The 125,105-nt window shown below is 42.4% G+C and overlaps 3 protein-coding genes across 7 annotated transcripts; 1 reads left to right on the top strand and 2 right to left on the bottom strand.

The window, feature by feature from the left end:
• The first annotated feature begins 16,639 nt into the window (after window positions 1-16,639).
• On the top strand, window positions 16,640-75,067 carry LOC120809396 (cGMP-inhibited 3',5'-cyclic phosphodiesterase 3A). Of its 4 annotated transcripts, none has more exons than XM_078082856.1 (15): window positions 16,640-19,827; window positions 36,595-36,675; window positions 49,225-49,275; window positions 56,585-56,845; window positions 58,757-58,914; window positions 65,497-65,570; window positions 65,894-66,042; window positions 66,164-66,301; window positions 66,516-66,627; window positions 66,829-66,942; window positions 67,560-67,759; window positions 68,172-68,375; window positions 69,314-69,475; window positions 70,383-70,647; window positions 70,826-75,067. In XM_078082856.1, exons 1-15 carry the CDS (start codon window positions 18,916-18,918, stop codon window positions 71,140-71,142), a joined length of 3,198 nt encoding a protein of 1,065 aa, XP_077938982.1. In that variant the 5' UTR covers window positions 16,640-18,915; the 3' UTR covers window positions 71,143-75,067. The 4 variants fall into 4 exon arrangements, with proteins under 4 accessions (XP_077938982.1, XP_077938981.1, XP_040019103.1 ...); XM_078082855.1 differs by having other exon boundaries at window positions 65,891-66,042; XM_040163169.2 differs by lacking the exon at window positions 36,595-36,675.
• A 4,367-nt stretch (window positions 75,068-79,434) lies between these two features.
• LOC120809845 (B-cell receptor-associated protein 29) lies at window positions 79,435-81,989 on the bottom strand. The gene is made up of 8 exons (XM_040163960.2): window positions 81,722-81,989; window positions 81,202-81,308; window positions 80,897-80,997; window positions 80,653-80,800; window positions 80,365-80,500; window positions 79,975-80,071; window positions 79,787-79,887; window positions 79,435-79,711 (listed from the first exon to the last, which is right to left on the bottom strand). The coding sequence occupies exons 2-8, from the start codon at window positions 81,291-81,293 to the stop codon at window positions 79,676-79,678; spliced, it is 711 nt and encodes a 236-aa protein (XP_040019894.2). The 5' UTR covers window positions 81,294-81,308; window positions 81,722-81,989; the 3' UTR covers window positions 79,435-79,675.
• Window positions 81,990-89,740: 7,751 nt separating this feature from the next.
• Window positions 89,741-94,907, bottom strand: LOC120809610 (G-protein coupled receptor 22). Of its 2 annotated transcripts, none has more exons than XM_040163546.2 (3): window positions 94,299-94,907; window positions 92,096-93,211; window positions 89,741-91,440 (listed from the first exon to the last, which is right to left on the bottom strand). In XM_040163546.2, exon 3 carries the CDS (start codon window positions 91,434-91,436, stop codon window positions 90,120-90,122), a length of 1,317 nt encoding a protein of 438 aa, XP_040019480.1. In that variant the 5' UTR covers window positions 91,437-91,440; window positions 92,096-93,211; window positions 94,299-94,907; the 3' UTR covers window positions 89,741-90,119. The 2 variants fall into 2 exon arrangements, with proteins under 2 accessions (XP_040019480.1, XP_040019481.1); XM_040163547.2 differs by having other exon boundaries at window positions 92,423-93,211.
• Window positions 94,908-125,105: the final 30,198 nt, after the last annotated feature.

The following is a 125,105-nucleotide window of genomic DNA, read 5'->3' as shown; positions in this document are numbered from 1 at the left end:
ATGAAATTATGATGGCCTGCTGACGGCACATGTTTACTGTAATGTTTCATCTGTCTGATGAATTGTATCATCTCCGTTATGATATGTTGAAGGGTTAATGTTCAGTATCCACTGTGATAGCGTCTATTGATGTTTTATAGATGCTGACGTATTAGTTGACCTTGTCCGTGGCCACATATTAAAGGCCAAAGCCTTGTTTTAAGGAGCTGTATTTCACATTCTGAGCGTTAACATAGCAACCAACGAACAGTATGTAAAGATATAGTGGAGAAATGTTTGTTGTTTTGTATAGCCTGCTTTTAGTGCATGTCAGAGTGTGCGTGCTATCCTCCAATTCACTTGGCACTTTCGCCATTGTTTCCATCGTCATGTTGACTGCTGAGACGCAATCAAACGTTTTGTTCCAATTTTTTTATCTTAAACCTTGAAAGAATGGAAACAGTAGGTGCGTTGGGCAAATCGGTCAAAAAAGTGTAGCATTTAGTAATGTCCATCAGAATCAAAAAAGTGCAGTCTATTTAGCTTTAGTATTGCTGCTTACTGACCCCATAGCAGGACTTTATGTGTTTCATTATTGTTGTGAAAATGTAGTTGTGTGAGGACACTGAATATATTTTTTAAGAATGAAAAAAAGACATTATAAGACGTGGGGGCATTGGTATTTACCGCATACACTTATTTGTGCGTATGACTGTTACTGCATGCATGCGTGTCTCAGTCTCACGAGATTCCTCACAGCGACTGGCACTACATGGCATCATGTCTTTGAACGTTCACGCCTATCACATTTAGTGGAATATGATTCTTGCATGCGAATTATTTCCATCTTGTTGCTCTTCTTATTGAGGAAATGTAACATGCATTTAGCTACAGCAGATCCAGCGGAGCCGGTATGCGATAAGAATTCTCCATCCTGACCACAACCACTACTGCCGTCACCAGCGCTGCCACAGTGTTTCTAAGAAATAGATCACCTCTAAATATTGTATTATGTAACCTTTTTAACAACTGCAGATTTCTCTCTCTCTCTCTCTCTCCGCTTCCTTCTCGAGAGCTACCGGACCACAAGCGTGCCTGGAGGCCGCATGCAGATGATGGTCTGTTAGTTTGCGGACCCACGGTCAGGCCATCACGATGACATTAACACTCCAAGAATGTCTGTAGCACTCACTCTCAACCATCTTTCCACCCTCAGCTCGAGCAGTGTAGGCTAATTCTCCCCTGCAGAATGTGGATTGTTATGAAGGATTGCTTGTACAGTGTGTTTGTTAAACCGCAGCACTCACTCTTTGGGTAAGCCTGTCTTTCCTTTGTGGTGTGTGTAACCCCTTGAATTCGTATTCTAGTATCATATACAGTATTGTAGAGGAAATGTTTTTCCTTTTTCCTAATCTTTAAAATGAGGAAAATTGAAAGATTTGTCACCAACAACTCTTGATTTGGGGTTTAAACATGTGACATGGTGACAAGAGCAAGCTATCAGCTCTTGTGGACCACTGGAGCAATGCCGTGCCGTATCGGGGAGTGTAAGTGAGGACACATGAAAAGAGATCTTTCATGCATCAAAGAAGTCTCCCTGGATATGCTCATGACACGCACAACAGCTTCAAATACTGTGAGGCGGGTCAAGCTCACTTCCATTGGCTCAATCTCACCAAGGAGATCTCTCCTCCTCCTTCCACTCCTTCTCCCACTGACCTTTTTTTGTGATTGCAGCCCTGATGTGACGAGGGTTTCATGAAAGAAATATTTAGACAGATCAGAAGCTTCAGCCTGGGCTTTGAAGCCCACGATGGTGATGTTGACAGCAACTAGTGGAGCACCTAATTAGGCTTCAGAGACTGCACCTCTGTGAGGGCTTCTCTGATGCAACTTGCAAGGCAACCAGCTTGTAACATAGCAGAGATAACGCTTGGAAAAAAAAAAGAGTAGGACTGTCAATAGATTGAAAAAAATGAATGTGCCTGATTAATTGCACATTTTGAAATACAGTTATTGCCATTAAGCGCGATTAAAAGTTTGTTTTTGTTTTTTTGACAGTGTGGTGGTCCGTTGTTAGTATCTGAAATGTGTAGATTGGCAGGGGTGAAAGAACTGGGCTCGGCGCATCCCTCATGTCAGATGTACAGCCTGCCGTGCCGGTCATAAATCGTGGCTCAGAGTTCCGTCCTGATAAAACATCAGAGGCCTGTGTGTGTGTGTGTGTGTGTGTGTAATGGCTGTCGCCTGTAAAGTCAGCTTTCAGTGTGGAGCCCCGCTCTGCTGGGCTTGTATGAATTAAACATGGACCAGGGCCATTATAAATGACAGGGTCAGAACGGCCAAATAAGGATGATGGAAAAACAATGCGACCAACAGAATCTATCATCTTTGCCAGCACAGTGAAACTTTGTCTTGTAAGGCTAAGTCAGCAACTATAAGACTGCAGATTCAGAGAAATGACTTTTGTCCTGAATGGAACAGAGCCTCGTGACAGTGATGGTTGCAGAGGGGAGGATTGGAGTGACGTCGGCTGTGTACTGTGGCACAGCTTCCTGGTATGTTGTGTGTTAAGGTTTCGGAAGCTCTCGAGGGAGGACTCAATCCTTTGTTCTCGTCCCGGCCGGAAACGAGGACACGAATGAGTCAATTCGTTTAAATTCAAAAATCAAAAGTTATTTAATAACTGAACAACGTAATAGGGATTACAATTACAAAGTGAAATACTAAGCGAACAGTGGAATATTTCGCGAAATAGAGAATCCTCTGAGCAAGTCTGAAGTGACTTATCAACGCGGCTGCAGGAGAAGTTCTAACAGTCTTTTCCCCGCCATGGTCCTTTGAAAACTCTTGAGGTGTGTCTTCTTTGGTGCATTTGAATGTCATTGGCCTCTTCTCCAAAGGGTCACCTCCTCCATTGTCCCCTTCACGTCGAGGTGTGAAGCTGCAGCTGTAACCTGAAACCTCTCTGTCCTAGCTGTCCCTCAAATTCCAATGCACTCAATGCAGATACAGTGGCTTTATGCCTCAATGAGTGAACCCATTAAAGCATACAGCGTTTAAGTCTTCATCTTATAACTAGTACACTTTAATTACAACAACCCATCACTAATGATCACCGTTCATCACACTTCATCATAAGATCTAAAACAGTTCATGTGGTTCAATTCTCAAGACATTTGCCTCAGTCGGCTGCCTTGAAATAAGTTGTTCATTTATTACCTGACAGGAGAAAAAACTCCCAAAAAACCCTTTTTGGGGATAAAATTGGGAGAAATCCATAAAGAACGGCAATTGGCATCCGTCCCCAGGTTTTAACATCACATTGTGACAGAATGTTAATGTGTACAGTGTTTATATGATTTAAATGACTATGAATTGTGTTTGATTGAAATTGCATTCACTTAATCTAACATGTTAATGTAATAACTAATATCTAATAACACACAAACTATAATTCTATCACTAAACATCATTACACGCACTACAAATTCTATGACTAGGGGTGCACTTCTGGCTTAAATCCCTAACATGTGAATGATCTGATAGAGGTCCAGGTCCTGGGGCATACGGGGGGCCTACAGAATACCTTACCACTATGATTTTCAGGGAATGATTGTTGGGTCAATACCTTTAAACGCGAACTAACGTTTTTTGATATCTAGTTTTTGTTTAGAAGTTATGGACCAATGAATTAGTTAGGGGTGTGGCATAATAGAACAATAACTTAAAAAGTAATTGGCCTGTCCTCACCAAATCTCTAGGGTATGTTCCTGAATATACCCCAATATTTTCTGAATATTTTAACTGTATGTATCTATTAATCCTTTAATATTTTGATTATCTGAGCAATTTCAAAAATGTGCTGTTGTGGCCAAAATATGAGTATTTACTATTTTGCTTTGTTAATAAATAAATAAAATAAATATACATATATAATACATAACTTGCTTAAACAAACTGACGAGATCATATTATTACATAACTTCACACTCTTTTGGCCAATGAGAATAACCAATAGATTCTTTTTTTTGTTGTTGTTTGTTTTTTACTTTATCTGTGCATGACTTATATCGATTGGGTCAAGCTCAATCTATATCTATGCAACAGCCTTAACTGCACTGTAACATTCTTTCCCCTTTGGATATTGGGGCCTCCTGCAAAGGATCAGGGGGCCGGGTGCCAAGAGTCTAGCAGTCACTTCCAAATTGATCACCGGGTGGAACTCCCTGTTTGCGTCATATGGCTGGGCTTTGTTATCCGGACTAGGTACAGACACATTGATGAAGTGGACCCTTGAAAAACAGTGGAAGTTGACCAGAATGCATCTGTCTCTTTACTCATGGATATAAACCAAACAAATATATAATTAACATGCAGACTAGGACGATCCTTCAGTAAACACTGTTGGTTCTGTTTAATCCTGAGACATAAACAAGTTACAATTAAGGAAAAGAAAACATTTATAAGATACTACATCATGTAGCAGAGGTAGCTTGATCAGATCCCGAAGTTCAGGTTTGTCTGTGGCTTTTGCTTGACTGATTAAAAGTATAAGCTGATTCCAAGTTAAACTGATCATGACCAACAGCTTTATGTATTTCCCTAAATCCTTCAATAGAGCTACGTTGTGATGACGGAGTGAGAGTGTATAACCACGACTATTCTTCTACAATAAAAATGCATGTAAATGGAATATTTTTAGGAAGTCAGTTTAGTCCTCAACCTAAATGTGTGACTATATTTAAACTTTGGGAGAATTTAAATGCTTTATTTGTTACCAACACAATTTTTATTTGTATTGAGGTGATTTAGGTAAATCCATGAATTTAAGGGGACATTCAAACACTTAAGTTAGATTGGTTTGTTTCAGTTCAAAAAATTAAACACACACATTTCTCATGTTTTGATGTAAATTCAGATTTGGATTAGTTATGTCCCTGAGTTTTATACTAACACCCGATCAGCTGCAGTAAAGTGGTTCTTTCTCTTCAATATGATGCCAATTCCACTTGACTTTACTTTGATTTCAAAAGAGTATGCAGTTGTCCAAGGAATCTTGTAAATCAATACAGCAATTTTATTTTAAAAGAGCAAGACAACCAGATGATAATTAACAAGACTGAGGTCGGTCAAACGGGGTCTTGGTTGTTTTATGTAATATAACCCTGTTCCTCTTCTGTTGGAACATTGTTTTATATATGCGTGTAGCACTGTGGGTGTCCTGTATTTTTAGTATGACTGTATCTCTCACATTCCTCCTTGTCAGATAGACTATCGTCTAGTGTGGTCTGAAAGGTAAACAGGACCCAGGGGGGTCTGGGAGCTCCAGTCTGTATTCACTCCTCAGTGTCAGAGTCAAGTGTTGGCTAATGGAGCCTGTCAAAGTCCCTGTAGCCTAAAACCACCTGCCCTGAGAGGCCATTGTGTGTAGATGTCAAGTCACTAAAGTAATACCCAGCAGCCCTGCAGCAAGACTCAATACTCTGCTGTCAAACTTGATTCATACACTAAGTGCAGAGTAAGTACTAAATGCGGCTATTAATCTCATTTACGCGTTGTTAATCCTGATAGGATTCTATTAGCTGCGACTTGTCTGATCTCTATATTGAAAATACTTCTGTGTGGACTTGGTCAAAATGCTAAGAGGTCTGCCATGATTTAGATTCCTTTCAAAATGAGTATTTCTTTTTATTTCATTTTGGTATTCTGTAATTTTTTCATGTATTATTATTGAGTGCTTCAACAATGTCTAGGTAGATAAATGCTTAAGTACTGTATGATGGATTCAAATCCCCTGTCCCCGCCCACCCTTTGGGTCTGACAGTCAAATTTAGCTCCTGTGAGATTCAGGGGCCAAATATTATATATATATATATATATATGTCTACTATGTGTCGACAAGGTCAATGTGCACTAACGATGAGTCAAAGAACAAACCAATGATCTTCTGAGACCTAATATAGAACCGCTCTACCTCCTCAGCCTCCATAGTGTTGTTTGTATTACGACTCTCTGAATCCACGAGTCAGATCAGCCCCCACCCCCCCAAGATGTATGGTTTTCTCTGCTGCTGCTGTTCACACATGCAGTGTTCATTCATGCTGCAGACGCACTGCCGTCGGTTGAATGAACCTGGCTCTCAACCTGCAGCACCAGCAGCTGTTATGTAAGCTCAATAGTGCAGAGAGAGTATTGCGTGCGTACTCCAAAAGTTGAGTTGGAGAGTTTGCATTCATAGCTTAAGTTAATTCTATTTTCTTTTATTTATCTAGTATTAATTTGGTGGGTTAGCTGATCATACAGCTTTCTTTTACAGCTTTACTCTGGAAACTAATTATAAAAAAGAGACATGAAGCAGTTATAGGTAGAGAGTGGATATTGTACATGTTAAGGAGGAGACATGTTTGGATTTTCAGTGGTTTTGTAGATTACTCCATGACGTCAATGTGCTTACAATGAAAGCCTTCTCTCCTATATCACTTCTAGCATCGGCTTTTTAAGCATCGGCCAATTATTGTAGTGAGTAAAATATGAACTAGAGTTCCAAAAGTCAGCTATAAGATGGCAATTTTCCGACTGGGGCTTTTTAGATGAATAAACACCAGCGGTTATTATGACTCCCGGTCAGTGAGGATCAACCAACCGTACTGAATAAAATGCAGTGCAGTGCTGTCATTATCTCCAGTAGCAAACCTGACCATGTCTACAAAATGAGACGAAACGCATTTCAATTTCCTACGACTCAGAGAAAGCTGCTTCTGTTTCTTTACAAAAAACTTCTTTTTTGAAGTGTAATGACTCTACAATGACCTATCTCCCCTCATGCTCTGCATGTGGGGAAAGCAAAAAACGTCTTTCATTAAGCAAAAATGAAATGTAATGTTGGGTCAAGTTGATCAAGGAATACTTCAACAACAACAGTAACGATGGCCAAGAACTCAGCCGCAGTGAATTGCTCCGTGACCAAGCAGCAATTCCCATTCCTCACCAGCCTCATTACAGGCTTTCAAAGTTAGTGAAATGAGTAACCCCTCACCCTAACCCTGGAATAAAAGTCGCTGACCTCTTGTGGTTTGTAGGTGGGTATAATACCTCCTGGGTGTATATATGCTGAATACTTTTGTACCTACCACATCGTGGGTCAGCCCAAGGTCAATGAATGGAATCCCATGGTGTCAATGTCTCCTACGGAGCAGAGCACACTACACGGCAAGTGTTTCTCCTTCCTTGCGCAATGGAAACTCCATAACGCTTCTCTGCCAGTCAGTCAGCACAATATTCAGCCAAGGAAAGTCAAAAAGTGAGTGTGTTGTTCGCAGATGGAGGGAGGGGGGGCTTCTGTATGACCCTAACATGGCGTGCATGGTCCCCCAGCTGCACGTTGTGCTCTTACACATGCAAATATAGCTGCAGGCTTGACACACAATTAGCCATGGTTGCATACGTCTCTTCACAGGAATACGTCTCCTTAACAGACTCTTCAGATTCCTGAGTGGTTAGTTTGTTTATCTGGGTGCTGAGGCCTAACATCCGGGCTTTCTTGCCCAGCACAGATTAGATCAGTGCCAGGGTCTGATGGTTTAGTCAGTCTTAGAGCTCCAAGTCTTGGGCTTTTACCACTTGGACTATGTTTAGGCCCCGTCCCCAGGGAACCGTCCAGTTGAGGCCAAGCAGGGAGTCTAAGTCCAACACACACACACAGGTCTGAGCAGCAGCCAGGAAATGACCTGGGCCTTTGGAAGTCATTAAACCCTTAATCTGATACCACAGGGCTAGGATACACTTCAGCAGCTCCCATCGCACTCTCCTGTAGAGATTATATCCAGTATTTCCAGTGAATGTTTTTTTTTTTTTTACTCCATTGGAGACGTTAGTTTGAATTTTATTTTTTTGACGATGTCTTGAAAAAATTATTGAAACCATCTATGTGTTGAATCTTAATACTTGAATAGTGCATGAATAAGATAAAAATGATCTTGTCATCAACACACTTCAAAGAAATATATTATTATAATTTTGTCAAATATTGATGAAAAAGTAAGTATATGAATAACTCACATTAAATCAGAATTTTACAATTGTTTCACAATGTTTTGCATTTCTTCAACTTTTTTCGGTTGTTGTGTAACAAAAGTGTTATTTGTGTCCTCGTGAAGTTGCTATATGGTGCGTCCCCCTATGCACATGAAACTAGTTGGATAGTGAGTGGAACAGTCCAGTGCACAAGTAAGGAAAAAGGAGGGTGTTTAAATTTTTTAACATATGCCATTTTAGCACTTTAATAATTGAAAGCACCCAGTGAGCCGTGAATAACTTGTGCATAATGCAGACCCAGAGAATTTTTTCAGCAGCATATATTCTGAGAAATTTAGCTCATGTCTGCACTTGGTGTACTGTAGTACTTATTACAGTTTACTGAGAGACAGAAAAAAAAGAAGCAGTCAAGAGTTTGGTGCTTCAAAGGGTTCAAGGGTTCAAGTCAGTGAAATGTCAACACAAAAAAAAGTCGGAGAGAAAATGACTCATTCATACATACGTACTTATGTCGTTGGGTGAACACCATTGTAAATGTGTTGAACCTCATCCGTTACAGAGGACATGAAATTGATGTCTTCAACTCTTACCCTGCAGATACTGACTGTGATTGAATATTTTTAAAAGTTATGCTAACTTGTAAAAGTTAACATTTTCTATATTTTTGCCTTACATCCTGAGAAATGTTTCAGCAGACCGGAACAGGAGTACACCTCGTTCTTAATCCATATTTCAACAGTAACATGTACCTCCGCAGGCTTTGCCTTTAAAGGGTAACAGGGATCTGTTGGTACAGAGTGACTAGGCGCACGGTTCCTATAAACACTCCTGACACAAGCTCATGTTCAGTGTATCCCGGGGCACACATGCCTTCTGTAAATTGAACCAAATCTATTTTGCTCTCAACAAATGAGGGGTCAGACAAAGCTTTTCAACTATTGACCGGGAGAGAATTCAGGTAAATAGTACAGCTTTGATGTGTTTTATGCAACACTGAAAAAAAAAGTCTTTTGAATTTACATGAAAAAAATATGTACATCGGTTGCACATATTATATTCATGTTTAGTCAAAATGATTCATTTCTATTTAATATACTTAATTTTTATTTGTAAAACAAACATGATTTTCTCATGTAAATTCAAAATATTTTATTAATGTTAATTGTAATAAATTATTCTGATAACCCAACTTATTTTTTTTGTGTTACTTTAAAATGTCCCTTTTATGTTAAGTGTATTCAATTCTCACCTATTGAAGCAACATGAGATTTTAATGTGACTTTAAAATGTCCCTTTTATGTTAAGTGTATTCAATTCTCACCTATTGAAGCAACATGAGATTCTTATGTAAAGTATATGCAATGTTGTTCTGTTAAATTAACTTCCTGCTTCCTGCTCAAGTTAGTCTGATAATGATCCTGCATACTTTTCTGTATAAATTCTACATGCTAAAATTATTTCTGTATGGCGATTTCTACTAATCTCTTACCTACAGAATTTACTCCTTTAACATTTTTAAAATAAATAAGGCAAAACAAAAACGTTTAGTTTACAACTGTATTGTCATAGAACAATAGAAGATTCAGTGTAATGTATACACAAACACATGCACACATTCACAAACAAATCTCATATTAGAACAAAGCACCTTTTTCTTTCACAAGAAACACTTGGTATGGAAGTTATCAAGAGTGTGTAGTAAACATTCATGACTGCTACAACCTGAGGCAACATTATTTTGGTCCTTAAAACACCTTCTGAGTTACATCAAACCAGCATCAAGAGAATACTATACAGCCAGGCTAATGCAGGAATGTTGTGCAAAATATGTGCAAAAAACATTACATTTACAATTTCTTAACAAAAGAAAAGGACACATGTAAGAACCATTATTGTCCTGGCAAATGTAGATCTTGTGCTTGAAAACTACATTTGGTTTTGAAAATAAAGTAATACAATTAAGAGTTATGGCTTGCTTTCCCACCACTACTATAAGTCAGTTAAGAATGTGCAAAATCCAAAAATCACCTCCAAATTTGAAAATAGGGTAAACGGTTGGAGGTCTATTAAACACATCTGACAAATGCTGACACTTAAATGAAAAAGGCACATGACCCTGAGAAAAAAAAAGAAAAAAAAATACACTACACTTGGTAGCGGCCATCACAGAACATGCAGGTGACTGGTTCCAATAATCCTACTGAAAAAGCAGCAATGGTCCATATTCCAAAACAAGATGGTGAAACGGTTGTATCCATTTTGCCATCAAATGGCAACAGTTCACTGATGGAGTCTGTTTTTGAGAGCCGGGGCTTTCTTTGACAGTGTGTTGCCGTCCAGCTCCATCACAACCTTCTGGAGCATTTCGAACGAGTACTTAAGTTCAGGAGGGTAGTTGAGGTTCAAGGCATACATTAGGCAAAACAACATGGCAGCATAGTGATATAACTGATCATGTATCGGTATACGTGTTAGAAGCCCTGTTAGCGGCACAGCTCATTATAAGCACGCAGCAGCATTTGGGCTACATCCGCCATTGCACAGAATTGTCAACAAAGCAGTTAGCGGCGCACATTCTGACGTCAAACACAGCGGATAAAGGCGTACACTCTGACGTCGCAAGGCAAAAAAACGGTTATACTGTCCACACAACACTGCAATCGTCGTTTCTGAAAATGCTCACCCTGGCCGGAGTTTTCAAAAATGTTCGGTTTCTGTGCCCTGAAACTGCCTTTTTGTGTGGACTGAAGGCCGAACCGCGTAAAAAAAGTCACTGTTATAAAAATACCCGTGTTCGTGTGGACAGGGCCTAAGTCAATGACGCGCGAAAAACTCCCATGCTGGTATAACCGAGCAGTTTAACATTACCTTTTTCTCAGCTTGATTTAGAAAACATGAGCAAGTTGCTCTCACTAGCATAACGCGAGTAGAAACATTAGCTAACCTTTGCATTGCTCATTTTTGCTAGTCATTTAAAAATCTCTGCTCGACGAAAATAATGCCTCGAACAGGACTATCTTTAGCATAACGTTAGCTAACGCTAGCGAGTAGCAACATTAGCATTACCATTGACTATCCATGTAGCGAGTGGTAACGTTAGCTAACTTTGACTGACATTGACTAATTCCTGTCAATACAGGAATTTTTTGCGTATTATATTTGTGTCCAAATTAGTTCTCCAAAAGATACATCTTTTTTTACAGATATAGAAAAAGGTGTGGAGGATAAAGTGCTTCAACAGACACGAGGAGTGTTTGGATCACTTTGACATTTCGGCCTCAACAGTGTAAATGTCTCCCTTTCTCTGGACGGCTTCTTGTGTCTTTTGGACTAAGTAATGCTTGGATTGCAGATAATACGTATATGTGGACAAGTTTGCTGTTTTAAAGGTACAACAAACCCCTCGCTCTTTTTTTCTCCTTTAGTCCACCTCTACAGTACATCTGTGTTTGCAAAGCTCATTAGAAAACTATTTCAGCTGCTGGATTCAAGCTTTTGCTTATCAATGCAATGATGTTTTGTCTCATATCGTCTCGGTTCTCTAAAACTATTTCAGGGTGTTAAGCAATTGTTGAGTAAGACGTATTTCATTCCTGTGTTATGAGGTACATAATAAGTAGTCATTAAGATTCTCCAGTTTTCAAACTGAGCTTATTGCACATATCGTACCCGGCAGAGGCTCATGAGCCGGCAAAGATCATGTACGATCTTCCCCTGATGTTTATAACGCTTAGGCTTAACTGAATGACAACTGTAAGCTGTTAGAGAGGTTTCTCGTTTTTGTCAGTTTACTTAAGGCAGCCTTTCCTCCATTAAATGACGTCAAACAGCCACTGGGAAGACTAAATAGGGCTTTTTAAATTCAGTTGCCGTCTACACAACTGCCGTCAAGCAGTTCTTAATGGGAGGCTTTTACTCCCTCCTCCTCAGTTGATGAAAGCAGAAAAGTGAAGGGGCAGAGATGCTTTTTATTCTCAATTTCATAGGCGCAAGCGTTGCCTTAAAAGTCTCTGTTCAGTGCATCAACCATGTAGGTGTTTCTCATAAAAGAAGGGAACCTGAGAGGAGAGTGAGAGTTTGTAAATGAAGGCCTCAATGTGCCTGCTTCCTCTTGTGGGACCACACACTTTACAGATCACTTCCTCTTCCTCCTCTTCTCTGCTCCAAGAGAGGCCTGACGGCGCCGTGCTCTGTGATGGCAACCGGGATTAACGGTACAAACAGCGCGGGATACATGGCAGCTTAAAAGCCTCTGTCCCAAATAAAAGTCTTACAAAAGGCAGAAAGAGGGGCTGTCAGAATGTAGAGATGAAGACCAGCCATGTGCTACTGGAGCTGATCGGACCGGGCCGGGACGAGGAGTTTGCGCCTGCTGCTTCTCGGGGACAGGAAGTCTGCTGTGGTGTCCTGTCTTCTCTCTGTCTCTGTCTTGATGCCAGTACGCTGTCACTGTCTGTCTGCTGCTTTGAATGCCCACCCTCCAAAGGTCAGCCAACATCAGGCTGAAGTTCTAAATCGTGTTTTACGGTAAATCACCTCACTAGTGATTCAGAAAAACTGACTAAAGAACGTCTGAAGTTTGGAGGATTTGGCCCCAGGGGAGGAAAGTTGACTTGCATGCTTCACTGAAAGCCCACAGCTGTTGGCTGATTCTGAGTGGTACCCTAAATTGTTCCGTAGGTTTTCATGCTTGATGAGTATTTGTGTCCGGCCTTTGAAAGGCCAATCGCACGTTATCTGGATTCCTCTGTGAGTAAAGTCCTCCCTAAGCCGCCCTCTTTCAACCTTACTGCACGGAATCTACTGGGATTATTTTCAAACCTGCATTTACGGATGTTATTGTCACTTGAGGGAGCAGAAGCAAACTGCGAACAGAGCATTGAGAACTGTAATTAACACCTGACAACATCTTAAGTTGGTACGCCAAACATGTTACCTTACACATGCAACAAACACAGAAGAACATTATTATTCATTTTGAATTGTGTTCATGTCCACCTGGTGAATAAATACCGTATATCCAAAAGTATTTATCTGTTAGCTTCTTTTTTTTGTCTCCTCTTCAGCTGCTAAATGTTCCACTGTCTTCAGCATCTTGCCGAGCAGGTAGTTTTTTTTTTTTTTTAACGGCTGCCTTCTGCTGCTTAAAGCTCTGCTCATGACAGCGGGGAGAGCAGTACAGTTATCCTGATCCATTATTGATATTGAAATAGTTTGCTTTAACGAATACAATTCACACGACTGTGTGTGTCATAATGCATCAACCTCAGTCATGTATTTGACGTTGTAAAAAAACAAAAACCAAGCTCAAACCATTAAAATACATTGGTGTCAAATACAAAATTAAAACTTTTAATTGCCCAAAGCTTAAAAAACAGGCGTGTATTTAGCTTGACTGTAACTTCAAGCTTAAAACAGCCAAAGCATTCTTTACTTCAACCCGTTAGAGTTTCATCAGCCATCATTCATCATGGGATCTTATCATCCCATAAAGATCCTTCCACTGATCTTCCACTTAAGTAAAACATCTGAGTTCCTCCCAACAGTACTGTATGTCCAAGTCATTCGTCATTTAAACCGACAGAACAAGGCAGAGGTCCTATGTTAAACAAGAACTTGACTGATTGTTGAATTGTGAATATGCTTTTGGAAAAGGTTGTCCATAACCCTCACCCTTTTTTTCCCCCACTCAAAAGTTGCCGTGAAGCACTTTACCCATGACCCCCTGTTTCCTCAACAAGTGAATCTGTTTCTGGGCCTGAGCTCCCAGCAGCGTTCCTCCTGTTTAGGAAAACACGTAAACTGACGTCAAAAAAATAGAAGTGAGCAGTCGGGTCCCGTGGCGTTTCTCGCCTGGCCCAGACGCCCATATGAAAGCTGACTTTTGTGTGCCGGTCAACTCTCATACAAGGGTGACGTTGGCGGTGTTTTTCCTGGCATGTCTTGAACAAATATGGACCAATTAAGCTGGGCTGCCTGGTGTGTGCAGCCATGATCTACAGTTTCACTTTGCATTATTTGAGAAGGCTTAGGAAGTAAATCTGTACTCCGCAGAACAAGAGAGACAGAGATGTAGAATACAAGCTCCTGCAATTTCCCCGGGTTAGCATAAATCCCAGGCTCAAGCAGATGTCTAGTGTCTTAAGACAAGCAGCACGTCCCACGCCAGCGAGCTGCCACACGGTCTGAGCGAGCTGCGGTGGCAGAGCAGCTTTGACAACTTTGGCATAAAATATTCAAAAACTCATACATGCAACTCCCCTGCATATACGAAATACAATTTGTGGCTCCTTTTCCACTCAAATCTTGGAAGTACATTATTCATCTGAGATAGTGTTTCAACTTTCTCTCCTTCCCTGCCAGCAGTGCTCCCACCCACACCAGTGAATTAAGCACCCGTCTTCTAATTCATCACAATATTCTTCCCTCTCGTTCTCCAAAAGCTGAGCCCCACTCGTGTGCACGTGTCTGCACGGTGGAGAACCTTTTTACCTATTTTGGCCAATTAACTATTGATTAGTTTATTCCATAACAATCTTATTTCATGCTAATAGCGCATCATTTTTAGGTAAAATCGTTTGTACATTTGTAACATAATTAGTCGCAATATCGTGTGGGAAATTGTACTTAATCCTCCATGTAAGGATTTACAATTCTAGTGGCATGAAAAATAAAAAAATGGGTTTTCTTCCACCACTGACTATACGCATATGTTCAAGATTTGAAGTATAATCTTTCCTGTTATTAAATAGCAACCGTCAAAAATAATAAAGATTTCTCCTGGAGCAGTTTTGTTCATTTTTTCTTGACTTTTTAGTTGTTCTATAAGGTTTTCAACAAGTATCTTTTGTGTTCAGTCACAGTTTGCTTCCCTATTTATGAGACCTGGAGCTGCCAAAACAATTTCATTTGCATGTGTTTTGTTCAAGGGTTTGTATCCCATTGTTTGAACGCAATCTCAAGGAAAATATTTAGGCAGTGAGTCTCTCTGTCGTGAAAACGAACAACATTTAAGATACCGAATTGACACCAACACAACTATTCGCAGGACTGTACTGTTTACAGACACCTGTTTTGGAGTGACCTTTTATAACCCTTCTTCTGGATACAGTATGTTACAGTTTTCCATATCTATAGAGCTGTTATATTTACCAACAAACACAGTAGAGAGTCTTTCCTCTTCACCAGTGGACTAAAGTGAACTGAAAGCAGTGAATATTTCAGTTATTGATTCAACTGCAGATACTTTTCTCTGCTAATTGGAAATCCCCAAAGCTGAAGTTAATGCATTATTGATTTAATAATGAACAGATATTCAGAATCATGATGAAAATGAAGTCCAAACATTTGACAAAATGTCAAACTAGAGGAGATTGTTTGCATCTAGAGGAGATTGTTTGCATCCCTCTTATTGGCTTCGTGCCATTATCTTTGGCACGAGCATTTTATTTCTGTAGATATTAGATTAATAAAATTGTATTGAGACATATAAATCCCGTAGAGTTCTTGTGCCAATGAATGAATCCCTGGATATAATACAATATAAATTGGAATATTGATGGGAAATCTTTGATGTTGAAATTTGCTGACCGCATACGTAATGCAGTTGGCTCCGCTGTAAGGTCCTGCTCCGTTATTGCCGTGATTTTCTAATAAAGGAAAGTGTTGACTCATTACAGTGAGGGTAACAACTCCAGATCAGATCCGGGGCTCTTAAGAGAAAGGAAACTTGGGGGTTTTCAGCCTAGAAGGCCCCGGTTCTGGTGACAACTGTGTGCACACACAGATAAATGACTGTGTCAGGATGTGTGAGCACGTGCATGTCTGTGTATATGATGGCGTGAGACGGGTGTCCACAGCCCCTTAGTGGAAACTTGGCGATGAGCCGACCATTGCCCATGAGGGCTGGTAAACACGCTGCGATGGATCTCAGTATGCACACAAGTGCCAAACCCAATGTAAACTTGTTTCCATCACTCTGTTCAGCCTGTTCTCTTCTTCTTTCCCTCTGATTTAGTCTTTTACTTCTAAACCACGCTGCAACCTCATTGCACTCCGGCCAAAGTGTGATCAAAAAGCTTCTCTTGATAATTCCATATTCAAGATTGTTGTAAGCTACTTAGACCCACATTTGCCTGAGGTGTCGACGTGAGTGGGGTCATCAGTTCATTGTCACGCTGGATATGAGTGGAGCCGTTAGGGGCTCCGGGGTGAAGGGTTTTAGTGGTAAACAGCTCGGCAGGGCATTCACACTTCCTGAGTATACATCAGATCTGTCAGCCGCAGTCCCAGAGCCCGTCGTTGGTCATCAGATGACTGCCCCCCCCCCCCCAACGCTGCTGTCGACATCTAAACCAGATGTCGGATGAATTGCTCCTCATAAAAAGATTCCTCTTTTACAATGGACCGTGACATTGCCAAATAGGGTAAGACGGTTACATGTGCCTCCCCCAGTCGTTAAATTTCTTACGGGTAATTCAAGATGGCTTCTAGAGGTGTTTTTAGGGACAACCGGGTTATTTTTTTCTCCCCGCGATGATCTTATACTGGGATGCTGCTTGCGGAGAGTGATTGATCTTCATCTGAACCAGAAGGTGATACCTTTGAGGAAGACGCCGGTTATGATGAGTTTTATTCGTGGCCATTGACAGTTTGCAGGAAAACAGGGACGGCTGTTGGCTTTCACAGTTGACAACGCAGGTTTTGTTGCAAATATTTCACATCTGGCATGACGGTAATTTATCTCTTGTTTTGATATAACCTGCGTCATTTCCCATTGTATTACCACACACTACAGTTGTTTTGGACAACCTGTTACCTTTCACATAATGGATTTGCCTCTGAAATGTAGAATCCTACAAAGAAACATGAATGCTTGTATGTCCCTATTTTCTGGCCGACTTTAACTCCTCTCTCCTTATGTCTCTTATCTTCTGTTTGTAAAAAGAGAACGTTTCTGTTCCCGTCATCCATGAAATAAACCAACCAGATGAAGCGGCGTTTCAACTCCTTCAAAGAAATGTTACTCGTGGGCTTTGATAAGATGGAGAAAAAAGTTGTTAGAACAACCTGGTCACACTTGAAACCAGCAGCTTCCCCATGTGATGCACTGCATTGAAAGAGCCGTCTGGCACTCAGTGAACTTAAGAGGTGATGGACTGGACCTGAACTCCTCCTGCTGATCACAACCGACAAGGAATATACACTCTGTCCACACCGATAGGTTGAAGGAGTCCCACTGACCCGTCTCAGGCTGGAATAAGCACATCACAGAAGCGAGTCCTAATTAGCTCTTTCTGTGTCAAGAAGGCTGCCGCGGGATTTCCACAAATTAAGGCAGGACGTGTGGCTGCAAAAGCACGAGTATGGCATGATGGCGCTTTGTCTATTAGAAAACGCTGGCCTCATTTAGAAGCTGTGAGAGGACCAGATGTCGAAAAGCTTCAGGGATTGAGAAGAAGGAGCTGAAGAGTCGAGGAAGAGAATGACTAAACAATTTGTGCGTCACTTTCTTTGTTTTTGCATCAGTAAATGTGAGCGGGATCACATGTGCTTGCTCGGTTACATTTGTCTAAACTGTATATGTGAGAGGGCGTCATCCCATGAGACCGTTACATGAGGGGACGTGTGCATCCCAGACTGTGAAGCTGTGTAAGCTCACAGAAGACCTGGATGCTGAAACATTGATGGAGACCTTCCACTGTGATGCGGCACATCGTAAGTGACACTTAAAGTGGAATGAATATTTCAATGAAGGAGAGTGGGGGCATCAGGAGTCAAACTGGAGGGAAACAACAGTCATTTCTCACGGAGAGGTCCCATTTCTCTCATGAACATGTATATTCTTCTCCCTTTTTAGAGATCAGTTCATGATAAGACGGTGGAAAGCCCCCCGGCTGTCTCGGTCACCAAAACCACAAATCAAAATGCACTTATTGGGATAAATGGTCGTTAAATGTTTGGGCCTAAATACACAACCTTTATTCCACCCAGAATGGAACTCACTGGGGAAATTTAGATCAACTTTTTTTTTTTTTTTATAAAAACAGTTTGTGTTGCTTTCTGAATAGAAATCTCCACAAGATAAGAATATATGTATGTATGCACAAAAATGAAACATTTCAAAATATTGAAGCGGGGAGGTAAATGAGATTAATCTGATCTAAGGAGGACAACGCCTGCTGGGCTTTCTGGGGAAAGAAACGGGGGATTGGATTGCAGTACACTTATCTTACTCCCCTGCGTGGGGCCGCAACTCGGGGGTGTGAATGAGCACAAACTCGCGGCTGGTTGGAGAGCTGGTGACACAACACACCGGATTTGCGCCTCAAAACGCCGAGCGAAAAGCTGACGCACTCGATGTTAAACTGCTCCAAAGTAAAAGGGTCGCCTCTACTTTTTTTATTTTTATTTTTTAGCAGAGACCGGAAAGTGGTCACGCATTTATCTCTGAATGCCCACGGAACGGGACTGATGTTTGGCAAAGACTGCTGCTCCTGCTGTATACGGACCGGGCCGTGGAGGAGCCACAAAGCAAAGAGAGAGACAGCAGAAGCCAAACAGACGGCGCGCTCCGAAAAGGAAGGAGGGCAAAGCAGAACGCGCGCGCGCGCGTGTGTGTGTGCAGAGAAGCAGCGCCCTACATCTGAAAGACTTCTGAGTTACTCTGTCGTTCAGGCTCCTTGCATACTGTTTCTCACCCCGCAACTGGTAAAACCAAAGGGAACGCGCAGAGTGGCGCCACATCTCCATGCGTAAATGGAGACCCGCCGGTGCATATTGGCTGTACTTCTTATGCGTACAATATATTATGGTTGTCACTAACTCTCGTCCTGTCCCACGACCACACTGCTATAGGTGCATCATAGACTTCCTCATGCATCATATCTACCATGAGTGATGGCGATGCCTGCGGTATCTGACAGTACCGGTGCGCAGAGCGCTCTTGAAAACACCTTCAGCGCACCGGATCGCAATGGGTACTCAAAAACACGTGTCATCCCACTGTGCGCTGACCGAGATTACGAGTCGTGGGTGAGGCTAATGTTCTCAAAAATACGGAGTTCCCACAGAATCCGGAGTGTGGTGTGCGTGGGGTCGCTCTCGCTCTTGCTCGCTCTGTTGGTCAAATGTGCAGACTGGAGAGCTGAAACCAGCAGCAGCGCCGACAACAGACTCTCGCATACATCGTCCCTCTTTCACTTGGTTTCGGGCTGCGCGGCGGAGCTGTTGCAAACTTGCTGGAGTGTCGTCCCCCCTCCGCTCACCCTCGCGTGTGCCTTCTTTTGGGTCGGCGTCTACTTAATCCGCTGCGGAGTTCTGATCCGGACCGTCGTCTCCCTCCTGACCCTGTGCCACCTGGGCGAGGCGGCGGCGCGGTCTCTCCTGGACGGGACAGATGAGCGGCTGTTTTCGTTCGCGACAGCGGCCGTGGTCGTGCTGGTCTGCGTGGCCGCCGGCTCACTCATGGTAGCGCGTCTGAATCAGGGCATATCCGTGGTGGTTTTCATTAGTCTCGTGAGGACCATCTCGCTCTTCTCGCTGCACAAAGTGCGGGCCACTTGGAGACCGTACGTAGCGTACCTGGTCGGAGTGCTGGGCATCCTGCTGGTGAGGTATGCTGACAAGCTCCTTCCCAACCAAGGGAGACACAAGGAGGGCTGCACCCCCGTGACAGGAGCTAGGGAAGATATCCCTGTGTTTAAAAGGCGCAGGAGGTCCAGTTGTGTGGTAGCCTCAGACATGGCACACAGTCAGTCCAACAGTAAGTCACGTCGCCGGACCTCTCTGCCATGCATCCAGAGGGACCAGGTAAGGAGTTTCTGTCCCGTTCAACTTTTATGTTTCTGCTTTGTTTTCTTCTTTCCAATGAGGACTTTTGTGTTTGAAGCGAAAAGGAGGGAGCAGTGGAAAGGGAATTAAAAAAAGTTACCACTTATTCAAGATTTTCATTATTGGTATTATTAGCATTATTGTTATCATAGTTGTTCATTTAAATAAATTATTCACGGTTGCCACGTTTATTTTTAAAGGATGTCACTAACCAATAACAACAACAATGCTAATTATAATAACAAGGATTCAAGTAAGAGGGATAATAATCATTCTAATAGTTAATATTATGTGTGTAAATGCCATGCTATTGTTTCACATCGCAGTGTCTATTACACACTTTGCAGCATTTGATCTTTGCTGCACAGATCATCTTGGGACTGACATGTTTTCATATTCTGTGCCACTTTCAGCCATTATAAGGCAAACATGGAATTAACAATTGTCAATATCTCTTCTTTTTTACCTTCTATGTAACATTATTATCATATTTTAGACTTATAATCTTTTTTTTTTTTTGTTTATAACGTGCACCCATTTGACCATGGTGATCATTTATTACCTAGATATACAGTACAGTTTACATTTGGTACTTTGTTGCTGAAGGGAGTGCTGATGAGGGAAGGAAGATGAAGACACGATGCCAATGATTCATCTCACCCCTAATTATTTAGTTCAAACATTCTCCCATGATCTCTGAGCCACAGCCTCAAAACTGACAAATGCATTATTGTCTTTCTGTCCTGGACTTTAATACCATTAGCTGCTCATCCCTTATCGGGGATTGCAGTCCTTAAACTCCCGGAATGCAGCAGCTGGCTTCTACTGAAGCACATGCATACCTGTGTTAAAAGGAGACGAGCTGACTCGTATCGGTTCCTCAGCCCTCCTTGTGGAAAATCAATGAGCCTGCTGAGCATGTGAATTGGAAACAGATTTTTGCAGTGATCAAAGCTCTCGTTGTGACCAGTGAGCGCAGTTAGGTTGGAGATGAGAGGCTGCACTGTCGGCCGGGCCACTTGAAAGATGCCCTCCGCTAGTTAGCGTTGTAGTGTGCTTGTTTGTTTTTCTTCGTGGTGGTACTCACACACTCCTGCAGTCAAAAATCAAATATGAAAAGACTCCGGAATCTGCACAGTAATGTTTCCACTATGGTAACAGCGAACATAAGCAACCAAGGAGAAAACCATCAATCCAATAAGGTCCCTTTTATTTTCATTGCAGCGAACCACTATTTTCCAAAACAATAATTGTGTAAAAACAAGTGGATGAATGCCATTGCTCTTGGATTTTTACTTTAAGGGGATTCACGATGGACCCACTCAGAGAACAATAAAATCAAGACATCGGTCGTAAACAGCAACGGCGGCCATTAACACGTATTTTTGTGCTTCGTATCGTCCCCGTATAAGCCGAACGGGATGAGACCAACGGACAATGCTAAACATTTCCAGCATCTCTGACTCTTCTCAGCTCCGTCACCCGGCTGGAGCCCTCTGCTGAGTCATGATCTCAATTACATGTATCTCTCGGAGCACCGCTGTCTCTCTGGAAGTTCATGGAACCTTCCTTTTGACGTTTTGCTCTCACCTTTGGTGGCGGTGCGAAGCAGTTGAGCAGTCACGGCCTTCCCGTAATTGAGACACACATGGCGGACATGTGCTGTCTTAAAACCGTGTCTCGTATGTGTGGTCTGTAATGTGTAAACAAGCCCATGCTGACCCATACTAGTCATCACCTCGCTCACACGAGATTGTAGCCATAAGGGAGGGGGGGGGGGGGGGGTGGACGCACGTTTGTGGGGCTACCGCGCAACACAGCCACACGGTGACTGGAACAACAACGCACGGCGCAACAAGTCGTACTGACTCTGCCTGCAGGTCGAAATTGTATGCTAGTATTGCCAACATTTCCCAAGTGCCGCTCCTCAGTTAGATGATCTACAGGGGCTGAAGGACGTTTGGGTTTTTGCTCTGTTCAACAGAGTTACGGTGTTTAAAAGAAGCTGTAAGAGCCCCCATGACGGGGAGTAGATCTGCACTTTGTTGACGCGACAATGTTTGCATGAGTGCTGTCCGTCTGAAGTGGATGGAGAATAGTGTGAGGTTGGAGGGGGGTTACAGTTGGTGCTTCACTTTTTTTATTCTAAGGAGGCTTCTCCCACAGAACTTTCAGCCTTATATAAAGGCCCTTCAGATTTATAGTCACTATGTAAAAACAGTTTATTCAGAAAATAAATAGAGCAAAGAGGAATCCTTCTGTCTCCTCTTCCTCATAGGCCTTAAAGCTGCCATGTTGTCTCTGCCAAAATCACGCTCCGAGGCTATGCTTCACTCTGCACAACTGTACATTTAATAAACAGCCATTTCCCCTCCTTTTTGTTTACAGATTGTCGGCCAGCATCCATCTCCTCCACTAATAGGTGCATTTCGCAACGCGGGTGTCACCCTTCCCACCGTGAGCGTAATAAAAGAATTCAATTATCAACCGATCTTATAGTGGTTAGTGGGACCTCTGTGTAATAGTTCTTCTTCTTGGGTTAATACAAAATGACAGGCGGTTCGTCTGTATTTCAGCTGGCAATACTGAACTGGAAGAGGAGGTGTGGATCGCTTTTCACAGTGTGTCAGGAAATGTGAGTCTGAGTCTCTCCTGCTGCAGACATCAGCACTGCCACAGAAATTCCTCTCCTCTCGTGCAGAGGAAAGCAGTCATGCCATGTTACCAGCACAGGTCCAAGGTTTTTACCCAAACCTACCGGAGCTGCAGAGCTGATTAGCCAGAAAGGGGAGTAGACATTAGCAGCACACCTCTTCTTTTTTCAGCTGATTCCCCTTAGAAAGCTTTTACAAGCCAATCCCTTTTCTGACAGGAACTCCACAGCCCTCGACTCCCTGTCCTCTCAATGACACCAACACAAATATTATCCCACCAGAGGAGGAAATTCTTCCTTAAGTTGTATGATAAAGATATTCTTGAAATCTATGGTAATGACTTCCTGTGGAATTGGATCCAAACACAATTACTGTTGCCGTTGTAAATGTTTCCAGTTACTCTATTTTTGCTGCATCGTCCATAATTGAATTGTGCTTTTGATGGAGGAGGTTGTTGATAGCCTGTAGGGCGGAGATTTACCACTGGGCCACCGCACACTCTCATCCCAAACAGCTTGTTTGTATTCTAAACACATAGCCTCGTGGGATGTGATGGGTTTTTTTTCTGACTGGACTGGCCTCTGGGCTGGAAACGGTCTCATTGAGAGTGGAAAGAAAGCTGATACCAGCTTGTCTTGTGATTGGCCGATCCAGTTCACACTTTCAATCTCCATTCAGTCTCATTCTATTAGCTGCGCTGTGCGTGTTGGAGGAGCCAAAGGGTGGAAGTATTGGGGTGAGAATGAAAGTAGGTCATTCAAGGTTTTGCTCAGCAGCCAGGCATTATAGCAGGCCTGTTCCACCCTGTCTACTAGCCTATGTTAAAGGATACGCATGGAGGAATTTAGTGGGATTTATTGGCATATAAATGGAAGTATTAATAGGTATGTTTGCTGTATTTCTTTGAAAATATTGATTGTTTTTAGTTTAGAAAGAGTCCTACGTAGCGAGAGTCCACCATGTTTCTGCAGTAGCCCCATTTGGACCAACCAAAGCTAGAGGCTAACGTTCTTATTTTAAAAGGCTTGCCTCTGCCTCAGTAGTTTTGCTACATGCTTGACACACAACAGGGCGTTCAGTTGACTGCAATTTGCAACCTACCTGCTAGATAATGCCAAACACCTTTAAAGTTGAAGCATGAAATAAGCGTTAAACTTTGATTTTTTACAACTAAAAAGTTGCAATGCAATCATTTTACCAATCATCCGCTCTTTCCCCAACAATCTAGATGAGCCATTTTTAAAGGAAAAGTTCAACATTATATATTCATATTATTGTTATTACCTTTTCCTGCAGTGAGTCGGATGAGAAATTGAATGTACAAAATGTATGACAGGTACATATATAAGAAACAGCTAATTGTTTATTGCATAAAAAAAAACTTGAACTAGGGAGAAACAATTAAACTTCACTTGTAGAGCTGTTTTGTTAGATCTCAGTGTGATTGCAACGATGGTAAAAAACTAAAATAAGAATAAATACATTACAGGTCATTTAGCTGACACCTTTATCCAAAGTGATATTACATTTTTAACCCATGGCATTTTTTTACATTTTTGCCCAGGCAGCAATTAGGGGTTAGGTGTCTTGCTCAGGGACACTTCGACTTGGGACAGCCAGGACTCAAACCACCAACATTGCGGTTCCCAGCTCTGTACCCCTGTGCCACGATGACCCCTAATAAAAATAAATGATCCATATGACTTTTACATTGCTCACCCATATGTACAATGTATAAGAGAAGCTCGTGTTGTGGTTCTTGCCCTGTGTTTCTGATCACCTAAGCCAACCAGAGTGCCCCTCTTCCCTCTCTTCCCTCTCTTCCCTACCACTGGCGCGACCACGATCTGGCTCCATTCTGATTACCATGGAAATTATGGAAGGACGTCTGTGTGAGCATGTGTGTGCATGTAAGCGTGTGTGTGTTGCCAGCAGCTTGATGGCTGCCAGCTGCCGCAGGCTGAGAGGTTGAATCTGCTCGTAGAAACACAGAGGGCCTCAAACCACAGACACAACCCAACGCAGCTGGAACTGCTAGACAGACACAGGCCTCCAGTCCCGACACACAGCACACATATTAACACTTCAGGATCCCGATAACTGCCTTACGTTTGAAAAGAATAGCAGAATTTCAAGTAAATTATCGATGTGTGTGTGTTGAAGAGTAGATAACACACACTTTTTCTTCTTCTGTTCTCTGTTCCAAACTAATGGAATTATGTCACTCAAGTTTTCTGTCATACCATCAGAGACTATTTTAGTGATGGAGGTGAGCGGAATGTTCCTGGCACAAATGTGTGTTTGCGTACAGTAAGAGGGTGTGTGTGCTTGTGCATGAGTGTGTTTTTAGGGGCAAAGATAGAGACAGAGAGGAGAGGGTCAGTTTGTGAAGAATTGGATGCATTTGCATGTGCATATACATAAGGCGTATGTGTGAATGGGGCTGGGTATGGTTATAAATGTTTAAACACGATTAGCCACATTAACATCATCATGCTTTTATTAGAAATGTGGGAGCCTAACTTCTCAAATATAAGATGTTGTCAAAAGCCAAGCAGATAGCAAATACATAAATAAACAATCTATATGTACACATATGACATCTGAAAGTATGATATGCCTAATACAAACTGTTTTGATTACTGTTGAGCCCATAAAGCTACCAAACCCCTTTGCATTTAGCAAAATAAGACTAACCTCTATCATCGCAACACAAAAAGGCATTCAAGAACCTTCAAAAATGTCAACACCATCCATCATTGGAGAAATTATAATCAAACATGCATATCTGAGCAAATAATACCTATAAATTTATCTAGGGACGACACACAGTACTTTACAGTATTTGGTAGTGACCAGTGGTTTTCTTTTTTGTTACCAAAAAGGACGGATGTTGGATGCCCAGCTCTTAGTACGAAACAAGCCTCTGTTCGCAATGTTGAAGCAATGTTTTTGCTCCACAAAGGAGGGGCAGGTTGTTGGATGCCGGTGGGTATCCGGTAGGACAGCACATCGCTTTGGCAACCGAACGCAGCATGTTCTGCTTTCATCTCTATTTATCCTCCTGAAGGGCTTTCTCGATCACACGGGGAGCCCACCTTTAAGACAGTGATCCTTTACATGGGGGGACATTCCTGGGCTTGCCCCGGCGCTAAACGAACTGGAATGTGCAGGTTAAGCAGACCCTGAAGGACAGGCCTGTGGGCCCATTCAAACCCCCCCCCCCACACACACACACTCGGCCCCTTTCCCGTTCCTCCTTTCCCTGCAAACTCTGACCTGAGCCAACACCACCATCCTGGGCTGTCACCAGGTGTGCAGCTGGCCTCGGCCGAATGAATGGACACTCTCACATCGCCCCGAGAAGCGTGTGGGTGAGGTTGTGTGTGTGTGTGTGTGTGTGTGTGTGTGTGTGCATGTTTGTGAGAGGAAGGTAGCAGCAGAGAGACAGAGAGGGAAGGGGGGGGGGGGGGGGGGGTGTTGTCCTAGACGTAAATAGTTGCAGTCAGTAGACGTGTGAAAAACAAATGGATGAAACAACTGTTAATTTCCCATCTCGGAGCGTTCATCTGAAGCGGCGTCCTGCAAACTTGATGTCATGGCCTTGACTGGTGATTGGAGAGGTGCAGCAAGTCCCTCTGGGGCCGGGACGTTTTGTCTCCGGTGGGCCAACGCAGGCCACAGTCGCATATGCTGCTGCCATCGTTCATTCAAGCAGCAGGAACATTTTCAACCTTTCTGACTGGGGCCATCCACTAAATCCAAACATGGTCAGATATTCATTAATTATATATTTGAACATATTTATATATTGCAATCATACTTTTAAGAAGAAGAAGAATGTATCTCCCTGTGTTCATGCTTATTTTAAAACAGTATGTACAGTAAGTCTGACTAATCTTGTGTTGAATGAATGTGTTATATCTTATAAACAGATCTTGTCTTTTGTATAAAATCTTGATCTGCACTGAAGTAGCATGCAATTGGCTGAGTAAAAAATTAAATATTTCCCTCTGCATGTCTGTCTAGCTTGATGGAAATGTGTTATTCTAACCTCTGCCTGGTAAGCCACCCCCCGGTGCCCCCCCCCCCACAACCCAGCACGCTGCCTCGCTGGCTCGCCGTGAGCCTGTCTGTCCCTGTAGCCAACAAGGCTTCTGCTGTTCCATGCTCAATGCCATGTTTTACTCTCTGAATATTTGAGAGAAAAAAATCTGTCTGTACATCTGTCCGTCAGTCAGTTTTTTCACCCCTCGCAGTGCCGAGAGCCTTAGGGTTTGAGTTAGGGACTGTTTTTGTGCAGTCACCTTTAATTATTCTAATTTCACAAGGAGAATGTATAGCTGCAGAGCTGTGCTGGATGGTATACAGTATCTATATGATTTAGAACAAATAACAGTGTTTGAAGGCTCTTGTGGATCTATTTTTTTACTCTGCAAACACAAACCATGGTCAGCTCAAGTTTCCTATTTATCTGTATTTGTTAGCATCGCTCCTTGTAAAAAGCTCTGTGCACAATATAACTTATTAATATGGGACTGGAAAAAGTTTAGAAAAAAGTTATTTTCCTTTCAACGTGCAAAGCAACGTTCAATGAATATTTAATGGTATCTTTCAAGTGAATGTCAACTCAAGTTAACTTCCACGTTTTGGGTATTTGGTTAGAACAAGACATCCGCAGGGCCCAGAGATATATTCCCACCACAGTTGCAAGAGTTCAACTACACACTGTTTTATTCAGTTTAAAGTGTGAGTCTCCATTGGCTTGAAAGAGAATCGGTGTGACGAAGCCGGGAGCCATGGCTTGTCCTGCTTTGGGCCTTTGGGGTTTTCTCCATGAGGAGTTCAATAAATGACCGCCTCCATATTTTCTTTTTTCTGTACACTGTAAACACCTAATAATACAAATACAGAAACGCACACGCACACACGCTGGCTATGCAAGTGTGTGTGTGCATCGATTTGTTGCTTCTATGCTCCACGTCGCCTGGAGACAATAAACGCTGTCAGAGCTGACGGGTTCTTATGTAGGCGACATCCGTTTACACTTGACCACGATCGATGGCTATGAACCGCAGCCTCTTCTGTGCATGTTTGTGTTTTCGCGCCTGTGTGTGTGTGTTCAGACAAGTGCTGTGTAGTGGAGATAGTGGTCTGTTGGTTCCAAGCAATCATTCCTGCAAAAGATAGCCGAGCTCACCCGCTAATTGCTTTTGTGGAGTGCGAGCCACGGAGGCTGGTTGAGGTCACGCATCCGCCCGGAAAAGGAAGAGTGAGAAAAGGCATTGTTTCAGAAAGCCCCAACAAATGGATGCCCTTGATCCAGCCAGATAACTCATTGTCATATGCCGTATGTCTCGAAAAAGTCTCTCTGTGTTTTAAAGAAACAGACGGAATATGCATGCTGAGCCTTTATTTGAAAACGCCTCAGGTTTCTCTCTCCTCCATCTCTCCCCTTAATGTTTTCCATTAGCTCCTGTTCCACTTAGACTCTCGCTGACCTTGCGTCGCCTCCTCCGGGACTGGACAGCTTAAATGAAATCTCTCCACCTACTGTAGCCGACACCTCCCTTCACTCCCTTTTTTCCCTGATCCGTCCTCTCCACGGACAGTGGAGTTTATTGTCAGGCCTTCAGGCCCAAGGCAGTGCAGCGGCCTCAGATCCTGGATGACTGCGATGGCTCTGACGCCAACGCAGATTCAGTCTTTCAAAATGAGTTTTGAGTAGCTTGTTGACATTTTTTTCATCATTTCTTTTCCCTCTGTAAATAATCAACTCAACTCTGTTTTTCGCTGTCATGGTCGGATCCGCTTCAATGTCAAGACTTGAGAATTGTTAGAGGTTTGGCAGGTGATCCTCCAAGGCTTTTGGAGAGAGGGTTTCCATTGTCAGGACGAGGAATGGCATGCGGTGGTTTTGGCAAAGCTCCACAAACTGGAGAGGCAGAAGGACTTTTGACGTCATCGGGAAACGTGACCCACTTCTCAAGAGGCGAGGAGCCTTGGGCCCCGTTGAGCAGATGTTGCACAGATGAGCCCGCTCACACTCATACACGCACAAACGCACAGACACGCAGGCACGTGTGAGCGCACTTTCTGCTCTGCCTTCATGTCCCATTAAAATACCCACAGAAAAATAATCAACGGCCCAGAAACTGAAGCAGGGTCTTATTTGAGTTTGTAGTTGTAGGACGGGACGAGAAACGAAGTACAGCGCGTCAAAAGAGAGGGTCATTTAGGTCGTATCTGGCCGGGTTTTCTCTAAACGGGTCTTGGAGGGGTTCTAAGCTCCATTGCTCCTGTTTTGAGGGGTGGATGAAGGGAAGACAAGGGCCCAAGAGAAGCTAGTACCTCTCAGCCAGGGGCAATCTCCTCCTCCTCTCTGCCACCACTCTGGCCCCTTGACTCCACGTGGTGCCTTTCTCTCTGCTCCGTCACTCAGTTTGACGTGTGACATCACAAAACGCTCTTGTTATCTATCAATTTTCCACCGCCAGGAGAATATTGCCACCGCTCCGCCCATTAAGAATTTGGGATGACAGCTATGGCTGCATACTCAAGGAACTCTCATGATTTGGGTATTTCATAATTTCTCAAAAGACCTTTTATTTCTTGAGCAACAAGATCTGCAAGTGATATCACAGAGTGCCAGTGAGTTGGACACAAATGTTTACAATAAATGTTTATGTGGGCATAAAATACGCCTTTGCAAGATTGTTTTATTGCTATATAACATTTTTGTTCATGTGCCACCTCACGGATCAGAACTCAGTCCCCTGTGAGATATGATCGTTTTTCATCTAATCTAATTTCATCTCATAAACCCGATACCCACGTCACAATTTGTGGTGTAACTGATCTTTTATATCGTTTGTGGTAATGAGGGAAAAAACTCAAATTTCTGTTGATTGAATCAAATTGAGGATAAAGTATGAACTTTGCTGGATACAGTAGTGGGCTGAACAGTTCAGTCTATAATCTCAAAGTTCATGCAATATATAAATATATATATATATATATATATATATATATATATATATATATATATATGGACATAATTTATAATATATACACACAACTCATTTCAGGGCATTTCTCCCTGAATCCTCCTTGATCATCATTTGGGGCACTTTTGCTGGACAATTTTGGATTACATTTTGGTTGAAAGTACCTCTGTCCATAATGGGGTCAGATAATTTATCCATTGCAGCAAATTGGCTTCCTGCACCAAGCTGCAGCTGGCAGTTGGATCCAATTTCTGTAAAAATCTGATGAATACCTCAGATCCATGGAAAAGTCTATTCATCTCAACCATACGCTGTGTGCTATTTATATGTTGATATTATTTAGTTTTTAATCGAGCTCCCTTCGGCACACATGTGTCCCCTTCATTTGTTATTTTTTTCCTGGCAGAAATCTGCAAATGTTGGATGTTTGGAATTACAAACAAAGTCCAGTAAACGAAATGGTGACCCCTCTAGGTAGAGGCGGTTCACGCTGTGAAACCAGCTCATTATCTTTGAAATATCAGTGGTAATGAAGATTGGTCACCTTCAAGAAGCAACCCAATTTTCTGTGACTGAGGTCTTTACATTTCTCGTCAAGCGCTGTTCCTCGCTTTTGTATACTCTGTTATGAAACACACATTCATAAAACACACACACACCTGCATAAAAGGGTCCGGAGCTTGTGACGTTGCTTCAGATGTAATAAGCACTCATTCATATCCACATTGAGAGAATGTTAAGACTGATTCAGGGGAACGGTAGATGAAAAGGTCAGCGGGCTTTTTTTGAGTGAGTGTAAGATTTCCATCATCACGCCGCACGCTCTACCAGCCCCAGTCCAAACCACACAAACAGTGTCTCTAAAGCCCTCGACAGCCTTCGATTCTGCCGTTAAGTCAATAATCGGCCCCCGCTCGCTCCTTCATGTCGCGCTCCCTCCTCCCCTCACGACTGATCTGCTGTTGGTTTACGTACTTCCCTTTTTACTTACCCTCAACAACGCTTGTCCAAACAGCACCATAACTTTCCCCATTATGTGTTTCCCCTTCTCCCACCGTGCCATTTTCCACAATCCTTCCACCCTCCCCACTTCTCACCCAGCGCCGTTCATTGTTTCCAGACAGTGGTGAAACATTTTTGTAGGAAATGTGTGGAACCTTCAAGTCCGTTTGCACGGAGAAAGACAGAGACAGACACACACACACACACACACACACACACACACACACACACACACACAGGAGTAATTGTTCCAGGAAGGGGGGCATCTGTGCAGCCCATTAGACAGGGATTCAGTGGACCAGTGCAGGCTTTTTACATAAGTTGGTCAGTTACTGGGAAAGGAACGGGAACTAGAGGGTACATTTGAGAGAAAACATTAGGGGAGATGATGCATTTTGGACACACACACACACACACACACACACACACACACACACACACACACGCACAAACACACTCACCCTTCAAGGTCCTATAGTGCCCTTCACCACATCCCAGGTACAGTAGCATTGCTTTGGCTAAGCTGTTTACAGCTGCAAGGCCTGGCTTCAGGTTGGAGCAAACAGCTACCTGGCAAACTTAAAATAAACCCTTACTCTCTCACATTGGAAGCCTCAAAATATTTTCATCTCCTCTAGAGAGAGGTCACTCACAAAGGTTTGACATTCGTTAATGAGTGAAGGGTGTGGGAGAAACTCTGAGGGGCCTCTTGTAATGGTAAAATATATAAGAGCATTGTTTTGTGCTAAAGCCGTGTCTCAAGTGTCCTGTATTTGACCCTGATGTGCAAAGAGCAGCATGATACAAAATGTTAGTTTGCAGCTGTGCCCTGAGAAGGGAGGATGGTCAACTCGATCTCATAGAAGCTTCAAAACAAAGGACTTCTGTTCATGGCCTTAGTTCATATCTTCTTCGGTACGAAAGTTCCGGATCCACGTTTTACTTTATGTCAATTAATTATGATTTGCACCGGCCACTGAGGAGGATCTTGTCTGTGTGTGTGTTATACCCTCAGCTTCACCTGGGTTCTTATCTCAACCTGCTTTGCAGCTTCTCGTAACTGGCACGGAGAATGTCCTTCACATGTGTATAAAAACTCAGCGGTTTTACTGCTCGGGGACGCCATTTCCACAGAGCACCGTGATACGTGCCTGTGTATTTGACCTCCTGCTTGCAAGCAATAAATGGACTTTTTGCAACTTTGATCATTCATCAAGACTCTGTTTCATCAGACAAATCATTCTCTTCTACCGAGCTTTTATTGAAATATTCCACAACACTCTCATCAGTAGCAACACAGTTATTATTGCAGACAAAGTCCACCCTTCTGTAATGGCTGTCGAAATGGCTCTCTAGAGTACGAGCCTCCTTGACTCGGCTACTTGAGGAGTGATTGAGGAAGAAGGGAGCGTGAGGGAGTATTTTGTAAAGATAAGTAAGGAGGAGGCTTTCTCTCCAGATGCTACAGCTGTGATTAATTTCTATATTTGTCTTGCTAGTCTGAGTTGACTGGACCATGTATGGATCCGGGCCAGGATGCATCCTACTGGGCCATTAGTCCTGCCCCCATATATGTGAACTTTCCACAATGTTCTTAGACCAGAGCGCACAGACACATTCCGATTAAATGTCTAATGGATAAAACATGATTGTATCGCACTGTATTTATGGCTCCTAATTGACTTTCATTTTTCTCATATATTGAACATGACATGTTTAAATATATTCAAAGTGACATATATTTTAGTACCCTGGTATCTGGTTAAAGGAAAGGTTTGTCGTGTTTAGAAAAATTGATACGGTGTTATTGTTTTGATAAGAATTGCTTCTTAAGGAATATTTGTATTTGTGACAATGGGCTATGTAAAAATATACTTGACTGAGAAATTGAATTGCGTGGTGATATTAACTCTGCAGATGTTTGATTCCTCCCACATTGGTAAATCCTAATAATGAGATTAAAACGTTGAGTAGTCCTGGGGCATAATGTCACATGAATTTAGTTCGCGTGATAGTAGCAGTTCAAGTACTTCAAATCAGCCACCTGCGAAATTGGAAACAGATTGCCCATTTATCCCATTTGTAAATGCAGCTAAAAGTGACGAGTTATACTTCTCAGAAGTTAGTCAGTAATAAATTACATTTGTATAGGTAACTCAATCACCCTTTTCACATTCCTTTCTCCTACAGCTTCCAACATTTTCAAAAGTTGGTCACAGTGAGGTCATGCTGTTCGAGCGGAGGTCAAAAGAATACTGCTCCTTCTGGGTGGTATGCTGTTGGTCAAGGTGCAGCCCCCTGGGAGGATCCTGCTGCCGTCGTTTAAATGTGTCTTGTGTCAGAAGCACCTGGTCAGAGCCTCAGGCAGCGGAAGAGACTGCGCACGCTGCCTGACCACGACACTCATTAAGTTCACTGGGCTGCCAGGTGGACGGCTTGTTCCAGCACACACACACACGCGCACACACACACGCACGTACTGCACACACATACACACACGCACCGTGATGCATGGATGTGTACATGCGTGCCTGCTAATAGTTGCACATGTAAGACAGGTTCACACACTTTGCAGCGGCAGACGGAGGGAGGGGGAGCCACTGAGCTTGTAATCAGATCAACTCAGATATGGTATCATTGTAACCAAATTAGTGATGATGCAGAGTATAGTATATCAGGTTTTGGCCAGAGCTCAGTCACATTTGTGGCAGAGAAGTGACACGGAGCACTTGTTCCAAATGCAATAAGTGAAGTTGCGTCATGCACATTAAGGACAGTTAAAAATACAGATACTGCAGATTATCTGTCGTTGGATGACGTTCACTCATGTAACTTCATATACGAGCAGAGAGAGGTAGATATTTCTGACTGCAGCAGCAAGGCAATCTGTCTTTTGATCAGAGCTAATCTATTTCACTCAATGCGGACTCTTTCAAAGAAAAAATGTGTGTCATCACAAAGAGAGGCTTTCAGTAGTTGATTTGTTTTTACTGTGAAACGTAGTAAAATGTCCTGGCTCACCATTATAAGCTCTTTTCTTTTTGCAAAATGTGAATATTTCTGCATTTTATTACTGGCAGTACACTTAAAAAGGTTTGTTAAAATAAATGATACGACCCCAAAACTGATGTGGTTGTGCGAAGGTATGCATTTTGTTCATTTTATTAAAAGCAGAATGAAACTAAAGTTAAAACGTAATATATGGGTAGATTTTCGTTTGTTCCCCCGTCAGCCCAGGGCAAAAGGGCAAGAAAACAACTTTCAACAGAAGAAAACGTCTTCAAATCATTATTGCAGATTACACAAGGACACAAAGAACCTCGTCTCCCTTCATATTATTACCTCTCAACTCACCGCTTTTCTACAGCAGGACGTATTTCATACTCAAACACATCTTTACCTTGCCGTTCGTCAAGATCATACAGGCCTAGCTGTTTTAATTTTAAAGTGGTAACTCTGAGAACACCATTTAGGATTGAAAACACAGTTATCATTATCACAGCTGAAACTACTGGAGCCAGTCTGGCATTTTAAGTTCTGGTGACTCTCAACGTCCGTCTATTCCCAACTAATGGTCTTCCTGATGGGAATGCGTACGGCCCCCGGTAATGGAGTCTGGATCACATGTTTGTCTCGGCATACTCTTCTCTGATAGGTCCGCGGTTCTTAATTACCAGAGTGACTGTTTATCCACACTGTTTGCCCGGATCCTTATCAGCCCCAACAGTGTTTTAACTCCCAGTAGAGAATGTGTGGGAGATGGCGAGAGGAAGTGAGCATGTGTGTGGGTGTGTGTGTGTGTGTTGTGACGCACAATAGTGTACATGTCAGCGTGCATGTTTGATGTACTTTGTCAGTCATGGGTCAGAGGGTGTGGAATGCAGAACACGCAGATTATGCTAGCGATATCTCGGTTGTGATTGTGCCGATGAGGTTGTGTTTGCACTCCTCGTTGTCGAGATGGAGAGTCTCGTGGTCGGCAGTCATCCAGAGGACATTCGAGTCCAGGTTTTAGTGCTGAGTGATGAGTGTTCAAGTTTTAGCTTCATTCCTTAGCACCAACGGTATCAAGCAAACGGGGAATCTGCACGTTTTATATTCCAAATCAGGAGCCCTTGTAAAAGTGTGACCATTTCACTCTGTCTGGATTGTAAAAATGTTCATGCAGTTTATCATCGCCCTGCTTTTTATTAAAGGTGGAGCTGCTAGAATGAGTCAGTACTTTGTGAATGCACAGAAGCGTGTTTCCATATGCTATTATTTGTGTGTCTAGTGAATGTAAGTGTGATTGTTTGTGTTTACGCGTGTGTGTCTATGTGCATGCATATGCAAGCCTGTGTGTAACCTGAGCTCCGGCCATCTCCCTGTGTGTGAGTAATGGTCCCTGTTTTATTGGCCCGCTCCTCAACAGACTCTATGAGTAATCACATAATGCCTGCTTTGACGTCAGAGCGGTTTCCATGACAACACAGTGCTCCCCACTCTGGGGACGGGCATTTGCGTTTTTTTCTTCTACATCTCGTCCTATGTGCGCTCAAAGCTCCGGCTGCTGGTGGAGACATTACTGCTCGAGCTAAAAACACCTTCCCATAATCCATTGTCTCACAATGTGGCCGTATGATTAGAGTGGCCCACTCGGCTCTTTTTTACCCTCCACTTCTTCTTTTTCATCATGGTCCATCCCTCTGTCTCTCTCATTGAGCCGCTCCCTCTTTCACTTCGCTGTCTCTATTTTAGTCATCCTCTGTCTCCTCTTGTCTCCGAGCTCTGTCTCTTTCATGATTAGCCCCATTTTACTCACCGTCTTCTCCCTTCCCCTCTCTATTCTTCTCTTCTCCAAACTCTGTAATGCCCGACAAACCACCTCTCCTATTTCCACGCCAGATGTATTCACTTTTCTCCCTGACTTTCATGCACTGTCGAATTACAGTGAACGCTCGACCCTTTTCTTTTCTAGAAGGTCTTCCTCTTCACAGTTTTGCCTTTTGCTTTCTCGTTCCTCACTCTGATGGGAGGACGGGCTCGGATGAAAAGAAAACTAACTCCCTTGTGTACCCGTGCATACATACGTTTAATACTGCTCCAGCCATTCCCCAAGGAGCCAGAGGACAATATATATAAGTTCTGGTTTAGTTTATTTAGAATAAAAAAGGAGTATTGTTCTAATCTATTAACTAAAATCTTTTTACAAGTTTATATTGAGTTTACCAAGGGCAACCCATTTTTAACACACAACAAAGACAAATATGTGCACCCGTTTCGCTGCTGTATGTGCATGGAGAATCAGCTGTCAAAGCAGAACTAAGATAGATCGGAGGTCATCTCTGAATGTAAAGATGACTTAAACTCTGAAGTACCAATCAATCTGTGGAGGGAATAAGGACAAAGGACCAGGAAATCTCATTTTTAAAAGTGGAGTGGATGAAAAAGCAACCAGTGACGTGCCAGGTGCTTTTTAGAGGTTCTGTGAAGCTCATGCAGTGCTGTTTTTTTCAACACATGGACTTGGGCGTCAACACGTTAACTGAAAACAATTGAAATTCTTAATGAATAATTTACTTTACATTTTCATTAATAAGCTAACGTATCACTAATACTCAAACTCTAACTCATACAACCTAAATATAGCTCTTGATGCTAGCATTGAAACCTGTAAAAAGGAAGTTTTAAGCCCTGGTTTCACATTAAGGCAGATCGATTTTCCCAGCCTGAAACCATCAAAATGTCAATAATCAGGCCGGCTTCAATCTCTAGCCAGCAGCTCACACAGTGAGGCCGCTAATGGCTCTGTGTTACGTCTCTTGTCATCGCTCGGAGAGGCTGCGGCTGAAAGCTCTACGCTGCCTATTTCCAACCCATTTCTTTCACCTATTGAACGGGGCGTATCCCTGCTCAGGAAACGGGTATCGCTGTCTCCCAAACTGGCAGGTATCTACCGCCCCCGCTGCTTTGTCACGTGGATGCTCGTCTCCCTCAGTCATCCAGTCAGGAGCGTGACGTGCGACTAACCATGAAGACGGACTGGTTGAGTGATGTGTTCACTTGGTAGCAGGACCACTGTAATAGACTTTGTTTCTCTTCAGCAGGGCTCGCCTCGCACAGGAGTCCATCTTCGTTTTCCAATCAATTGGAGCCCGCAGTGGAAAACAGGCCGTCAGACATACGTAGGTGCGAGTGTGGATGAAAAAAGGGGCAGACAGAGGAAACGTGAGGGGTAGTGCATGAGTGTGTTTGTGATTCTGTGCGGTTACGGCCGTACCAGATGACGGCCATAAAACAAAAAAAAAGCCTTGCAGCTCGGCCCCCAAAGTCACGGCTGGGTTTCTGGCTGACTTGCCCTTGACTTGTTACCGAGGCCCAGGAACATACCCTGCCGTACCCATTAGTGAGTTTTGAAGTGCACGTGCCTGGAGTTTTGACCCCGAGAGTCTCGCAGCACTATTGAACCGTAGCCCCATGGGCCAGAGTTAAGGGCGATATTTCCCCGGGGCGAGGTCCGTTCTGCGAGCACGGGTCCCCTGGTTTTGTATAGTTCAGCGTGTCGCTGCCAGCTCAGCACATGGATCGAATGCAGCCAAGGACGAGGACAAGGTGAGAGTCAGAGCCGGGCGGTGTGGATTTTTCCCATTGCAAAAACTGGTTGTTGGGGAAAAGAATCAGTTGGACATCTTCTTGATAAATACAATTATCAGCCTGCTTGCCAAGATATTGCACAAGCAATCTCCTGTTGACCTGAAAGGAGCCGTTCAGCCATTTGATTCCTACTTCTGACAGCTCATTGTTGTTGCTGTGATTTGTTTTAATTACAGAGCAAATCACTTATTGTTGTAAATATTTGGGTGTGGGTGCGGGTTATGCGAGATCTATCTTCTGCCAGATCCGAGACCCTTCCGTCCTCCCCCACCTTAATCTCTATCCCTGCTGGTCGTCTGCACAGATCCATTTGCTTCAGGCTGGAGCAGCTGCTCTAATCAGGTTATATGGAGAGAAGTCATTTTGTTCGGGGTTGGTTTTCCATTATATTAATGGACACATGCAGATGATAAGCATGCAGATTTTTTAGATGGAAGAAAAAGAACCATTTGCCCACGTTGTCACAGTTTTTAACTCCAAGGAGGCCATTTTTAATTTACAAGTCTTGCCTTATCAGCCGTGCCGTTGAACTCGTTTATGGCTCTCTCTACCTTCCTAATTAATTGAACTACTTCCCATTATACTAGATTATTCTTTTCCAATGGGGCATTTTCACACCAGGATTGCAAAAGCAATCTCGGTTGATGGTCATCATTTATACAGAGTTGCAGCAGACATTATTTGTTTCTGCTTTTACATGGTCTACGGAAAGTGCAATTACAGCAATTACGGACGAGGAGTCATACTAGCTTCAGGCCATAGAACCATTTTGTAGGACTAATACGGGTCTTGAACCTCTGTTAAACACAACTTTCTTTTCATTGTTTGATTAATTGTACTGCCACCATCACTGATTGGGCAATTAAAAGTATAAGAAATGAAGGATTGGACAGTGTAACGGCTGAGTGAGGTTAAGCGCAGCCTCCATCCCGCTCTGCGTCATGTTTACTCTGCTTCTTCACATGGTAGCAGGATGAGCTCGCTGTTCCGCGGTGTCTTTGGATCATGTCGCAGGGAGCAGAATGTAAAAGGCAAAGGTCTCAGCAAATTGTTTCCTCAGCTGTGCTGCAGAGAGGACTGTTTGGGATAGGCTAGGAATTGAGAAGCCCTTGTACAGTTGTGTTGTCTTAAACTTTCTCTGCTGTCAGACTTGTTGTGGCTTTCCGCCACAGAAATCAAAGTAAGCCACCATTTTGTGAAGGAGATAAGTTGTTGTTATCCGCAGAAAAACAAAAGCTCAAACGTTAGTGTTAATCAAATATATGTTACATAATTAAATAATTTACCTTTCTATGTCACTAATTAATAAGTTAACAAATTACAATTTTGAAGGAAATCTAATTGCCTGCCTGAATTATTATTACGTTTTCGTGGAAAAAGGAGGTAAAGAAGGTGGTCCAGTTTTGTATAGCATGAATCCAGTAGGGTGGTTGAAGTGGAAAGGGGTCAAACAAAGGAGTGTTACACCACAGACCTGGGTTTTTATTTACGGTTACCTGTGGTTTTGATGTGAGGTTAATAGGGACAGTGTGTAAAATGTTGCGGCATTTAGCTTTGTGAGTGCATATGCAGCCAAGTGAATATCAAGGAATACGGTGGCCTTCAGCTAATGTAAAATAATACATTCGACACAGTATGCTCTTGCACAAAACATGGCCGTCAATCATGGTCAACTCAATAGTGAAAATGACCCACTCCCTATAGATAAACTGGTTTTAGGTGGTAAAATAAAAACTGAAAACTTGGAACCCTGGAAGTTGGCGAGTAGCTGGATGTAAAAAGTCAATGTCCTGCTGGTTGTGGTAGTCTGGAGAGAAATGTACCTTTCAGCCGACAACATAAACAAAATGACATCAGACACGGAACATACGACACCAATCGTTATTCTAACGTAAATGCTGAACCGCTTACAGATTCAATTGTTTAATTCACCTACATTACATTATCATACATATCATATAGGATTCTCATTTCTGCTGTTTGTTTTCCTTTATAATACAAGAGAGAGAAAACACTAATTTAACAATAAGCCTCACACACAACACCAAACAAAACAGAACTGAGCCGTTCATGCATATTTATGCGGTGAGTTAACAGCATTTTTGCAATCATCTATGGGATCCATGTCTTAAGTGGAACATGAAGACTATTTCAAGAGATAGCTTTTCATGAGCGCACGACTGCCTATGAAAACAGATGGCAAACGAATGCAATGCTTATTTATTTATCAGGAACGATCAATAGAGTAAACACATGGCCGTGGAATGATTGCTGCTCTGAGAATGTGTGATCTCTGCTCCCTCTGTTCTGCAGCATCCGAGACAATATCAGTGAGAACTGAGACTGATGAATGTGAGGAATGTAAGCTGACGTCAGCACATGTTCAGTCACATTGCTAGGTAAACACAAGTAGCCGTTTGGCCTGGTGTGTGTGTGTGTGTGTGTGTGGGTGGGGGGGGGGGGGGGGGGGCGGCACCAGAGACTCTGATCAAGATGATCCAGGAGCAAAGATTTTGCTGCATGTTTTAAAAAAAAAATGTCTTGTGTATTTTTACTAGGATTTCTTCTATGTTTAAACAGCAGCCCAACAAGTTCTTTAACAATATTGTTCTAGCTCGTGGTTGGCCTTAATCCTCTTTCAGATCCTCAGCACCCGTACCATGGACACTATTACTGTACACATCTGTATGCACACGCAGTCCTCGCGTCTTTTCTCCACTACATTTCATGGGGTATATATTGTTAATTACATGTATCTCATACCTAAAGTCTATAACGTTAGACGTAAACAGCTACTATTATGTTGTAACATATGTTTCATTTAGCGCATTAATCCAACAACGTAACAACGTTGGGTCGGTAAGTCGCAGACATTTACCCCGCTGACCTGGACTTATTCAAAGTCCAGGTCAGCGGGGTAAATAAGTAGCTCAGGTTTTTTTCATGCTGAGCTTCAGTTGGTTGAAACGCGGCCTCACTGCGCGCTACTTGCAGACTCGCACTAATGAATATTTTTCGATTAACATTATATCAAATGACAAAGTGATGAGCCCACTGAGAATGATCACAGTACATCTCTGTCCTAGTTAAATCGCAACGTCTAGACATAAAAGCCGGCTGTTTTCAGTAAACAAGCTCTGATAATCCCTGTGTGCGCACCTCGCACAGCATGGCAGAAAGGCACAGTTATTGTCATGCTGTTTGACCTATTGGAGCATTTAGATATCTTCTTCAAAAGGTGAATGGCTAAGGGGAGAGTGAGTGTAGGTCTCACATTTACCTTTACATTTTAATCTTTAGCTCATGAATCTGTAACTATTGTGAACCAACACCTGTGTTCTCCCTTACCAGAGCTACCAGACAGAAGTTCTGGTTGCTCTGGTATCACATTATACATCACTTAGGTAACAGAGAGTCCAGTGTATGTTGTGTTGTCTTTGCTTGGACTCCGTTACCCGAGCGAGCGTTCAGCGATCTGAAGAAGATGGCTTTCCTTTCACTCGTGGAGCCTGCCGGTTTCCCCAAAGGACAACCGGCATCCCCCATCTTCCCCCTGTTTGCTCTGCTCTAAGCCAGGTTCCTAGGATGGCTATCATAATGCTGATCCATTCCTAATAACTTGTCTCAATGAGTGCTTTGCCTCATTGAGACAAGACCAGCTGGTGCGTCAGAGAAGGCCCTCTCGTGTTGCCCTGTACCTTCGTGGTCCCCGCACACCCCTGCATTCCTTCTACATGGGGAACTAGACCCCTCTGGGAATTTCTCTGACAAAGCAATCGTTTTACAAGCTAATGATGGAAAACCCGCCCATGGGGCGGACCTGAGCCCCTTCATGGGGAACGGACTGTGTGAGGAAAATGTGTCCACCTGCACAAAGAGGAAGCAGAGATTTATGCCTGCACACAGGTACACATGCTGTTTATTAGTGGCTGGCATTCACACACTTCCATGCCTGCACACGCATACTTTTAGCGCATCAAGCAGTACACACAGTACGTGCGGTCTCGATTGTACATTTATATTTCTGCGGCAGTGATTTATGAAGGATGTAGGGATGTGATCTAAAGGCACATGCTTGAGTCTCTTTATGTTTGTTTACTGGAGTCCTGTGGGAATCCTGATGAGATTGTAAATGTTCTACGTGCAGCTGAAATATTGGGAGAGATGGGTGTGTGTGTGTGTGTGTGTGTGTGTGTGGTCCTCTCTAATGAGCATCGACTAAAAAAACAGAACAGTGACCTAGCTGAGTCAGGCTTGAATAAAAGATGAAATGATGTATGCACTGGAGGACGACGTGCACAAACTCCCATAGTGCTTTCAAAATTTTGCTGTTGACTGAACTGTTCTCAGTGTTTCACAAGTTAGATACTAAAACTAGAATGGTTTAATATCAAGCATTTCACCCAAACAAACTAAATTCAAAATGTTGGTGCATTTGCTTCAGTTCTCATGTCAAGTTGAGGTCCAAATGGTTTTGTTATTCAACTGTTCATTAACTTTGAAATCCCCTCTTGACGTATGTTGCCTACTCTAAAAGAAATATTGCCCTTTGTCCCAGTCAGACTTATGGCTTCATAAAACTATTTTACAGTGGAAGTAAAACCCAGCCCTGTTGTCTGAGACCTACACTGTGCACTAAACCAGCACAAGTCCATCCACTTGCCATTGGTTGAATAAGACCCATAAGCAGCAAACAGTAAAACGTGGCTAAACACTTTTTTGTTGTCAGCCTCTGCACCTTATCCTGTGGCCTGTCATAATGCAATTCATAAATGTGACAGAGAGTCTTTAAGACGAAATAAATCAATATTACCATTTCCATTTTGCAAGGAAAGCTCAGCTGTAAAATGTCCAGGTGACTGAAGCAGGCCGAAGGGCTGAATCACAGAGTTGATGGATAATGGGGAAATGGACTCTTTATCTCAAGGCTGTCCATCTTTTCTGATGAACATTTAGCCCAGCCACTGACACACACACACATAGGACATAATCTGTTATCGCCTCGATGGGTACGTAATTAGTCAATCAGCAAGCATTCGCAATAAACCTTTGGGGAAAATGTGTCGACCTCAGAATGAGTGACAGCGCCTTAATAGATTCCACAGGAAGAAAAGTTAACAATCATTCAGTAAATTAATTGCCGCGTCACAAACCATTAATTCTTATTATTCTGATTATTATTATTGTATAGTGTTGTCTCAATTTGAAGCAACTGTGAATTAAATCGCACAAAGCCCACTGGCACCTTGCAGGCTGAACAGAGCAGAGGCTTGTAAAACAAACAAACTAGTGAAATGCGTCGTTCCCTTCGCAGCTCTCCGGGCCCCAGCAGTAATCCTGACTGGACTATTATACACTAATGGCATTGGCATGGTGTTTTGAGGTGGGCTGCCCAGGTCTACCCAGCCAGATTCCCCCTTTCTAACCGAGCTCAGTGTGCCGAGCTGGGAACCTTGCTTGAAGAGAAATTGGCCGCAGCTCATAGGTAAAGACAAGAAGCATGTGCACCAATTGCAACATTGCAGAACAATAAAAGAGTATGCTGTTTAATCATGTAACCACATGGGTGAGCTTTAAAATAGTTTTTTCCAATGGAGACTTTGTCACTGGCACATTTTACTTTAGTGTTTGAGGTCAGAATATGTAGTACTCCACGGCATCCTTGTGGCGTGTGATTTCCCCCTCGGAGTCGCTCAGATCGAGAGCCTCAAACACTCATCACTCACCATCATGCTAAGTCTCTCCTAGGAAACATGAAGACAAATCCCATCAGTCACACTTCCAAAATTAGGGGAGTTAAAGTTAGTAAGTGTGAAGAGTATGCAAAGGGCTAAACAGAGTGCAAATGCACTTCTGGTGTGTGAAATACATTACAGGATCACATGTGTGCATTTCAGCATTGTTAAAGCGCACGCCATCGTGCTTTTGCTCATCGAGCGTGCGTGTTTGCTTTGCTCGGGCCGGTGCATGCGAGTGCGTGAATGCCAAAGTGCATTTAGGTGTGAGCGTGCGCTAATCTTTGCATTCACACAAGTGTGTTCCCCATTCCCTGCACACGGCCCCCTCCGCTTTGGCAGCCCACCTCAATAGTTCCCTTTCCCTCAAGCGATGACGCAAGTGGATCGCGTTGACTGAGCCCCACGGGAAAACCTGTAAAACATTAGCCAGCGAGAATAGGAATGACTTTCCATACTTTAGCTTCAGCATAAAGGCAAGGACGGATTTATTGGATTATTTACTTATTTTGTTGAAGTGTCCTCCCAGCGGTGGGCTGCCATGCTCGCAGGCAGAGGAGGATTCCGTGTGTGTCCGCTCCTACCTGAGACTTCCCCCCTGTCCTGCAGTGTGTAGTGTTCAATTCAGAACAGCTTATGAAGCAACTATTAAGGAGAATGAGTTTATTGACTTAAAATGAGTCAGAATGTATCTACATTATTGATAGAAAGATGAAAAAGACCCCTACTTCTCGTCTCCATTTTCAATATGCCTCTTAATCATTATGGAAACTATGAAGCTGGCATCGGCTGTTTTGGGGGTCCAATTATCGAAGGTTCCTGTACTGTAAATATCGATTAATGGAGATGTTAAACACTCATGTACACTATAATACAAAATCTCCAGCTGGTCTAGAAAGAATGCTTTCATTGGAAGGGATGTCCTGTAATTCTATCATAAGTCTTTCAAAGAAAACTGTATTAAAACAAAAGGGGCCGCGTCTGTAGCCGTGCTATATGGCACTGGTGGTGCGAATACCTCCACCTGTGGGCGCAAAAGAAGATTGCACCTCACTTTCAAAGCCGTGATGAGCGTCACAGAGTTGACTGTGGCTCTAACAACCATGAAAGTGACTACAAGGATCTGTGATTGTTGCTTTGATGGTGTCCTCACAGCCAAGCCGCTGTCGTTCTCGAGCCGTCCTGTACTGTGACTCAGTCGAGTCTGACCTAGTTTCGTTTTGTCGGCTGAAAGCGAGTGTGAGGACGTCTGAGTCCAGCAATGCAGACGTTAGAATATCTTAGACAGAGAGCGGTGATGAAAGAACAAAGGAAGAATAAGTCAGAACATTTGTGGAAGTCTCGTGGCAGCGGGTGTCAGTCCAAGTGCATGTGTGTGTGTGTGCGTGTGTGCACTCATGTTAGTAGGCATATGTGTGAATTGATGACTCTGCAGACCTGAATGTAAGTTAGATCATAGTGGGTTTAATTGGACTGAGAGGGGGCGCATCAAACCCCTGAGGTCAAGCTGAACGGATCTGCGAGCCCTTAATTAACCCAAGCACACTGCACAAGATCAGCCCTCTCTCTCTTTCCTCTTTCCTTCCCCCCAACCAGGAGATCTTCAGTCGGCACTTCTTTGTAGCTCTGCCCTCAATTGAAACTGTATTTGGGTCCCAGTAAATCCAGTTCCCTAAAAAGCTAGCACGGCCACTGAAGATCCAAGTAGACACACATCAACTCCACACCCATGAAGCCGGTAATGAGGTTGGAAGTAGGACTCGGGAGGCGGAGAAAGAAAGAGGGAAGCGGAGGAGGATGAAGGGCTGATCGTGAATGAATGATTAAGAAACACTGCTAGCAGTTATCTTGCACTGAGCCATATTAGGACGAGGCGGTTCCTGGTTTCCTTTTCCAGACACATTAAGGAAAGTAGGTGGTAGTATTTCGATGACAGTGGGTCGGCCTCATTGCGAGGCTTCGGGATTATCGCTGTGAGAGTGGAGCTTCACTGTGTATTGCTGTCCGCCACTTAAGTGGCTCTCTGGTGGGTGCAAGTCAAACAAAAAGCATATTCCAGTAGTTTGTTTGTGCTTTGACACTGCGGTGTTTACCCAGCACCTCAGAGGCATGGCAGCGCGCTGTGGGCCGTGGCTCAGATCCATGGTGGTGGACATGGCTGCATACTGGCATCCACGCTGCTGCCCTCTCAACACTGAGTGAGAGGAAGGCGGGAAGTTTACTTAGCCGGCACTATTTCATTTTGAGTCGTGGGAGCGCAGCTCATTTTCCGAGGGAAGCGGCCTTTTCATTACTTACCTTTGTGCCTTTAAATGTCAACGCGCTTTGATGGAGCTGCACAGCCAAAGACAGGACTTTACTTTTCTCGACGCAGATTATAATCTGTACAATCTGTTTGCCAGTCTGTATCTTTGTCTTTGGTTGTTTTGGCAAGGTTGTTTGTCACTGTATTGTTTCGGTGTGTAAATACAAGTATCCTTCTGCCTCTGCTTAGCCATGAAACAAGTTCAAATAAAGAGACTAAAAAGATTGGGAACACCCGTGGAAATGTGTTTGGCTAACTTGCTCAGACTGGATTCTCCCTTGAGAGGTGAGTTGATCCAAAAAATAAAATACGTACTTGCTTTTTGTATCCAGCCATGCAGAATATACTATCCAAAATGTCTTCGATCACTCCCACGAGTTCAGCGGCAACATCTCTATCAAGGAACAATGCCTCGGTAACGCTCTGGGTGAGGACTTCAAAAGCAGAGAGCAGTTCCAAAGAAAACTATTGACACTGAGGTCTTTGGGTTATCCACAGAAAATGGGACATTGTTCCTGGAAAGACACATTGTTGAAGTTTGAGGCCTTGGGGGTTCCTTTGCGGTTGTATTTGGGGGGGGGGGGCATTCCGAATGTTTGGAAACTAGTTAACAAGTAGTAAAAGCAACGGAAAAACTGTGCAAACGTACAGTCACGGATACTGCAAGATCCAGTTTGAATGAAAACTTGGCCAAACCTACAGGAAAAAAAGGCACCTAACCTTCATGCCGACAACGTTAGAATCCTTGTGCCTTTTAATATGTGTTCAATAACAACCAGTTTGTTTGAAATGAATTCAAATTGACACACTGCAAACACCCACATTTGGATTTTGGAGTTTTTTCAAAGATCCTTTACTTGACCACACCATTTTTTTCTCTCGTTTTGTTTCTTTCTAGAGTATCTGGTTGAAGAAAGTACAGCATATCTCCAGAATGCGTTCACAATGGAGCCATAGTCCAATAAAAACGCATTCGCCACGATGTGTGTGTTATTCTGGTAGCCTGGACGAACTTCCACTCTGCACAAAACACAAGGCACTTTTTCTCCTGTTGACTGCGTCCAGTCTCTTTTAAATCAGCAGCGTTGCGTAAGTGAAAGCCACTGATAGAACTGACGTACAGGGCGGTAATGAAGCTAGCAGAGGGTGAAACAAGGTGCATAACTTCTACAAAGTTATTATTTTTCCCAGTAGGTGCACCGGAGCTTTAGGACGAAAACAAATCCATTTGGAAATTTTACTGCTTCGGCTGTGTTCTGCTGCCTGGAGGGTGTCCATGAAAAACCAAGCGATATCTAAGAAATCATTCACGTGTGGTTTTACCTCTTTAGACATAATATTGGCAGTGAACTGTCATACATTTTAAGTATAATCTCCATCCTCGACAAGCAAAACAAGGTCATCAAGTTTGAAGACTTTTTCTTACCAGCTGCGACAACATGTGGCTGGTATCGTTTTAATCTTGTGAGTTTGAGTGTGTGTGTGTGTGTGTGTGTGTGTGTGTGTGTGTGTGTGTGTGTGTGTGCGTGTGCGTGTGTATGTCATCCTGGCAAAATATGGTCATGGAGACACTATAGCAAGAAGTACCACAGAGGCAGTTTTGAGTACTTCACCAGGTGTTTATATTCATGTCTCTCTGTCTGTGGACAGATGCTATCAATTTGACAGTGTCACAAGTGCAAGATGCAGTTAAGAAACTTTATAGGGGTGTAGATCAAAATGAAAGATGGGTGTGGTTAGAAGGGCGCCGGATGATGGTCTCTATTTTCTTTTGTTTCCTTGAAAAAAACTGGCTTGAAAATAAGGCATATATTCCCTTGTACTGTCATGCCTTCCATTGGCAGTGTACATTTTATCCGCTGTGAGGTTATTGTCTATTTCTGCTGGGTTTTTTTTGTTTTTTTGTCTTTGAAATAATTGTTTTCGTTCTGCAGTAATGTCTTGTTTGCTGTGACGCCGGCGTTTTCAAAGCTGGAAGTACTAACATCCAAGCTTTTGTTTACTGGCAATAGTAAAGAATATTCAACACAGTGGCACCAGGCTGCATCAACTGTTTGGTTTAGTAAGTGAGTGGCACACCATCCACATGTACTTGTTGATGAAATGTTTTGCGCCAGTCTCTGAGGAAAGTCACTACGTGGAAGAAGCGATCTGCCGCGCAGTTTTATGCTCAGCTTTGATTCTGTGTGTGTGTGTGTGTGTGTGTGTTTTTTTGTTTTGGCACATCAAAGGCTGCATGTAGACTTCTGTGTAGTCTGGGTCTGTCTCTCAGAGCATGGAGATGAAAGGTTGGGTTACATAAGACTGTAAGACCGAATGGGCTGTTTATGCGTGTGTGCCTGGAGAGTCTCACTGATACTAAGACCTTCTAATGGAGCAGGACTCAGCCATGACCATGGAGGAGCTGCTGCCAACCCATATATATATGCTCTATATATATCATCATTCACAGTCATTTACATATCACACACGGGCCTTTTACATTTTGCTATTTGCCAGTTTGCTTTCCGTTTTCTTCTAATGTGGTTATTTGAATACATGACAAGCTACACACACGCTTGACGGAGCTTTAAAGTGACACTATTATTAACCTTATGATAGAAGAATCCAGACCACTCAGAGCAGGAGTCCTTGGGCGACAAATTGGATCATAAGTGAAGAATGTGTTTGTTGAGAACAAATCCTTCACGTTGCGTTGAAATGAAGAATCGTCGGTGTCAAACTGTATGAAAGCCCTTGTGGTGTATGAACAGATGCATGCATCACGGTGTGTTTGAATGTAACCGCCGTTTTGTGGAGCAATTACTAATATTTCAACACAGGATTTAAACTTGCTTTGACTCCTAACTTATAGTGCATGCTTTTCAACGCCATGAAAACCTTCTTTCAAAATGTTTCTTTCTCAGTCGACTTCCTACTGCGACCGATCAATACACACCGACACATACCGCTACTTTTTTATAAATGTAAAAACTACTACAAAGGTGCACTCGGTAGAGTGCAAACTCCACCGGGTGTGTCCACGACGGCCACTGATGTAATGCTTGATTGAATGAACAAAACGCACAATTAGCCAACACATTCCATTTACAGAGGCTATTGAGTCGCTGCAACCGCGACAGGTCCTCGAGCATTCATGAGCGCCTCAAATATGTTGCTGTTAAAAGAAGCAGTAGGCGAGCTTAGCCGTGGACACACAGCGACAGATACACACACATTCACGCAAACACGAGACTGATCTCATTATCTCCTGGCAGAGGTGGTTTTAAGGCAGGCGGAACAATTTGATTAGAACTATGCAGCACTGTTGAAAAAAGCACCACTAAAAAACACAGTTCTGTCCAGACAGGCACCCAAAACCCAATGTTTCCTCTCACAGCATGACACAACTCGCTGACCTCCTCCTCCACACAGTGGATTACTCCCGAATTAACAATTTGGGCCTTTATGCTGAGCCGCTTGCCTCAGTGTGCGTCAAGCAGCAATTTGTCCCAGCGACATCCGGGGTTTCTCGTGCATTCTCAGTCCTGCGGCAGAACGCCCAAACAGAGGCAGGGGTCCGGGAGGGGGGGGGGGGGGCGTAATGTTGGCTCTCGTTTTGTTCTGCAACGTGTTCACCAGGAATCAGTGACGGCGCTGCGCTCCTGCATTCGGTGACTCCCAAGAAAGTGGGAAGCGGCTTTACGAGGCCTGTGGAAGGACACAGAGGCCGGTAATTAGACAGCGCAAAGCATTTCAGCCCCCTCCGGGCCCTCGGGCGGAGAATAGGAGCTAAAGTGAACCGAACCGGACTGCGAAATTACGTTAGACGTCTGCGCTTAATGGGAAGTGAAAAAATAGTAATACATTTGTTAGCGTTTCCATTCCCCCCCCACGCTTCTATGACTCCTTGCATCGCCATTCCTGCTCCTCCTCTTTTTCGTTACAGCGCAGTAAATCTCAATTATGGTGTTGCCTTTGTGCAGAAGTTCTGTTGCAGGACGATAACAGGAACAGGATGTTGATGACTGTGGTTTGAACATGTGTCTCTTTTCCCACAGATGCTCCCCCGTTCGGAGTGGGACTACAAGAGAGGCTCCCGAGGATCACAGGTTAGCACTGTCCACACAAAAAGAGACACACAAGTAATAACAATAATCTTTAAAGAGCTGAATAGAAAACACACACAGAAACTAGTTCCCTGAACTCTGTTACTCGCCTACACGCACCTTATAAATGACGCAAATAGCAAAAATGCCACCACTAACAGGCCTGTTCACCCACTCGTTGCAACTCTGGTTAAACAGCATGTCCAGAGGTGTCACTTCCCACCAGAGTCCTTGTTGTACTCTTTTAGTCTAAATGACGCTGGTCAGCAATTTAGCTGGAAGGTACAACACAAGCCATTAAAGGCCAGGGGATTGTAACAAGAGGGACTCGGGTGCCACAGCTCTTAGAGGGCAGACACACACAAACACAACCTTGGGATCACCTCTCCCATCTTTTTGGCGGCGGGGGAGGATGGGTTTAAATGTTCGGGGATTGGTGACATTGAGGGACCACCGTGCGAAGCTGTGGAGTACATGAACAAACATTGGCCTTGGTGTTGACAAGGTCACCTACAGTATGTTCTGCTATCAGGAGGATATCCTTCAAAAATGAATGGACAATGCGTCCATGATGACACTTTATGCTGGGGTAGCAATAAAAAGTTGCGGTTGGGGGGGGTTGGGACGTCTTGCATGAATAGCGAGCATGATGCAGCGCGGGATTAGGGTTTGAAATCAAATGACACGCTGTAATTTCCTAGAGATGCTAAGATTCCTATAGTGGTATATCTGGTCCAAAATCAGTCTCACAGTATTATCCTCTTTGAGTGGAGACACATTCAAATAACATGTTACCCCTTTTGAAATATTGTCGAAGCCTCATATCAATTTGTTATATGGGGTTAGTGCTGTAGGCAAGCACATATTTTTTGATTGATGAATTCCCTAAGCTGCCATTTAGACTCAGTGGTCAGGTCAGTCTTTTTTTTGGTGGTGGTGGGTGCAACGTGTTTGCCAATGAAATTCTGTAATACTCCAGAGACTTGACAAAAAGACGTGCAAGAAGTGGAGGCTTGTGTTGGCATCTCTCTCCATCTCCATTTTTTCCCCCCTTGGCCTTGCTCTCTTGGACCAGGTTGCTGGTCAGAGAGGCTGGTGGCGCTTGACTACGCCAGGGCACCTCTAGAGTGTGTAAATTACACACTGCGCTCTTTAGCTGGTGACCAGAGCGTTTGATTGATCTCCACCTTCTTGTCGTGGCCAACATGCACACATTAGCAAGCTCATTTTCCAAACCACATCACCTACCCGTCCAAAGCATGCGGTGGATGTTTTCGCCTAGGAATTGACATTGAAGTTATGTATGGAAAGAGCTATTTAAATATTTGTATTCGAATTGAAAACACATTGGTTTTGGAACATAACCCTGGGAGATTATCGAAGAAAAGGATGTCTGTAGGCCCCGGATCTTGTGTTATTCTAAATTACAAAAAGGCTGGGAAAGTGGTCTGTGAGGCAGACAAGCCATGACATTGCAGTCACGCTGAAGATTTATCAAAATCCCTTTGAGCACTTCAAACACTTGAGACCGGCGTTTCTTAAACTGCAGGTTTTTCGAGTTGTTAAAGGTCACTGCCCTCCTTCTGGTTTGCCCCAACATGACAGTCCAGTAGAGTTTTTTCTCATTAAATCTGGTCGTGTGGCAAGTTTAAGGCTGAAAGAGATTAAACATTCAACTACCTGAGCTGGTGACCTGCGCTTTTTATGACGTGCGACAGTAAAACACCGCCGAGCTGGTGCTCAGGGAGAAAGTGATGAATGGAATGACATTATGAGATGGTTTTATGTATAGCATGCCTTTTGAGTTACCAATATTTTTCTGAAACATGTGACTGTGTCCACTGCAGTGCTGATGAAGGTTTTATGTTTGTATCATGGCAAATCCTCTCTCAGTATAAGCAATCTGTTCTACGTTTGCTGTCCTTTGTGCAGGTGTTTCTCGCTTGCTTCCACTTTTGATGGTCTGTTTTGTGTGTCTCTCAAAATGCAGTTTTGGCTGCAGGAGCTCAGGCAAGCAGCAAAGAGTGTCTCAGTGGAGTTTCCTTACCCTGCTGCTGTGACTCACACTGTATCACTGCTCCGTTCATTCAAGTAAAGGACATCACCAACTCCCAGGATCCATCTGAAAAGATTTTTAGTCACGGCCATTGCTGCACTGACACCGAAACAGAAAAATGTATAGTTCCAGTTAGTTTTTTTTTTACACAGAGATTTCTGTGTAAATGAAATCTACCTAAGAAAAAATATTGAATGCTTTTAAAGATTTTGTATTTAATATATTCCCCAGCTTCTTACGCAGCAAATCCTTGTATTTTGAAAAATATGCACGAGAGTGCAAACAAGCACCACAATGTGTGTATCTGTGTGCTTTATGACGATCCAGAGTTGCTTACATTATTGAATTGTGTTTCAGAGAGGATTAGATAGCTTTCGCTCGGTGGCCATTGTCCAGATTCTATCTCTCCTGGGGGGGGGGGGGTGGGGTGGGGGTAGAGGGATGGATGTTTAGATGAGGGAGCCAGGGGGTTAAAAGCATATTAAGTGGGCCGTCGCAGAAATTGCAAAATGCGACCTTTCTGACTGTGTGCGCCATTAATAATAATTAGACAAAAGGATCACTGTTTTATTCGTTGCATCCGACGCACTTCATCTGTCTTCTGCAGATATTGGCAAAATCCTGTGGATGCAGTCGAAACATCTGCAGTGATATTTCAAACGCTCACTGCAGCTGTTAGTGTCCACGGGGTTGATTATAACGTGTGATGTTTCACAAGAATTTGTTTTTCTATTTGTGAATACACACCTAAAGTTTAAATATTGTCGATGCATGCTTGCATACCAGCAATTAGCTGTATTAGTTTGGATGTTTTAATAACACAGCTGAGGTTTGAGTTATTTATTACTTAAAAGCTTTAAATGGCTCATTTGGTCAATCTTTGGTGCAAATGTAGTGTAGTGTAGTGTCTCGAGGAGTACGGAGGACGGAGGAGCTGTTTAGACAAACAGCTTCTCACTCTTCAGGCGTGATTGCTGGTTTGTTTTGACTGGCCCGTGGATTGGTTTACATGAACCGCTGCGCGAGTGTTAATCTATGGCATGTCTATTGAGCAAGTGTTCCAAACTGTGCTGCAGACTTATGCACTGTATATCATAGCAGCATGTCCATGCATGGCTTGGTATACAGCTTGGCTCCATTGAAGGATCATATAAACGATCTGTTAATGCTGGTAGTCACATTTACCGAATGTAGCATTTCAACAAATATTATACCAATTTGTGGTTAAATTGTGGTTTGAATTTGGGACCAGATCAGTGGGTGTGTGTAGAGCCCCGGCTCTGGAAACAGACTTTGTTTAAATCACCATGCCTCCTGCTAGTTAAATGCAAACAATTGGCAAAATGCAAACGTGGGAGAATCCACATCTTATTTTACTTTAATTGGAATTAATATTTTTTGTTATGGCTTGAGCAATGTATTTATCTGCTATGACTACACACCTTCTGGAATTTACGCTGCAAGGGAATGTACCTGAAAAGACCTATATTAATACTTTTTGCCAACTGTACATAGCTAATGATAGTTTCTACGTCAAATAAAAAGTGCTTTTCATTTCGCTACTGTAGAAACATGCTTGTGCAACACGGCGGACTCTATGATAAATCCCTGCTCCCAATTACACATGAAGGGCTCATCGTAGCTTTAGAAAATCTTTGTTTCAGGGGATCATGCACTAATAAAAACTACTAACAAAATTCTTATAAAAATGATCTTGCATTACTTACACTGGGACTTTAATCCAAAATGTATTTATTGCCCCTTCAAAGTAATCATGTACAATTTTTGCGAAACATTTTCATGGCCGGGAAGCATGCGAATGTTTACCCACATGTTTATATGTATGATCATGTATTTCTTCTCTATCATTTCTACTAGTTAATCCTAAATGTCCTCTTCTCTCCGGCGTTCTGGATCGCTGATTAACTCTGAAGGGTCTATTTTGTAGAGAGCAGAAAGTTGGGGTCATTGTTGTTGACAATGTGTGTTACTATGAATGTGGTGTATGGCTGCAGTAGAAGGGAAGGTATGCTTACAGAAATATAGAGATTTAATATATTAAGAATATCTTAAAAATGATTGATTTTAATTACTGTGGAGTTTGGGCACGCTGCAGATGGGACCGAGGAAAGAACACCGTGGTGCCATTAGAAAAATGTTCCGAATTTTGAAATGCTCAATCATAACATCTGTTCAAAAGCTTTTTCTATGATACTCAAAGTGCTGTTTCCCCAAACAGTGGAGTTTATATGAGATCTATGCTTACACAAGTGAAGCCGCTACAGAGGAAACTGATCATCTAACCTGACAGGAAGTGCTTATATAACCTTACGTAACATACTCACAATTTTGTCTGTTAAAGAACGTCCATTGATGATTCTTAAGTTTTAGTTTGAAGATCAGGATTTATCTTCGAGCCAAAACCAAGTTTCCCCGGGGATGGTCGGGACTTTACATTCTCAATCTTTGCCTGCTATCGGCTTCGTTTTGTAGCTCAAAGCTCTTGCTCCTCCTGTCTTTAGATAGCTTTAGATGGCGGGTGGGAGGTTAATGGAAGACATACAAGGTTTTTTTGACAGCATGTCCTTTCAAATTAAGGGAGATCTTGTCTTTTCTTTGTAGCAGAATAGGTACCGCCATTGTTTCAGGTCAATAAGAACAAGAAACTCAGTTGAAGCAACCCACTGGGTCCCCAAATCTGAAATGCTACTCATGCACCTGGAGCCTTTCCCATACTTTATTTTAAATCAGACCACTCACATTCATTCTTCCCTCCTCTTTTATGGCCAATTTGGTCCAGTTTCCTAGGAAGTCAAGCTTAGTGACACAGCGTGATGCAAACACGTGTGTCGGTGCTGCATGCTCAGGATGATGCCATTTCCTTTACATGTTTGTCCGTCAGTCTGTTTTTTTACAGAACCTTTGTGTTGACTGTGGTCTTAGCACTATGGGTTAAGTTTTCTAGAACTTTCAGAAGTTGTTTGTGTGTGCGTGGTTGGAGATGCTCTGACCAGACAGATGTTCTCCAGCAGCTATGAGCCTATTCTGCTTAAACCCTCTCTCAAGCAAACTCCTAAATCCGCCTGTAAATGAGCTGTGAGACATGTGTTTACATCTCATGCTCGCAGCATGCATTAAAGCAGAATCTGGGAGATAAGAGAGGGAGGAGGAGAAGAAGGCAAGTGGACGGAAGTGCAGGGATCAGGGGGGGGGGGGCACAATAGTCTTCTGTGTAGAAACGCTCCATCTCCTTGTCTTTAAAGGGGATTAGCTTGGTCCCACTGCTGAACATGTGTCAGATTTATCGATAAATGTGTGTCATTACCAGGGTGGCCATTCGTCCGGCTTTTAAATGCCCCGTCCGGCTGCAGACGCAGCCTGCCGGACACTCGTTTGTCCTCCTTTTGAGAAAATAACTAAAACGGTCCGCCTTTTGACACATTACCTCGTTAGTTTAATATGCATTGGCTAAAAATGTGTGTCAAAATAAGTAATGTCATTGGTTACATTTTCGTGTAGTTTATTTTTTACTGAACGGTCGGTAATATCTTACCCCCCCCCGTCAACAAATGACTCGAAGAAAGATGCATTCGTTCATCTTACCACCCCCCCCCTCTTCCCCCCATCACTAGTGGTCCTCCTTTTTGACGTGAAGGAAATGGCCACCCAAGTCATTACACATGTGGAGGAATGACCTCACACCCACTCAACACATGGCTTTTGTTCTTTGGCAGACTATTATAAAGAAGTGTATGAATACAGTGACTTATCTGATATGACCCACAAGAGAGGCGAATGAAAGGTGTTCACACAGTTGTTCAGGTCAACCTCTTCCCACTTAGCCAGTGTAAACAGTATAATTCAGGGTGCCTGGCAGCAAGTGTCAAAGTGAAAGCGACATCGAGGGAGAAAAATCTGATAACATTCTTTGGAGAAAAAGGGAACTTGTGAGAGCATATTTGTCGGCAGCCAAGACCCAACCTGTGTTTAGTCGGTGTTGTTCAGCAGCTTTAGGCGCAGCAATCGAGAGTGGGCCGGGAACTTTTCACTTTTCACCCGGCGAAAAAACAGGGCCTGCTTTAAACTACGCCGGTGCCTTCAAAGCACGGAGCAGACATTTGGAAACAGACAAGGGCTGTTGGCCATCTCAGGGGTCGAGAGTGAGAAAGTCAGAGGTCAAATTCTAGCTGAGACGTCGCTAACGAGTCCATTCATTAAGCTTCAAGTACAGCGCAGCTGTGCGGAACATGGTTAACCTCATGTGGCTGTTTACACGCCTGGAAGGTCGGAAAGTACGTCAAGTCCTACAGCTGTGAGTGCCACTCCCTGCTCCTCCTCCTCCTCCTCCTCACATTCTGTTTTCCTCTGAGCGGAAAGCAGCCATATAAGGTGTAGATTAAAGCCCTTGGTATGTGAGTAGAGCTTATGGTAACACAATTTAAATACACTATATACATTTGGTCGAATATGTCTCCTACAATAGTGGTTGAAACTAAATTGTTGAATGTTTTCAAACTTCCGCATTGTTGTGTTTGGGAATTGTACAGGTATCATTTGGGCCATGATGGTTTTACCTGAGCTAAGTGCTAATTGAGATGCAGTCTGGTTATGGCTGTGCTCACTATCTTTGTCCTCTTATTATGTATTTTCAATAGACTTGGGACAAAGCTGAATGTTCATTTTACTGCTGGACAATAGGCTTCCCCAGACAATTTTATGAATACAGACTGTAATAGTTTTCAAATTAGTCTTTGTTATATCAGCGGGAGCTCCTGCTGTGATGGAATATTTATAGAAAGACCACTGGTGAAAGAAGTATTCAGATCCTTTATTACGTAAGGTCAGCAATACAGCAATGTAATTATAATCCATGACACCTTCTGCCCTCAAAAAGTTATATGATGAAATAAATGTTAGAATTGTCACCAAAATGTACAATATCAATCGTTCATTGCATAACATGATATACCATCATTATTATTACTGATGCATACATACCATGGAAATTAAAAGAGTAACTTAATAGCTGGCTAAAGAGCTGTGTTAGTGTGTATATTTAACCACAGTTAGCGTTACTAATCGGTGCAGTTGTGTTTTGTTCAAAGTGGGCTCTATTGCACTTGTAATTTTGTCGAAAAAGGACATTCCTGGAGTATACATCCATCTCACTGCAGCAGTATGAAAACGTTGAACCGCTTAGCCACAGCAGAAGTAACGTTTATTGAATTCTTCATTTGTCTCCCTTTCACCCCACAGTCATCAGGCACCACTGTCATGGTGGACATAGCAGTGATGGGAGAAGCCCACGGACTGATCACAGACCTGCTGGCTGACCCCTCCCTGCCCCCCAACACCTGCACCTCGCTGCGGGCTGTGAGCAACCTGCTAACCACCCAGCTCACCTTCCAGTCATTGCACCGCCCGCGCCCCGCTTCGCTGCTTAACCCCGGGGACGCCTACACCTTCTCCGACTCGGAGGAGGGACCAGAGAAAGGAGAGAAGACATCCATCCATAAGGTGAGGATATGAACAACGTCACGTGTCGTGATTTACCCTTTATTTGCAGCAGCAGGAAGTCTGGCTGTAACCGAGGAGATTAGTAATAATGAGATAATGTAAGTGCGGTCCGCTTTATTAGGGCCAAATGATTTATACGCCACACAGCGCTCCACACATGTTAATCTTTCAGCCCGTGTTTCGGCTAATGAGTGTTTCCTGCTCTCAGAGCTTTTAGCATCGGATGAAGGAGCATATTTTCATAGAGTTGAGTGAAGAAAAATAGAGCGTGTCTACTGCTCCGAGCACTGTTCTCCCTTTCATAGCCACAGCTGTGTCAACATGACAGATGTGCAAAGCCAGACAGTGTGTGTGTGTGTGTATATATATGTAGTCAAGAAAGGGGAAAGGCAACATGAAGGGGAACGCATCTCTCAAAAGGTTACAAAGAGGGACGTCAGTGTGTCAGCAAAGCCGGACTCCACAACACAATCACAGATCCAGTTGTTTATCTTTGGAATATCCCTTTCCAGGCTTTCGTGTGCTAAACGGCTGCCAGGCCATGCAGCCAGTCTCTTAGCTGACAGGTGTGTCTTTGTTTAGTTTTTTTTTTTACGGTGTCTGAATTTTGTAAAAGAAGCTATAATAAATCGTGTCCGTGCAGCAGCCGCTGAGGCAGCCGTCGTTAAGCCTGTGCTCCCCAGAGATGACGTGCAGCCTCCGACTGCCCAGGAGGAGAATAGCAGGAGGAGTGAAGGTGGTTAATGCAGGAAAGCCCTGCATCTGCTTTTCTGCCCCCTGGCTTAGGGTTCGATGTCCATCGCTGATGCTTTCAAGCAATTTTCCAAAACCTCTATTCTGTGTTCTCTATGCTGCAAAAAAAATAAGAATCACATAATGTAGATAAAATGGTGTGGGATTTATTTATATGTTTTGTTATATTTACACGTATTTGTTGTATAAACTGTAAAGATGTTTAACGTACATAACTTTTATTGTCACAGCATTACACACAGGATGTTATGGGGAAGCCTGGTATATGTATTTAAAATAAGTGAATAGGTGTATCAGTGCTGTCTATGTGTGTACATACAGTATATAATACGCTGATTCGGCATTGCTCTTTTTTAGGTTTGTGGCTGTGTGTTTTGCGTGTGTTTTGCGTGTGTTTTGCGTGTGTTTTGCGTGTGTATGCATCAGCCTTCACAAATTGGTTATTCTGCAACTGAAATCAGCACATGCAAAAAACAGTACTGCTCTTGAAAAACGGTGGGTTTGAGAGTGTGTGTGTGTGTGTGTGTGTGTGTGTGTGAGCTTACACTAAATGACGCCTCGCTGTGAATGGGCTCATTCAGGATTCTTAGGTGATCTTTTTTACTTGGTCGACCTGCAGGAGACTGAGAGAGAGTCAGCCTGCCATGTTTAACGCTGCTTTGCAAAGCTGCAGCATAGCACCAAACAGATGGAGGCACCACAAAAGCAGAGACCACTGGGAATCCCAGAGAGAGATTAGCGAAAGACACAAAAGGGACATACTGAGAGAATAAGCAGAGAGGCAGAATCCCTCTGATGAAATGTGTCTGTGCAATGCAATACTGACACTGTATTTAAAATGTTACCCTGAGGGGCGTCATTGCCACAGCTGCCGGCCAAAAACCGTCCATGAAAGATTTTCCTGTTCCAGGTGCAGCATTTGTTCAATCTTAAACAAACCATCATAATTCTCATTATGATAGTTTGACCGGAGGCGGAGCAAATAAGCATAAACTTTATACCGCAGGAGGTAGTAGTTTAAGAGCCAACACAATTACAGCCATGTTCTCTTGTTTTGACTTTGTTGATTAATGGAAAAAGAGGCTGGGAAGGGTTTATCTTTAGTGTTAACAGTGCGTGTGTGTTTGTGTGTGTGAATGTTTTCCTGTGTGTGTACAGCGCCTGAGGCGGAGTCTCCCCCCGGCTCTTCTGCGAAGGATCTCGTCCACGTGGACCACTACCACCTCTGCCACGGGCCTGCCTACCATCGAGCCTGGGCCTGTCCGAAGGGACCGCAGCGCCAGCATCAAACCTTTCCATGAAGCACTCACCTGCAGGTACCTACAGCTGATGTCTCATTCTTCTGTCAGCATCCAGCTCCACTCGCAAATTTAGATGACGTTTTTCCTCCTGTAACATGTTTGCCTCCCTGTGACAGCTAAATGGGGGAAAAGGAACACATAGTTTGTATTTCAGTGTACTAATTGGGTCCTACTGTGCAACATGCTACCATAGTTGCACTCAACTATTAGGCAAATGCTTTTAGGAGGACTCCTACAATGGATGATACATCACTCTGAGGGTTTAGAGGTTTATTCCCAGCGTGGCTGTAGTTATACCAACGACAGCTTGAGTGAACAGTAATGGCGCAGCAGTACGGAAGAGGATGTGTGTGCATGGGAGCCAGAATGGAAATATGCCTCACAGGCGAACGCATTAACTTGAATAACTAAGACACACAAAAGCCCTCTGCACGCTGTGCTGGAGATAGCATGAGACACAGGCTTCATGAAAGTATCATGGAGCAGAACGTATTCATAAACATAAATCAGTACAACAAAATGTAAAAACATATATATATATGTATATATATTTGCAATTATCATTATCAATATATATTGGTGTCTTACAATAATAATCCTAACACGCTGTAAACCATCTAGTCAGATGCTCACTCACTGACTGATTTTCTTTAGTTCACAGAGTATTATAACACTACACAACTCTTGTTGTAATACATATTAATATGTTGTACAATGCATTATGATCCCTGGTATAAGGCAATCTAATGTGATCATGACTTAGTCAAACTGTAGTAACTCTTTTTTCAAGTAAAGTAAAACTATATTTCACTATATATACATTATATACAGTATATGGTTATTGTGGAGTACAGAGGAAGGATATGTGTAAGCATTGATCAGTGTTTGTGTGCATTCAGGGGTTTGTGCGTGCATGAACGCATGTATTTTCAGACTTGGGTTTATGCTTGGTTGCATTTGTTTTTTCGTGTAAGCTGTTGAAAAAAAATGTGGCCCGGTTGTTCCATCGTGTTCAGACTCGGCGAGTACAGGTGCAGTGAATCGGCAGGAATGTCAAGACCCGACGGATCCATATTGTTGGAAACACAAACAACAACAAATAGCTAATTAAAGCTATTTCATGTTTAGCTTGTAAATCTCATCGATGCATTGAAACTACAATAAACACAATTTCCGAGAGTAGTTCTGATTACGAAGTCAAACATTTCAGCATCATTTAATTTGATCAGTGCAGAGATTGCATTCCTTAAAATTACTTTGTGATTACTGTGACGTTCTGTTTGGACTGAGCGGCTCATGTTTTTTTTTATAGAATTTCAAAAGGATACACAATGTTTTTATATGAGGTTGATGCACAAGCGGTACCAGACAGCACATGCTCTGTCTTTAAAACATTAAGTATCCCTCCACAGGATATAGTCTCTTCGTTTTTCATCTATGTTTATCAGTTCCTCCCCTGTGGACTTTGTGTCACAGGCATGAAAGTCCTCAGATGAAGATCCGCGTTGGTCTGTAAATACAGACGCTCCTGGGCGTCTCTGTGCTGCCAAGCAGCACCATGGATGCTTGTCGCATGCCAAATACTGGGACAGTTTATTTAGTGCATGGTGTAGGTTTGTGTGCATGTGTGTATGTGTTGTTGGAGTTGGTTTGTTTCATTTTCAAATGTTGCAAAATAACTTTTGTCAGCTCTTTTAAAGTGAAGCTAGAGCTCTATTATTCATGTGAAAAGAACTTCAGAAGGACACGTCTGATGCCTCACTCAAAGCAACTGCTTGGATTCAAACAAACAAAAACAAAACAGTTTCAAATACAATTTAGTGTTGTTCAATTGTATTTGTTTGGAAGTGTATGTGCAGACATACAGAACACCAATATATGAATATTTCAGTCTTATAAATTAAGATTTATACATAAAACCTGTGAATTTCAGAAAGAATACATCTTGCAACCTTATATGTCATCAAAATGTCTTCACTGCAAGATTTAAATGCGCTCACTCATACACATTCTGTACTAGTTAGTGAACCTTTAGTTTAAATCTAAGTCACTGTTGTAAAATTAAGCAATACTCAGCATGGTCTATTTCCCATCTACAGATTCTTTGTAAATTAGAAACACAAATTTGTCCAATCAACAACCTCCACTGGCTCCCAGTAAAATATAGAGTAGATTTAAAAATATTACTCATCACCTACAAAGCCCTAAACAACCTGGACCCTACCTACCTCTCAGCGCTCCTCCCTCCCCCCAACCCGTTGCCTCAGGTCCGCTAATGCTAATACCCTGAAAACCATCAGGACCAAGCGCCGGACCAGGGGCGACGAGCCTTCTCAGCTGCTGCACCTCCCCTCTGGAACGCCCTCCACATCCGAATCCGCCAGGCTCCCCCAATATCATCATTCAAACAAGCCCTCAAAATCCACCTGCTCAAAGTCGCTTTCAAATGCTAAAACCTACATGACTCATTCTACTGTTTTCTCAAGTTCAATTCTTCTCATAATTTATTTTCTATTTCTTTTTTATTATTTCTGTCTTCCTCTTATCCGTACGTTTCCTAAGTATTATTATTATTATTATTATTATTATTATAAGGAGGACTCTGGCTCATACTCCCTCATGTACATTTGCAGAGCTAAATGCACACTTATTTTACTGACTCATTACTGACTCAAATAGTCCAGTTGATTCATCCGGCTGAAGAGGCCGGTCTACCATCGGTTTACTCGTGCAAAGTATTCTGTCCTTTGGAGAAACAGTCTAAGCTTTCTAAATGTCCCAGCAATCTTTTTCCTGACCATTAAGAAAGCAAATTACTTTCCAGATATGTTTCTCTGTATTTAGCAAAACATTGTATTTGTAGAAATGCTCTAGAAAAAACTCTCAATAACACAATAATAATGTTGAAGTGAAGATACGCAGCCACAAATTTTAGGAAATAAAACCAGTAATTGCATATTACACATAAAAGGTGGCATATGTACAATTAAGACCATAATGTTAAACTGCCATAATAGAACAAATGAATTCATTTAAGATCCAACCTTAAACCTTCCGTCATTTGATTGTTTTTTTTAATCTGCACACTGTTTTGTCTGGCCCTCCAAAAGAGATTTGCACGGTGACAGTGCGGTACTTGAAGAAGTTCTCTCAATGTAAGCACACTGAGCAGCTTCTGTACACAAAGCCCTGTCGTCTGGTCTTAAATCCCCGCAGCAGGCCCCAGCTATGGCCACTTATGGTGGTGTGAGCATAAACAAACACCTGGGCCTCTCCCCAGTCACCGCAACCTCACAATTAACACCTATACACACACACGCACACTTGCACGTTTGACACACTGTCACAGCTGCTAATCCTGGCAGTGGTTTTACAGACACAATCGGAGTGAATAAAGAGTCACTGGGTTTAGTTCACTAACACTTCATTTACATTTTGGCTCTATTACAGGTGCCTAAAATGAAAAAGAGAGCTGGTTAAAGCTTCCGTGACGAGCTAAACCTAAACACGAGCAGCGCCTCCCGACATCCACTTGAAGGATTTTGGGGGTTTAATGCTGCGATGGCTCATGAGCAGTCGACAACTTGTCAACACATTGTCTTTGTCAAGTGGGGTTTAACATAACACGTTTTGGGAAGTAGTATTGGGTGTGTTTTTTGGTCTGTATTTGTTATGGTGCCTTTTGAGAGCCGGCCAACACCCTTTAACATCTGAATTTAATCACAAATCAAACAAACCACCAAAAATAATTTCTGATGAGTCCCATCGAAAGAGGCAGAAATGTTTGGCTGAAGGCGAGCGAGAACACACGGAGGGGAGAAAACAAGCACATGGCTTCAATTGGCTTCTGCTCCATCATCAAATCTGTACAATCTTAATTAGGACATTAGGTTTTGTTATTTTTTTCTCCCTCCTGTTTCCACCGTGTCAGCTTTCAGTGACGCACGTTGTTAAGACGAAATAACACCAACTTCAAAGCTACAATATCGTCTTTTTCTATCACGCCGACCCGGTAAAAAGGGGCCGATTGAATCCCCCCTCCGTTCCTCTGAGCCCCCGGCCAGAGAGCTGTTATCTTCTTCACGTCATCTGGCTTGAGAGTAGGTGGATTAATGAAAGCAGGAATAATGGCGGCCGTGTTTATCCTGGCCTGGACACTCTCCGTTTGGGCTCTGAACCAAAGGTAATCCGTCAACCCGCTGTGAGTGGTTGAGTGAAATCTTGAAGTAAAGTGTATAGTGGAGCGGGCAGAGGCCAGTCACAGCTTATTGCATGGCTCCGAACTGCTCAGATAAGCAACGCGGAAAATGCATACAACGTTGCAATTCATTCAGTATTTTCGATTGCGGAATGATTAACTCAATGAAGGTTCTCTATTCAGGAGGAGGCTCAGGTGCTTTTGTGTGACAACAGGAGGTATCTTCTGCTTGAGAGAAAAACTTACAACATACAATTCACCTTGGCTTTGTTAGATTTTGCTACAATTATGCCTGAGGCAAGAAACCAATTTTCATCTTGTATGTCCTACACGCAATGTTTATGTACTGCAAATTGTCTACGACAAAACAGGATGCAGTTTGTTTCATTGACCGGACAAACAAATTTGCAGACTGCAGTTACATTCTTCCAAAAGTTAATCTGGCAAAATAAATGATTTTCTTTCAGACGCGGTTGAAACACAAACAAGGGTTAAGTGTATTTTGTCTGTACATAATTGACAGTTAAATTACTATAACTACTGTGCTAGCAATTGTAACTGCTCTTGAGGAGATTTTCTGTGATAAAAGCCGAGTCACTCGATGCATGACTGACAGATCCCACGAGTGGAGGCGGCCGCCTTCCTTATTTACATTCCGAGCCAAAGGCTCAATGTCACTCGCTGAGGTTATTCTGCTGCATTAGCAGAATAGGAAGACTGTCTGCCAGTTCTTCAACTTTCATTAAAAGTAAACCTTTTAAGCCAAGCACTGCTGCCTGCCCAGACCCCCATGACAATAATGTACGGACTGTTCGCTCGCCAAAGTGTCAAACTATTTTATATCCCACACCTGCAAGGCATTACACCCAGTGGTCCGACCTGGCCATGCGGACACGACAGAACTGCCTTTGTTGGGGCCTCCGGGCCATTGGGCCGGGTGGACACAGCTCAAACGAAACAATTCATCAGAAGGAGATAGGCACACTATGGGACCTTGTGCTCCCTGTGACACTGGGCTCTAACAGCAAGCATTTCCTTCCCCAAAGAGGCAGCTTTTACAACATTTGGAGAGAGGTATTTTAATTGGAAACACCTACATGGTGTGAGATTCATGTAATGGTAAAACATGTTGTAACACTTGTCTTGTGCTAAACCCGGGTCTCAAGTGTCTCTATTTGACCGTCATGGGCAAAGACAGAAAGATTTAAGGTTTGCAGCTGGGTCTGAAGAAGGGAGTTAACTTTGTCTCACAGACGCTCGAACAAAAGAGCAGTGTGTGTTACCATCATCTTCACCTGGGTTCTTATCTCAACTTGATTTGTAGCTTCTCGTAACTGGCCTTGTGGATGGTCTTCATGTGTATAAAAACTCTGCTTTACGCCATTACACCGGGCGCTGAGATACGTGCTTGTGTGTTTGACCTCCTGCTGGCAAGCAATAGTTAGAGCCAGATATCTGCGGAGAATAGCTCATGTAATCTTTTTCTCTTCTAACTTTTTGACTTTAATTGATCAACGTGCTGGATCCTTCTCATCAACCAACTCGGGGGGGGATTGGAGATCCCGACAATGGACAGCTTGACAGCGGCTCCAGTGGGGAAATGGGGAAAAGCTGTTGAGAGTAGCTCGAGTGGCTAACTCTGATTTGTTGTAAAGCTCAAAGAGGGTGGGCACAATTTTGAATGAGTCATTTATTAATGTGGCCGTACCAGCAACTGTTTCCAATTAGTTTGGCTGTTTATTCTCGTTACATTGTGTTAATGTGCGCATTCAATAAAATCATTAATGAGTATTCTTCTTGGAGCGTTCGTACAACGTCTGTTTCATGTTGGGACAGCACAGTAGGAAACCCCTTAAAAAATGTTTCTTGACAACTTCTGTCGACCGGTTAGACAATCAAAGACAGATGTGGTGAATGGCCTTATTCCCACTTCTTTGGCGCAGCTACGGACAGCCAAGGCTTGCACTCTCCACAAACATATGGAGGACCGGCCTGCGTTTGACCCCTAATGTTTTCTATTCTAACATTTTCTGTAGATTTGGGTTTTTACGAGTTCTCATAGCCACAACCAATTGTCGAATCCATTTCCTCTCAACCTATTAAGACTACATTGCTGGTTATAACGTTTGATTTGCAGATGTGTTGATGCACATTTGGATGCAATATGTATTTAAAGAAGATACATTGTTCTATATTTGCTACTATTACAAGTTTGCATTTAGGTTAAACGTGTTCTTATTTAAAAACACTGATATTGATTAATTATATACAGTAGTCAAAGACGCAACACAGCATCTTTGCTGCATCTTTGCGGCAAAGATGCTACAAAGACCACTGAATTACAACATTTTCCTTTCATGCACTTTATCTCTGAACTGTTAAACGCCTCTTGTCTACAGCTGTGGGAGACCATACATCAAACTGAGCCATGGGGAGGGTTCTATAGACAAGGGAGACAGGATACCACGGTCAGGTATGCTCTCAGTCTTCTTCCCCCTTTTCACTACCACCACTACCTGTGAGCTGCAACGTAGCCACACAGACCGCCGGCACCCATTACAACGTGCTAAAAGATTTACAGTAAACAAATGCATGGTCCAAACTACTGCATCAAACCCTCAAGATCAACTACCATCCCGTCTCTGGGAGTTTCGAGAATTGCCGATAAATATCTGGCTTCAACAAAGTGGTAAAACCTGAGAGGTAAATCCAAATCCTCCAAAAGGCCCGATGGTATCCATCAGTTTCCTCTGGCCTGCAGTGTGACATCTCTTTGTTTTTTTCTTTTACTAGCAGAGGATCAAGCAGTGGTGTCATCAGACTACGAGAGCACCCACGAAGCCAACCACAGTGACAGCAGTGATGTAGCACACACAGAGGAGGACACAGAGGAAGGAAAGAATCCTGGCCAGAATGTCATCCTCCACCCACTAATACCTCCTGAGGTGAGGCGATAGAACAATACGACTGTTAATAAAACACAAGAAAGCTGGAATCCCATATCGTCATATTGGGAGAATCAACGTTTTATCTTTTTGTCTCACTACTTTTCATCACTTGTCACAGGACCAACCAATTCTGGCTCCAGAGCCTTTAGTTATGGAGGACTTGCAGCCTTTGATGAGTCAGCTAACTAATTGGAACTTCCCCATCTTCAGCTTGATGGAGAAAACCAACGGGAAATGTGGACGGATCCTTAGTCAGGTGAGCACAGTTCAATACATCAATTGATTATTTGCATAATGATGGAGATAGTTCCAGCAATAAAATGCTTGAAAGTTATAAAAACTGCTCAGTAACATGATGTTATTTTGCATCTATGAATGTGTAATTGCATGGCGCATTATATCCCTCCCAACTGTGATGTCAAGATGATCCAAGTATTGAGATGTTCACAGATTCTCTTTTTGTCCTTCAGGTCTCCTACAGGCTCTTTGAAGACACTGGTCTGTTTGAGACCTTCAAGATCCCTGTCAACGAATTCATGAACTATTTCCATGCCCTTGAGAATGGTTACAGAGACATACCATGTAAGCTCAAACAACTCTCTCCCCCTGTGTTTTGAGTTTGCTTGAGTTTTCTCATGATCCTGTTTGCAGGAAACAGCCAATGGGGGGAAATGTCACACCGTCATATATGACTGTTCTCAGGTCTTTATGTTGTTACACGAAACCAAAGTAGCCTTGCAGTGCTCCCTGGTGGTGGAGATCTGACAGTGTTTTCTAACCCAGATCACAACCGGGTCCACGCCACAGATGTGCTCCACGCAGTCTGGTACCTCACCACCCAGGCGGTGCCTGGTCTGCCCAGCCTCATTACTGACCACAGCTCTGCCAGTGACTCAGGTGTGTTCATTAGTACTTGCCTGCAGACATTTGTACGTCCTGGTGGGGGCGCTAGTGTCTACGTGAACCTACCACTCAATGGAAGTGTGTTGAAAGTTGTCACATAAGAACACTCCCAATCCTTTTTTGTTGAATTTTGCAACTTTTGTTAAGCTATTTATTATTGTTAAAGACTGTATATATGCAAACCCTTTTTCTTTATACATTACCATCTCCCTGCAGCTTCACCATGAGCCATCTCATTTATGTCGGGAGCATCAAACCTGCAGGAGTGTGTGTGTGTTCTTATCCGACTCATAGTTTGTCTTATCTTACTCAGGCTTTTGGCACTTTCGGTTACGTACCAAACACTATTTGAAGTCTAGAGCACCATGAAATTGCAAGCAGATTAGAGTTCCCGCTCACCCATATTTCCATAACCTCATCTGTATGCCTTACTAGGTCCATCCCTTTGATCCACATATAAGTGGATTTGAATGTTCAAGTGTGTGTTACTATGTGTGTGTGTGTGTGTGTGCGCTCCAGAGTGTGTGCACATGAAAGTACACTGTGTGTTTGTGTAAATTCTGCCACCCTGCTCTTCAACCTCTTTTCTTTGTCTGGTCCCCTGCGGCTAGACTCAGACAGTGGAATAACACACAGCCGTGTGGGCTTCCTGGTTTCAAAGACCTACACTGTGTCAGAAGATGGCTACGGATGCCTGTCCGGCCTCATACCTGCTCTGGAGCTGATGGCCCTTTATGTGGCGGCTGCGATGCACGACTACGACCACCCGGGGCGAACCAACGCTTTCCTCGTGGCCACCAGCGCCCCACAGGTAACTCGCGTTCATCTGCCGAGGAAACAGGCAATTGATTACGAGCAAAGTCGGTAGAAGTCAAATTGCTTGATTTGTTTTTCTTTGTAATCAACAAGTTGATTTCCGGTTTTTCTTCCACTATTCTATTTCATTGCCAATCTGCACCGCAGAATCATCAATCTTAGACAGCTAATAAGAATATTATAATATATAATAATATATAAGCATATAGTAGCTCCTCGCGGCTTGATATCAGGATGTCAGTATTCTGTAGAGTATTCTGTGTCTAGACATACGTCCTAAATGTAGGTAAACAAGCCGTCACAATGAAGAAAGATTGATTCTAATACTAATACAATAGAAACATTTGAATTATATACATAATCCCTGTCACTTGCTCATGTGAATGTGAAGTGTTTTGTGTCTGCAGGCAGTGCTCTACAACGATCGATCCGTCCTGGAAAACCACCATGCTGCCTCAGCTTGGAACCTCTTCATGTCGCGGCCAGAGTACAACTTTCTCGTCAACCTGAACCACGGAGAGTTCAAGCGTTTCCGTTTCCTGGTCATTGAGGCCATATTGGCCACTGATCTGAAGAAGCACTTTGACTTCCTAGCTGAGTTCAACGCCAAGGTAGTTATATAATCAATTGTTTGACATTAAATATTCAGAACATGTTACTTTCCATCCATCCATTTTCAACCGCTTATCCGGGGTCGGGTCGCGGGGGCAACAGCTCCAGCAGGGGACCCCAATCTTCCCTTTCCCGGGCCACGTCTACCAGCTGTGACTGGGGGATCCCAAGGCGTTCCCAGGCCAGTGCAGAGATATAATCTCTCCACCTGGTCCTGGGTCTTCCCCGGGCTCCTCACAAATGGCTCACCCTATCCCTAAGGGAGACGCCAGCCACTCTCCTGAGGAAACCCATTTCGGCCGCTTGTACCCGTGACCTAGTTCTTTCGGTCATGACCCATCCTTCATGACCATAGGTGAGGGTAGGAACGAAGATTGACCGGTAGATCGAGAGCTTTGCCTTCCGACTCAGCTCTCTTTTCGTGACAACGGTGCGGTAAAGCGAGTGCAATACCGCCCCCGCTGCTCCGATCCTCCGGCCAAACTCACACCCCATCTTCCCCTCACTCGTGAACAAGACCCCGAGGTACTTGAACTCCTTCACTTGGGGTAAGGACACATTCCCTACCTGGAGTAGGCAATCCATCGGTTTCCTGCTGAGAACCATGGCCTTAGAGGTGCTAATCCTCATCACTTTCGTTTTACTTTTAGATGTTCAATTTCAATTGTAGCGATGTTATTCAGTTTTATGAGTCCAAAGTATGAGAGGTGCTGCATACATTCATACTTCAGCTCTTTTCATTTAGAAAAGAAACTATGGGTTGTCATGATGTATTCAGTTAGAGTTGGAGGTGCAACTAAAATGCCTTGAAAAACATTGACTTTAACTTTGAGATGTTAAAATGAAAACACAATCTGCCAGATTAGTGGCATCACATGAACATACTATCCACGCACCCCATGCTGACAACTTATTTGAACAGGTTGGGTTCCAAGAGGTGGGTGATGATCCATCCACGGGGATTGATTGGTCTAATGAGAACGACAGGTTGCTGGTATGCCAGATGTGCATTAAACTGGCTGACATCAATGGGCCTCTGAAGTGCAAAGACCTGCACCTGCAGTGGACCGAGGGCATCGTCAACGAGTTCTATGAACAGGTGTGTGAACAATCTTAGGCCTTGTTGGTATTTGCTTGAGTAAATGAGATCAATCTACTTTCAAATACGTCAAGTGGGTAAACAAACGCTGAGTATCACACTGTCAAATATGCAACTTCTGTAGCAATAAACCACACCTTTGTGTTGATGATGACAACGTTTTTTCTTTTCTGTGTTATATCGTAATTTCTGAGGAATTAATTTAATTATTTTTATTTGGGTTTATTTAATTTATATCTTGTATATAATTCACTCAAACCAAAGCTCTGTGAAAAAACAACTGGCCACTGTATTTATGACACTTGTTTCTTAAACACATCATATAGACATGAGATAGCTTTCTTTGCAATGCCTCTGAAATCTACCCATCTGTTTAGGATATCGGCATAGTTGCATCTCAGAGCTCCTCCTCCTCTTCTTTTATTTTTGCTCACCTGTCAAGATAGTACATATTACAAATCCATCTTTACTTTTTTGATGACTCTCATTGGGCCTAAGATGAAAAGCTCGCCTTTCTGTCGAAACAAGAACATGCCACTGTGTATTGGATGATACTTGAGATCAGTTACCAAGGAAACTAAAAGGCGGGCTGCATGTATATCGCCATTTAAATAATTCAGTAATCACTTCATTTATATAGCCATTAGATCCACTTCATAATAGGAAAGACATGCATCCCACGTTTTACATTATGGGACTTGAAGGCATTCCCTTTTGTACAACCCTGTTTTGACAACTGATGATGCCTTTATTTCATTTTCTTTCCGTTGAATTCTGATGCAGTTGGCACCAACTGTCCCATTCGTACTCTTTCTCAATCTTTCCTACACATGCAACTCGGCCCGAATGCCTCAGTCCTCTTGTATATTAGAAGGTGAATCCGTAACGTGGGCCATGCTTTATGTAGGGCGATGAGGAGTCCAGTCTAGGCCTACCAATCAGCCCCTTCATGAACCGAGCAGCCCCACAGCTGGCCAAACTCCAAGAGTCCTTCATCGCACACATTGTGGGACCGCTGTGCAACTCCTACAACTCAGCCTCCCTCATTCCGGGACGATGGGTGGAGCCCAACCTGGAGGAGGAGGAGGAGCCAGAGAGTGCTGAGAATGAGGTGGAGGATGACGATGAGGATACTGCAGAGGAGGACACGTCCACCAGCTCAGAAGCGTCACGTAAGAACAACGTTGTGGTGCAAAGCTATGAAGCTAAAGTAGTGGCTCAAGTGTAAACAGGAAGTGATCAGGCCTGCCTGCTAACTTAATGTTAATTTGCAATCTGGAATATGTGTAAAATCAGTAGTGCTGTGTTTTTTTCTTCTTCTTTTTTATTATTTATCTATTTCTTTTCCAGAGAAAGGAACATCCAAGAAGAGAAGGAAAGTCTTCTGCCAGATCACCTACCACCTCCTGGAGAACCACGAGATGTGGAAGAAGGTGATCGCAGTGGAGGCCCAGCAACAGGGCCAAGGCGCAGAATCTGTCCATTTGAACAATGTAGCCGAGCCAATCCTGGCTATTCATGAGGAGGAAGAGGAGCCAGGCAGCCGAGAGGAGCTAGTAGAAGGAGAAGATCTGGAGGAGGGGGAGGAGGAATCCAAGTGGCCGGTTTCTCCACAGGAGGACTCTCAAACTCCAGTGGAACTAGCTAGAGAGGGAGACTCACAGTGAAACAGCCTGTTGGAAATACGCCACCGGACAGGGCAAGGATGTGAAGAAGTATTTCTTGTTTTCTTATCCTATCAAAACTGACTCCTGGGTTCGCCAGCACTTCACTTAGACACAACACTGTAGATGTTTGGAAAATGTGTGCCTATAAAGAAAAAAAAACAGGGTGGGAAAATGTGTGCTTTACACAATTTATCTAAATATCTGGTTACACTGTACAACAGTACAACAGTTAAAAGAGATTTTCATTTTGCAATACAGGATTATTTGTGTACTTTGGGATACTGACTCTTTTGCTTCTGTCAAGAGAAGAGGAAAACTGCTTGCACAGACCTCAACCCAATGTTGTAACACAGGACTGCAGAAATTTGCTGCCAATTTATATATAATTATTTTCTGAATGCAATTCTATATAGACATCAAAGTTACTTGTACTTGTTTTTCAATTTTAGCAAGCGTTTTCGAGGTCTTACATGGGCCTTAATATGTTTTCTTTTTCTATATGGGGGTTATAAAGGGAGCCAATCAAAAGAGGGACATTGGTGTATCTTTTATTCCTTTCAACTTTCGCCAAAATAAATCACCCACCCATAGAATTTAGCATCTGAAATCAAATGATAGCACTTTTGTGTCTTACATTTCTTTGCCAAGTTAACTACTTTTTCCAATTTGGTGTAGCCATATTATGTTATAGTAGGACTCAAGGCTCCTTACACTCTGTATTCATGTGCTTGCGTGTGTCTGCATGTTTAAATTGTACTTCTGCAGAGGACATGGATGGATTCAGCAGATTATTTCTGCCATCTCTGGCCTCCAGCCCAGAGCTGAATGTAGTGGTTATTACAGGGTTAACTGTCTCAAATATAGTCCAGTAGATAAGGTAACAGAGGGATGTCGGAAATGAATCTGTGCTGAATATAAAACCAAAAAAGGAAGACAGTGCACAGAGCATACAATAATACTAACAAAGTGTTAAGGGACAAACAACTGCATTCACACAAAGAACCAGAAAGCATGATCTATTCAACAAACGGGATGTTCTTTGTAGGTGGCCATATAGATTAACTAATACACTGTCTTACTGTTCATCTTTTTTGTGCAATTTTTTACTCTCTGACTGTATGTGGACCCAGTGTGCTGTATCACAGTTTTTATTTACTGGTTTTCATTATTTAAAAACCTTCAAATGATGCTGACCTTTAACCCTCAGGAAACACTCAACTGTTGAAATTCAAAGTAGACATCTGTACCACCTGTGAGAACAGCCAGTTACAGTTACGGTTACAAATATGCAGGGATAGAAAGCTAGTTTTGCTCATCAAAGGCTTAGAGCCTTTATGCTACACCCTCTTTGACTATTGTAACATATTTACATCTAAACACGGTGCATCTGGCTGAATTCTTCTCCTGGCACCAGGAGACATTGATTCTCCCGGAGCTAAGAGCAGACAGGCATCTAGAGTTCTTCTGCAAGTAAAAGCCCAATTGGATAAATCCAATCTGTTGCTGTAATAATACACAGAGAAGTCAACATTAATAAAAGTGTGTTGGTGCAAGGCTGACGGCTAAAACAATTCTCAGAGGCTAAATATTGAAACTGTCGGATTCCAGTTGAAAATATTGCTCTTAATGAATGGATATGCATTAGTAATGACGGGGATGGCAGCAATACGTCTTCTTTCATTTGTCTTTTTTTTTACCTTTAAAACATCTAGTTTGTTATTTGGATGTTTCGTCACTGATACTCCATGTAAATTCATCCCAACATTTGGCCCTATAATGTTGTGTCCCTTCACTTTTTTATGGTGGAATAATTGCATTGGTAGCGTAATGTTATTATAGTCAGAGATGATTGTCCATCTAAAAAATGCAAATCTTCGGGTCGTTTTTTTCTTATCGCTTCAGGATCACTGTGATGATAAAAAAGAATGGAAATGAGTAGGTTAGTTGCAGCAATCGTCACTCCAGACATTTAATTGGTGAACTCAATGGAGCAAAGAGCTTTATTGAAACGTTTCCAACAGAATTTAAAACATTGTTTCTAAAAACATGACTTGTATATAAAACGTATAAAAAATAATTTTACTGACTTGAAGTTGCATGATATCCCCTACTTTCTACCGAGAAAAAGGTAAACCAATTAAATAACCAACTGCACCGTAGTAGACTGCAAAATGTCTCTGAAGAATTTCCCACTTTGCGTCAATAATTCACGTTCACGGAGAAAAAGTGTTCGAGGGACGCTGAGTAGATCTTGACTTGAACAAGTAATGTGCTCCTTGCCCAATTGTCAGGTCAACTTTCTACCACACGCTAGAGTGCAGTGAGGCAACATGTCATGAATTATCCACTACCACCTCGTTGACTGATGACCTACCCTTCAATCTGATGTGCGCAGGTGTCCCATCTCAAACTGTACCACATCTCTCATACACAATCAAATTTCTTGAAACTAGAAAAGGTTGCGCAGCACACAAGTCAACCTGTGTGCAGGATATGAAAAAGCCTTCCTGTGGTGTAAATTCAAACGGGTGTAGAGCACCACGCCCTTGGAACAACACGCGGCTCTCTGCTACGGTGCAACGGGGAGGAGGACAAACTCAGGAACTGCAGCTTTTAGGCCAAACAAGTTGAATATAATTGGTTGAGCCACTGGTTAGAAAGGCACCAGACAGAGAATCAGATCAAACTCGAGGCGGCCGGTGAAACAGAACTTTTGTTTTTTTCTTCTGGTTTCTTGTGATCTTGTGTTCATTGTATCTCATATACAAAATTCCTCCTGTTTCCTCTTTGTTGCCGTAATTCATCCCTAATGACTCATTACAAAGACGACGAACACATTTTTTTCAGCATTTTGAAAAACCTGATGAAAAACCCATGTTATAAACATAAGCAATTAAATACAACACAGACTTCTTCACTAAAGTGGTCCAGATTTGAACATGTATATGACTACATCAACTTAAACTGTTTAAACCTCCTGCTTTGTGAATGTAAAAACTTTGTGTGTGTGTGCGTGGGAGAGAGAGGTGAGAGAGAGAGAGAGAGAGAAAGAGAGAGAGATCATTTATGTCTGTATGTATGTATTTTTTCCATTGGCCTCTCTAATGTGATTTATTTTGCCCGTGTTTACTGTTGAGTAGAGGCTTACTATCAAGTAGAGGTGGTGAAATAATGAAGGTAAAGTGATGCAGAAAATAGTTCTTCAATTCTCCTCAGATGAATCTTCTGTTGATATTAGAAGGTCCACTAGCATATTTTTCCCTTGACCTGCAGAGTGTTGACTGGTAACCGCGGTGATTCATCACACGTCCCATCACCTTAAAAGGTGATGAGATTCCATCCACAGTGTTAGTTTGTTGGGGGTCGCTCTCATTTTTAGTGATGCTTCTGTCCGCTGTCCCATTACTCTTGAGTTTGAACTGATACAGTATATCAGTTTACAATCGTGTATTTTTCGTGTCTGATATGGTTTTGTTTCATCGTCATATACTTATTCACACATTAAGCATAATTGTAACCATGGGAACCAAACAAGCTTTACAATTATGTAAAACAAAATAAGATGAGTATTTTTATATAGTTGACACATGATTTAATAATTGTTTTCTTCTCACTAGTACCTTGCACTTATCACAAGTAAAATGATTTTCTTGCAGGTTGACGCTCCATTTTGTACAATATACATATATGCTGTACAGTAGAGAAATTTTAAAAATACAAAAACTCTTTTAGATATACATTATTTATTTTTACCATTTTGTAATTTAGACACTATACTGTAGCTTCAATATTGCCAGACTTACTGGAAGTGCCTATATTGGTATTATGTATCATACAGTGAATATATTTGAAGATCATTAGAAGTTGTCACAAACTGAACCATGTGGATGTTGTAATGTGAATACATTGAATTACAAGACTATAATTTCTGTGGTATTCCTGTGTCTGTGTTGTGTTTATTTTTCACCTTCGATTCATGTTTAGAATTAATAGATTGAAGATAACCGTACTGTGATTTGTTCACTATTTAGAATGAAACTTAACAACAAAGGACACAAACATACTTGTACGTTATTTGATAGACTGATTGCAGGTGGCAGTGCTTCGAAAACTCCAGTAAAGGAAATAACACAAACTCAAATACAATTCCAAAAAACGTTAAGGATCATAGAATACACATGACTATTAATAACCAATACTAACTGTTGAACCGCCTGTCCTGATAATACAATCATACATTTTTGCATTTGTGTATTGTATTTTCATCAAACTGATTTGCATGATGGCTTCTAATATTGATTTTCATTGAAGGTCGATTTGGTTGAGAAGAATGTTAATGGTAAATGTACTTGTATAGCGCTTTTCTAGTCTTCTGACCACTCAAAGCGCTTTAACACTACATGACATCATTCACACCTATTCATACACTAATGACAGGAGAACCACACACAGTGACACCTGCCCACCAGTAACTAACATTCACACACTGTAGTTGCAGCTACAGGAGCAATGTTGGGTTAAGTGTCTTGCCCAAGGACATATAGACATGCGGGTTAGCAGAGCCTGGGATCGAACCCACAACCCTCTGATTGGAGGACGACCGTGCTCCCCACTCACCCACAGTCGCCATCATGCAAAGAAGGATTTCTCTCATACAGAAAAATCAAGCAAAATATTTTTTTCTACAATTGAGTAAAGCGATGTGATTTGAGGAGACTTGTGAAGGTGTTCGACCAAAACTACTGCAGTTTGGGTTTGTTTTCATCCACCTTATTGTATCTGAACATATTCAATTTGCACACAGAAACTGAAATGAAAACGCCAACGTGATGTTGAAATGGTGTCAAATGGATGAAAGAGAGATCCAACTTATCCTATACCTATATGAAGCATGTGACCAAACATAGTTTCAGACCATAATAGATCATATATAATGTGTAATAAAATGTAAATTCAAGCTTCTTAAAAGACAGACTGTCGGGTTTGAAATACTTGGCCCAGTCTCTCCACGGGCTGCAGCCATTGTCCTTATTGGAGAAAAACATGCACTGACAGAACTGGAGATAAAAATACTAATAATACAGGTTGAGTTGACATCATACATTTCCAGACAATGATTGGATATCATCATACCTAGCATCTGAATGATCAATGTCAACATGTTTTGTGAGGTTTCTGTGACCTTCAACATCCAAAGTCTAATCTGTTCACCGTTGAGGCCAAGTGAACGTATGAGCAACATTTGAAGCGATGTCCAGAAAAAAAAAATGTCTGCCGCTGCGGCTGTTTTTTGTGTGTTTGTTTGAAATGTGTTCAAATAAATATATGTCTTTGTTCTTTATTGTATGAGTCCAAACTATATCCATCGGTAGGTCCTGTCTTTGGTTACCTGCTGGGATCGCTGTGTGCACGTTGACGCTGACTATGTGGACATGGGTGAGTGAACTATCATCTCACTAATGAAATATGACCGATTTAAAGACAATGTTCTGCTTAGTGAGTTGATAATAATTTGTTCACACTGCAGAAATGCACCGGCGATCCTCCGTGGAGAGTTGGATTTAGAAACTGGCTGTTGTACACAACGGTGTTAAAGCTTGCAAGAGGGAATGAATTAGAGCAAGGTAGATCCTGTCAAATAATGAAACCTGACAGTGAAGCTGCTGCAAGAACAATACAAGTTGGGAGTAGTCCATTTGGTCTGAACTCCGGCATTTTAATGTCTACAGCATAAACGACGTTATGAGAAATACAATAACAAAGTGAAATACAAAACGAACAGTAAAATATTTCGCGAAATAGAGAATTCTCTGAGCAAGTCTAAAATGACTCATCAAAGCGGCTGCAGGAAAATTCTAACCGTCCTTTCCCAGCTTTGGTCATTTGAAAACTCTTGAGGTGTGTCTTATGGGTGCGTTTGAATGTCATTGGTGTCTCCTCCTGGATTGTCCCCTTCACGTCCAGGTGTGACGCTGCAGCTGTAACCTGAAACCTCTCTGTCCTATCCGTCCCTTACATTCCAACACATTCAATGTAGATACATTTGGCTTTATGCCTCAATGAGTGAATATAACATAGCATGCCTAGTTTAAGTCTTCATCTTCTAACTAGTACACTTTAATTACAACACATCATAAATGATCCCCGATCATCACACTACTTCATGAGATCTAATTCAGTTCATGTGGTCCAATACTCAAGACATTTGCCTCAGTCGGCTGCCTTGTATTCAGTTGCTCATCTACTACCTGCCAGGAGAAAAAACTCCCCAAAAAACGTCTTTGGGGATAAAACTGGGATAAAGGACAGCAATTAGCATCCGTCCCCAGGTTTTAACATCACATTATGACAGAATGTTAATGTTTACACTGTTTATATAATTTACATGACTAGAATTGTGTTTGATTCATATTTAATTCACTTCATCTAACATGCTGATGTAATAACTAATATCTAATAACACACAAACTACAATTCTAAACACTAAACATTATTACACGTATTATAATTTCCACCACTAGGGATGCTCTTCTTGCTTAAATCCATAACACTTGCCGAAATGTATTGGAAACACAATTATGGTCAATGAGAAGCTAATTAAACAAAATGAATCCACGTACTGTGTGGATACATTCATTCATGTTTCTTCTAGCCGCTATGCCCCCACCCAGCGGCCATCGCCATCACCCCTGGCTGGGTGGGGGCATAGCGGCTGAGCTACTTCACCTCTGGTACCATCACCCTCATGTCTGCCATTCCTTTTTGAACAACACAAAACCAGGTTTATCAAAGATTCCTTGACTATGGAGCACAAGTCCAGATCTGAGCAGCCGGCAAGTATACATCAGATGGCCGAAGGTACGATTATAGTCACAGCTTATAATTGTTGGAAATTGTTAATGTTCAGTAATGGCATTGTAATCTGAATGCAGTCTGGGGAATCTTTAGTGATGTTAGAACTTTCCCTTTTACTGCTTCCCTTTTTTGCAACCTTCCTTATTTCCTTTATTAACCCACTGTATTATTTATTGTCATTAGATCTCAGAACAATCAATCAAATGTTGTTGACACCCTCCTTGGAAACCCTTTGGACATCCCTTTTTATGCTTAACCATCATTCAGTTTAACTCTCTTATCTCTCTCAAACCAAAATACATACAACACTAGTCAGCATAAAAAAAAGCCAATTTCCTCATGGGTAAGCAGACTGTTTTCATAATTCATGGTCTCATTCATGGGCTACTGAAATCTTTGAACAGTTTTGCATTCATTTAAAATTAAAAAGCAATTCCGAAAATCCTATTGAAATCGGAGACGGTGCAATTACACGATTTCACCCACATCCCATAATGAGTGAAGAGGGTGTTGCATTATGAGAAATGCATTTCTATCCTCTCTACCAACTCAGGTCATTTCCATCTTTCACAACATGACTGCAGAACACTTTACATGAAATATGCACGAGGGTACTTTCACATGAATACGTGCTTTTTCTTTGATCTGTTGTCGCTGTCTGATGTTGTTCATTCCGGTATTTTCCTGACTAATCTGTTGTACTCTGAGGCTTGGCTAGGCACAATCAACATCCCAGCTGTGGCCCCTGGTATGTTCTCTGGAGGGGTTTTCATGAAGAAGTACACGCTTGGTGTCATGGGAGCAGCTACATTCGCCTTTGGGACCTCGTTTCTGGGTTACTTCCTGTCTCTCATTTGTTTAGCCGCGGGCTGTGAGAACTCCAAGGTGGCAGCCATCACATTCTGTACCCGGTATGTGATGTCCGGATACACTTTATGTGTGTGTTTAAACAGTATGTCTAGTGTATGATAGACGGAGGAAAAAAAAATATATATATATAAGATTTAGAAGATTTAGGATTTAGGGAAATTCTACAACAAATTGGTACAAGTCTATATGCTTTCTCAGTCTCCTTTTTCTCAAGGAGGAAGTGGATCAGGTGTGCAAAGAGAAGAGGATCACCTACGTGTCTCCCCCGGCCTGGCTGGATGCACCTCCTCCACTGGAGCCGTCAGAAATACGTTCAGACGTTAATTATCGACACAAATGGGGCATCGAGATGTGCAGAGGAAGAGTAGCATGCAGACTAACACCTCAGCTTATATGTGATTTGTGTAGAGCTTTTGTTATAAAATGCTGTATGCAATATCCAAAGCTTAAACATGACAAATCTAACCTCTCCCAAAGAGCATAGACAATGGCCCAATAATAATTTAAATATCCTACGGACACTACGCGCGTTACATCAGGTATTAATTATTAACAAGACTCAGCATAAACATTTTACACTTTTAATATGCAGCATTCACACATTTATATTTTAAATTAATGGCATATCTTTTAGTAAGTAGATGTTTTAAGGATGTGATAACTTTACACTATCCTTTTTATTGGACACAGCCTACTGTTTGTTTATTCTCATCAAATAAAAAGTCAAGATTAATCGAAATGGCCCCCGCATACGGCACACAGTGTTCGAGTCATGAGAAATTATACAGTTGTCACTCTGTGGCTGTGGTTACTGATCCTTTTTGTCTGCAGGACTTTGGAGATTCTGTGGATCAAGAACAAGATTTAAAACTCTATTGCAGTCATAGTTGTTGTGTGTGTGTGTGTGCATGCACTGTACCTGGAGCTGAATATGTTCGCTCAGTAGTCTGTCATACTCTTGTGCCAAACCTTTGGCCTGCCTCCTCATGGCCTCCACTTCAGCATGAGACTTGCGCACAGCTGCACACACACAGGTTCTTCATCCGTAAATAGTCCTATTTAAAAAAAAATGTTTGTACCTGTATCAAGGAAGTGATGATTACTCACCCTCTTCAGCACCCTTCACTTGATCTGCCAGCTTCTCGGCTTCTAGCGTCACTTGCTGTTTCTTTACTGACATGGATTTTTCCTCATCCAGGAGAGCCTGAGCACAAAATGTTCTCCTTAAATTACCAACAGCAGACAAAATACAAAATGCAGAATACTAATCACAGAAACAGCACAAGAAGTCCAGTACATAATAGTTCCCACACATTTGAGCAAAGTCTACACAAGTTACAAAAATGATGAAAAGGTAAAGTAATGTTATACCAAAGGCCCGATGTGATTTGCAATAGTTTTGAGCCGCTACGGTAGTTGAAAAGAACAGGCTTTAGCACTACAAGACAAAAATTGTTTTAGCCGCCGTTTTTACTCCTTACTAACTCACAAACTAACTTTTGTGAGTTTCAAGTTGTCGTCCTGGTGCCTCTTGGCTGCTTTGACAGCCCCGTCCATCTGAGCCTGAAGGCCCGCGCTGCTCTCCACCGTGACAGCGAGCTGGTTCAGCAAGGTGACTATCCGACGCATGATACTGTGATGGAGGACAGGAAAAGATGAGCAGCAGAAGAAAAGACGGCGCCGCCTCAGAACGTGAAGCGGACAGTTGTGCGGAATGGAAATGTTTGTCTTTGACTGCGCTCGTTCTGTGAGGCTGATTGAATGCGGAAGGAGAAAAACACTAACAGCCAGAGGAAGAGAGAGAAGCCAGATATGTAGAGGTTCCTCTGGGCTCTGAACAGCTTCATGTGCACATTGTCGTACACATTTGGGTTCACCTTAGCATCCTGCATGGGTTCAGGCCCTGAGTACTTGTGCACCTCACGGACAGCATCTAAAGGGGGGGGGGCAGTGGGGCAAAAGCACGGATGAGCTAGATGGACAACATGCTGTCGGTGTTACTCAATGTCAGCCGCAGCAGGCTGCTTACCGAGGAACAGAACAATAAGAACCATAATCATGGTGAAAAAGCACTTGTTCCAGTACGGAGATAACCAATTCCATATTCTCCAGCTGAAAACTGAACGCCATCTACAACAAAGGTAAAAAGGCCTTTGTGAGAGCACCATAATACACAGTAAATATATCCTTGAAGGACATGTAGTGTACGCTGCTTCAATTGGTCTGACTTGTTTTGTTTTGTTGGTTCCAAAAATAGGCCTTTGCACAGGAAGCTAAGCACCAGTTGCAAAGTAAACACATCGTGTTTTGGGTTTGTGAGTTAAATTGCAGTACCTCCGTGCTGATATGAAGGGAATACACAAAATCAGGTTGACTGCTATCTCTGCATAGAGGAACAAAGCCACAGCAGTCCATTGGAGGGTCATTGTGACTGCGATTTCCTGTGGAGATATACAGGCTTCATCATCCCCATGTATACAACTTCTGGATTGCATATTTCAAAGCATAACACTGCAAAAATATATCTTTCTATGTCGCTCAATTCCTCCAGTGGATAGTAGCAGCTGACATTAAATTACAACAGCAATCAGTCCCCTTTAAACAAATGGCATTGGAATATTACATATTAATGTGCTCTTTGCTTACTAAACTATAGAGTGTAGTGCTATTCATATTGTAACAGTAATGAAACAGGCAGTCTGCAGCAGGCATTCACAGCCCATTTGTCATTTAAAGGCTTTTACCTCTAAACCTATTCGTACTTTTCAGCATTAGTATGAGTGGAGCTGCTACTCGGTTTAAGTGCATAAGGTGTTAAATATATTCTCAGCAATAAACAGAGTTGTCGCCTTACCAGACAAAGTTGTGCGATCGGAAGAACAGGAGAGCGCAGAGACGCATGCGCTCACACACATCCACAACAGCTGCTGGCGAGCATATAAGGAGCTTCAGCCCGGAAGAAATCTGCACTGTCGTTGACCTCATCCGTCTTGCACTTTGGATCGTTTAATGTTCATAAACTGATCAATCTGATCGGCTTAAGCTGATCAATCCAACGAAATGCTTTGCTTTCAGTTCAGAAAGAGTGCCGCACTTTTTAGATTTTTTTTTTTCTAGTGTGTGAGTGTGTTTGTTGATGTCTCTTGTTCTCGTGTTTCGTTTCATGGTTCAAAAATAGTCATGTGAGGGAGGGACACTCCTTTTAAAAATAGTAATAAAGCCGCGGTGTTTGTTGCTTTTCCTAAACCACTATAATGAACAAGCACGCTCACGTTTTTCTACATCTCTTTGCTTGTGCTGATCTTTTCGGAGTGGGCCTTTTCTGCCTAAAAGAAGCTAAAGAAATGTCCACATGAGGGCGATGTTATCCAATAACATCACATAGCTTTTGCACATGGTTTGGAAACTTCAAGTCCTGTTTGTTTTGCAGTTATGCAGTGAATTTAATACAAATATTCCCTGTGTGTCAAGGAGATATACAGACAGCTGACAGTGTGGATAAAGGGCTCACTGTGCAGACATCAGCTGACTATAAATAGTTCTCACTCTGAAATAGCAGATATACACTCAATCCACTAGCCTATTCATTACAAAAAGACTTGAAACGATTGGTCTTTTGTTACTTTGTGTGCGCTTTGAAAGGAACAAAAAACGCTGTTGGCTTGCTCATCTTGCACATAAAAACATGAATTGCATGCGGATTGCACATCAATAACAGAGATTCGGGGAATTCTGGAGTGCAGCCTTCAGTACACTCTTCTTCATTTTCAATAATCAGTCTTTGTTTGTTTTGTTCACCAAAATGAATGTTATGTGTGTCGTCCCTCTCTCAGCTGTATTCAGCCTTCACAGTGCATTCACTGGGGCTTCCTCTGTGAAAGAGACTGATAGCTGCTATCCTCTTTGACTGCACGTCTCAGGAGTGCTGAGGAGCGAAATGTTTACAGCTGCAGCATGTGATAGCTTTTTAAGAGAGGCCAAATGACTGTAGCAGGACTGAATGTGCTTTGATTGCACTCCTCTCCTCACCATCTCTGAGGTCAGAGCTCAAGAGACTGAAGAGGCATTACAGCAAAATGCCTGCAATAAGCAGATGGTCAGGCTATGGGGATAGTGTGCTCACTGGAGTGTTCTAACCTGAGAGCTCCATTTATTTTATACACACATATACACACATGATATATATAAGATATTTCTTTCAATGCAGGAAAGTATGCACAAACTCCTGCCTGCAATGTGAACCTGAGGCATTCCTGACCGTCTGAGGGAATAGTGGCCCTATTGAGAATTATATGCGTAACGTTCGGTGTACATTAAGCTACTTGTGCCCAGAATGTGTCCACAGAGAGGCGCCCGCCTTTACTCATGTATATCAGTCCCTCACCTTGTCCCAGAGTACCGAGCACCTTGGAGTACCCTGCCAAGGATTTCTCATTTCAACTGCTCGTATCCTTGGATCTTATCATCCCAGTCGCTACACAAACTTGTGACTGAAGGTTGCAACATAAATCAATTTGCACTACGAGAGCTTTGCCTTCAGGCTTTGGTGCTTATAACACTTTTATGTATCCCATAACCTATTTGGTACTATTCTGGCCACATGTTCTCCACCATGTTGTCCTAATTTGTGAGCAGCTCTGTCAACATCTTCCATTTTGGCCTACATAGGTTGAGACCATAATGAGCTCCATATTTGTCACAAATGGTGCCAGAGTTTGTAACTAATGGGGCCCAAATGAGCAAACACCCCAGGTGACACAAAGACAACTTTTTTTGGACCAAAACTTTTGGTCACTTACATGTCAACATCACTCTCACGAGTTCCTTTCACGTGCACTTACTACATCTGGGCCGTGACCTTACCAAGAGCTTTCACTTCTGCATCTGCAAAGTTTGTTGAATATTTGGCATGTTGGTACTTTTAAATGAGACCTGGAAAGAGGCAAAATACAAGGACGCGAATTGCGTCGTAAAATGAGACAGTAGGTGAGGACGAGTCTCCAGGAGGAAGAGGATCCAGATACAAACATCTGGAGTGGGGCACTAAAAGACAAGGTGGTATTGCTCGGTCACAATGTTTGCGAGCTAATGCTACATTATACAACATACTGGTAAATGGACAATGTAAAGTGACAATATACGAGGTTGGTGTTGGTGGTGCATTTCCAGATGTTCCAGCTGCAGGAATTTACCAATTTGGCAATCAGCCACAGGTGTGTGAAGATAGATCCAGACAAAACCACTAATATCTGTTGGGCTTTCGCTGGAGCTGCATCATGCACATGAACTTTGATACCACAGGTATCCACACAGATTGTAAAATGAGAAGACGAGCTGTAACCTATAGTCGATGTTCTAGTTGTAGCGCCAACGACACTGTAACAGCATTATCTTGATAAAGTCCACATTTGTCTTTCTAACTCTGATTTTATTATATAACAATAATGTGTTTCATTGACAGGGAATTTCCAAAACTATCCATATTATTCTGAAGTTTAAAATGGAGTCCATCTGAGAACACTACTGGTTATTTTATCTTCAATGTTATAAAGTATAAAGGGGAAATGGGAATACTGCGTAATGTCTTGTGTAAATCTTTATGTAGACTTGAAACGGTGACTTGAACCAAGAGACTTAGGACTTACTTGGAGTCGTTTTGAAAGAGCAATAAAATTAACACGTTTTCCATTTGAACAGGAAAAATTATCATCAGTAAAAACTTAAATCATGTGGTTCCCACATTTTGTATTGTTTTTTGGACAGGACGTGAATGATTTTGAGCCTCAGAAGAAGCTCACCTCTTATTTGGATTATAATATATAGACTATGTTTGGTTTTATAATGAAATAAGGCCAGATAATCCATTCACAGTATATAATGCCCTTGTGTACAGACTGTTTCCAAGCAACCGTATTACTTGATTTACACAGAGAAATAGTTTAACAGAGAGCCACGTTAAGAGGAGTTGAGGGGGAGTTGTTGCGCGGTTAACTGAGTGAATCAAATTAAATGATGGCTAGAAAATGTTCTTTGTCAAAGAGGTTAAAATTCCTTTCAGCACAGAGTGCATCATTATAGTCATCCAGGGATGTGGTCGGGTGAGAACGGGTTTTCCTCCAGATATTGGTGCAGGAAACTAAGGTAGGTTTAAGGTAAAGCAGCACTCTCATGTTTAGTTTCATTACAAGAACACAGTCCGTGCGCAACGTGGTTAAATATGGTATTCCAGGTTTTATGGAGGAGGCAAGAACATTTCAATAGAGGATACATATCTTGTCAGTTAGAGCTGCAGTATTATCAGTCTACTGGAACCCTAACCCTAATTGTTTATGATTATTTTAAACAGAATATTTCGCACTAGTTCCACTAATATCCTGATAATTGAATTATCGCTTCTCTGTTATTGACAACAGAAAATGACAATAAGTTATTTGAATATAAAAATGTCAGTAAACCTTATATTTAGAATGTAGTAGATTTAAAATGTACTTTTCCTCTTTGGCTTGAATGGCATAAATCTTATATTGTCTCAAGCTGCAAGTTTGTGGTAGTGAATTCCGTTGTGGTGGTCTCATTTGTAATTGTTCATGCGCCGAGAAAGCTGGAGCAGCAATCTCCTCTCCTCTGTGTCCCCTCTCACACCGATGGTTGACACTCTGTCACTGCCCTGATGAAACGACTGGAATGACACATAGCTGCATGCACACACTGTATGGACATAACTGCACTCACTGGAGTATGCAGGCATTACTCAATGGGTCCACACACTGAATGACAGGTGTGCGCGCGCACACACACACACACACACACACACAGGGACTGGGCATCCAGCCATGTGGGCACCTCTCATTTAGTTGTGTCCTTCACATTTTTGGTTTAGTGCTAGTTGGTCCCTTTGTCTGACTCATATTTCATAAAGGAGGATTTCACAATATAACAGCACATTAAATATTCTCTACTGCCATGCTTCATCACATTAGGATATTTTGCTATGGCCAAATGGTGAACTAAAGAATTAGTTTTTATTACAATTAAAAAATATTCCATATTGTCGACTTTGACATACATGTAAGTGACTTTTTTTGTGTTTGCTCAGTAGCATTAATTTGTACTTGGATGTAGACTGAATGTTAATTCATCAAAGGAGAACACATCATTTACCATTGAACACCTGCACACCATTGATTCAGACCAGTTTGTTATTTTCCTGCTATATCATACGGTGATGCCATTAATGTCACAGGGGGGTAGAGGTTTCACCCTGTTGTGTGCCCCTGACTCCTGGTATCCATCTGAGTCATAGATGTTCTCGTACAGAGATTATAGGTTGCATATGAGGCCATATATCTTCCATCTCTGTAAAGTAGAGTAAATGTGGCTTGGTGAGAGCAACATTTGGAAAATGACCACGAGCAACAATTTATCAAACTGCGCTGGCTGGTGTGCTCAATTCACTTTCTTCTTCTCTACAATAGCAGAATTACAGTTGAGTATTTGCTGACTTAATCCAATAGAGGCTCCATACGGACGGAGTAATATGATTTACCCGCCTTTTATTCTGTGTCTGCGGCTGGATAGAGAGGAGCCCTAAAGAGATGCCATCTGAATCTGAGAGCGAGAGAGGGACATAATGTATGCGAAAGGGACAGCAGTAAACCTCGGCCTTATTGTATAGTGTCGGGGGAAACAGACACATCAGGGTCAAGTGATTCTATTAAAGCTCCCAGTAAAGATTTTTTATTGAGTATGCTAGTAAATTGACCTATTTCTTTCTCTGCAGTTCACCTCGGGTCAGAGGTCAGGCGGCACCCTGCTAAACTCTCCTATAAGCCAACCAGCAAAGCTGACCTTTAGATGGTAGCCGTTTGTAAACGTCTAGATTAATGAAAGTGGTCACGTGTGGGCCAAAAGGAAACATAAACTACCCACGATCAATGTAATAGCAATCATAACATAAAGGGTTTATAATTCCATTTTCAGCTGAGGCCATGAAGCAAATGTTACGCTTGCCCTTCACAAAATGAGATTATTTTTAATATAATAAAAATGAAAAAGGAGACACATGAGAATAGATTGCTGGTGTAAATTATTTCAGTTATTAAATACATGCTTTACATGTTTGTGTACATCACTAAGGATGATTTTAAATTCCACTACCCTACGCTTTGCAACATTTTAACTCCTTAATAAGCTAGTAACTCCATAAGAAAGGGTATGTCGAGACTCTGTTGCATTGTCGGATGTCGGATGGCCAATATCAATAATTCCTGAATGCAGCTTACGAAAGAAATTCATTTTCATCATGACAATGAGATTGAGACAAGATCGAAGTCACTGGCCAACACAACATTTTACAATAGAACCCAAAGCCCTAGATCTGGTATTCAAGCACATTGAGCTATATTGGTCAGAATCTATGTCGGAGTGCAGCGACTCTGTTATCGAATCTGTGTTATTTGTGGCGCTTTTGAGAGCTTTTTGAGTGGTTGTTGCTCTCACAAAGGGATTTTTCCCCAGTTGGAGAAAGTACTGACCCTGCTGAAAGCTTTTATAGGTTGGACCAAGGTTAAGAACGTCATCCGCAGCTGCCGGAATCCAAACAAATATAGCAACAAATATCAATAAAAAAGGTGGAGCTATCAACCCTGTACAGTTAACCCAACGAACACCAATATCCTGCGTTGAAGGCATGTCTTTAAAAGAGAGAGTTTGAGCCATCCTCCCCATTGGAGTCAAGGAAAGGCTTAGTTCCACAAATGACTCAGTACTTTCTGCCTTGTTGGCCTTAATGAAGATCAAGTTGGGATAGTATGTCCCTCGGTGTGCACAGTGGTAATAAAACAACAAATAGCCAACACTGTACTAAATGTTACATAAATATCATGTCAAATCAATGAATATGGTCAATTTGAAGCTTACTGCTCCTAACCAGCACTTGCACGGCTACAGTTTGGGCTAAAAATGACACCAAGAGAGCAGTTACATCGAGCTCAGTGATCGGTAAGAGCAAAATACACCCAAATAGAAAAGGACGAGAAAGAAAAAGCGAATGTCCGACTGAATAATGTCGTATTAACAACACGGCGGTTAAGTCCAAACATGTTGGTTGTGCTGGAAAAGCCTTTTTTTTCCAGCAGCCAGTGCCGGCTACAAACCAGGATAGAAAACTAATTGTGACCTAGATAGTGTAAGTACTATCGGCCATTGAGAGGTCATTTTAGAAGGTAATCAATACGAATGATTTTTTTATCAGTACCACTGATTAAGTTTGGATTGGTACCTGACATTTGAGCAAAAGGCTAAATTGTGTATTCGGGAGTGGAACACAGCTGTTAGTGATGAATCATTGTTGTGTTGGCAACGGGAATAAGTTCATACAGTTGTACATTACTACCCCACCTCTGATGTTTTCCCACTGAAAGTTGGACGCATGCTGTTTACATGTGGTTGTTAAATGTGTCCTGTGGCTCAACGTTTCATCTCATAGGTCATTTTCGCTCCCCTGTTGGCTAATCTGTCGCTGGCTCTCATCCCATCTCCTCTCTCAATCACTCACATGCCCTGAAGGTACCGTGACATCCACACTGCCTATTTACTGCAGGGTCATTAAGAACCTTGCCTCCATCAATATTCCCATATCAGCCCTCTCTGTTGTGCTACAAACCACACGCCAGTCTGACAACGAGAGAAACATCAGACCAAGGTTGTGCAATCGCTCTGGTAGCCAATAGCCGCGTGCTCTCATTACCTAAAGGGCTCTCCAATTTTTCTACCGTCCCCGAGACAGCAACGTCATAACACGTTCAGTGCTAAGATAAACTGTGGCGTGCACGTGCATTTGTGTGTGTCTGCGACTTTATGCATGTGGCTAAACTGCACTCTTTATAGCCACATTTCACAGGGATTGTATTGAAGTGAGCTGCCAGGCTAGTTGAGCGTGGCTTTATGTGCTAATGGCTGTGCATCTATCTATCTATCTTTCTTGTTATTGCTACTGAAATTATATTATTACTACTTATTTAGGAAATATAAGGCCGACTGAATTATAATTTACCACTTGGAAAATAGAGTTTCACTATTGTATTCCTTGATAAACAAAGGAGGACACGCACTATTGGAGGACATACAACGACAGGGAAGAAAAACTTTGTTATTTGTTATTGTGGATTCTAAACAGATTCTTATATAAGGCTTTGACTTTTTTTGCAGTAGTTCTTTATTGCAGTGATGGATTTGCTTCTTTGGAAAGCATTGTTTTATGCCTAGCGTTATTAAAAACAGACAGTTTGATACAACCATTTTCAACATTTCCCTTTAGTTTGGTTAAATAACTTCTTTGTGGAAACACAACCTCTGCGGATTCACTCAGGATTAAAACAATATTTGTCATTGTTTTGTTCACTGTGTTCAATATGTGCTATGACGCTTTCCCACTCGACAAACCAAGATAAGGCAACTGTATATTTTCCATTTGGCTCAAAGACGCGACTGTTAAAGTAAAACAGACTCTGCTTTGATTATATCTGTTTTTCGTCAGAGGTGATGAGAGCCATGGTCTTCTGTTGTGTCTGAGGAATGCAAGCGTTCTTTAACTCTAAAAGCAGTGATTGTGAATCATGAACAGTGCCCCGAACCCTTCCGGCCACAGCGACATAACATACGTGAAGTTTTCCTGCTTCATCCCTTTCCATGTATGACCTGTCCGCCTTCCCTCATGGGGCTCACAGGCGACAAGGTCAGTGGTCACCGGGGGATTGCAGGTCTGGCCTTGCAGCGAGTGGCACGGTGATGAATGGTTGTAATGTCACAGTTGTTACAGGAAACACAAACACTTAACTTGGAGAGGGGGGGGGGGGAGGGTATAATAGGAAGCTTTTTGCTGTGTTTGGTGAGTGAACACAGAATTTATTATAAATATACATAAACATAGTACTTCCTACGTTCTCTCGCTCTATCTAAATACCTTGTTTACCTTATGCTGTACGTGTATTACGTATGAACACAATGCTATGTATGTTGCTACCATTACAAAAAGCCATGCAATATCTACAGTACAGTATATATTCTATCTATGAAACCTACATTTGTTCTCAATAAATAGTAATAAATTATCCACCTCTTGTTTCTGTACATTCTATTGCACATACTATTTACATTACTGCTTTGGATTAACATTTTCCCTTTTAAGTCATGACCTGATGTCAGTTTTAGCTGCTTTAATTAACTGTGTAACGTAAAGACAACGCCTTCCTTCACGCCACGTCCTCAGAAGACAGACATTTCTGTTGGGCGTCTTTGTCCTCAAATGTCACCTTTTTATTCCTCTTTGGGTCGATCCAGGAGTTGTGGATGATGGCATTGTTCGGGGTAGGATCGGCCTCAATGATCGACACCACTCGCTTCTTCATCTTGCTTTTCAAGACTTTCTGGAACTTCTGCCTGGTGAAGGCATAGAGTAGAGGGTGAAAGATAGTGGTCCCATAAGCCATCACCAGGAAGCCCAGTCTCAACTTGACCATCAGGTCACTGGGGCCCACACTCAGGATGATCGTGTTGAGCACTGTGATTGGCGTCCAGCACAGCATGAAGGTAGACACAATCAGGAGGGACATTCTGAAGACCCTCTTTTGGCGTTCCCGCCTTTCTCGGTGGCGCTTGACCGCCCTGCGCAAGGCGATGATGACGGAGACGGAGGTGCGCATCCCCAGGGTGGGGTTGCGGCTGCCGCTGCTCTGGGAAGCATCCGTGGCCTCGTGCTGTGTCTTCATGGCCGTCATGGATGGGCTTTTTTTCCTGCGAGCCTTCTTCTTCTGTGAGGCGTGGAACCGTGTGCCAATGCGAATGTTGAGCGCCTGCAGGATCTTTGAGTAGGTGATGAGCATGACCACGGCGGTTAAGAAGAAAATCGGAATCTGAGCGAGCAGATGGTAATAGAGGCCGAGCTCTGTGTAGTACTGGTTAGTGTGGACCACGTTCTCCACCGCTGTCTGGTTCAGATCGGCTTGTCCCTGGGCGAAGAAGCCCACCTCAATAAAGGGCACGAGGAAACTGACAAAGGACAGCACCCAAATGGCAGACAGCAGGGTCAGGGCGCGGCCCATGGTCAGTACCCGGTTGGCCGGCTTGACCGAGATGTCGTAGCGGTCGAGGGTGATGGCCAGCACGTTAGCGGCAGTGGCGACGCTAGCGAAGGAGACGCAGGCTTCATGGAAGCAGCAGACCAGCGCAGTGTCCCCCTCCAGCGAGAGCAACACCACCACAATGGTGAGGGGGATGCAGCACACACAGATGAGCACATCCAGCACATGGAGGTTCATGGTGACAATGTTACTGACAGAGCTAATGAGGTTCGACTTCATACAGTAAAGGGCGAGCACAGTGAGGTTGGAGCTCATTCCCAGGAGGATTTCCAGCATGAGGAAGCATGTCAGGGAGACCTGGAAACTAACAGGATAGGGATACGGGCTGGGGCTTGCCGGACTCATGGTGCGGCTGATGGGCTCAGTGTTGTCGGTGACCGTGACGTTGCTCATCGTGGCTTCTTGTTCAGGGCAGCGAAGGATATGCATTATCCTGCGTGTGGAGAGAAGAGAAAAAGAGAATTTGTGAAGTGGAAAGGAGGACTATTTTGCTGCGTCCCTTGCCTCAATCAGGTCCTGCTTATCTTATCACCATGCTTGATAGGACAGTTCCACAGCTGAGGCCCATAACTATAACACTTAAGAAGAAATTACATTTTAATAACCTCATGGCCTTTATTGCTCAGCATGTTGAGGCTTTGTAGTGGCTTAGCTGTGGCTTAGTGTTCTTTTGAGCCTCAACTGAACAACACATTCAAGCTGACATTGCTTAGTGTATTTGCATTTATTGTATAGATAATTAATATAAACCCGAGGCCATGACGGCAGTGAAAACAAAGCTAATTTTAGCCACAATTAGCTCTGATTAATTCGGGAGGAGTTGGGAAATAACATACTTTATATGGTATTTCCTAACTAAACTCGTAATCTCTGGCAGCATTTCAGGTATTGCTTAGTTAAAGAAGGTGGTTCAAAAAGTATATTCTGTCAGAATATTATATCCAAATCTGAGAGATGCAAGATGTTTCTAAAGACAGAACATAACAAGTTGTATTCAATAATGGGTTGGAGGAGAAAATCAATTACACATGCCCTCCATAATAATGATAATAATAAAAGCTGACAGGGAGTGAAAAATAAATATTTACCCTTCCCGCCAGCACTATCTGAATACCAGGGCTGTGTAATCAGGCCATAGAGTCCACGTTGCATCCACAGAGACAAGCATCACATCCAAACATAGCCCGAGGAAAAGAGTTTCCGCTCCAGCAGAGCCCCCCAGCGAGGCCTTTCCTTTCACGGCTCGTCCCGCCCACAGAGCCTGACAGCCAAAAAAAACGCCTCTCTGTCTCGCCAAAGACTATCTATGAGCAGCCAGCCTCTTCTACCTGCCCTTTAACGATAAGAAAGCCAAGGAATCAGCCGCCTGCACCCAATTGGGTTTTGGAGTGTATAGGCTAATGTTCTCCACAGACCTTTTCTCCGATCTCAGAGGTCCGTTTGCTTCGGTGAGGGTTGGAACTGTGATGGATGAGCGGAACAGGGATGAGATGTTGGAGCCACCTCCTGTTTATAATGTCAATGTATTCCCAGGCAGGAGGGACACAGCTGACCAAGAAAAACACTCCCCTGCACAGGGCTGGAATGTACTGCTGATTTTACACAAATCCAAATCATTGCCTTTTTGTCTTCAATTAGAAGATAGCAGTCACATCTGTATATACAAAAAAAAAACGGTCCATCCATCAGCTTGTACTCCACTAGGCATAATTTGTCACTCAGCCATTGTAAATTCCCCTGGTGTATTGTCCAGACTCTGTCCAGGAGAAGTCAGTGTGTCCGGGCAGCATCCAGGCCCGTGTCCCCGCTCGGAGCACTAATGGAACCGACCTTTATTCAGCACCTTCCTCATCAGTCTCCGTACGCCTGGCTCCCGCTGCCATTCACATGTGAATCGAGCACCGGTTTCCAGTTTGCCCTCGACATGCTGATCCCTCAATCACCGGCGGGAGTAGAGAAGGTTATTGGAGAGCACGCGTGTCCAATCACGAGGGGTGTGTGTGTGTTTACTGAGACATTTGTGACCACAACTTTTTATATGGGCCCGGGTTTATGCAGCGATTTTAGGAGGTAGTTGGAGCGAGTTGATGAGCAAGACAGCACGCCTTGTGGATTTGCAAAATGATCCGGGACAAGGGATTTGCCTTCAGGTAGTAGGAGCTGCATAAATCATCTGTCCTTCCACATCGCTCTCTCACAGTGACCTGCAGAGAGAGAAAGGTTAGGTTAAATGGATGAGAGAAAGGGTAACAGGAGCAGGAGAGGGATGTGTGGGGGATGCGTTAGTGAAAATAAAGATATCGTCAGCAGCGAGGCGACAAGGAAACTCTCATTAGCATAGCAACAAGCCTCTGATGTCTTATCGTGTTCCCGCGTATCGCCTGATTCACTTTACATCTCCGCTATCGCATTAACATAACACAAGCACTAATAAAGGGCTTTCAATAAAATCAACCCATGTGAGATACTCCAGCCTCTTTTTTTCCAGATAGAAGATTAACTTTTGCTATTCTTGTTGTTTTTGTGTACGTTATTACAGCAAAATGCTTGGTGGTATTTATTGTATGACACTTGTACAGCAACAGTGGTGCTGAAAGGGTCTTTACCATATCCATGAGCTTTGGTTGTGTGCAAAGCCTCTGGGAACTTGTAATGAAGACATGGATGGCCTGTCGCGTATCACAATATATTATCTATGTAATCTCTTCAGAGGAACACGTTGATCACTCTCCAAGGTTGCCTCAGTGAGAGATGCCACACTTGTACTATAACACAATGTCAGCAGAAATGCTCAATAATACCAGGCTTCAGTTCTGGATTAATAGAGGATCATTTATGTCATGCAGATAAAAGATCTTAAAGTATATAATTGCATAGACATTTTGTCCTATATTCCGCCTGACGGTTCAGAACATATTTGTGGAAGGAAAAGGGTACAGAGACAACATGTGTTTACAGCATGTGAGGGGTCATCAATCAACCAAATTATGAAAAGCCTATTAGAGTCAAATTTTAACATTTGGCTCGTTGGAATCACAAGATAACCTTTATCAATCAATTACTGATATGTTTGCCTTTATTAATAACCAATGTTTCTTAGTAAGTAAGTATATAATATTTAATATATATATATTCCTAAAACATATATTTATAGTTTCAAAGCCAATGCATTTGTTGTGGTGAAAATGAGTTTTCTTTGTCATCACGAACGTTTTACGCGACTAAAAAAAATAAAAAATCAAACCAATGAATAAATATAAAAGTGCCCCATCAAGACACGGCAGAGCTCACCGTGCAGAGTAAACACAGATGCTTCAGAGCCGGTCCGCATGCCACGCTGTCCCCTCTCCCCGCAGCTCTGCAACAATCTAGGTCGACCGATTGAAACTGCCGGTTGATCTCCTGCTCCCTCCAGCAGTAATCCAAGAAAAGAGATTGAATATTGATGAACATGCAGGGGTCACACAACTGATAGCTGTCCCCAGTCCCGTCCCAGACTGAGGAAAAAGAAAGTCCACAGAGATTAGTCCTGACAGGGCTGTGGATGGGGTTCTTCTCCTCCCTGTAATTCTTAACCCTCCATAGAGACAGGTTTGTGAACTCTCATCTCACTAACTCTCTGTTGAGCTCCCTCCGTGTCTAACTGTCTGGATGGGAGTGCAAACCATCACACTCATGGTATCTGTCTACATCCCGCTTTGCACTCCTCTCCCCTCTCTCTCCCTCCCTCTCTCTCTCTCTCTCTCTCTCTCTCTCTCTTACTGCGGAGGTTTGCAGTGCTCCCCCTCGTCCTGATTGGTGTTCTGTAATAGGCTTAACCCTTTCCTCTCCAGCGAGGGGAGGTATTTCCTTTTGTTCACACTCCATCCTCTCTTCCCTGACAGTTACTGTGACATCCCGCGTGGGGCTGTAGGGATTTGGGGGGGGGAGCTTCTACAGTTCTACGCTTTTGCGTATGGAGCTTAGATGACACTGCGCTAAACACAACCTGCTGCAGAGTCAGACAGACAGACGGCACTTGAGGATGCAAAAAAACCCAGCGGAAAATACGAGAATGATGTCTTAACTAGTTTTGTCACTGTGTCGTGGACAAGTAATGTGTTTTTGCACAGCGGGGGGGAATGATGAGGGTGGAACATTTTTGTGTATTGATTTTGAACACATAATATATCACAATATGCGTGTTCAAGTGAGCGTGAGAGACAGCAAGGCTCACAGAGAAGATTCATTCTTGCAGCTATGAGTGGGAGAAATGGATTTTGCAGAATGGAATGAAGTCAGAAAAGAAGAGACAGAACATAGTGCCTTTCTGATTGATAGTTTCAATTAAGTTGCTCTATCAGATCATTAAGAGCTGGACCACACTCCATTTCATTGTCAAAGCTCATTTGTCAGGTGTAATTATTGACAAAGGGCATCATGGCTCCTGACAGCCTGCGGTAAGGAAAAGGGGGGAATTTGTCGCGTTGGCATGACGAACTGATGAACTAACGATTAAAGTCCACAGAAAACACAACAGGTGCAGTTATTCTGAAAGTGACAGCTCAATAATTGCACTTTGCAAGTGTCACACATTTGACCACATCCTAGTTTAGTTTTATCTCACCTGCACGTTGTCTAACTCTCCTGTCGTTTCAGATCCTCCCACATCATCAGCTGGTTCTCCTTGCCCCTCTCACCTTGCAGCACCACTCCCCTCATCAGCCACTCACCATTTAAGCCCGTCACAAACTCCCGAAAGAAACGTGCCTTCACACCTAGGTGTGATTTCTCTCTCTGGGTGAAGTCAAAGACGTCCTCTCCTGAATTGTTCCAAACTGACTGGTCAGTGTAAGGATAAGGCCGTAGGATCTCCAGATCAAGTTTTCCCAACTGACTCTGATCAGTGCAAGGTCTCCTCTAATCAATTTTTCCAATCGACCCGTGTCGATGGAGAGGTTGAAGTCCGCCTCTTCAAGTCAGCTTTCCGAATTGGCTTGCGTCGAGTACAGGATTGAAGATCTAGGCCTCTCCAACCCAAACCATTTTCTCGCTGCTCCAGAGAAGTCCGGCTGCCCTCACTTCCAGCCCAAGCAGCTCACCAAGAAGGAAAACATCTTCTACCCCCGTTGGATACAAGTTGTGTGTTACAAGTGCCCCCACAGCTTTTGTGCCACCAAGAAACCCAACAGTCCTCATCATCCCCCATCGATCCCCGCAACAAAGGACCGAGCGGACACAGAGTTAAACGAGACTGGAGGAAACTCAAACCCCATCAATGCACAGTAAGGCTAAGTCTGGGCAAGTTAATTCGCATGTGTCGTTATTTTTGTTGTATGTTTATGAACTGAGTGACGTGATTAACAGGGCGCTGTGTCTCTTTTTAGGGTGGTGCCCCGTTATTTATTTTGTGAATTATCTTTGCGATTATTAATAATTCTATTGACGTCTGATTTAATTTCACACTAGCTATTAACCAACACCTTACCCATAGGTCGCGTCCAACAAATGGTGCCCAGCGTAAGACCGTTCCCAACAACTATTTGCTGCCTGCTCCTTTTTGGATTTGTTTGCCTGCCTTATTGCCATCCTGGTTCTGACCCATGGCTGTTCTCGTCTACAGACTCCCTGCCTGCCCCTCTGGATTTATTTGCCTGCTGACGGATCTACCGGTTTTGACCTTGCCTGAACTTTTGAGTACTTCTCTCGCTCATCGATGTCAGTCTTGCCATTGTCTTTCCATTGTGCACCAGTAACCGGTGCTTTATCTTATTTTCAAGGCATTTATAGTAACGTGTCAGTTACTTCATTTATTGAATGGTTTAAAATTTAATAATAAATGTATCATTTTAAATATATTTTTGTTCAAAGTTTAAGTGAGAAGCTGTACTTATGGACCCTGAAGAGTTGTCAACTTTTGTATTTTTATTTTGGAAACTAATTGCTATCTTACACCTTTCTTTTAGCTAAATGTTAACAGTATTGTCTCCACATTACGGTGTTGCCCTTAATTCACACAAGCTGTAAGCGCTATGATGGTGTTCCAGTTTACGTCGCTGACACTGTACCAATGCAGAACAAATCCGAGGTGATGAAGAAACTTCCAATAAATCCAACTTGCAATAAATTGGATAAACGCTAAATGGTCGTTACTATTCTTCCGAGCACTCAAAGCGCTTTGACGCTAAATGTCCTCATTAACCCTTTTCCCCCCACCAATGACGGGGGCTGCCATGCAAGGTGCCGCCTTCCCTCCAGGACAGACTAACACCCGTACAACATTCACACACACGAAGGCACAGCTACAGGAGCAATTTCCTCTGCCGATGAGACACAGTTGCCCTTGATCGTAAAGAGATACATGTTTCCCTTCCACTTGACACAGGAAGACCACCCCTGGTGGAAAGTGTACGTGTATATAAAAAGGCAGTGAGGACCGATCGACTGCCTTCTCGCAGGTCTTCAGGAGCCCTCCTTGCTCACAGAGGGGTTCACATGCTGCTGCAAAAACACTGCGTTCCCAAAACTTCAGAGTTCAATAGAATTACATAAATATTTAATTCACATAAATATTTCATCTGTTCCCAGACTCCTGTCTGAGTTACACTTCAGTTTTTCTCCACTTTCACTCGGAGTGCCGGTAAACACCCACGGATGTTTCTGCCGTTACTCAAATGTGTTTATTTGTATGCTAAACTACAAATACCCCCATCTTCAGCACTGGATGTGTGGTGTTTCTGTCAAAGGGGCCGTCTCATCTGCATGCCAAACATCAGCAGGCCGTATTTCGATAGAAGGGTGGCAGCCTGCAAACCCAGAGGACCCCCGCACACAGACTTTTATCTCCGCCCTGCAGCAGGCGTCCTGCACTTCCATTTGGTGCCACTGTGATTTGCTCCAGAACGGAGCTAGCTCAGCGCTGACTGTGACTGGTTTCAGATGTTGTAGCGGACTGCTGTCATTTGATCTATTTTCTAAATTGTTCTTTTAGTAGACCCTGAGGAACTTGTGGTCCAAACTCACATGGAGTCGGGTGCTCATACAGAAATGGAGAAAGAAAAATGAGGTATCTTGAGCTGCCCTAAAAGCTGCTGCTGGTGTTCCCCATTCTTTCTTCTTTCTCCGTTGAAATTTCATTAACTTCCCAAAGCATAACGCACCACAGCAAAGAGCCTCAGGGGATGTTGGACAAGATGGAGACTGAGTAGAAGATGGAGGGAGAAGGGTGGACCATATTCCAGGGTTCTCTGGGTTTGCTTGTAGTTTGTACCATAGAGCATTCAGATTTTTTTAATTGTGTGGTAGAATTTCCTCAAGAGAGGGTAATGAAACAGGAAAAACCTTGGAATGAAGGGGGCAACATTTATCAGAATAAATAATACATTGGGGAAAATAACCAGAGGCCAAAGGGTTTTAACCAAACTCAACATAGTGAAATTAATTCATTATAATATAAAGATTATCTGTTAAACAATTGATTGTTGAGTTATTATGAAATAAGAATTTTTCCATTCCTTACCTGTGAGGAATAGAACCCCCACACAATTCGGACATGGCATTCAACTATAATTGTTACCATGATGAACTTTGAACTGCATGCATGAACTGATCTTTATGCCGCTGCTCTGTTGCGTCTCTAGTTCAGGTCAGGTTTTAGACTACACGACAGGTGCATCGGGCAAGACGACAAGCTTGTTTAAGCTATGTTGTGTGCAAAGTCGACAAAAATTGTCACAGCTTTGTATCGTTTCCGATAAAAAAAAGAAAATACGTATATGCCTTTCACCTCACTTCAAAACAACATTTGGTTCTGTTACATTGACCCCAATTTCAATCTCAACAAGGAAGGATGTTCCATTGGGTGCGTCTACTTTGTTGACCGACTGTTTATGTACTATATATTGTGCGGCACGAAAGGAACTTGTGGAAAGTTTGTCCAAGGCTTTATTGGCATATAGTGGCCAATGTAATTGAGGCTGACTGAATTTCTGAAAGCTCAGGGCATAAGAATACATTGTATTGGTCATTTCACAAGATTGTCCTTAGTTAGTCTTACCCTGCCAACTTTTTCAGCACCCTGATCACCAGTAATTTAGTGTAGCACTAAAATTGATGGCAGCTTTTTTGCTGCAATATTCTTTGTTTCTGTCGTTCAAGGGTTACTTATTGTCTTAACTCCACAGCTATTATTCAAATGTTGTAATCTCCCTCTTTCTCTTACTTTTCTTGGTTGCACACACTCTCTCTCTCTCTCTCTCTCTCTCTCTCTCTTTAATCGCTCGTCCTTCACTCTGTTTTGGTTAGATGTACGCTTTGTGTTCTGCCATTGATTTACAGTCCTGGTGCTGTCGCGGCTCAGTAAGGTTAGAGCCATAAAGTGGAGCAAGGTGTAGTCTGCCTGTTTAACCCTGACCATGGGGTTAGAGACTATAAGTGCAGCCTCTTCACTCCTTACCGAGAACCTACACACACACACACACACAGACACACACACACACACACACAGACACGCTCGCCTGGGACAGATTTCTTCTCTGTTTCCTGCGGTACAGTGACCTCCTCGCTGTCCTCTGTCACGGACAAGAACAGCTCCTTTTCCATCAGCCCCTCAGAAGTCGGCCACTTCCTGTCACGGCGCAACATCTGTTTACGTTAGTAATGTCAAAGGTCACCTACTGAGGCGTGGGAACGCAAGGCAGTGCATGGGGGACCCCACACTCAGAGGGAGGTGCGAGTGCAGCGGAAGGCTGAATCTTCGGGGAAGCACGTAGAGGACAACCGCTCACACTCTGCAGATAAACACAACGGCACACATCCGTGCTCCTCCCTGCAGGCGCCGGGCCATCGGAGCACTCAGCGTTTGTCATCTAATTTCATCCAGTCATGTTTCTACCGCTGAGAGTTCATGTTACTTATAAATGCACAGTTTTCCTAAAACGGCTACTCCCCTTTAACTACTTGTCCAAAGGCTGCAGTAACCAGTTTGTGTTTATTGACGGGAGTGTAATTGTGTCAGCGGATCTTGCATTGTTTTTGTTTTAAATGCACATCAGCAAAAACTGATTATGCATGTGTTGTGCAACCCCCTGAGGCTTCATGCCTGTCTCTGTGTGTGCATGTGTGTTTAAATCTGTCTTTGTTTGTTTGCGTTATTAAGGGCTGAGACCACCATGCTGTCTGTGATTTAAGCCCGTCGGCCCCGTTGTCGTTGCTGACTGTCTGCTAACACAATGTCTTATCCATGTGTTCAGTGCTCACAGGGGACCCGACAGACTGGGGATTCTTTTCTCTAAAGTAATTACTTGAGGACCACAAAGACCATTGGGCCGTGAAGACCGCACCCAACTGCAACATGGACAAAAGACTTCTTAATGGCCCCCGAATGACATCTTCTGCCATGTTATGGTGTTGGCATTTCATTTATGGGAGTTGTTGTGTTTCTTCACAATTAAAAATGTAGAAACGGCGCTTACGTAGACGTAAGCGGTACTCTGTTTAGGTGAGACACACATTTGTATCTCTTATACTAGTTTTGGTGATTGTCATGTAGCGGTCCCATAAGGCTACATAGATATCTGTGAGCAGTTTATGGTGGTTGTCATTGATCGGCACATGTACTGTCAGTCACGTAAAGAAGGCTTTGTAGTTTGTAACACCGTGGCTTTGTGGTTGCTGGCGCCAAAGCTTGTTTTCTCTACTGTATCTCCTGTTGAGCTGTAGTCTTAGGGGGGGTGGTGGGATCAACCTCAAATAGATGGGCCAGTGAACACCAACAGGAGGCCCACTAACAAGCAGAGTTACTCTTTGTTGTACACGTACGCATGTATTGACACACACAAGCCGACAGACCAACACAGAAATGAGTATACGTTGTGCATTTGTTATCCTTATCAAGATGTGCAATAAACAGGAGCTGAACTCTACCACAAAAATGAAAAATGTCAACTGAAGGAATCCTGCTATCTTATTTTTTACACTGGAGCAGACGGTATTTTATTCAGCTCTTGACAGCTTTCCTATTTTAAATGTGATGTATTGCCTCCGGGGAAGAGTCTTGATATTACACTTTGTAAATACAGTTGACATGATAGAAACCTTTTGCCTTTGTTCCCTTCCAAATAATTGACAACTCGCTTCGCCCTCCTGCCTCTGCCTGGTTCTCTTTCATTTTCTTTTCACTTGCCTTCCAAGAACCTTACAGAAGCCGGCCAGTGCTCGCCTGCGACCGGTGCCTGTCTCTAGTCACATCTTGTCAGCAGCCGACCACTAATGGGCCACTGCCTTGGCTCTGACAGCCATGATGACGGGGGGGGGGGTTCTTTCTTTTTTTTTCTCAGCTGCTACCTCTTGATTAATAAGACCTGCCTCAAGCTACTGTGGTCCAAAGCCTATTACCTTTGTCTGTCACACCAGATAGGGATCCTCCGAACACCTCAGCTCTTCTCCCGCCTGGGGAAAATCAGTGCTGATTAGGGGTGGACTTTTTCAGTCCTGATACTGCTACCTGGGGTTCGGGTACTGATCGATACCGAGTACCGATCCGATACCTGTGTTAAAGTGATGATCTGAATGCCTCATGGTGTGGAAGAGACAGGGGTCCTTCTTTTATCTTTATGGCAGCTTCAAGCTTGACTTAAATATTGTGTTAATGGTATCTGATCACAAATCGGCCTATTGCCAACGCTACCCAATCATGCAATTTGAGTCGCTATCAGTTTCTGTTTGTCGGGCCCAACCACGTGTCAACGCTTGACAACACAGGTGGGATGGCGGGAACATGCCTCCTCTCACATTCAAAGTGTGAATGGGTCTGATGCCAATTGTTCTCAATTGTATGAAAGCCTAAACTCTAAATCCACACGAAAGAGTGGAGTCTGATCGGACGCCTTAAAATGTGAAGACAGTTTCTTTTCCTTTGACCTCTTCGAGGTTTAAACGGAAGGAAATTGCTGTCAATTAATGCACCAGGTCCAGTAGAGTTCAGTCTCCCGTGCAGAGGTGAGATGACTGTTGCTCAGGTGGGTACCAGCCTGTGCGGGTGGTAGCAGGTGCCCACGATGTACCAGGCTGTTGCCCCTGTTTGTTTGGCACAGGTTCAACAAGACTGGTCAATAACGTCAGCACTTCTCACCTCAAAGTGTGTGTATTTTTGCGTGCATGCATGAAATACTGAAAATACTATCAAATGTCACTCCGCTATTATTGCTTCGCCGCGTATCACTTTGAGTCATGTTGAAGGAGATTGGAAAACTATTTCTATATAGTCAGTGCGTCATGGCTGATGCCACTGACTCATACACTACACTGTCACATGCACATCCGGTGCTTTGTGCTTAGTTGTATCAAATACTTCTCTCCGCTGAGAGTCAAGTACTTGAAGAAAGAGCAGAGAATTATACTGAGATCTTTCTGTGGCATTTGGTGACTTAGTGATCATGTTGCATTAAGACACGTTTGCCTCCCCTGTGAATTAATCTCTACCAGCATGGGGGGTGCTCATGCTTCTAGGCTGTTATTCATCTCTGCGGAATATGAATTGATTGTACTTTATCCATTTAGAAATACAGGCAAAGTGACTTGGCTCTTGAATTAAGAGGGGGATGATGTACAATTGTGTTTAAGGAAAGAATTCAAATTCATATTCAAACATGAAAATGATTTAATTAGATGGATCAGTTTGGTTAAAATGTACAATTTTAAAGGGCTGTGTCTTGTACTCAAGCAGTATAGGGTAAACCTATTCAGTTTCTCAGTCAAATGTTGCTGTTATAGGGACAAAACTAACGAGCCGCACAGAGGCGGATAGCCGCTACACTAAACCAGGTGAATGGCATCGCAGGGAAGGTTTGAATTTCAACACCAAAGCCGTGGCGTTCATTGTAAAATGCAACTGACTTAGAGTAACGTGAAACAAGTTAGATACTTTAGAGACAAATTGATCCCTCTATTTCTTTCAGGCAGAATTGTGAGCAAAATTGGATCAAATATTAGTTATATTTCCAGAGCATTTATTTATTTAAATTTGATTTATTGTATTCAAATATCAGCGTACAAGAAAGTCAAATCAAAGTATTATCAACTTTATGACTATTCATAAAATGATTGACAGATGAAGTGATTATCAAATAAGTCCAACCAACCAAGTAAATATATGAATTGGTAGTTTGCACAGTGTTTAAATGATATAGAGAATTCTACTGTAGTCGACATACTCACATGGCCATATTGCCCTTTACTACTGTGATATCATATGGAACAACTTGAGTAAATTCTCTTTCTTTTATCTGGCTTGTAATATATAACTAATATACACCAAAGCAGTGACTGTATTGTACCGAGACAGTTCTGAGAGTGATGAATGTCTTCTTTGGGGGAATTAAATGCTGTATGTGATAAGCAATGAAGGGACTAAAAAACACGCTGTTTAGTGGGCCTTGTAGATAGGAGCCTCGTATCATTAAACAAACAGATTAGATTTTGGTTCCACTTGACAAATTGACTGTAATTTCTTTTACTCGCTGGATGATCGGTAGAGATTGGATTTCTGCTGCGCTCTGTAATAAATTCACGGGGCCGCATTAGTAAAGCAAACACATAACAACTGCTCAGTCTTGATTTAAATGCTATTTCTGTCTAATCCAGGGAATGAGAATCACTTCCGCATTAATTAAAAGTTTGGGGGTTTTTTTGCAATATGCGAAATACTGATTAACTTTAAAGGTAAGAAAATATTCCTGACAGAGATATGAATTAGTCGTTGAACTGCCTTTGTTAAAGCTGTCTCTGTGATGGGATTTTCAAAGTGAGTAGTCAGTAGTGTCTCCCAGAGAATAACTCCTACAGGCAACGCACGCTCTAGTGCCAAACACGGCAAGCAGATGGCAAGCAACAGGGCCCTACAGTCCAGTGTAGGGTTGTGGGTTTGGATGAAATCATAGAGAAAGGAACGGCCAGGATGGAAAATATCAGGCCATCTGTCTGCATTACAACAAGGTGTCATTTTTAAGCGGGTGGAAAACTCGCTCTTTCCCCAGATCTGATCTTTTCAGCAGATAGCAGACGACTACTGTGCCATAGCCTCCTCTCTCCTTGACTCTTTTTATGCAACCAAATCCCACAGTGTCCATTACATAATGATGCTCGTTTCAACATTTCAAATTTCGTTGGCGCTGTGGAATCTTTTCTTTGTAACTTTGCTTTTCCTTTAGATATCTTTCTTCCTCGCACTGTCTGTCTTCCTCTCCGTCTCTGATCTTGCAATGGATCAGGTTGCATTATGGCTCATGGGGGATTGGGGCAAAAGACGACAGTGACACACATAGAAGGTAGAAGCTGAAGAAGGCCCTGAAGTTCACACACACACACATGCACACACATATACTGGGTAGAGTTTGTCCGCCTACACACTCCAAAGACCCGGAGATGTGTGTCTGGGCCTGGCTTACAGGCTGCTGGCTTGCCCGACTGTAGCAGGTGGTGCACATTTTCCGTTTACAAGAAAACAGTAAGTGTAGGCAGCAAAGAGGAGGTGCTGACATCTATTTCTGCATGGAACACAGCAGATCAAAACCACTCTGTGGCAGCAGGGATGGTCTTGTTACATTGATATTGTTTATTCTGTACACGTTTCAGTAAAGAGAGATTTTCCAAACTGACACAAGAAAAACAAGAAAAAGGGAAAGTTTTGATTGACACTTGATTAACATTTTGTAATAGTCCAAGTCAATTCACAATTCTCAATAAACGATATTGTACTGAACAAAGGTAGAACTCACCCATGAGCATCATAATTATTAGAATTGAATCAAAAGATTGTCAAAGATTTCCCAACCCTTAAAATCAAGAATCTGTTTTAATTGATTGTCTGAGCTCGGTCCCATCCCGTTCCCCCCATCCTGTCATCCATGGAATACATTTTCATTGCAATGGCAGTTTCATCCCCACTGACTGCATAGCAGTCTCTCTATACTGCTGTTTCCCCGTTGGGGCGATGTGGACCTTTTTTTAATCGATGGAAGGGAAAATGTCACGCAAGACCATTTTTGACTCTATATAAGAAAGACTGGCTCAGTCTCTCATCATTGTGAGTCAAAAAAGTCAAGGAGCATCCAGGATGCATGGCCTTAATTTAGATTTGTCAGTACTTGTCAGCGGGACCAATGGAAAGATGAGCAGCGAGTTAAACTGATGAAGTAATAATTGCATGGAGATGATCCCTACGTTCATCCAGCAACTACAGAATTTTATGTGATATTTAAATTATGGAGATTTGTAGTTTCCACTACGAGGCTTTGATGGGGCGGTTTGGGATTTATAATCTCTGAGCTCTGCTCTCATTGGCCCCTCATCAGTCCCGGAATGGCTGAACGTTTTTTTGGAGCAAATCAAAGTTAAGACGATCGATGGATTTTGTTTATTACACAACATTCAGTTCCAGATCCCATGTGCTTTATCATTCTTTCTTAATGCACAATACAAACACAATGTACCCTGCATCCCAGAGCCATGCGCACAAGTGTACTCATCTTGCAAGTTTGTGTCTGTGCTCCAGGTTACAGTTGTATTTTTTTATGATGGGTTAAGTTTTACACTTGACCAGAAACTTTTACTCATTGCTCAGTCCACTACTCATTTCACCACCCTTCCGACTGTCACATAATAATATTTTAGTGTTTCATTGTATCGATGCAAATGAGGAAACAAATGAGGAATGGCACAGGGTTTTCTGTGTGATATTTACACTGAACTGAACACTGATGCTGAGTAATGTTTGATGACGGCCCGAGCTCGTCCAATTCCCAAAATGTGATGCGCTCCAGTGGCTTTAGTCATTATTCTCAGAGCCAGCATGCTTTAGAAAGATCTGTTAATGACAGGAGTTCAGTAATAAACAGCCAGACGTCGCATTACAGTCACAGAAAGTTGAAACCATTAGTTTTGAAATATTATTTAATTGTCAGAATACCAACTGTTTAGCGCTGATGAATCTTAACCAAAGTCATTTTGAAATACTGTTATGACATAACATAAATATGTCTGCTCTTGAAAAGATACTGATCTCTTTATTCCAAGAAGTTGTTGAATAGTATTACTGTCTGTGTTTTATAATGTGAGGCAGGGAACAGAGGTGCATCTTTTATCCATAAATACTTTTACCTCATGATTTCCTCTGACCCCGTAAGACTATTTGATGAAGCCATTTGATTTCTTGCTATTCCTGGAGCTTCTCCTTCCAGTTGATGTGTTAAGTGTCAGTCGTTACCTTTTGGGTTGCTCATATTTTTCTCTTTTGGATCTCTTTCTACATCTTACTTCCTGCCCTTTCCTTTCACCCCCACTACCAACACCTCCCCTTGGGCAAAGAGTGCTAAGATGGAGGAAGAAATGGATGATGTTGTGTTGAACTGTGACGTGTCTCCATGCACGTCGTTCCATTATTATTCATAAATAATTGGCCAGAACCGTCTGCGGAAGCTATTTATAGAGCAGATTGGGGTTTTGCCAAGGAACACAAACTCTTTATTTTTTCCCCACTTTCTAGTTCAGCCAACTGAGAACCACAGGGTTTAGTTCCCTTCAGGCTTCATATGAATGACTTGATCTCTGGCTGATTTGGTTCCCCCCCCTCCCCCACCCCAAACACTGGTCACATGCTAAAGTTTGCTCGCGTGGTCAATACATTTAAATGTGCAGTGCAATAATTCAAACTCTGCCTTCGAACCCTTTTAGCTTAAGTCCCTTCAACAGTTTAGAGGCAGCGTTTGAATTTGTGTAATTCCCTTTCACTGACAGCCACAGATATTAACTTCATATTTCTTCTGAGGATTTATCTTCCACTTAAGTTGGAAATCAATACAAACCGGTGAGGCCGGTCAGTTATACTTGGATTAGACAGGAGCACTGATCCTGATCAGACAAATGGCTCGCAAACAAATGAACAACCGTTCTTTTGTTCCTCCTGACCAAACCATTACTCGGTCTCCATTAGTTGTGTACATGCGCGTGTGTCTGATGGTACCCGCAGTGCCAAGCATGCTGTTAAATCTTTAACAGTGCCCTTGAAGGTTGAAAGTGTGACTGACAAAAAGAGAGAGAGCGGCAACTCGAAGCAGAGAGAACAAATTAGGAAGTAATCAGATTGAGAACAAAAGAGTGGATTATTTAGCCGTCGTGGTCCATTATGATAAGCTCAGAGCCTTCCGGTGAATATTACATGAGAGTATTAGATTAGACGAAAGGGAGAACTCTAGGCCAGCCACGGTTTGCATAAACATAGTGAAGATCTAATTGCACTTTGTTTGCTGGACACATTTGAAATCGGAGCATGCGGTCGGGCGGGGAGCAGAGTGGGTTAATGCACCATGTGCGCATGCATTTTGGACGAGCTGCACAGAACGCTGTCACAGTGATCAGGCCCTGTCGGGATGTGAAAAACAAGGTGACGCAGGTTAGGTCCGGCCCGATCTGCATGACAATAAAGACTTCAATTTCAAACACAAGTCAAAGGTAGGATGTGTTGTAGCAAAGCGTTGCCTCATAAAGCACTCCATCTCCAGCGCAGTGTGACAGGGTGAGAAACATGGCTGGAATGCATGATGTGACAACGCTGTGTGGCACAAACAGTCGGCTGTCATCAGTATGCAGCGCAGACCCTTCTTGTCTAGCTGGACCTTTTGCAGGAAATCTCTCTACCAGATCAGCAAATGAATTGTCTGTGGTGAATAGATCGGCCGAGGCAGAGCTGTGCTCTTTTTTCCACACAAGCAGATCTCTCTTGTGTCTTCTTCTTGCTCCTTGAGGCAGTCACAATGGTCTAAAATGCACGAGTTGTATGAATAGAAGGGTGGAAGTTGAACTTCTCTGTAATATTGCAACGAGAAAGAAAAGCGCGGAGACGTAGAAAAAAACCTTATTAAGACCTGTTCTTTTGCAGCTCAGCGCTCCACTCCTGAGCGGGTTTTATCAGAGAAGGCTCTTCATGCATGACCACATGCAATGAACCTATTAGGCATGAAATTGACTTTTTTGCTAAATAAAGAGCAGATGAGTTCAGGGGACCAATCCTACCATCCTACCCTTTTGTTTGAAATGTAAATCACATTTGGAAAAGAGTACTTAATTCCAAACAACTGGATTTGTACATGAGCACAAGTTCTTCGTCATCAAGTTGCTCTACTCAACGTCCAGTATGCTGCAGTAAATGAATTTTCTTTGTTAAAAGCAGTAACCGTCGCCGTAGTAAGTGTTTAGAAAGTGTCCAAACTGCATAAAAAACGTACAGCTAATACAGGCAGAGTATCGACAGATGACTCAATCAGCAAATACAAACTTCCCCGCTGCCTGAAGCAGCGTTTTAATCAACTGCTGTGATGACACCAGAGAACACTTTAGGACCTCCTAGAGCAAATGTCTTCTGTCTGCCTTTAATTACCGCTTCACAATGAACGTGATTTGTTTTACAAAACAGAGGGTATACTCAAAAGTCAGACAAGAATTTTCCCAACAGAACTTTTGAGTGATCCGAGTTTGCGCAAGTTGACCTGCCATCATGGTCCAAGTCATGGTTTGTATTGATATTTTCTAATTGTTCCAGCACCTCAAACACAGCTAAAGGTTATATGTTTTCACCTGCTGCGTTAGACAACAGCGTCTCTGTGAGTGAAATATTGGATGTAGCCAGGTAGCATTATGTAAAGATTGATGAGCAGCAATTATGCAAATGATCACATCTCTTAAATTCCTACCCCAAGTTGAAATCGGCGACCTATCCCAAGTTTATGGATTAAAGAGAGATTATTACCCCAGATGTTTAGGGTGCTATGGGGACACATTGGCTGTTCCTAATTTGCATTTATATCGCTACGATGACCACCTCAAGTACCTCATAAAGTAACCGCATTCACTCCCGTGCCATTGTTGTGGCGAGCAGTTGGGTCTTTTCTGAAACAGGTGGTTTGAGTATTTCATCGGCTGAGCCGCAGAATACCAATGGACTTCAACGATTGCTGGTGTGAAAAGGGCCCCAGACAATCTCAGTGTGTACAGGATAGACCCTCAACACTTCTCTATTTGCATGGATATCCTGTGACATCCAATCAACATGTCCCATTGTGTCGGGTGTCAGAGGCAGGTTGATTGATTGTGGTCCTGCTTTGCACACCACTCTGCTCCGAGCTCCGCTCAGCAATGACAGAAAGGACACGCGGATGAATAATGCATGTCTATATCAACCCATCATGCAAGCACAATGCTACAAGTGAAAGAGATGGATAGATAGAGAGAGGGACAGATGGACGAGATAGTGAACGATTTATTCCAGCGCTGATCGAGGCGGGCCCGGTACATGAAATTAGAAGTCACGACACAATTCAAATAAAATGGAACACAACTTGTGCGATAAAGTCATGGGCTTAAACGGCAATGACTTTTATTGCGTTAGCGGATATAATGTGAGATGACTGATCTTGTTCCACTTAGACTTTTGAAATTAAAAAGCTTTCAAAGGGGTGAGTCCCCTCACTAGCTTTATCTAATGAAAGATCTATTTTATTCTTTGACGGTCTTACTATTGCTCTCAGAATTCACCATTTGTAGCACATTCGTTCCGCTCGCTTTTCCTGAAACATTCTACAGTAAAGCAAATTTAATTTGTGGAAATGAAATCCATATGCCTCGGAGTGTGTCATACTGTAGAAAGGGTATTACGGTTACTGCAGTAAAATATCTCTTTTGTTAACTTTGGTGTGGAGCCATCCATGGCCGAGGGTCTAAGGCTTAACATCTTAAATTTGTAGTAGTTCAGTGGCTCTTTTAGTGGAACCTGCTTAATCACTATGCAGTACATTGTATTACCCTCAACAACGAGCCTCCTTCCTGCTTTTACACACCAACACTGTTTCTTTCTAACCATTATTGTTCTCCAAGGCCATCAAAGTGATTCTCTATGATGCAAAAGTAGTTTCAAGTGAAGAGGATCTGAGGAAAAGAGAAAGAATAACAACGATAGAGAGTTGACACTTAATCAGGCCTTCTGTCCTGTGTGAGTGTTCTACTAATTCAGAGTAATTAAGAAGCATGACTCTCAATAAATTCAAGATGAAATTAGGTATGCACATTAACAAGCAGACTTTTGAGATCAGCAATAACAACAATACATTAACATTTTGCACAAGAAACGTACAAATGACACACAAATCAGTCGCCAGATGGGCCTTCAAGAAGTACTGCCTCAACACTCCGGTCTTGCAATTCTTCATCACTCATGGAATCGGCAGCTGATATCAGCAACAATAATGATGATGATGATGGAGCAAAAATACAAAATGCATATAAATACGATAAATTGTCCTTAACAAAATCCCCCAAAACTCATCATCATGCGTGCATCGTGTATGCTGCCAACTACTGTGTCCGAGGAACTTCATTTTCTGCTGACACATTTGCATATTACTCTTTCTTAATCGCCTAAAACATTATTACTATATTTATATAGATTAAGGGCAGCTTTAGAAGTATAATTTCACATTAAGGATTGTTGCTTTATTCAAAATGTGTCATTTAGCAAAACATTTAGTTTGATGTGAATGTCAATTTGAATTGCACATGAAGTAATAGTAAACATAACCAAGTTATATTAAGTGAGGGCTTCTGCTTTTTAGATAAACTGGGAGTTGTTTGACTTTAAAGTTATACAGATTTGTTGTTCAAGTCAGTGAGCTTTTGAGGAGAGATTTATTATGCCTTGGTTATTCAACTCTAGTGCTAGCAGACACCAACATGAGAGGAAATCCTTTATAGTTCCTAAAGATGGAAATCCTTTATAGTGCTCATACAGCGTGAATCCGGTTCAGCTTGAACAAATGACTCCTTAAAAAGCCCAGACAACGATTACTTTGAATAATTTGTTGCCAATTGCAGAGAACGATTTGGATGTGACCCAGTTTTAGGAGATTTACTTGCGCTTTGCTGACGTCACCGGCTGAAATGCTGGAGGCCGGCCAACTTCAGCATGAAGGGAAGACGTCTGTTGAAATTTTAGGAGCGCTATGCAGAATGCAGGATGTGGGAACATTCTGTTTGAAGGCTTAAGCCTCCCAGACCACAACAGCGTACTTATTTCAAAGCAACGTAACGTAACAAACTAGTTTTGTTCTCCCAAATCCTTCAGTCCGAATTCATCAATTCAGCCCGGTAACACATTTTTGTAATTGTATTACAATGTGGAGATTTGTTTACACTCCTGATCAAATAACCTTATTTCTATGGACTATTTAAAAGAACACACTATTCACATAATCGGCCTGAGGTTTTATTAGCAGGTTTTATTATCAGTAGCGTGACACACACAAATCTCCCTTCAAATTGTGCGCTGTTTGGTTATGTCAACCTCCGGTTTCCCGTTATCTGTTCAGTGCTCCTTCAACAGGTCGAGAGGCCGTCACCGCACAGACAACCGCTCACACTCACTTTCAAACCTGTTGGCAATTGTGACAGTTAATTAACATTTGTTTTAGACTGACACAGAGAACAAACCCCGACCTCTCGTCCGCTGTGGATCACCTTTGTAGCGATTGTTTTCATTCTCATTACACAGATATCGCACGTTTTTGTACTGGCAAAGCCTCTAGACCCCTTTTTAAGGGATTTTTATCACCTAATAATAACTGATAGACAGGTCAGACATGTTTGTTGTGCCCGATGCCATTGCCTCTGCCAGAAAAGGGAATCAAACTTGCAGTAATGTCTGCTCAGTGAAAGAGGGTTTCCCGTCCTTGTCAATGTGTTGTTGGTTGATGGATTTCATGGTGTGTTTTTTGTCCTTGTACATTCAATCCTCCCATTTCTGAATTCCCCCGTGGTAGCAATTAGCCTTCCTGTCATCAGCTAATGGATTTCTAATTGTGTCTCCACAGGTAGTGTACCTGTTGTGGGGTTTACACGGAAAACATGTGAGCAGGACGCAGATCTCCACCCTACTATTATTTTTTTGATTGCCATTTCACAGTAACAGGCGGGAACCAATGTCCTCAGTCTATAATCATCAACCTGTGTCTCAATCTGGTCCTCAGCGCACTGCTTCACATGCAGCAGACTGTCGTGTCATGCTGTTCATCTTTGACGTCTAATTGACTCAATTTATCTGCCAAAAGTATACAAATGCATCAACACACTGAATACAGTATGAGCACATTCTTGGCTTGCAGGTTTTTTCTGCTGCACCCTTTAAAAACCAACGCATTAGTATGTAAAGCTTTTCTAAACGTCTCACCTACAAACTTTAATTACATTTCTAGCTATTTGCTAATTTTCAGCTTATATTGGGTACATTTTATGTTGCACAGCTGCATCAGTGCAGGAGTTTAAATCTCCTTTTGCTTTTGCACCACCAAACGTCAGAACATTTTTCTTAAACCATCTCCCACAATGCATTTCTCTGCGCCCTGCATTTGTCTAGCTTCTTACCAACTTCAATCATCTTTCCAATATCCCTCTCCTAAGGTCCATTTTAAACTTTCCATTATCATTCCCTCGCAGTGCACCCTTTTTTGGAGCCCACTAGTCATCTCTAAGTCCATCTCTCTATGGCCTTTTTAAATCCTTTCTCGCTTCTGACCTGACTGAAGGACACCAGTGACATCACCAATAGAACCAGCGATATATATTTTCCCATTAAGTCTGATATTTATAAGGCAGTCACATTGTTGCAAAATACTTAAACTAATACTAAATAAAAGTATTACATCTCATCCCTTGCCCTCATTCAAATGAGCTGCTCTCGTTATTGATCAGAGTGGGAAGTGCATTAGTGCCTAAACATGGACTCTCGATCTCAGGCTCCAAAGCAATAAAGTGGTTATTGATTATGCTGCTGATCTGACAGCTGCCTGTTTTGTATGTAGCTTGTAATAGCCCAGTAGACTGTGGCGGAAATGCTATATGCTCCTTATCTCGTTTTTTGACCTTATGAGGAGAGTGCAAGTTCGAAAACAGGGAGGATCAAGTGTCTGTGCAATTGTTTGATATGAAAGGTTTGCATGAAAGTAATTCAGCAAATCTGTATATCTTGCATGCCGGCCTATAGTTAACGATCAATAGTCTGGTCCTCCAGATCTGCACCGGTACCGATCCTCGGCATTCACGAAGGACATCTCTAATCATTCATGCCGTGCATTAGCTTACTCCTCACCTTGTGTTCCACATTAGTCTGTACACATCTCTAGGGATTGGACAAAGCAACATTCAGGTTCAATTAGATTCCTGTCCTGAGTTGTTGCGTCGGTCGCACACAACGTCCTCGTTGTGTCACTTAATCACAGGGTTAACACAGCTAATTACCCACTCTCTTGTTTGGCACAGGGCTATCTGCCTTCCACCGTAACATCTATTAATTATGAAGACAATAAATCTCATGATGTCATTACATATATTTTACCTCCTCTTCGAACCCCTCTATCCTCCGGGCTGCTGGCAGCATTTTGTCACATTGCTGTAAACTAATATGCAGAACCAGCACTCCTCCCCGAAGGAGAATGTGTTGAATATCTGAACACTGGCATTTTCCCCACAATCCTTTGACAATGATGTGCATCTGATCATTTTGTTTCTCAGAAAGTGTTTTTTGAAATAGAATTTGCAGATACCCCTGTGTGCTTTTGTATCTCTTTTTCCACCCATTTTAGTAGTCGAGCAAAAAAATGCAAGCATACAGTATATTGTGTGTGTGAGTGTAGGCACATGTGCTCGTGCTTGTTTGGTGTGGGTGTTGTTTAAGAGCTATGTGAGAGAGCTATGTACGATTATGTTGTGAATGTGAATTTTGCTGTATTTCACGTTTCAGTTCATTTTGTGAACAATCTGATTGCATTGATTTTAAAAATCTCAGTGTGTCTTCTTAATTGAACAGTCTGTGTTAGGTCGCCTGTCATCATGTTCCATGCGATGGAAGGCTGTGTGTGTGTGTGTGTGTGCGTGCGTGTGTGTGTGTGTGTGTGTGTGTGTGTGTGTGTGTGTGATAGTGAAACAGGAAAGCAGACTGGTGGCTCAGTGCGTGTATGTTTGGAGGTAGACGAGCGCGAAGGAGGCGAGATGTGAGTCCATGATTAATGCAGCTTTGCCCTTGTATGTTTCAGGGAAGAGAGAGGACTCAGGTGAGCATTCTATCATTAGCATTCTGCCTGTGCTCCAGCAGGAGCCTGCCATGCGCCTCTACACGTGCTCCGCTACCGTTCACATCACTGAACGCACACTTGAGTCTGGATGCACACCAACCAGCTGTTTTCCATCAATAGCTTTTAATCTAGTAGTTTGTGAGGGTGCTCATGTTCATCTGATCTTCGCTTTGTTGTCTCTTCACACTGTAGAAGTCGTTGAATACAGGACATTCTGTTTGCTGCCTAATTTTCTTCATTAACATTTGCTCATTTGGATCGTTTAAAGGTACAGGAGATGTTATACAGTATTGCTTTCCGGTCGCAAGGTTGTATACAGGCCTGATTATGAGCTGACTTGAAAGCTCATCACGTATTTAAATCCTTGGCAGCGCAGCACAGCAACTGCTGCCAAAACCCTTTGGGATTTTATGTGGAGTAGTGACAGCAGCTACTTTTGGGTTACTGGTATGCTGAGGAAAGCGCTCCAGCACATTGAGGAGCTGCTGGCATGACCGTGCACTTTTTGGACATTTCTAGCACTGTGCTGCAATAATAAAAAAAAATGTGAGCGGGATGACGAACTCCATCGCAAACTCTCATCAGCAGCACCTCTGTGTTCACACTGCGGACAACGGTGTCACCATTTTACATTATGTTGCCGTCACAAGTCACACAGATCTCAATGGGAGCGGCAAAAACATGTTAGAATTGTATAGGGCACCGTTTGTAAAATGTCGCACGTTCTAAAACCTGCACGGTTTTGCTACATTTGGCTTTATCATATGAATAAAAAAGTACGACACTATTCATATGTCACTTTTTCAAACATTTAGAGAGAAATTTGTGTAAATTCATGCAATAACTTTTCCAAGGATAATGTTTGGCAGTAACATAAAGTTGTTAAATAATATAAATGTTGAATGTAAATGTTAAATCTAAATGTAAATGTTAAATCTAAACGTAAATGTTAAATATAACATTTTACATACGGGGCCCCATTGGGGCAAGATTGGAGGTGCCATTAATCAGTTTTAACAATTTAGATCGAGGAGGTACCCACATTTTACACAATTATTCTGCACAGCAAATGTTTGTTCTCTAATGTTTTCCATTGTCTTATTATGAAACTTCATTTTTGTGGGTTTTCTAATTCACACATTTTTAATGCCTGCACTGAGCCTTTTCCAGTATGAGTTTAGTATGTGCGATCTCCGGCAATACATTGTTTACATCTAGTGTATTGTGTTTAAGCTGGCCATCACAGTGAATATATTATTTTTCAGATTTTTTTTGCTTCTACGGACTTCTCAAATATGTGTGTTGGTTAGAGGCAGCATCTGAAATCTCAGAAGACATTCATAGATTGGAGATTCAAACTCAAAAGACAGTCAAAACGTGTTAATTAAAAAAACGTAATTCATAATTCCAGAAAGTAATACACAATCTGAAACATACTTTCGACAAATGATTGCTTCCTGGGTTATAAAAACTGACATTTACTGATAAGAAAGCTGCAGGTGTCCCAGTGCTGGCTCGCAGAGTGTGAACAAGAAGTAGAAGTATCACTTGTGTTAAAAGGAAGGGATGTTGTTAGGTGAGAGCAGCGGAGGAGCAGTTTAAACATGCACCTTCTGATCCATAAAGCCTGCGTCTGTCCTCCGGTGCTTGTTGTCCTGCAGCCGTCTCGCTTAGCTGGGCTAAGGAAATGTTTGCACACACAGCTTGTTTGGGTAGATATTTCTGCTCCCGCCTCTGGTCCCACATTGAGCTGAACCCGGCAGTAATAACTCGGCCTGCTGAGTCTCAGCCAGCTAAAGCTGATTAACTGGTTTAATTTTTAGCCGCTGGTTGTTTCTGGGACGTTATAGTGGTTCTCATACAGGCTTGATGAATTAATGATCAATATGATGAAGCCATTTCATTTAAAGAAATTAATAGTAAATACAGAAGTTACACCTGAGTTCCTTTGATCCGTTTTAAATGAGTCTAGTTTAGATATCAGCATTATACTCTGGATGGTTTGTGTGTTTTGTGAGGTTTCTAAACATTGTTGGCACAAAAATCAGTTTACTGTTATCATTAATGATGATTTTTTTAAACTGAATCCTTTCATCAACCGGATCACATTTTTTAACAATGTTTAAACTAAGAAAATAAGTAAGAGAGATGAATACAATATATTCTTCAATTACTGATACTCCTTTTTCTTCTTGAAGAACAAGGGCCTTGTTTTTATCCATGAGATGGACTGTTTGTCTGAGTAGAAACTTTTTTGCTTCTTCTGCACGCAGAACAAGTATTTTTGTTGCCCTGTGATTCAGTGCACGGTGGAAATGGATGACAGTGTCTCTCTAAACAACATCACAGAGTTACACACCACAGACTCTAGATGAATGTTTGACTTTTTTCACCGCTTCGCCTTGTGCTTAAAATAACCAGTATCTTCAGCAGTGAGGCTCTTCGATTCATAACTTTTTATTTCCCTTATTGCACTGAACAACAGAACATTCATTCATTTGGTAGCAAAAAAAAACATATATATATATATATATATATGTATATAAAAAAAATATATATATATAAAAAAAAAATATATATATATATAGTATAATGAGAAGACTTTTGTGTCATATGATTATGGGGTAAAATATAAAGACATAAGCAAGTGGACTTAGTGACTGCGATTCTCTTGAAGCAGCACCTGGTGTTGCTCCTTGCCATGACTCCCAGCACCTGGATTCCAAAGAGGAAGTTGGGTTAAATGCCGCAATTTGATGCTTTTGCAGCTTTAATTGCGTTACCCGTGGTGTAGAAGTCGGGTCCTCCACCTGTTTTTGGCACATGACATGGCGTTCTTTAGATAACATTTCCATTTCCTAGTATTCCCGTCAGGCTCACGCTGAGGCTTTGTTTTCAGTGACTCCCTCCCCGTCACCTTCACGCGGGACTATTACTTGCTATGCACACCTGTGCTGCATTATTTACCATGCGTTATTGTGCTGCACTGATGCAAAATATGCAACGATGATTAATCTTTTAAAAAAATGGATGAATGCGTTAATCAAAAAGGCAGTGATCCCGATCCCACGTCATCATACTTTGCAACAGCTGAAGCTGTATAATACAGATAACTAGGTTTTGGGAGTAAAACTTCTGGTAATAATATATGGGCAGATTTATGGTCCTAACAGAAATGGATCACGTAAATTAATCATTTTGATAAGTTAACTGCTGTATTTGAATTACTTAGCGGCAACAATAAAGGTTCAGCTAATTTACGTGATTATGGGAAGAAGATGAATTAGTGTAAGAAGATAGATAGTAAAGGCTTAAATAGGGTTTAGTTAAAACATTGATGTATCATTGTAAATGGAAAAGCCTAATGTAGTCAGACTGGGTATCATATCAAATGTATTTTCAAGATGTCCCTTTTAGATTTTTCTTGACATAAGCCGTGTTTGGATTGGCATTTTTTGCTCCCACATCTCAAACTCTAAATTATTGTTAAATGGAAAAATTAATGTATCTCGCAGAATGTATTATTAGCATGGGTAAGGACAGAGCAGAATAAGTGACGTTGAGAGTTGTCTGCTGAGCTGTTTATGCTGAGCTTAGTTATGTACCTTTGCTTCTTTTGGCAATTTACACTGCATTTCCTGCTTGTCTGAACTCTGTTCTCCTAACCAGGGCTATCGGTGTTCTTCATGATATCCGTATTTCTTCGGGCTCGGACTATAAAACTGCTATCTCTATTGAGGTAAATACAGTATACTGTCTTCTCCATTAAGATTTTATTTCTCCAGGAATCACGGCGTGTTGGTCCTGCAGGGCCCATATCTACTCGGAGGCAGCTTGTCCATGCCTTACTTTTCATGGGGCAAATAGTCTATGTGGTCCTCCTCCTGCGCTCCAGGTTTGAGGCCGTTGTCGTCATTAATTCTGGGCTTAGTAGAGTGTTGCTGAAGCCCATTACAAACCCGCACCTCCATCCTGGCCCTATGGTGATGCATTGCTTCACACTTCTCATTAATAACACCCGCCGCATCGAGCATGGTGAGGGAAGAGTAGCTGAAAATGGGCAACAACAGACAATACAGCCGGCAGTTGCCGGTCCACACAGACACAGGGAAGCAAACACAATTGATGGCACAACATTATCGGGAAAGTTAGAGCACTCACGTCGACTAATCATTGTGATAATCAACTAGTTAGGCTTAAACAACATCCATCCTCCAAGTAGCTATTTCTACAGATGCTGACAAATGATTTTCTAGAATTTAACGACAGCATGCCGGCTGTAATCAGGCGCTGAGGTATGGTGCTACATTTGGCTTTTGAGGTGACTAAAAAAGTACTAAAGTGTTGAAAGGCTGTGGCATAAGAAATATCCATTATCCACTTTGCAGGAGGATACTGAGTGGAGGCTTTTGGTTTTGGTGGTTTATCGTAAAAAAAGGTAGTAATTCACCATAGAACACATCTTACTACATGTAGCTTAATGTGGAATTAATTTCATTTCCATCTGTGGGCAAAACCCAAAGGATGAATCTCGAAACCTTCGAATTGCTTAAGAGTTTAGTAATAAAGTCGGTGACACTGGAAAGACGATGAATATGTCATTTCTGAGTAATGGTTATGCGATTATAGTAATACAATCCTTTTAAACAGAACAAAAATTCATGTTTTTTAGCAAGTTATGGAAATATTTTTCAAGAGGAAATTTACCTAAAATACCTACCTGGCCAGTGTTGCAGTGTGACGGCACAAAATATGAAAAAACATTGGTTAAAAATGCAATGTAAGTCGCTTTGGATAAAAGCATCAGCTAAATGACCTGTAATGTAATGTAATAATGTAAAATGACATGTAATGTAATGTAATCAAATGTAAGAGGCAGTTCAGGCACACATCTGGTGTACTAACCTCTCATGTTATATATTCTACTCACAGCAACATTCTGTGCTGTCAGAAAGTATTAGGACAGTGATGTGTTTCATCTACCATTCAAGCTCAAAAGCTAAATTAAGTTCTGCAGTCCAAAACCTTGTCTGCAACAAAATATTCAGCCCGAATCACAAATTTCGTCCGTGGCAATGATTTTCAATACTGTTTAAATTTGCAACGAATAAATACTGCACCACGCTTGCCCGCACATGCCATCATAAGTTACACTCTCACTTAGCAGAGATGAAATGAGATCTTGATAGAAGAATGTTGTTGTGACAGAGGAGGTCTGTGATCATTTTTTGTCCGCTCACGTCCTTCCCAGAGAAACAGACTTGTGTTTATTTGAGGTAGAAACGACAAAGCTCACAGGCTGAGCAGCCGAGTGTGCACAGCTGCTTTTTGGAGAAAAGAAATTATGCGTTGAACTTTCCTTCACATTCCAATTGTTTTGGATGGTAATCTCAAATATTATTGTGTTCCATTTCCCCCCCCATTATATTTATGTCTGCCTGAATATTTTGGGATGACTAACCATTCAGCCTATTCTGTATCGAATGCAATCATCTCAGTGATTCTAATTGATACTGAGTTAATCACACGCGTGTGTTACTCGCGCGTGTCACTTCCCACCAGACCGAGTGGAATTAACACCGTGTTGAGTGGCATCATCACACGGAGACTTCCACGATAGATTTTCCATAATATCAGGTATCAAAGAGATTACTTTAATAGATTATTTAAAATTACTGAGAAAAAAAAGACTGGCCCATATATTTTACAAATGCAACCTTATTACTGTTATGTGGCTGGAGTGTGAACGCCAAATTCAATTAAGTACAGAACAAAGCTGCTGAATTTTGAGAATATCTGTTTGAAGTAAGCTGGTTAGGCCGACCTGCTAGCATTTTTGATTGAACATTGAAGATTTGACCTCTTCCTTAGGCTTTGCTCTTGTTTCCAAATAAGACAAAAGCCTCCTTTCCTGAAAGTGTCACCGTCAAACGCTTTGTTTCCACCTGTCTCTACATGTACGAGCGCAAGTCTATTCATTTGGGAACATCTATGATCTCTGATATGTTTGTGAAACACCCTTTTAGCAAGTGGAGAATCTTTTTGTGTTGTTGTAAGGTAGCTGAAGTCTGTTGAGGATATTTAAATAGTAGACAGAAATGTAAGAGAATGTCCTAAGGCCTGTTTTTAAGGACATTTTGATGTGCTACAGTTTGAGAGGATCTTAAGACAGGTTACTTGCTGCCAGACGTAAAATCCGCAGAGTGACAAATTTGCAAGATCTTTTGCTCGGGGTATTTGTGGATTAGCAGAGATGGAAATAAACTTTTTGCCCTCCTTTTATCTCCAGTTTAATGAATGTTAAACTCTTATGAAGATGCTACATCATAACTTCTGAAGCACATGCATCTGGAGAGACGTCCTCTGCGATCCTGGCGAGAGCTGTTTGCTTTTGACTCTGTCCGGACGCGGCAAATGTTCCACCGTCTTAAACTGGAGAGTTTCTAAAGGGCCACCACTCATCGCCGATAGCTAGATCATCACCCGTCCAGGAATTCGTCTCCATCTGTTGGGAGGAAGCCGTGATTATTAGCTTGTGCTGGGGTTCGTTTCGCTGGGCAAAGGGGGGGGGGGCTGTCCAGGCTCTAATTGGAGGCGGGCCCTCAGAAAGCCTGCGCTGAAAACACCATTTGTTTTTTACAATGTTAGTGTCACAACTAATTGAAATTGGCGGAACAAATCAAACAAGGGACTGAACTATTAATCAAACAAGAAGATAAAGTAGCAGAGGTTCTCCAAAAAGCACTAAAGGGCTTCATCTGCCTCTGCGCTAGAATTCAATACAGAAAGCATACTGAGGAAAAAACAGCTTTTGGCTAATTTCCTGCAAAATAAAGTTGAGAGTAACACATGTTTTAGGCTAATAACAGCAGTTGTTTGGATTCAAGGTTGTCAGCCAATTATCTAGCTTGGAGCATATTGGCAATACATTTTCTAATGAATCTTTATCATGAATTAATCCTCATCAAGCTACAATTTCACATGACATATCTGTCAACATTAACCTAGCAAACACGGAGCAGCGGGAGGTCCCTTACCATCTCCTCATTATGTTACAGAGGGACAAGCTTAGGAGGTGGCCACTGAAAGTTATTACAAGCAACCATTTGACATTGACGTGTGGTGGACCCATTGACGTGTGGTGGACCCACTGATGTATTGAGAGCGTGTGGACCTCGCAGTGAAGACAGTTCAACTCTGGAGTGACATTTTGTCCTTTTGCCAGTAAGCCCGCATGACGTGTTTTGCATTAGTGGAGTCGTTGCGAGCCTAAAACTCACGTGATACCTCTGCTTTAAAAAGCAGCTACGGGCTTCAAAAGACCGCCGTGTTAATGCCAGATTATCAAACGGTTTAATGAAGGCCAAGTAAAGCAAGAACTGACGAGAGGAGTAATTTAAATTCTTGCTAATCAAGAATACTGGTAACTTGGAACCACCAAAATCAGCTGCCAGATTTGTTCTCTTCTCAATCCTTGACACTGACTCTCATTCAATGTTTTGTATGAAATCTCACAAAATCAAATGTTCGTCAACACGAGCGATTTGAAGCCTTTGTTGTGTTTAGGCCACAAAACTACTTGAGTTTATTACAATGGAAATAATTATTCACTTGTAGTGCATTATCTTAGCATAGGAACAGCTGTACACAGCGATTAGCCTGTTGTCATATCCTATAGTTCTATACAACATCATCAGGCTCTTTTTCTACGATCAAAGCATAACCCTATCCCTTATTTACATATGTAAAATCACCAGAAGGGAAAATACGAGACAAGTGTTGGAGTTTGATCAAAGAAGCACTGTAGAAGTGTGGAAAACCCTCTTAATGTAAAATACAGCTTGCAGCCACTGATCAAGCAGCAAAGATGAAGATGGGTGTTCTCAGTCAGCAGCACTGATGGAAACCTTCTCCCATGCTTAACACCGTGACATTACTTCATGAGTAACCTCATATTATAAAAAATAATGCACCGTACAATTGTCTTTCCCCAGACCTGGTACTGATGGGGTTGGGGGGCTTTAAGTGACTTCATTTTCAAAGGTTTGCGTCACACAGTTCACATCACACCCAATCTCCACAATTAAAGTGAGTGGACCGCTTCCAAATGCGACTAGTGTGTGAGACCGATCTTCTTCTCTTTTTTCCTCCCCTTAAAACGGCATCTCTGGCGGCAGCAGCTCGCTTGGTATTCCCCTCCACACATTTTCCTTATGTACTCTGTGAAAAATAAGTTAAGAAGAGGAAGAAGGCCGGTCTCCCGGGGAACGACGCTCCAGAAATACATACAAGTGATAACTAGTCGAGGTTTCGTAGCAGGTGTCCTGTCACCTTCTCCATTATGTATGCATCATACCTGTGGGTGGAGGTGGTAATTAACTGTGGCTTTGTCATTTCTAGAACGTTACCATGACAGCTCTCTCTGCGCTCCCTCTTTCTTGTCACTTTGCTTCTCAATAAGTGTCACTTACTTCCAGTGTCTCTTTCTGTTCCCCGTTCCCTGTGTGTTCATGACGTGTTTATTCTCATTCTATTTACTTTTTAAAACCGGCTTTAGAGGGGTGTGTTTCTTTAAAATGTAGTATCGATATGCACCGAAATTGGCTGTAGTGGGAGTGGACGGGGATTGGGTTGGATAACATTTTTGGAAAAAGCAGAGGGTCTCGATGTGCTCAGTTGAGATCTGGTGTTTAGGTTTAACCTTTTGACTTTTGAAGCTGTGCGGCGTGTTAAGCTCTTTGCTGCTTTTCTTAAAGAAGGCAGAATCTCCAGGAGGTGGCACTTCACTCTGTGAAGGTTGTAAACCCTTTCAAAAATATAAGTATATACTTGAACAGCTTGAAACAACTATTAAGACTGTATGAAATAAGGTCATTCAGCTCTTACTTCAGACCATGGTTTGTCCTTTTTTTGTACTACATTGCATGTGTAACTATTATTTTAGCCTCCTGTTGGTTGACCTTATTATGCAATGCAATCAGCCAATACTCGTGTGACATAGTCGGCAAAATCATAATCCTCTTTACATATGTAGTTTCTTTCAGAGCGTGTTGCCTTAATGTTTGTCACATTACAACGAGTCCCCTCTCTAGTTCACTAACACCATTCCCTTACAGATCAACTAATAAAATGAAATGGCTGCACATGGTGAAATATTGAAAAACCCGCAGAGGAATTATTCATGTTTGAAGGCAGAAGTTAGACATCATTAAGAGGTGAGACAGTTTAAGAGGGAGGTGACGTTTGATTGATGATCTCTGAGGTCTGTGAAAGCTCTTCCCCGTGTCTGTTATTGCACGTGAGATAGAGAACAGAAGTAGACCAGACATGCCAACATTAACACGCTACTGTGCGACACTCATGCTTCTTTTCCCGGCTCGTTCTGATGGCTGATTTCGTTTTTTAACATGATTATGCAGTCACAACGTAATTGCAAACTGTGATGCTTGTCTTCAGGACATTGAGTCAGTAGCTTGTGTAACTATAGTCAGACTACCTGTTGATGAATTGCTCGGCCGCATGATTTCAAATATATTTATTGGTCTACTACTCACAAAGGCTCCTGAGCAAATTAGAAGGCAGTAACATTGGATGATTGCTGATTAGATTTTAATTTACCGTGCAATGTGTCAACAGTAGATTAATTATTTCCTGTCGCGATTTCAGTCACTAGACTTTTATGGCGCCCTATAGAGAGAAGATATATTTATTAAGCATCCATATGTTCTCAATACATCATTGGAGCATAATGTTGATGGAGCCTGGTGTCTGTTGTGTCTGTCTCTTTCTGTCTCTCTTTGTGTCTCTGTCTTTGTTTCTGTCTCTCTCTTTCTCGTTATCTCTCTCACTCTCCGTCCGTCTGTCTCTTTTTCTCTCTCTTCCTATCTCTCTTACTCTCTGTCTGTCTCTCTCTCTCTGTCATGTCTCAATGTCTCATTAGCGTTGTGCTCTCGGGTTATTGATCCTGGGAGAGGTTAATTATGTTATCAAAGATTGAGTTGTATCTTTCAATATAGTAAACACAGGAAATGAGGATCTGAGCTTATTATGTTGACTGTTTTCAGTCATGTGCGAGCTCGAGCCTCTGTCTGAACCCTGACGAGGCTTTTCTCTGAGAGGATTAATCGATGAGCGCAGTCATAGTAGCTCACTGCGGCTCATGTTCTGAACATTTTCCCAGAAGAATAGTTTTTCCCTTCTGACTTCTATTTTTACCGTTGTATCGAGGCTGCAAAAGAACATCATCATCTTTATCAATAAAATGCATAACAATCTTTCCGATGGGCTACGTCTGTCACAATGTCTGAGGGTGCGCCAAATGTGCTCTTTCTTTCCCCGAAGGATGTGCAGCAATCAAACTGCATTTGTAATTTCACTGTGGTTTCACACCACTTCCCAATTATAATGGTGCCACCACCTTAAGGCTATTAGGCTTTTTAACAAGAGAACCTGTATCCTTTCCGGGCTTGGCCGTTGGAGTGTGGCGGTTTGGAGCTCTATGGTGTATTTGGTGTTGTATGTCCAAATTGCAAACATTGAGGGATTTTTATACAGGGACGTTTTATGATTGTTCAGGGCATACTCTGCTATGACATTTACTGTGGATTTTTTGGGCCTTTTTTATGACGTTTCTAGTTTGGTTTTTTTGTCTTTTTACTATTTTTCCATTCTGTATTATACATGGATGTTTAATGGCAGACTGTATTATGACTTTTTTGTCATGTTTATAATATACAATTTTTCTGACTTTTTATCCTGGTATATTATACCATGACTTTTTGTGGTATAAATGTATTATACATAATAACATAATAAATATACAACTGTAAAACATCAACATTATGTTATCATATTCCGCTTGATAAATATCTGAAATAACATATTAATGATCAAAATTGGTGCTTTTAAATTTTGGCTCAACTGATTAATTGAATAATCCACTCAGCACTAC

The sequence above is a fragment of the Gasterosteus aculeatus genome, chromosome X, assembly GCF_964276395.1.
Source record: "Gasterosteus aculeatus chromosome X, fGasAcu3.hap1.1, whole genome shotgun sequence".
NCBI classification, from domain to species: Eukaryota; Metazoa; Chordata; class Actinopteri; order Perciformes; family Gasterosteidae; genus Gasterosteus; species Gasterosteus aculeatus.
This window is presented reverse-complemented; position numbering and strand designations above follow the sequence as displayed.

Coding starts and splice junctions, on each gene's coding strand:
- LOC120809396 (XM_078082855.1), top strand. CDS start 18,916: ATGGCGATGCCTGCGGTATCTGACAGTACCGGTGCGCAGAGCGCTCTT. Junction 49,276..56,584: donor GAGGCTCCCGAGGATCACAG/GTTAGCACTGTC, acceptor TTCACCCCACAG/TCATCAGGCACCACTGTCAT. Junction 58,915..65,496: donor CATGAAGCACTCACCTGCAG/GTACCTACAGCT, acceptor TCTTGTCTACAG/CTGTGGGAGACCATACATCA.
- LOC120809610 (XM_040163546.2), bottom strand. CDS start 91,436: ATGCATATCCTTCGCTGCCCTGAACAAGAAGCCACGATGAGCAACGTC.
- LOC120809845 (XM_040163960.2), bottom strand. CDS start 81,293: ATGACCCTCCAATGGACTGCTGTGGCTTTGTTCCTCTATGCAGAGATA. Junction 80,072..80,364: donor ACAACTTGAAACTCACAAAA/GTTAGTTTGTGA, acceptor TTTTGTGCTCAG/GCTCTCCTGGATGAGGAAAA. Junction 79,888..79,974: donor AGTGAAGGGTGCTGAAGAGG/GTGAGTAATCAT, acceptor GTGTGTGTGCAG/CTGTGCGCAAGTCTCATGCT.